The sequence below is a fragment of the Cornus florida genome, unplaced genomic scaffold (assembly GCF_030987335.1).
Source record: "Cornus florida cultivar Cherokee Brave unplaced genomic scaffold, ASM3098733v1 CherokeeBrave_3.0.0_Hap2_Chr03, whole genome shotgun sequence".
NCBI lineage: Eukaryota > Viridiplantae > Streptophyta > Magnoliopsida > Cornales > Cornaceae > Cornus > Cornus florida.
This window is the reverse complement of record NW_026775573.1, coordinates 14,082,223-14,226,401: the sequence shown is the minus strand read 5'-3', so window position 1 is coordinate 14,226,401 and position 144,179 is coordinate 14,082,223. Positions and strand designations below refer to the sequence as shown.

Here is a 144,179-nt window from a genome sequence, read left to right as displayed (position 1 = left end):
GAGCAAGTCAATACCAGATAAGGTAATGCTATATACGGTAATGATATATTATAGAATATAGGCAAAAGAGTAAAATACCCCCTAAACTATACAATTGTTGCAAAATGCCCCCCTGAACTATTTTTTGGATCAAGTTGCCCCTCTCAACTATTAAAAGCAAGCAAAATGCCTCATTTAAAGCCATCGGAGATAACTTTCCGACGCGCAAAATGATACAATTACTAATTTATATTTTATTAAAAATATAAAATTCATGAATGTGAAATACCAATAATGCCATCATATTTTTATTTTATTTTTGAAGCCAAGAAGGCTGCCATCGCCATAGTGCCGCTGGTGATTTATGCCGGAACAGTGATTCAAATGGTTACATCAACCTAAAAGGCGTTTCTCTCTCTTGGACCATCCCATCATCATCGATAACTCTCACACCAGTCACCACTCTGGCAAATTCTCCAACACTCTCACTTTCTCTCTCTAAAAACTCTACTTTTTTGTTTGAAACTCAAACACTCACACAGAAATTCCACAAACAGAAGCACTTGCGCCTCTCTCTCTCTAAAATCTGAGCCATGGCGTCGTCTCTTACAACAACAGCTTTGGCCTCAGCTGCTCCGATTACCAGAACTGCCCCCAATTCAAGCTCTTATTTACCTATTCCGTCTCATTCTTTCTCTAGGGTCTCATTCCGTCTCTCTCCCAAACCCAAGCTCCAAATCTTCACCAAGGTATGTATGCATGTATGTGCAATTGCAAACTCTTCCTAAAAATTTCACTTTTCTCTTTCTGTAAATTCATCGTATTCTTTGAATTCTGTTTGAAATTCCTTGTATTTATGAGATCAATCCCTGTTGCTCTCTGTTTGTGTGTGTGTGTGTATATATATATATATATATATATATATATATATATATATATGTATAACGATTTGTAATGCAAGATGGGTTTTTTCTCTCTTTATCTTTCTTTTTGTCTCAGTTTGGCTGCTGAGAAAACTGAGCAAAAGTAAAGAAAATGCATTGTCAATTGCATGATACAAAATGCCTGAGAAAAAGTAACCATCTGAAGCTCTGTTCCGACATAAATCACCGGCGTCACTTTGGGCGATGGAAGCCTTAGCTTCGGCTTTCTGCGGCGCGGAAAACTGAGGAAAATAAAAATAAAAATACGAGAGCATTATTGGTATTTCACATTCATGAATTTTATATTTTTTATAATAAATTAATAACTGAGGGTAAATTAGTAATTGTATCATTTTGCCGGTCAAAAAGTTGTCTCCGATGACCTTAAAGGGGGCATTTTGCTTGCTTTTAATGGTTGAGGGGGGCAACTTGCTCCCAAAAATAGTTCTGGGAGCCATTTTGCAACAATAATATAGTTTAGGGGGGTTTTTTGCTCTTTTGCCTAGAATATATTCTAATAATACATAGTAACAATATATTATAGAATATATTCCAACAGCCCCCCTCAAAGTCAAGGTGGGTTATAAGAAAGCCATATTGAGTTTGAAGACAATCCTTTCACCCTGATGTAGCTAACGGGGCACCGATGCTAACGTGGTTGATGACAAGGCAACTGAAGTGGCAGGTGACTTGGCACTACTACGGGCACCTCTGCTGCATGGCAACTGACGTGGTAGGTGACGTGGCACAACTATTGGCATCGTTGCAGAATGTGTCTGACGTTGTACCAATGCTGACGTTTCAGGTAACGTAGGGTGGATCTGTGAAGATCTCAGAGGTAAGTACGGAGCGCGAATAGGTTAACGTCGTCCTCCTCGATGGTAACTACTATAAACTGATGGGTGATGAATTTGTGAAGATTCACCACGCTGAAAGCGCGTATGAGCGCAAAATGACCAATGATGACGCAGTGACGAAGCTGATCTGACACGTTGAGGTACGGGATTACTGCTGGTGCGCGTGAAAGCGCATGGAAGAGTGAAATTACCACTTGAGGCGCATGGTGGCGCAGTAACGAAGCTGGTTCGATACATTGAGCATCTCTGAACGAGGCATCTCGTTAAACGAGGCTTCCTTATATGGGGCATCCCTAGGCGGGGCTTCTCTAAATGAGGCATCTCATTAGGTTCGGAAGGAAGACTTAGACAGCGAGGCTTCCCTGGACGGGGCATATAGATATCTTAGGAGTGCAGAAGCGTGAGTTTGCTGGTTGACTGCCGCCGAGAATGAGGCTAATGGTGCCATCCTGGCGTTGACTACGATATACTAATAAACTGTTTACCAGTGATCAAAAAGCTCTGATACCATGTTAGAAATAGAGAGTATAGAACTCTATAGGGTAAATTCCACCTGCACCCCCTAACATTTGACAATATTTCACTTACACCCCCCTCTACGTTTCAATATTTCACCTACATCCCCTCAGTGTAACTGCCGTCTATCTTATTAACGGAACGGTGTGATATTACAGTTTTGCCCATCAATTGTATATGAATTTTTATACATAAATTGTATATTAAATTAAAAGGCCAAAATGTCATTTAATTATGGGTTCCAAATCTATAAGAGATCACCCCGCTATACAGTTTTGCTTCACTCCTGGCTTCTCGTCGTCCATTATCGTCGTTCGCCAGTCCCACCGGTAAGAACATCTTGCTACTCTTTGTTCATCATCACTGGGAAAGTCAGACCCGCTTCACCGCCGCTCGGTCAAACCTACATCGAAACTGCGGTTGATCCTGGCTTTACCGCTGGTACAGTCATGTTGCCGTTCATTACGCCCATCTTGCCGTGCTTCATTCTTGCCCAATGATCGTTTAAGACTAAAACTGAAAAGCACCTGATTCAATCACCCACCAAAGTCAAACCCATTGTCAATGGTCAATTGTGATGACCCTATGGGCGGGTATGTCATGGTCGGGTGCGAAACACTGGCTGGCTACAGTACTGGGCGAGCTACGGGTGCACAATCCCAGATCGCCTAAGTAAAGGAAAGATGAAGTGCTTATATGTGGTAGCGTTATCTCCAATTGGTACGAGGCCTCAAAGCCTGACCCAACTATAAGTGTGCCGATGGGGACGTCGGGCCTCCAAGGGGGGTGGATTGTAATGACCGTGTGAGCGGGTGTGTCGTGGGTGGGTGCGAGACACTGGCAGACTACCATACTGGGCGAGCTACGGGTGCACAATCCCACATCGCCTGGGTAAGGGAAAAGTGAAATGCTTATATGTGGTGGTGTTATCTCCAATTGGTATGAGACCTTTTGGGGTAAAACACGAGTAAAACCGTGCGGACTCAGGTCCAAAGCGGACAATATCATACCATGTGGTGGAATGGGCCATTACATCAATAGTGACCAACATGTGGAGGACGCTGCACAGAACTTAAACATCTATGGAAGCCGACAGTGCATAGAACCTCAGGTGATGGACTTGCGGTGAATTTTAAACGATCAAATGTATTCACCACTTCCTATAAATTTCTGGTGTATTCTCTCTCCCCTCTCTTCTTCCAATCTCTCTCCTCTCCACTTCCTCTTACCATCGCCTACTCTATCGACTACCAGCTCCACCCACAGTTGCTACCACCACCATACCACCTCTCTCTCATCTCCTGGGTCGAAACCCATTTTGGGATTGTTCATAAGCACATTCCACTCTCCTCTCCACCTACTCCCACCGTCACCTTCTCTGACCGCTGCCACCTCCACCTACAGCCGCCGCCACGATACCTCTCTGCTTTCCTCTCATCTCTCAACAACAAATCACATATACATTAATATACATATGGGTCTGTTCATAAGCACCTGCATAAGAGGGGGCAACAACCACCTTGGACAATTTGCACGGACCAAATTAGATTTCACAATTGATTGAGTGGGGTTAGGCTTACTGGTGATGGATTTTAACTTTCACAATTGATTCACACAATCTCTTTAATTAAATAAATATATATATATATAAATATACATATATATATATATATATATATATATATATATATATATATAAATGGGTCTCTCCTCCTCCTCAAAGATTTCAACTTGGCTATGGTTCTTCTTCGGTAAATAAAGGATTTGATAGAAGATAAAATACCTAGCAAATATGAGAGGAGGAAGAGAGGACCCAGTTAAAATAAATAAATAAATAAATAAAAACAGGTTAGGACACATATAATCTATAATCTATATAGACACACACACACACACACACACACACACACATAGCAACTCACCCTCTTAGCCACTTCCTTTCTGGCTGTCATCCACCACCGGAATCACTCCAGCACTAACCCACCCTAACATTCTCTATGCATCTTTAAGTGAAGGACATTGTTGTACTTTCAAGTTAATAAATAAGGGTAGTTTTGTAATTTTGCATTGATCAACAAGGTAAAAGACGTCATTTCATTCAATAGAAGGGCAAAATTGGCCTTCTATTGATTTTTTCCTGTTGACATCAGCACACACCGTTAGTTGCTTAACGGTAGGGGGTAATTTACTACGCAAATCAAACACCTCAAAGGAGGTAAGTGAAATATTGAAACGTAGAGGGGGTGTACGTGGAATATTTTCAGACGTCAGGGGGTGTAGGAGGAATTTACCAAACTCTATATTGTATTGATGTATGAGATGTGTAACACAAGAGTAAATGAGGGTTTATATAGGAGAGATGATGTGTGGAGAGCAAGTCATTACCATATAAGGTAATGTTATATATGGTAATGATATATTATAGAATATATTCTAACAATACACAATAACAATATATTATAGAATATATTCTAACATGCATCAAGGGAAAAAGTTGCCAACAAAAGCAATATCCCCAATTGCCATACATATAACTGCACATTGTGACTCATTATTTCTACTTTCAAGTTTCAACTGCTTCTAGCTCATATACTCAAATATTTTTTGAGGCTGCATGTTGATACTCCACAAAGTTCCCTAAAAAAATTTCAAGTCAATTTAAACCAGATTATCCATTATTTAAAGCTCAATTATAGAGTTCTCCTGTCATATCAAATGATTCATCAATGTGAAATACCCTTCACATTATTCCATTCCTCAAATTAGGACAACAAATAGTAATCATGACATTGAAATCCAAAAAACCAAGCCCATGAACCATGGAAGTTAAACTATTTCATTACTAACTCCTTTTTGGTTGAGAATTGTGTCCGTTATTTATCTAGTTGATTTATTTAAATAAAGTTTTATGCTAGAGATTTCTTGATGAACTTATTCACCTCACTTCTTATAGGTTATTGAGTCACAATAATTGTGTATTTCCATTTTACCATGCCAATATCATCAATGGGTTTGATTCTTCAGAAGGTGTTGACAAGGGAAGGTTATTCACATGAAAAAGAGCTATTTAGACATAAAAGTTAAATAATAATCAATAAAATTACAGATGACTATATTTTGAAGAAGTTTCACAATAATATGTAGTACTTTATGATAGGGAGGGGGGAAATGATATTTTGTTATCCAACTTTAAACGCAAAATTCGGAATATTCTGTCATCTATTACAAAATTATAAACCCAAACTTTTGAAATGTCATTGTGATCTTCAATGTTATCTTCCAAGAAATACTAAAAATTATTTGTCTAAAACTTGAGAATTTCTGAATAATTTAAAATTTTCTTAATCCTGGATCTTTTTGAGATGTAACAATTTAAAATTCTGACAATGGAAAATATATGTCAACCACATTACTCAACCACAGAAGAACAAGAGCAATTGGACTGCCTCAAATGATCCTTGCGATGCTGTCGCACCATCATTGAAATTTAAACAGTCAAAAATTCGAAAACGCACCATAACTAATTACTTAAATGTACAATCATTTCTTATCATGGTAAAATAAGAAGCTTTTTCATCTAAATAATGGGAACAAAAACAAACTCTAATTGAATACCAAATTTACTTGAAATACGTGGTCATAGATTTACAGCCTTGCACCAAAAAAGCTCCTCATAAAGAATTGCTAAAAAGAAAGATAGTGTTAAAAAGTTGCATCCCTCAAAAATCTAGTTGTAGAAAGAATGGCAAGTCATATCAATATCTATAATTAATATACAATAAGGTTCATGAATAAAATTATGCATACGAGGCTCTTTCAGTAACCCCTTATAATGACAGTCGCTACCATGTCTTGCCCCTGATCTCATGAATAATGAAGATGACATATTAATAGAATCTTGCAAGTAACTAGCAAAGCTGACATTTTTCTTTTAAATATATACTCTGAAATTGGATTGCAAATATAATATATACTAGAAAGTACAGAAGTAGCTAGTGCAATTGCCAACAAAACCAAAGCAGCTATGAACTTTAAGACTTCCGTTTCAACTCATTAAGTACTGTTGGTGTTTATGACTTGATAAGATCTGCGAGGAGTCTTCAAATTCATTTTCTTGGTTACTTTTCATTCTGAACTAAATAATCTCACACTATTTGACCACAACCTTATCACCATACCAAGACATTTATTACAAACACTGACATTTTCTGCACAGTTCACAGCCAATGATCATTTTAGGTGTGATCTTTTTCTAACTTTAAAAGAGAGAGAGAAAGAAACTTAACAATGTTAGAAAAATGTCATAGCTGACTATATTTTGAAGAAGTTTCACAATAATATGTAGTACTTTATGATAGGGAGGGGGGAAATGATATTTTGCTATCCAACTTTAAACGCAAAATTCGGAATATTCTGTCATCTATTACAAAATTATAAACCCGAACTTTTGAAATGTCATTGTGATCTTCAATGTTATCTTCCAAGAAATACTAAAAATTATTTGTCTAAAACTTGAGAATTTCTGAATAATTTAAAATGTTATGACTTGATAAGATCTGCGAGGAGTCTTCAAATTCATTTTCTTGGTTACTTTTCATTCTGAACTAAATAATCTCACACTATTTGACCACAACCTTATCACCATACCAAGACATTTATTACAAACACTGACATTTTCTGCACAGTTCACAGCCAATGATCAGTTTAGGTGTGATCTTTTTCTAACTTTAAAAGAGAGAGAGAAAGAAACTTAACAATGATAATGCTCTCAGCATTCTGGAACTTCTATTTCCTACCAGTAATACTGGACAAGTGAGTGACAAGTCTAAAGAATGTCTCAGCCAAAGAAAAAGACGAGAAATCTAGAGAACCTTTACATAAAATAGGATGGCTTGTTGCTATTTTAATTAGATTTCTATTTAGAAGTTAGTTCTTGTCTAAGAAAGTTCTTGTTAGGAATTACTTGTGTAATAAGAAATTGTATTCCTTGTCCAACAAAAAACTTGGATAAACTTGGATGTAAACTACTTGAATAAATAGTTATGTTATTAAGTTGAGACTAAGAATGAGAATGAGAGAGAGATAACCCTCGTGGGGGTTTGTAGAGATGAAAGTTGTATTATGAATCATGACATTAGGTGAGGTAGAGAAGCTGAAGTAAGGCTTGGTACAAGCATCTAGAGAAGGACTCAGGAATTGGTTGAAAAACTAATTGTGTAGGTAGGCACTAACATTTAAATATTGTATTCTTTTCCTTTATAACCTATTTACATGAAATTATAGATTATCTCTTCTCGTTGATGGATGTAGTTGGTTTAATCATGTTTTATGTATGTTATCATTTGTGATCGAGTCTTGATGTCAAGACGCATTTGCATGCACAGAACCACACTAGTGCTCTTTTGCATAACCTAATTTCATCAAAATATAAACAATAAAAATGCAAGGCAAAAACAATGAATGTATTAAATATATAAATAGCAATATACATTGAAATAAGCATCTATCTGCCTATCTGGTTTCTATGCAATGTTCTCAATTGGAAGTGTGCCTACAGCTCATCATGACACTAAATACAAATTTCATAACATGAGCAAAGTGACACGGTGGCATACTTAGAGTCGCACTATGCTTAAGCTTATTCAGAATCACCAACTCCAGCAAACTATATACAATGGCTTGACCACACTAGCGGTCTAGCGTTCAAAGAATGTCTTCTGAAAAATACTAAAATTATTTTTCTAAAACTTGAGCGCTCTAAAATGACTTTAGATTTCTAAACCTGTGCTTTTAAGATTCCATCGAAGATGCCAAATTCACCTCACATACCACATGATGAGGAACAAGAGCAAATGGACCATCTTAGAGGATCTTTTTTGCGCTATCATTGAAACTCAAACAGTTGAAAAATCTCAATTCACAACAAACTAATTAATTGCAATATATAACCATGACTTCTCTACTAAGATAAAGTAAGAAGCAATGAAGCATACATGCTTAGTGAAACACAAAAACAAAAAAACCTGGCTTAGTCATTTCAAATTTATCAAAATTATGGATAGTCAATTTGTGTCTTTGCACCAAGGAAGCCATAAAAGGTAGCCACAAGAAAAGAAGATTTATAAAATTTGCATCCCTCCTCCCTCAAGTTGAAGAGAGTGAAGATCAATATCAATGTAAAGTATTGAAATTTAATTGGGTTCATTCACGGAAACTATGCAGACAAGGCTGTACTTCTCTAATGGTATCTCATACATTTGGTGCCATGGTAACACCATCAATATTTAAAACTTGAGAGTAACTTGCAAAAGTTAATAAATATTCCAAACATCGATTTTGATGGTGGATGGCAATACTCCCAAGTCCCAACTACTTCCAATTTTCCGATTAGTACTAAAAACCAAAAGAGGTAATGAATTTCAATAATTTTAATTATAGCTTCCAATTTCTTTATGCTATGAGTGTCAACCCAGGGCTCTCTCTCTCATGTTTGAATTCAAATTTACATCATCAAAGTGTTTAGTGTTGGAAAACTTGTGAGACACCCAGACTTGACTTCTTGGATACTCTGGGACATGTATCTTACACATTTTGCAAGTTTCTATAATACGAATTAAAATCCTTAACTTCAGACACATCGACTCAAAATATTCTTGGACATGTAGTAAGATTTTAACATGTAACCAATGAATCTTGAAAGTTGGATGATACATTCTTTTTTCCAGCATAAAGAAGTATTGAAGTACAAATGTAAAATCAAATAAAGGTTCGTGAAATATTTATTTTTTTAAAACCAAAAAGAAATAGACATGTATTAGCGAAGGAGCAAAAGGATACCGCATGGAATAAGAAAGGAATCACCAAATAATGTGTTCACATGTATATAGCTGCATACATACATGCAAACATTTCTTTTTATAAGCATACAGACATGCAAACACTAGTCCTTGACTCCTTGTTATATTATGAATTTTTTAATACAGTCGTATAATATTTAACCATTAATATATGCATATCATAATATTTATAGTGTATCTTTGTCCACGTCATGCTTCTTAGGTCTTATCACAATGTTAGCTTTGCTAGGAACATTATTGAAGAAGATAATAATCAAAACAATAAAAAGCTCCCGGCATTCAAAAAAACTTCAATTTCCGAGGATTAATCAGTGGCACACAACTAAAGACCGGCTCAGGCGAGGAAAAGGGGAAAGTCTTGTAGAGAACTATCAGATAGAATAAAAAATCTGACCAGACACTACACTACACTACTGGTGCCGAGTTCAAGAAATCAGAGAACAGTCATGTCTCAGATCTCAAATCTCTACAATTTATGTACCAAAAAGCTTAATGCTTCATCAAAATAAATATTATTAATAAAAACTAGGGCAAAAAGATATAAGTAAATTAATGATATTTCATAAAGGCAGAAGACATTGAAAGACATATCAATGCTGCGTACAGCACCGTGTGCATTTTAAACATCTCCACTGTTGGCAACGATATACATTATGTTTCTAACGTGCGCACGCAGCACAGTGGTTTAGGTAGAGAGAGAGTATTCTAGGGTCTAAACCGAGTCACTTCAGGTACAGAACCACTTCACCTCCAACACGCAAAGAATAAAACGCGCAAGTTAAGCACGGAAAGGATAAAATGCGCAGGGAGAGACACTTTACCAGAGTGACAGTTTACGGAGGTCAGCGAGGTCGTCGTCGCCGTCATCGTTTCTCTGCAGAGGTTACTGAGCTGTGTTTCGATGTTGCTCAAGAAAGTCGTCGCTTCATCAAACGGCTTTGATATCTCCTCCTTGTATCTACGTAGAACTGCACAATACGTTTCCTTCAACCGAAACCGTCAAATTACCAACTGATTAGTAATTTACACATACAAAATATATATGTGTAGATATAGAGAGAGAAACTATGGTGAGAGAGAAGTTACCATAAACTCATCAAGTTCAGGATCCGCTCCGATCTCGGGACAACAGCTGATCGGATGGCTTTCTCTGCTGATTTCTTCAAGAAGTGAAGCCATTTCTGGTGATGCTCCAACCTGTGATAGGTATATTATGTGTTTATATATACATATATATATCATCATGCTCTATATATGCATTAGTATATATTGTTTGTTTCTATAGAAAATGTTGCTAAACATGATCACCTTTCGACATTCAATATACGCAGATAATAGGTTTGGATAGAGAGGATGATTGGCGATCTGAGCCTTGATCAGATCAGACATCGACTCTGATCCGGTGACCTCCATTTCAGCCGCCGATTCGAATTGAAGCATAGTACTCCCTGGACCGAGAGCTCCCGTCATCGCCGGATTAAAATTTCCGATTCCGGAAATATCATCCGAACAAGAAATCGAAGAATGAAGCCTATATAAATCCTCCATGAGAACTCAAACCTACAAAAACTAGTATATACTTCAACTCTCGCTCCGGAGAGAAATCAACTTTCTCTGAGACTCATCTCTTGCTTTCACTTCAGTTCAACAATTCCTACACAGAGAGAGAAACAGAAGCTTTCAGTGATCAGGTTCACAGTAGATAGAGAGAGAATATAGAGAGAGAAAGCAGGAACAACTTTGAGAATTCATACTTTCCGAAAAAAAAAACCTTGAGAATTCAAGTTCATCAACAATTGATATGACGAAACAAAAGCTTTTAAGTTTTGAGAATTCAAGAGATAGTGAGAGAGAAGAGAAGTAGCTAGAAGAAATTGGAGGGTTGAAATTCAATTATTTGACTATAGAGAGAGAACCTTAGATGTATATTTTCCAGTTGTTTAGGTTTAAGTTGAAAAAGACCGGTCCTTTCTGGTTTAGGAAGAAAAAGTAGAGAGAGAGAGGGGTGATGAAAGAAAGAGAGAGAGTGAGGTTTTAGAGAGAGAAAGAGACGATTGCCTCGATTGGGAAAGACGAGGGGAATGAAAGGATTGGGGGAGGTCTAGAGAGAGAGAGGACGCACGTTCTCGCACGCTCTGAAACAGTAACAGTTTCTGATCATTGATCTTCATGCCACCCATGCCTCGTGCCCGTCAGTACAGATATATATATATATATATATATTGATAGATAGATAGGTATTTACATACATATATATTACTCCGTATTACAGATTATATAATATATAGGATAAAATACAAAAAAAAAATCCTCAATTATTTCTAAATTTGTAAATAACTCATGAATTATTTTTTGTGCAAAAAATTCTCCTAAACTATCATATTTAGTTACAAAATATCACATTATCTTACTTAATTTTCATTAAATGACCATCTTACTTAATTTTCATTAAATGACCATAATACATTTTCTTATTGAATTACACTTGATATATTTTTTTTATTAAAATAAATTATGAAAAAAATTCATATTAATTTGATAAAATATTCTCCATTAAATTCGCATAAGTTTACCTTTAATTTTTTAATTAATTATTTAAATAAAAATTTTAAATAAAAAATTTTGAAACAATTTAAGTAATTTCTTAATTTTTATAAATATATTATATTAAAAAGAAGATATTTTTTATTTACGTAATTTATTAATTTTTCATGAATATTGTTTGAAAAGAAGATTTTTTTTTATACTAAATTTTTTTAAAGTGAGTATAATAAGGTTTATTATAATAATTTAATTATTTTAGAAAATAATAGTTACAAATTTATTTATTTTTCAATTTTTATAATCAATTAATACTAATCATAAAATTAATATTTAAATAAGAGAAAATATAATAAAAATTAATTTAATAAAAATAACAAATTTAATAACAAAAGATAAAATAATGTTTGTAATGAATTTGTTCTTAATTATAACAAATTAATAGTTTAAGGATAATCTTTAATTCAGAATGTTAGTTGTAAAAAGTCTAGAAATTAAGAGATTTTTTTTGCACTTTATTCTGATATATATATATATATATATATATGATATCATTGATATGATGTGTAATGTATATGTATAGTCAGAGAGACCGTTTGATATGGTAGTATTCATCAGTCGTGTCACGTTTCGGAAGGTGATTGGTCGAGAGACTGGATGTGAGTACGATTTTACTGTACTTGTGCTCTGTTCTGTTCTTTTCACCTCTGTTTAACAACCCTTAAACTCCGGGGCCTAAATTTAGTTACATTGTGCAACGGTGTCGTATTTAGTTGTGCCAAATTTCTCAAGGTTTTTTTTATTAGTTTTATTAAAAATTAAAAAAAAAAAAAAAACGGAGTAATAATAAAAAAAATCGTATTTAGTGAAGGGAAATGATAAAAGTGGCTTTCGTGGCTATTGTTTAACCAAACACTTTAAAAGGAGAAGACTTTATCTTTATTGGTTATTGTATAAGTTTTTTTGTTAAACATTATTTATTGAAATAGTAAAAGAGGTGAGCTGGGTAACGCGTATATGCGAGTTAAATGTTAACCTCACCTAATAACTTAAATTTGTAAGTTGGATCGTAAAGCATCCGGCCTGTTATAGGTATCAGAGCCAAATTCATTCCTTAATCTAATGTCAAGCGTCTGACCTGAATTTAGTCAAGGTGATCCAATCGCAACAAGGGCGTTATGAGTTTGGGTGGAAAAAAATGCTATAAGGGGAACTTATCTCGCATTGAATCTGGATTGGGCGCTCCCATTCAGTAGAGGCACTCCCTTGAGTCGTGTGGAAGCCCATGTTCGACTCACTCGGTATCCGTTTGGTAGAGACACCCCCTTGAGTCGTGTGGGAGCCCATGTTTGACTCATCCGATATCATAAATAATTACAAATGACATCCTTTCTCTACCAAATGGATACCTTAAAATCAGTAGAGGCATTCCCTTTAGTCACGTGGGAGCCCTTGTTCTATCAAACTAAAAAAAATACAGTAATAAAGTGAAGAGTAAAGGCTTGAGGGACCTGCCTCAAGCCTCTACTAGGTTGTAAAAACTCATAGGGCGAGCCATTGACATCGGATTCGGATGGGACACTCCCGATTGGTAGAGACATTCCCCTGAGCCATGTGGGAGCCCATGTTTGACTCACCCGGTATCAAAGAGAATTACAAATGACATTCTCTCTCCACCAAATGGAATCCTTAAAATTAGTAGAGGTACTCCTTTGAGTCGTGTAGGAGTATGCGTTCGACTCATCCTGTATCATAAAGAATTACAAATGACATTATCGTAGAGAATTACAAATGATCTTTCCACCAAATGGACACCTTAAAGTTAAATTGAAAAGGTTTGAACTAAATTTTCTCACATTTTATAAATCTGCACATTCTTTAAATTTTTAAATTTATTATTATTATTATTTATCATGAAAAGAAACTCAGACACCCATTTATGTCTTCTACTTTGAAAGGTGAGGAAACACCACTAAAAAATTTAATTCAGATAAGCCCATTCTTTTTTACATTGTGGATTTTTCAAGATTTATTTGGTTCAATTTTTAATTAAAACTAAGAATTATGAAACAAGAAAATTTGTTACTTATAGAATTACAAATGATATATATATATATTTTAAATAAAATAAATATCACTTTCCAGGAAATTGACTACCAGATTGCGAAATTGGATTCAAGTTTACAAATTAGTACATAACTAATTCATGCAAGTAATAGTTTTCTTAACTAAATGCTCTATTTGTTTCGATGTAAAATATTTTTTTTGAAAAAATATATATATTTTTAAAAAATATATCTTTTTATTTTTATTTTTTGATATTTAACAAATGTTTAAATCGAAATTGAAGTCGAGTCCATCGGGTGAGGCGTGTAAAATAACTTGCCGAAAATTGACAAATACGTTATTTTTGTTAGGTTTTGATTATAAATAATAATAATAATAATAATAATATAAATTCTTCATAAATATTTTATGAAAATCAAACACCAAAAAATAAAAAATAAATATATATTTTTTAAAAAATATTTGCATCCAACACAAACGAAGCAATTTAAGTGTGTTGTGTGAGTTATGAGGATATTAAAATAGATTATTGTTACAAGGGAAGTTTTGTCCCATATCAGATTCAAATGGAAAGTGAAATGGGTATGTATAGGTTGGGTGTTAATCCCAATTAATAACTTAAACTTTTGTGTGGGATTACCAAGCACACAACCTATTACAGTTGATATCAGAATTAGACCCAATTCACTCACCTGAGTAGGCAGGACGGTCTAACTAGACCGCAAGGGATGCGTGGTGAGTTCGGATATATACTTAATAACTTAATTTTTTGGGTCAGATTGCGAAACACCCGTCTTGTTATAATTTTCATTTTCACATATGCAGAGTAGATTTAAGCAAAATTGGACCACAAAAGACTTTCAAATATTTAAAATTTAAAAATCACAAAGATTTAAAAACTATTGGAAAATGGTTCAGTATGCAGGTAGATTGTTATTTACTACAAAATGTTGCATCCAAACTATTACAGTATATAAAGTATGCTATATTTTACTTTTAAGACCAATAAATCAAGCCATGTATAATAAAAATGATTTCTTGCTCATTGGTAAGAAAAAAATTTATCCCCAAGAGATGATTAGTCACTTATTACCATACTTTGCATGGAGAATTTTATTTTTATTTTCTCATTAATAAGCAAGAAACCATTACACACACACACATCCAGTGGTATCTGTGTAGTGGGAAGATCATTGAAGCAGATGTTTGACTAGACCAAAATGGCAATCCTGGTGGGTTTTGATTTCCTTCTTTCAATTAAGCTTTTGCATTTGTTTGAAAGAAGACCAAAGGGTATATTAGTTAAGCTGGCTTTGCTTTATAAAATGATTGTTGCTTTAATGTAGATGTCTTTATAAAATGATTAAATCAAGAATCATACATATCATAAAGGTGCTTGGAATGGACAGCCATCTTTGTTTCCAAAATTTAAAATGCTTTTGAGATCTGGGATCCTCAACTAGGCAGCTAGCTAGCACCTGATCTGAAAAGAGGCCCCCACTTTATAGGATTTATAATTCTCACAGACACACATATATATATATGCACCTGAAAAAAAGAGGGGGGTCCTTCTTATCTTTTTTTTTTTTTTTTTTTTTTTTTTTTTTTACACTTTTCCTCTCTATTATTAAAGTAATCAACTAGAAAAGAAAAAGAAAAGAAAATTTTTAAATTTTTTTTAAAGTTTAGATAGAAAGAAATAGAATAGTTTCTCACACTTGCTTATTATTATTATTATTTTTATTATGACAAAGAACTTTCCAATGTTAGTAGAGAAATTTAGGCTAGTAAAATATTTTATTCAGAAAATAATTTTTTTTTAGATAAAATATATATATATAATTTTTTATTTTTTCGGTATTTAACAAAAGTATAGGCAGATGGTTAAGGCCGGATTTATTGGATGGAGTTTGTAAAATAACTTATAAAAAATTAACGAATAAATTATTTTTGTTAAATTTTAACATTTTTTTCTCATAAATATTTTACGACAAACATCCAAACAAACCGAACAGTAAACCAAGGGTGGGCCTGAGACGCCCTAGGCAAATGTGGGTTCCCTACTACTGCCCGCCTTAAACCATATTTTTTTCACTTTGAAATAAATAATAATAATAAAAAAGGTGATTTTCTCGTTTCCATTGTTGTCTATTATCACATCTATTATACGTGATTCTTTAAAGTCATATTTAATTACTTCTTTTTATGTTAATTTTGGTACATGTCTCATTTATTATTATTATCTTTTATCCTCAGTATAAATTAATCTTCTTCTTCATATTGGTGCATCATCGTACATGTCCATGGTATATATTTCCACACTATCTGTGGTTGTTTTCTTTGATTTATTACTGCAATTTTTTCATAACACATTTAATTATTCATTATATCTGATTTAGTCAATCCCATCATTCCCATCATACATGTCAGATTTCTTATTTGGCATGTCAACTTTACATTTTAATTTGAAATAAATTACATTTTATTTTATTTTATTTTTTCTAAAAGTTAAAGTAAAATAATATTTGTTAGTTAGTAAGGAGCGAAAAAGTTCACGGTAGGTATCATTTTAATGTAATCTCATTTTTATTGAGATGGTTAAAATGAGTGTAATTTTTTAAAATTATTAATTTAATAGCAATGATATAAATTCCAACACCCAAAATTTACAATTTCTCTTTGCTTAACGTGACTACTCTCAAATTTAACCACGCCTTCTCATGTGCCATGTGCAAAATGACTTCTGACCAATTAATTTTCATCTTATCGAGCAATATTTTTTTGTTGAAAATTTTAAACTGGAATTAGAATTAGAGAAATTTTAGTTCAAGATTAAATTAAACTATTTCAAATACTAATTTTAGTGCAACAATTTGGTACTCTTAGACTAGGGCATATCTAAGTTCTAACACGCTCTCTCTAACTTTCTCTCTACAACAAACCCCTTATTCCCTCTATTTTTCTCCCTACTTCCTTCCATGGGAGTGGGGGAGGTGTCGTTTTTGCCTCCCACAGCTTCAATAAACTTGGCGTATGTCAATAAGTTCGTTATGTGTGTGTTTTTCATGCCGTTTTTATTTTTGTTCAGCTAGATCAGTTCATATTTGGCTTGTTTTCGACTAGTATGGGTGGATCTGTTATTTTCTCTCCGATTAGATCTCTGATCTATGTCGGTTCTGGTTGTTCTCGACTTGATATGATCTTTTTCACTTGATCTGATCTTGTGCGGGTTTTGGTGATTTTTTTCCACTGTCGGAGGCGCCTTGTAGTTGTAGTTTTGGAGTTGTTGCCTTGATGATGGCCAGGCCTTTGAGTCTTTCCTGTTGTTACTCTTCTCCCTTGGTAGTTTCCATTATTGAGCTTTGGCTCTTGTTCTCAACAAATTTTAAGCATGTTCTTCATTTTTCCTTATTTTTCTTCAAGATGTGTATGTCTTTATCTAGCTTGGCTTTTGTCTTTGTACTGCCGATGACTTGACTTTTGTGCCTTTCCAATGATAAAAATAATAATAATAAAAATAAATTAATATGTAAGAAATTCATCGATAATAAATACATGGTTCCAATGCATAAAATGTTATTTAGAAAAACATATCTGCCATCTTTAGCTGTTTGTATTTAAGATGAACTATTATAGAAACATTATAATACAGAAACAATCTATAATATAGAAACATTCTTCAATCCTCTATTTTTGCCCGTGAAACTGAACGATGGATTCAGACTCTCTTTCACGTATATATATAGAAGGTTAAGACCGTTTCTAAAAGTTACCAAAAAGAGACATGTTGGTTCCATCAACCAACACACCCCTCTGTAAATAAACTTTAGTTTTATGATAACAGTCACATCTCTTAAATATGAATATTATAAAATCATTTAAATAAAAATTAAGATTAATAATAATAAGACTATTTTTCTTACATTCTCCCACTTGGTCTTATAATCATAATTAATATTTTATTTTATATATTTATATATATATTTGAAAAATATTTTTTTGAAACAATGTTGGTGTGCACACTTTAAATAAATTATCTATATTTAGAGAATCATTGTACCAAACAACTTTTATGAAGTCCTTACAAGCATAACAATGTTGGATCAAGGACGTCATTATATTATTTAATAATATAGGATATCAATGGTCACAAACATTAATACACTCAACTTTAAGATTATACATAAATACCGCATGTGCTAAATAATAAAATATTATGCCATGCTTCGGTCCTATCGTGTCTCAATAAGGACACACCATGTCTCATAAAAGACATTTATAATTTTTCATACATACGTGCACACATATGGAAAACTAAATAAATGAGAATAATATAAAAAACTGTGATTACCAATACAATTGTGTCTATAACTGAGTCAAAAAATAACCTTCCACTAACTAAGTAAATTAAAGCTATTAATAAGACCCATATGAGCAACATGCTCATTGTATAGCTTAGGCGGCAACCCTTTAGTCATGGGATCAACAATCATTTGTTGTGTACTAATGTGCTCAATTGACACAAGCTAGTTCTGAATCCTCTCTTTTACAACGAGGTATTTAATATCTATATGTCTAGATTTTCCTGAACTCTTGTTGTTCCTTGAATACATAACTACATCGGAATTGTCACAGAAAATCATCAATGGCTTAGAAATAGAATCTACCACCATAAGTCTTGAGATGAAGTTCCGTAACCATAATGCATGACAAGTGGCCTTATAACATGTAATAAATTCTGTCTCCGTGGTGGATGAAGCTATTAGTGTTTGTTTAATACTTTTCCATGAAATTGCCCCTCCAGCCATCATGAAGATAAATCCCGAAGTGGATTTCATACTATCCTGACAACCAACAAAGTCAGAGTCTGTATAACCCACCACTTCAAGCCTGTCGGTTCTTTTATATATGAGCAAATGGTTCTTTGTCTTTTGCAGGTACCTCATTACTTTCTTTGCCGCTCTCCAATGATCTATGTCAGGATCACTTTGGTATCTGCCTAGCATACCAACAACAAATGCTATGTCTGGCCGTATGCAAACCTAAGCATACATCAAACTCCCAATTGCAGATTGGTGTGAGTTACCCGGTGTCGTCACTCCCGAATCCACACGGTTTGTGCACACCGCCAAAAGATATAGCGGTGTAGAGTTATGATGAATGTGGCCAAGTTTTACATTTAGAATTGTCACTACTGCCTTTTACTAAAAATATAGCTAGGGCAAGTAGGGATCGTCCCAAGGGATTGTGGGTCGTACTAGGTTGAGGAATCAAGATTAGGGTTAGTAGGTCGAGTGATCAAAATAGTGGTTGGTGGTTGAATTACACTAAGATGCAATTTAAACTAAAGTAAATAATAATGCAATAAGGAGAATAAAAGAGAGAGAGATCTTGGGGTTTAGAGATCACCACTAAGCATATTTTTCTACACCCTTAATGAATGATTAATGAGGGGAAAAACATGTATTGCAACAAAAAGTGTGTGTGTGGTTGTTTCAATAAGCATGGATGACAAATTAAGCATATATTGTCTAAGCAACATGGTGGATAGCACAACATATCAAATTAAGCCATTAATCCCTTCTTTAAGCTCACAACCAAACACATCACAAGGTTAGAGATATATGTTACTTGCTTTCATAAGTATGGAATATCAAACAACAAGCATGGATTATCCTCCCATTCAACATCTAAACTACAACTACACTACAATTAAGCTAATAACATGAAATTAAACTAATTAGACTAAGTGAGAGGTACAATCAATCAAGAAATGAGTATGAACCATCAAATAAACCACAAGAACATTCCATTAAGCACTATGTCTTGACAATCTCTAGATCTATAGCATTAATACACATAGACATGCATCAACAACACAAGAAATAGAGACAAACACATGAACATCTATTATAGCATACATAGACATATTGATAGAATGAAATGATCAATTGAAAGCATTAAACCATATAAATCATTGAATAAACAAGATCTGTATATATAAAAGTGTCAAAACATGTATCACAATACAAATCCCCTCAAAAATATATAAATCAAGAAGTAGAAAGCATGTTTAGGACTAACTCTAGCCCCAAGAGGATGTCTGGCCACTCATGGATGATGTCCTCCGTTTGATAAAGAGCCTCCAATGGTGTCTCTAGCCTCCTTTGCTTCCTCCCTAAAAATTCTCTCCAAAATCTCTAAGTATGTGTGTTTGTGTAAAAGTGGCTCATATTCCTTATATAGGTAGGTCAAATATCACCCCAAATGAGCAAGGCTCGTACACCAAATATTCCTCCAATGATTGGATATGAGACAACTTTTAATGAGCTGAAATTTGGACTTTCTCGGGATTTGGAAAGTTCGATCGATCGAACTTATGGTGAGATCAATCGAACATGGCTGAGATCTATCGAATTGAAGCTAGATCGATCCTCAATGGCGGCGCCTTTTTGGATAAAAACAAATTTGAGATATTTTGAAGATATTTTTGGGAAAAGGACAAAAGTGGTTGGTATGGTGGTATAGCTGGATAAGATCTGGTATGTGGATAAGGATAAGAAAGTTCGATCGATCAGAGAATGATGTTGGATCAATCGAATTTTTGGGATCTCTGAAGATGACATTATGGCATGGATCTATCTTGAAGTGCTGAGATCGATGAAAGTTGGATCGATCGAACTTTTCTTGAGATTGATCGAAGTTGCTGAAATTCCACCTTTTGCTTCCTTTTGCTCTACTTTGCTCCTTTCTTTGATTCATCCCAGAATTGCTTCAATTATGCTCTTATTTGGCTGAGTTAGCTTATTTTGGGGATAAGTACCTGAAAGTGGAAATAACACGAAATCAATACAAAACGGGAAAATAAGATAGATAAAGGTTCTAGAATACCTAAGCTTAAGGGGTTTAAATGCGCACTTTTCAGCGCTCATCACAGATGCAAAGGGAATGTTTCTCATTTGCTTCCGCTCTAGGTCATTTCTCGGACACTAGAATTTACTAAATTTATCACATTTTACTATAAGAGCAATTCCACCTTTACAGTGTTGCATATCAAATCTTTTAAGAACTTATTCTATATAGGCTCTTTGTGACAATCCAAGAATCCCACGAGATCTATCTCGAGGAATCTCAATGCCAATGACAAATGAGGCTTCACCAAGATCTTTCATTTCAAAACTTTGAGATAAAAAATGTTTAGTCTCGTGTAACAGGTCAATGTCACTACTAGCAAGTAAGATATCATCAACATACAACACTAGAAAAATGAATTTACTCCCACTGACTTTCATATAAATGCACTCATCAATAATATTTTCTTTAAACCCATATAAAATAATTATCTCATCAAATTTTATATACCATTGTCTTGATGCTTGTTTTAACCCATAAATAGATTTTCTTAACTTGCACACCATATGTTATTTGCCCTCAATTTCTTAACCCTCGGGTTGTTCCAAATAAACTTCTTCGAGCAAGTCACCATTTAGGAATGCAGTTTTTACATCCATTTGATATAACTCCAAATCAAAATGAGCTACTAATGCCATTATAATTCTAAAAGAATCTTTCTTTGAAATAGGAGAAAAAGTTTCTTTATAGTCGATACCCTTTTGTTGAGTAAAACCTTTGGCAACAAGTCGGGCTTTATACCTTTCAACTTTACCTTTTGAGTCTCGTTTAGTTTTAAATACCCATTTACAGCCAATGCGTCTGACTACCTCTGGTAAGTCAACTAGATCCCAAACTTTATTATTTTTCTTAGAATCTAACTCATCTTTCATTGCATTTGACCATTGTTGAGCAAAAGTGTTACTTTTGGCTTCTGAAAATGATAGTGGATCATCTTCTTTACTAATGTTGAACTCAATCTCTTGTAGATAAACTTCATAGTCATCTGGAATAGCACTTTTCCTTTCTCTCCTTAATCTTCGTAATGGCATGTCAACTATTGGTTCATTTGAGATTTCTTCTATGCGAGGTGTTTGTTCTTCAGGCTCTTGATGACTTAAATCACCATTTTGCATGGTAGCGAGTAGGACAACTACGTCATCCCGAGGAACTAAATTTATATTTCAATTTTCCTCAAACACCATGTGCCTGGGCTCTATACTCCCACTGGTGTAACCATCCTCAATGAACCTAGCATTTAGGGTCTCAATAAGTTTGGCACTATGTGATGGACAATAAAATCTATAACCTTTTGACCTTTATGGATATCCTACAAAATAACAACTGACTGTCCTGGGATCAAGTTTCCTTTCATGTGGGTTATATAATTTAGCCTTTGCTGCACATCCCCATATACGTAAGTGATTTAAACTAGGTTTTCTTCCTGTCCATAACTCAAAATGAGTCTTTGAGACTGCCTTATATGGCACTCGATTTAGGATATATGCAGCAGTCCTAAGAGCTTCACCCTACAAAAAATCTGGTAAAGATAAATTACTCATCATAGTTCGCACCATATCCATAAGAGTGCAATTCCTACGTTCAGCTACACTGTTTTGCTCAGGGGTACCCCGCATGGTGTATTGCGTAACTATGCCACACTCCTGGAGATATTTAGCAAATGGCCCTGGAATACGACTTGTATGATCGTGCCTTCCGTAGTATTCACCACCACGATCTGATCGCACTACTTTAATTTTCTTATCAAGCTGACACTCGACTTCTGTCTTATAAATTTTAAAAATATCCAGTGCCTCAGGTTTCTCACCAATCAAGTACACATAACCATAACAAGAAAAATCATCAATAAATGTAATAAAATATTTCTTCCCGTTTAGTGTAGTAGGAATGAAAAGACCACATATATCTGTGTGTATAAGCTCTAAGATGCCATTACTTCTAATAGCACCCTTATATCTAGACTTGGTTAATTTTCCTTTAGCACAATTAATGCACATGTCATAGTCTGAAAAATCTAATGTGTTCAGAACGCCTTCTCTAACCAATCTTTCTAATCTCTCTCTAAAGATATGACCTAAATGCCTATGCCATAACATAGAAGAAGAATCATTGGTAAGACCACGTTTAGTACTCACATTAAAAGACAAAAGAGATTGTGAAAAATTTGGGTCAAGATTTAAAAGATAAAGACTATCAACTAATGAACCAGAACCAATAAATTTGGAATCATAAAAGATATTGATATTACGATTACTAAAATGAAACTCATAATTCAACATATTATGATTGATCATCAGAGGCCGCCAGGAGCTCTACAGCCACTACCGGTACCGGAGTGGAAATGGGAGAGCATTTCTATGGATTTTGTGGAAGGATTGCCAAATTCTTTCAAGGGGCATAATTCCATATGGGTCATTGTGGATAGGTTGACCAAGTCAGCTCATTTATTGCCTATTTGCACTGACTACACTTCAGAGCAGTTGGCGAGGCTTTACATTTCAGAGATTGTGAAGCTACATGGCATTCCATTGTCTATTATATCGGACAGGGATTCGAGATTTGTATCTGGATTTTAGAAGAGTTTTCAGCAGGCTTTAGGTACAGAGTTACACCTTAGTACCGTTTATCATCCTCAGACTGACGGATAGACTGAGAGGGTGAATCAGATTATGGAAGATATGCTTTGGTCGTGTGTTCTGGATTTCAAGGGCCACTGGGAGGAATATTTGCCACTTGTGGAGTTTGCTTATAACAATAGTTTCCAGAAGACTATTGGGATGGCACCTTTTGAGGCGTTATACGGTCGACCGTGTCGATCACCTGTTTGTTGGATGGAGGTTGGAGAGAATCGATTCTTGGGTCCTGAGTTCATCAAGGATACCTTTGAAAAGATTGCTCTTATTAAGGATCGCATGCGTACTGCTCAGAGTAGACAGAAGAGTTATGCTGATCGGCGTACTCGTGCTTTGGAGTTTCGAGTTGGAGATCAGGTTCTACTCAAAGTGTCACCTATGAAAGGTGTTATGCGCTTTAGGAAGAAAGGGAAGTTGTTTCCGCGGTTTGTCGGTCCATTCATGATTACGGATCGAGTGGGAGCTGTGGCTTATCGGTTGGCACTTCCGGATAACTTGGATCGGGTTCACAACGTGTTTCATGTTTCCATGTTGCGAAAATTTCTGCGCGATGAGGATCAATATCAGCATATCGATGTTGGGGAGATTGAGTTGCAGCCGGATGCAACTTATTTGGAGCCACCATGTCGTATTGTTGACCGTCGGGATCAAATCATTCGCAATAAGGTTATTCCTTTGGTACGTGTTCAGTGGAGTCATCACAATGATGCTGAGTCCACTTGGGAACGGTAGGATGTCATTCGCTCGCAGTTTCCTGAAATATTGGAAGAAGGTAAGAGCGAATTTCGAGGACGGAATTCCTTTTGTTAGGGGGGAAGAATGTAATACCCCTAATTTCAAAAGGATAGTCCTGATATTTAATTTATGTTTTAATTGACTTTTTAATTATTTGACTTACTTGACTTATTTGTATTATTTGAATTAATTATTTGGTTTACTTGTTTTCTTTGATTTAATTAATTATTTGAATTATTTACATTAATTGTGTCTTTAAATTGTATTATTTGATTTAATTACCTGATAGAATTGTTATTAATTAATTGTTTTCATTTTTGAATTTACTTGCTTATCGTAAGTTAGGTTTATAAGTTAGGTTTAAATTTACATGGGTAGCCGACGTTGATTATAACCTAGGTTTATATATGGGCCGAGTTATATCTTTATGGACTTAGGGTTCCTGTAGTGTCTATATATATGTTGTTATACGTTGGTTTAGGGTTACAAATAAAACCCTATTCACCATATTCACTTATACAGTGAGATAGGGGGAATACAGAGAGAAATATTTAAGGGAAACACAAAGTGAACTTGGGTGATTAGCAAAGCAACTCAAGGAGGAAGGAGCGTGGTAGTGGGGAACTACAGTGTAGGACACAAACATATCACACAGAGACGGTGAATTAGAATTTCAAATCTGAAATTCAAAGGCAAGTCTCTGTTATTCTCTATCCCTTTAATTTGTGTTCTGTGCATGCTTAGGAAGACTCCAGGGATTAAACTAAGTTTTAATTACATCTTTTAAACATGTTTAATCAGAATATTGAAGCATTGAATAAATCCAGTTTCAATTGTTTTAACAGTTCAGTGTTGAATCTTGTTATCGTTGCTTTAAAAGTTGATGTTTAATTAAATTCTAAGTTGTATAATTCTACCTTGTGATCAATCTGGGATGAGGATGGAACCTTAATACATGTAATATAACTGTATTCAATGTCTGGAAACCACCGGGGTCGGAGAAGACAAGCAATACAGGGGAAACGGCTCTTAAAGGTGTGAAAGACGGCTCTCAAAAGGAGGGAGCCGCCTCCCACAAAGCTAGAGCCGGCTCTCTAGGGTTGAAAGCCGGCTCTCAACAGCCTAGAGCCGGCTCCCAAGGGTGGGGAGCCGGCTCCCCTTTAATGGAGAAGGCTCTCCAAGTTTTAGAGTTTTCTCTCTCTTTAGTTTTTGCGCATACTGAGTTGGAATGGACTGTTTGACTGAGACTGAGTTTCTGAAACTGTTTCAAGGCTACTGAATGATGTAATACACTGCTTAAAGACTTATATATGAATTGGGAAGTAAGCTTATAACCAGGAATTTTGGATGGAATTAGCCTAAGTTTCAAAGTAAACCTGTATGGAGTAAGGTTAAACATAAATTGGTAATTGCTTATTGTTTTAGTAAGTTGGTTTCTCTGCATGTCTTGGAATTATAAATCATGTTTTGTAGCTGGGTTATAAGCATACTGTTGTTTAATAATATGCATGCTTAGTGGGGATTAACTGATGATTAAATCTGTTATCAATTGTATCTATTATGACACTGTTCAGAGGAGTTAAGTGTATAGTTTTACTTTGCCATACTAATGGACTGTAATTGGGATTCAAATTCTTATATTGGATGCATAAATTGGTTATATATATGTTAAACTGTATATGTGCTTGCTTTGGGATTGGTTGATGATTATTTAATACCGTATTATCAACCGTATTAACTGGAGGATGGTATGTACCGGTATGGGACGGTGACATACTAGATATGGACTAGATTAAATACTAAGTCCTATCCAACATGGATTAAGGTATGGATTAATCATATAGGTTAAGTCCATCACCTACTTGTGTCATATCAATTGAGAATTGAATGACCTACTTTGGTTTCAAGATGGCTTGGTTATACATATATCAGACCACTACACAGATGGATGGTATTTTGTATTAAGAGGAGTACGGACTTTATATATATATTGTATGGTGCCGTGGTATGAGCTTGAGTCTCATGACCATGGTTAGGGTGCGTATATCGCCTAGAATGGATAGCTGGACAGAGGTGTTATTCCCTGGTAGGTCTAGATACACATGACCACAGTATGTGCGATTTGCATGGTATCTCTATTCAGGCTGAGACAATCCTTTTTGGACTAGTGAGCGTCCTATAGTGTGTACTATATACATAAATGGACTATTCTAGATATTGTTGAGTCTTCCTAGGATGTATCTGCGTATCGGATTACTGTTTGGATTGTAGTAGATAAGGACTTGCATGTGGGCCTGACCCACTTCTTTATTTTTCAGGTGCTCGTCAGTTCCAGGGTTAGAGTTTGGACGTGCAAAGCAGATACAGCTATTCATTCCTCCGATTATGTAGGAATCTTCTCTATGTTAGTTTTGGATAAAACTTGTTAATCCAAAACTCCATAAGTTTACAACTCGGGAATCCATCCATTGGAACCCTTATTAAAAATCTCCAAAAGATACTGAAAAACCATAAAAATAAAATCCAAAACTAACATAGAGAAGATTCCTACATAATCGGAGGAATGAATAGCTGTATCTGCTTTGCACGTCCAAACTCTAACCCTGGAACTGACGAGCACCTGAAAAATAAAGAAGTGGGTCAGGCCCACATGCAAGTCCTGATCTACTACAATCCAAACAGTAATCCGATACGCAGATACATCCTATGAAGACTCAACAATATCTAGAATAGTCCATTTATGTATATAGTACACACTATAGGACGCTCACTAGTCCAAAAAGGATTGTCTCAGCCTGAATAGAGATACCATGTAAATCGCACATACTGTGGTCATGTGTATCTAGACCTACCAGGGAATAACACCTCTGTCCAGCTATCCATCCTAGGCGATATACGCACCCTAACCATGGTCATGAGACTCAAGCTCATACCACGGCACCATACAATATATATATAAAGTCCGTACTCCTACTAATACAAAATACCATCCATCTGTGTAGTGGTCTGATATATGTATAACCAAGCCATCTTGAAACCAAAGTAGGTCATTCAATTCTCAATTGATATGACACAAGTAGGTGATGGACTTAACCTATATGATTAATCCATACCTTAATCCATGTTGGATAGGACTTAGTATTTAATCTAGTCCATATCTAGTATGTCACCGTCCCATACCGGTACATACCATCCTCCAGTTAATACGGTTGATAATACAGTATTAAATAATCATCAACCAATCCCAAAGCAAACACATATACAGTTTAACATATATATAACCAATTTATGCATCCAATATAAGAATTTGAATCCCAATTACAGTCCATTAGTATGGCAAAGTAAAACTATATACTTAACTCCTCCGAACAGTGTCATAATAGATACAATTGATAACAGATTTAATCATCAGTTAATCCCCACTAAGCATGCATATTATTAAACAACAGTATGCTTATAACCCAGCTACAAAACATGATTTATAATTCCAAGACATGCAGAGAAACCAACTTACTAAAACAATGAGCAATTACCAATTTATGTTTAACCTTACTCCATACAGGTTTACTTTGAAACCTAGGCTAATTCCATCCAAAATTCCTGGTTATAAGCTTGCTTCCCAATTCATATATAAGTCTTTAAGCAGTGTATTACATCATTCAGTAGCCTTGAAACAGTTTCAGAAACTCAGTCTCAGCCAAACAGTCCATTCCAACTCAGTATGCGCAAAAACTAAAGAGAGAGAAGGCTCTAAAACTTAGAGAGCCTTCTCCATTAAAAGGGAGCCGGCTCCCCACCCTTAGGAGCCGGCTCTAGGCTGTTGAGAGCCGGCTCTCAACCCTAGAGAGCCAGCTCTAGCTTTGTGGGAGGTGGCTCCCTCCTTTTGAGAGCCGTCTCTCACACCCTTAAGAGCCGTTTCCCCTGTATTGCTTGTCTTCTCCGACCCCGGTGGTTTCCAGACATTGAATACAGTTATATTACATGTATTAAGGTTCCATCCTCATCCCAGATTGATCACAAGGTAGAATTATACAACTTAGAATTTAATTAAACATCAACTTTTAAAGCAATGATAACAAGATTCAACACTGAACTGTTAAAACAATTGAAACTGGATTTATTCAATGCTTCAATATTCTGATTAAACATGTTTAAAAGATGTAATTAAAATTTACTTTAATCCCTGGAGTCTTCCTAAGCATGCACAGAACACAAATTAAAGGGATAGAGAAGAACAGAGACTTGCCTTTGAATTTCAGATTTGAAATTCTAATTCACCGTCTCTGTGTAATATGTTTGTGTCCTACACTGTAGTTCCCCACTACCACGCTCCTTCCTCCTTGAGTTGCTTTGCTAATCACCCAAGTTCACTCTGTGTTTCCCTTAAATATTTCTCTCTGTATTCCCCCTATCTCACTGTATAAGTGAATATGGTGAATAGGGTTTTATTTGTAACCCTAAACTAACGTATAACAACATATATATAGACACTACAGGAACCCTAAGTCCATAAAGATATAACTCGGCCCATAGATAAACCTAGGTTATAATCAACGTCGGCTACCCATGTAAATTTAAACCTAACTTAGAAACCTAACTTACGATAAGCAAGTAAATTCAAAAATGAAAACAATTAATTAATAACAATTCTATCAGGTAATTAAATCAAATAATACAATTTAAAGACACAATTAATGTAAATAATTCAAATAATTAATTAAATCAAAGAAAACAAGTAAACCAAATAATTAATTCAAATAATACAAATAAGTCAAGTAAGTCAAATAATTAAAAAGTCAATTAAAACATAAATTAAATATCAGGACTATCCTTTTGAAATTAGGGGTATTACACCCATGGCGAGTGTCCTTTGGTTGGGATTGATTTTCCGGCTCCTTATGAATCCCTGCAATGAATTAGAAATATGAATAGTAGCCCCAGAATCAATCCACCAATTATTTGGCAGAACAATGGCTAAATTAGATTCTGAACACACTAGACAATAGGTGCTACTTTTCTTTGCTAACCAGTTTTTGTAACTAAAGTATTCCTTTTTGACATGGCCTCGCTTGTGACACCAAAAGTATTGAACTTTCTTTTTCCCCACTTTATGTGCCTGACTGGGTCCAACATCATTAACCTTTATACCCCTTTTCCCAGTTTTTCTTATTATTTTTCTTGACTGTTTTCTGATTCACAATGTGTGCCATATCGGGCTTATTGTGTCGGGTTCGCTCTTCCTCTTTTGCACACATATTAATTAGTTCTATTAATTTCCACTTATCTTTCTGCGCATTATAAGTAGTCTTAAAAATATCGAATTGCGCAGGAAGAGAAGTCATAATAAAGTGGATTAGAAAAGAGTCACTGACTTCCATATCCAAAATTTTCAATTGACATGCAATATTAGTCATTTTCATGATATGCTCACGCACACCACTAAGACCATCATATTTTGCGGTTACTAATTGGGTCATAAGAGTGCTAGCCAGTGACTTAGTCGAAATAGTAAAATGTTCTTCTAGAGCCTTAAGGTAATCCTTAACCAATGGTTTATCAGGAATGACACCCCTAATATATTTAGGAATATTATTCTTAATATACATTAGACTAAGTCTATTAGACTTGTCCCATTTATCCCATTCCTTTTTCACCTCTGCACCACTATAGTCTGTAGGCTTAGGTGGTTCATCTGACCTAATGGCTGAGTCTAAATCCCCAAGTCCCAAATTAAAAATTATTTCATCTTTCCAGTTCGAGAAATTAGACCCAGTCAAGGCATTCGCACACGGTAATGAACCAACTGCCATGCAACAATAACATAAAATATAATTTACATAAAATCAAAATAATTAAGGCCATAATTAAATAGTTTAATTGATGGGAAAATAATCAAACTTTTCAAAATCAATAAGTAATGCCTCAAAATAATTGACTCCGAATGGGATCAACATCACATTCAACAATATTTCCTTTGGGCCAATATTGTTAAATGTTAGTCTCCCACTACTGAAACAAATTTCACCTTTGAGACTAATTAATCATAGATAATACAATATCAAAAATAAATTCCTTTGGGAATAGTATATTAAATATTATATATTCTACATTAATTATCTCAACCCGTTTAATTGGACAAATCTCAATAATCCACATTTGGATTAGATTATTGTTCGTCTCAACTAAACGCAATTCCAATCATTTAACTTTATCAAAAAATATAATTTTACCACTAGATCCAAATACTATTGAAATTGCCATGAGTGTGCCACTTTGGTGACTAAATATACATTCCAATTTCAAGAATAATCCTTAGGATTGTTAAATGATTCAATTTTCCCAAATGAATCCAATTTATATATACACAATATGCATCAATATAAACATGAGGCAATATGCATAATAATGTATATGTCGCCAATTTCAATACATTTATAAATAATATCCAATTTTAATATGTATATGACAATCATAGATGATTATTTAAATATATATATATATATATATATATATATATATATATATATATATATATATATATAATTGGCAAAAGTTAACATATCAATCATATAGATATGCTAATGATTTAGTATTAAACGTGATTGTCCCAAAGTGATGTAATAATGTGTCATCATGTACTCATAACATACCCAATTAATATAACATAAACACTATTTATATATATGGGATTTGGCAGAATTAGAAGTTTCAATCATTGAGTAACATAAATGTATATATGTACCAACAAAACAAATAATATATCACAATATATCAGTGTCTTATCACGTACAATATATCACAATATATCAGTGTCCTATCACGTATAATATATTTGATGTATCTAATTTATAGATTCATATATATATGCACATATAAGAAACAGAATACTGTACGTATAATTAAATATAGTGTATAAATTTCATATAAACTAAACTAATAATATACTGATGAAAATAAAATGGATTTATACATTAGAATCTATGTCTGGCTTTGATACCACATGTAAGAAATTCATTGATAATAAATACATGGTTCCAATCCATAAAACATTATTTAGAAAAACATACCTGCCATCTTTAGCTGTTTGTATTTGAGATGAACTATTATAGAAACATAATAATACAGAAACACTCTACAATATAGAAATATTCTTCAACCCTCTATTTTTGCCTGTGAAACTGAACGATGAATTCAGACTCTCTTTCACGTATATATATAGAGGGTTGGGACCGCTTCTAAAAGTTACAAAAAAGAGACATATTGGTTTCATCAACCAACACACCCCTCTGTAAATAAACTGTAGTTATATGATAACAGTCACATATCTTAAATATGAATATTAGAAAATTATTTAAATAAAAATTAAGATTAATAATAATAAGACTATTTTTCTTACATAATAAACAATGGCTTATCTAGGGTGTGCTTGAGCCAAAAAAAAAAAAAACCAAAAAATTTACTTAAGGCAATTTTAACCCAGTAAAAATAAATAAATAAAAATAAATAAATAAATATTACTAGTGTTAGCCCACTCCATTGATAATTATTGGATCTGCCCCTACTCTCAAACACTAATCTATGAGTAAATTACCTTATTACCTACATACTAAAGTTTTTGCATTTTTTCCGAATACGAGAAACGATTAGACCAAACAATTGTTGTGGTTTTACCATTACCCGTGCAACTTAACCTTTCCCTGGAGGTTTTTGTTTTCCTTTTTCTATACCAATAACTTAGGGTGCGTTTAGTAACGTTTTATGTTTTTGCAGTCTTAAGAAAGCAGAAACATGATTTTGTTTTCTTGAGTGAAAATAGAAAACAGAAACGATATTCCTTAACACTTGTTGTTGCCACAAATTTGAAAACATAAAACAATAATTGTGTTTAATAATACAACATATTTGTTACAAAATATACATAATATTCTTTAAATTTTTTATTTTATTTTTTTCATGGCAAGAATTTTAAGAATTAATGATGAGAGGGGAGGGTGAGGGGGAAGGTAGATGACTTAAACATGAACTCTCGGACACAGGGAGCAATTCAACCACTTAAGCACGACACTTGCTTCCATTAATATCAAAAGGTCATAAATCTAGAAAATTTAATTTAAAATTATTTAATCTTAAAAATACCCAATACATCATAAGTACAAAATTAGATATACCAAGACAAAAACATTCCCACCAATTATGTATATAAATACATATATATGCATGATGCATACATTTATTATGTGATATATAATATATTTAGCATATGATAATTTATTATGAATAAAAAATATTAAATAATATATCTTATATGTAATAAAATATATATTATGTTATAATATTGTAAATTAATTACAATTTAATATTTACATATAATATACTATAGATGTGATATATAATAATATAAAATATCTACTGCTTAATAATTTAATAATATTATATTCTATATCAAAAATTATTTTGTCACAAAAAATTATTTACATTATTATTTAATATATTATATATTAAAATATATTTTTATCATATAAAAAATAATATACCACATTTAATTTATGTTATATTAAAAATATATATTTTTATTAACATTTAATATGTAACTTAGTATATAACACAAATAATATGAATTTTATTCGAAATAAATAGTGTCTGTGTAGTAACATTAGTGAAAACATTTCTATGCTACAGTGCCGAAAACATAAAAATCATTTTGATGTTTTCTCTTTTTTTTCACAAAAAATAAAAACGTTTTATGTTATAGAAAAACAAAAATATTTTATTAAACGCGATTTTTGTTTTCTTATTGTCTTTTTAAAGGTTGATAACAGAAAATAAAAAATGTTTTTCGTTACTAAACGCAGCCTTAATTTACCTCAAGAAAAGAATAACTTACTTAGTGTCTATTTGGTATACATTTTGTTTTCGCATTTTTATTTTAACTCAAAATAAAACAAATGTTTTGTTGTGGAGTGTTTTGAATAGTAATTAAAAGAATGGTTGATAGTGTCCCTTTGTTATAAGATTTTTAAAAGTAAAAATATAAAAATGTTTGGTAAAATAATATTGTAAATTTGAAAAATATAATAATTAGTTTAAGAGTTTTTTAAATTTTTTTAAATTGTACATTGCTATGCGTGAAATATATAAAAATATTAAATTAGTGCTTCGTAATCATTATTAACTAAATGTATCAACACTGTTCAATGCAAAACATTATTTACGAAACGTGTCAGCACAGTAAAAAAACACTGCTAGAGTACCCGACCTAAAACAAAAACAAAACACGATCAAAACAGTCCCTGGATTAATATGGAAGAAAGGGTCTTAATAAGGTCCTAAAAAACACATGTTTTGGTCTACTAAAAAGTAAGTCAAACACACACAGTCACACACACATACTGTGTGTTTGGATGGACTAGTGGGACTGTTGTCAGAACAGCGATATTGTCCTAAGGGACGAGATAGAAGGTCCCACAGTTCCCACCACACGTTCAATCAGACAGAAATAAATGTAATTTGGTCCACATGAACCTGAATTATTGCTTCAGACAGTACAGATATGGATGGAAATGAAGCTCGTATAGAGTTTGGAAAAGTTGGACATTTCGTAGTATGGACCAAACATTGACCATGATTTATAATCAGTGACTACTGAGTTGTTTCGAGGTTTTAAGTTGAAAAAGTTTCCCAAGATTTTTGGTTCAAACCTGAACCTATTGTTCAATCTTGACAGCCTGCCTAGTCAGGATTTAATTAGGTTGAACTGCAATAAGAGCCCACCACTGTGCTGTCCAACATCAGAAGGAGGGTCACGATCTATGTGTGGCACGATCACATATACGTGTTGTAATTATCCTCGTCCATTATAGTACAACACACACACGAATTAAATTACAGATAATTCAAATTTTACTATAAGACACCGTCGACATTTTATCCAAAGGCATGGTCTTACACAACTAGCTTAGCTAGCTAGCTTTCATTCTTTTTATTTTTCTTTTGGGAAACTCGAACAAAGAATCATCCCGTTCGAAGAACTGAAGGTTTTACCGATTAGGTTATTGAGTAATGCACAAGTAGCTAGCTCTGATTCGAGTGATATTTTAGACCACACAACTCATCCATCTTTCAATCAAGTGAATTTCATTCCGAAGATTTCCAAGATCAAAAGGCTAGGGGGGGTTTCAAGTTTTCGATAACAACAAAAAAAACAAAAAAAAAAAAGTGGGCGAGTGTGTTTTTTACTAAAATTACATTATTTTTATTTTGTTGGTGACCTAAGTGTACAAGGCACCCCCAAACCATTTTGGTGGGGCTCATTTCCTAACATTTAATGCAAACATGACACAAGTTGTCAAAGAACTATGTTGTGGGCCCAATAAAAGAAGACAATGCGTGGGCCGGACAGAGTAAAATGCACAGGAGAGCCTGTCTTATTGGGCTATAGTAAATCGGGCTTAGATTATACAAACCTGACCCAGTTCCCACGGTCCTAAATGTCGATCCTAATAAGATATGATTCATTCTTTGTTTGTAAAAAAAATGTTTGTACAATTATGATCGGTTTTTATTATCTGACTGAACTATCATTGAAATATACATCCAAGGAGGTTGGATACCATTTATTGATGTTGCGCACAAAAAAACCGATTGTTATTTGTAGCGTCACTTTTGTTTCTATATTATCGTTAATTTGTCATTTGTAGCATCACTTTGGGCTTTTATATTATCGTTAATTTGTTAGAGTCGTGTTATTTAGTCCGACACAAAACATTCCAAGTATAACGGGCTACATAGATGGACGGCCGTGTTTGCAAACATCAAGCTTCTCAAGCACATCAAACCCTAGGTCCCTAACAATCTTCATTGTCCCTAGGGATGACAACGGAGCAGGTTTGGGCGGGTGCACCCTCTCCCGTCCCCGTAACCGTTTAAAAACCTCGCCCCCGTCCCTGTCCAAAACCGCAAAAACGGGAGAACTTTCTACTCCATCCCCACAACCGTTTAACATTTTTACATCCGCGAATATCTGCCCCGCCCCGTTTAAGACCATAATTTATTTATTGTTGAAATAAATTTGCTCCTCTTTTTTATTTCCTCATCTTCAGTTCTTCACTATTACAACTTTCCTTCTAATCAAATTTATTTGTTTGTTTAATATTGTTAATATAGGGAATTTAATATATATACGGAGAAATATATACTAATAAAATAAAGGTACTTAAAAAATTTGTCTATTTAAACAGGGTAGGGCGGGGCGGCCTTCCCCCGCCCCTGCACCAAACTCGCGCGAGTTTTTATTATGTCAAACCATCCCCGCACAATAAGCTAAACGGTCCCCCAAAACCGCCAAAAACAGGATGGGGCGGGCCGGGTAACTGCAGGAGCGGGTCAAATTGCCATCCCTAGATCCACGTGACGTTGCAACTTTAGCACCAAGTTAGGTTATTCAGTGCTTAACAGGAAAAACAGACAACCATAATTAGTTTAAACTAATAACATGCATTGCTTTCTTACCATCAAATCATAGTAGAAGTTTGCATTATTTCTACTCAAACGAAAAGCATTTCTATTTCCAAACCATTAAAATTTATGGAGTACAATGATTTTTATGTGTAGGATTCCACATTTTGTCTTCTTTACCTTGGGGACCAACCAGAACATAACTGCACAAGAGACTATCCTTTGCTGAGAATTTGCTTTCTAGGGATATAACAAGTCTTAAAAGTATGTGTGTGTGTGTATATATATATATATATTGATAAGTAGCAAGTCTTAAAAGTATATATATTTCCAGAAACAAAGAAAATTCGTATTTTCATGAGAAAGCAGAACATCTCTCGTTTAGAGAAGCTTAAAATTATTGATTTTATGATCAAGCACTCACTAACACTGCTTCACTAGTACATCCAATGAGGCACTCATTGAGTTGTTCAACAATATGAAACAATTCAATTCCACCCAACATTGCCCCTTATCACAACTGCCAAATAACTCAATTAACATTATTTTTTAATAACTTACTGCATCCCACTAGTCGCTTAGCGGAAGAGTTGAGACAAGCAGATCTTGGACAAAAGAAGCTCTTAGAGCAGCCTGTCTCGTCCTTTTTTCTCGCTCTTCATAACTTAATGATGGATCAAAACTGCACAAGAGAGAGAGAGAAATCAGTAGTGATTCATCTGGCTCCAAATTTTCTCAAATGGCCCATCACCTAGGTGCATAAAAGTGGTCCACTCTAAACTTGTTTTTGGGGTGTATTTTTGAGAAGCAGAATCATAACATTATTGTTTATGTAGACATTCGAACAAAAAGATTTTTTTGATAAAAACCCTAAAAAGAATCACAAACCGCTATTCCTTAATCCAAATCCTTCATAATTGAACAAGCAAGCACACCCCAGATTATTTTTAGATAAAATGAACTATCCATTTCTTCTCCAGATAATTTGTTCTCATATCTTCTTTTCTCCTCCATTTTTTTGCTTTTTTCTTCTTTAAAATAAAAACAAAAAGGTGAATTAATGGTGTGATTACAGGATTTTGATTAGCAATGTTAGTTAAGAACCACTATCCACGAGCTGTGTAATAGTATCTTGTCATGCTGGGTGGAGGAATCCCACATATAGTGCTTAAATGACAACTAAATTATGCATATGCAAACAAGTAGTTCAGTAGATAAATAACTAACAATGGATGAAAAGAAAGAAATGAATTTTAATACAGTAACTTGATGAAAAGAAAGAAAAAAAACTATGCATAATTAGGAAATAAAACATAAAAAGTTTGCTCAAAATGGATTGAATTCAAAATCAAACAACTAATGCATGTTAAATCTGGCACATCTCCTCATGGCCTCCTACCAATTACTGAGATATGCATAGAGTCATGGACATCAATGAAGAGAAAGATAACACTTAACTTGAGTAGATGGAATCATGGAAGGCATAGGGGAAAAAAAAAAAAAAAAAAGGTAACAAAATACTTTCTTACCTTTTGACAAATAAAATTAAAACTCAACAGAATGAAATAGGGGGGGAATGAGCCTGATGGAACTCTCACCGTGAATCGATATCAAAGCTCAATACTAAAACATGGGAAAAGAAAAAGGAAAAGAAGAAGAAGAACAAAAAAAAAAAAGAAGACTAAATAGTGTAATGTTTAGTAATTAGAAGTAAATGCATGACTTGCCGCTTATTATTCCACCTTACACGTTGACATTTTTACAATACATAGAGAGAGATCCTAACACTGGATTAATGATAAAGACAACTATTTGATCCTACTTCGTGTTGAAGGTGGGCACTACTACCGAGATCCCCCATAAAAGGAGGGGTCGGTCAACCTAAGAGGTACAACACAAATTAGTCAGATCTCATAAGAGTTTTTTTTTCCTCTCTTTCCGTCTAGTACCAACTTGATCGTCGGAGTCCATTCGATCGGTCTTTTTTAGTTGAATTCTTCGTTCTTTGTAGATACGATATTGTACCCAATTGCAGCATAATATTGCATCAACAGCTTGTGTTCGAGGATTTTAAATATCTTCCAACAAAAATTAAGCAGATGGCAGCTGTCATTTTTTACAAGTCATGTTTCGTATTAGCTTTTATTATTGTGGTGCATGTCAAATTTTCTATTAACCTTTCTGAATATGCAAAAAGCTTTAACATGAAACATTAAGATTGGGCATGCATACCCTTCATTTCTAATCTTTTATAGAGGAGTCCAATTTCATAAAATTGTGGTGATTTTAGAGTGTTTCCTTGAACTGGACTACTGTTGACATGTAACGAATACTAACGAAATATTATTTAAACCCAGAAACCCTCCATAATGCTAAGACATGTTCCACTGACCTACTACCAACCAGTGGCAATGTAGCTATCTAATGTATAAAGAAGAAAATCAAAGTAAACCATAGTCCACATACAAGCCAAAATATGTAATTGAAAATTCTGTCAAATGAACAACCTTACAATAAGACATAACAGCAGAAATTCGAAACACAATAATCAGATCATTGACCAATGTAGAATTAAGCCTTAATCATCTTAGCAAACAAAAAAGATGCCTACGTCCATATATACGGAAACAAATAAACAAATTATATCATATATATATATATATATATATATATATATATATATATAACTCAAGGAAAATTAAGTAACAGTACCTTCAAGAGTCCGAGGAGAGACAGAGAGCATCGAAGTGAGTAATGCAGAGGCAGTGGCGGTGTGAAATGGAAGCATCGATTCAACGGCGCAGCTCATCTCAACTGGAGACCTGTTTCTGCAATAATAATAATAATAATAATAATAAAAAAATGGAAACCTGTTTAATATACTGGATAAATCATTTCTGAAATTTTGATTTACTTATGAATTGTATAGAGATACAGTATAGTTTATGAGAATATAAACATACACGTGTGTATATATAAGAGGCCTGACCTGAAAATGCGAGAAGGGAGGGGTTTCTGCGTGGGGATGGGAAAGGGAGACCGTGCGGGTTTGGGTTTAGGTTTAGCTCCGGCGGTGAGTCTTATCGCTGCGCATCGGCGGAGTTGGAGCGGACGACGGACCTGGCGGCGGCGGTGAGGGCGGCTGACATGGTTGCACAAATCGTAGAGAGCTTTGGTTTGGGGGCGAGCGAAATCAGGGTTTATTTCGAGGGTTTAGTACATATACTGTATATGCACTCGTATAGAAAGATCGTATCTCTAATCTTAGCATGTTACACGCGGCTTTTTATTTTTGTTTGAATTATATTATCGTAATATAACCCATCTTTTTTCAAAGTCCAGCCCAATACAATGTCAAGATAAAAATCCTAACCATTTGAGCCCGAACTCTAGCCCATTTCGAAACAGTAGCCCAGCAGGTACTAGCCCATAAGACGCTTTCCCAGAGTCCAAGGTGCTGGGCTTGGGTTACATGAAATATCTTCAGGATCGGTCCGTTGAAAGCCTAGTTGGCTCTGGCCTGGCTTTCCAAATCTACATGTTGGCCCCTTTTTTGGGGAAGGTTGCCCAATAAAATGTTTGGAACTGGTGAACCGAACCGTCGGTTGGTTCTTGTATGGTTTCCAAAAATAAGAAACAGTTTCATTCTAATTTCAGGTCCATTAAAACTAAACCAAATCGTAAACTAAATATATATATATAGATATATAAATTGTATGTATGAAAAATAAGTGTGAGCCTTGGCAAGATTTTTTTTTTTACTCTTATTATATAAAATTGTATGCATTTTATATTTTAATAGTAGCTGTGCTTATCAATAAGGTACAATCCAATAGCTTTCATTCATTAAAGGCTATGTAGATGAGTGGTATCTCCTCTACTTCTTAACTTGAGAAAAAGCTTTCATTTAACGTTACATATTCATTATTGAAACATGAGTTATAATTCAGTTAGTGAAGTAAGTTATAATAAATGACAAACTAGTGTTATAATAATATTGTGATAAAATTTCAAACTTTACCAAAATTTTTAACATTATTGAAACATGAGTTATAATTATTACAATGTAGTGACAAAATTTCACAGTTCGCCAAACTTTATAACATTATTATATGTAACGTGAGTTATCATTTATTGTAATGCATTTCACTAACTGGATGAAACAGTATGAGAACTCACATGAGAGGATATTTGTCCACCTTAGAGGTTTAGTTTAAGCTACTTGATGCATCTAAGGAGTGAAAATTCTCTCCAATGACTTGTACAATGCATCGAAGATGGATGAAAATATGTTCCCGCTTATTCTTATTCCATCCGTCCCTAGTGCACAAATTTTTTTTTTGGTTCGAATGAGAGGGCTCATTTCATTAATGACCATAAAAAGTAGCAACAAATGATATTTGGAATCTCACTTCTTGGATTGGAAACTCTTTCTGAATGAAACTACTGTCCGGTTTAGATTTACTGGGCAATCAAATGATGATAAATTCTGTCACTTCAACAAGGCATGTAAACTAGCTGTGATTGTGCAATATGATGCATCTAAATTACATAATTTTCATAGGACATTCTTATTCCAACTTCTCACAACCACTCCATATCAACAACAGCTCAAGTAAATTAAACTAGGAGATAAAATAATTCAAGTCACTTTACAACGTTCCTAGATCCTCTATTGTTACGGTACCGTGCTGTAGGGTTTTTTAACACAATTGAATATCTTTCCAATACATTAAATCTACATATTTCAGTTGTAACGACCCGAACCCGATGGTCCAAATCGCTAACCGAGTCCTTACTCGAACCCGAGGTCGTCTAAGAGCACTATGGTCAATTTCAAGGTCGATACATAATAATAACTACAAAAAAATAATAATAGTAATAAAAGAATTGAGATCATAGCTACAAAATATGCCCAAACAGTCCACTAACCCATCAAAACTTGTGGAGGAGTGTCGTCCACTACTTCCTTCCCGTGTCCTGAATTTTTTTTAAAGGGGTGAGCATAAGCTCAGTAGGAAGTGTCGAAGACACACTTCTTATAACTCCGTGAATTCACATAAGGAATAGAGTACAAGTAAGTGGGGTCATGCCTCTGAGAAAACAAGCAAAACAACGATAATACCAACAATGTATACTCAAGTCGTCTAACCACCAAATGTACAATGGATGCCAATGCAATGCCATGCCATGCAATGTCGCTCCCCATTTCCAAAACGATACCGTTTCAATCCTCCAAACCGTTAGTACAATCCGACCCAAGGCACCTCCAAGGCATCACGAGGGAGGGGTTGGCTAGCTTTCCCTGTCCACATAACACCTCCATGGCATCATCTGGGCCTAGGTAGCTCAACCACACTAGAGTCTCTCTCTAACCCCCCTTTAGATCACACAGCACCACGGACAACTAGGCGCCTCCTAGACGTCCAGGTTTTCACAACACTTTTCAAAAACTTTTTCCCAAAAACAATTTCATTTGTTTTAAAAACAAATTTTTCTCTTTTTACTTTCCCAATGATAAAGCATGAACTATGCAAATCCTTCAATGCCATGACAATATAAACATTTCCTACATTTCATCCACATCATTCAAGCATGCTTAAAATGAATTCCCACACAATATCACATTCTCATACTTTCTAAATCATGACATTTTATATATTTTCAATTAGCAAATCCAACGACTTAAATAGATAAAGCATAAAATATAATCATTCATTTTCATAATTACTACATCACTTTTCATAACAATTTGAAAATATAGGCATATAATACATCAACACTAAGAATGCTTATTCACAACAAAAGGTTTAATCATATTTCTAAGCTCACTTAATACCTAGCATGCCTTAATCACTTAAATACCAACAACCACAACAAACATTATAAAAAAAAATTTAAATTTAAGCATGCTTAGAGTCTAATTAAAAGAAAACTTTACAAGAAATTTAAGAAATTGTATATTAGAGCATCCCTACCTCAAAGGATGCAAAAACCCCAATTCCAAGCCCAATTTTCGAAAATTCTATTGTGATGAAATTGCTTATATCAACTTAAAGATCTCGCCGAGCTCTCTGTTTTGCCGCAAACGGCACCAAAAATCTCTAATAAATGAGAGAGAAATCAAAGTCTAAAGCTTGAAGCAAAAAGGAAAAGAAAAAGAAATAAAAATGAGGGAGAGGGAGCTTTTACGGGGAGAGAGAAAATGAGGGGTCAAATGGCCTCTTGGCCATGCAAATGTGCATTAGTGGTGGGTCCCACCAAGAAAAATCCTACTTTGACTTTTCTTTTCTTTTTAAAATTTACTACCACATATATACATATTAATATATAAAAATCACGAACATTACATTAGTCAGATTTAATGGACTCAAAAACAAAATAAATGTGTTAACAAATTACAGCACCACTACAGTAGAGGATCCAGGTAGGGATGGCAACGAGGGCGGGTTTGGGCGGGTGTACCCTCCCTCGTCCCCGTAACAGTTTAAAAACCCCACCCCTCGTCCCAGCCTAAAACTGCAAAAACGGGGGGACTTTCCACCCCATTCCCGCAACCGTTTAACATTTTTACCCCCGCGGATACTCGCCCCGCCCCATTTAAAACCATAAATTATTTATTGTTGAAATAGATTTGCTCTTTTTTTTTTTTTTTTTTGGTCCCCTCATCTTCAGTTTTTCACCATTACAACTTTCCTTCTAATCAAATTTATTTGTTACTTTAATATTATTATATAGGGTACTTAATATATATACTGAGAAATATATACTAATGAAATAAGGGTACTTAAGTAATTTGTCTATCTAAACGGGGCGGAGTGGGGCGACCTCGCCTTGCCCCCGCACCAAACCTGTTCCCATACCAAACCCGTGCGGGTTTTTATTACGTCAAATTATCCCCGCTCAAATAAGCTAAACGATCCCCTAAAACCGCCAAAAAGGGGACGGGACGGGAAAATTTTATTTTTTCACAGGCAAGTTAGAGTTGAAATTTTATAATTACATGCACAACCCCACATAAGTCAATTTTTAGAGTAGTTGGTAATAACATGTCATCGATTATACCATTTTCCTTATTGTTATAAACTCAATGTAAACCAAGAATGAGTAGTAAATAGGTATAACACTCGTCCTTGTGTCAGATTTTTGCAACTATTGAACACCTTTGTAGCTCAAGCGCCCAAAAAACTAAACATTAACCCCTCTTCCCATGAAAAAAAAAAAAGAAGAAGAAGAAGAAGAAGAAGAAGAAGAAGGTGAAACCTTTCCTTAAAAATGGAAAAGAATAGCACAAGAGGGCAGTCTTGGCGTTCGATTCACAATTCTTCACTACTAAAATCTTGAATCATTGACAATTTATCCATAAAAAAAGACACCTAATCTTATTTTCAATACTTCAGAAACGAAACCCCGAAAATTATTCTTAAATACCAGCTCCAATAAATTCCGAATTATATCAGAAACTAAATATAAATAAAAAGTAATTCTCAATTGTAAAGTCAAGCAGCCGCAAAACATCCAAGAAGAGCATGCATAGAGTTCTAAAGCTGAGAGTCATTGCTACAATTTGTAAGCTACCCTATTTTCCGGGAAGAGCGTGTTTCCTGGCTTTTTGGGTACAAGGAATGCAAGCTACTTCTTCGACGATTCTAATGGCAGGATTTGTATGCTAGTGTTTTCTTCCCTTAAAAACCACGCAAAAGAACAGGTGATATGATATCGTGATCAATCACATTCATCTCTGTAGCGCGGCCACATGACAAATATTACAATTGCTGGAGAATGTTGACATGCCGAGCTAGGTTGTCACTGATCAGCGGTAGCAGGTAGCGGCTGGAGTGCTTTGAGAGGATTCATGATAACACCGTCAATGAGCCCATAATCTTTGGCTTCTTTTGCGCTCATGAAAAAATCACGATCAGTGTCCTGGTTGATCTTCTCGAGACTTTGACCAGTATGGTAGGAGAGGTACCCATTTAAGTTGGCCTTATGATGCAACATCTCATTTGCCTAGGAAGGGACAAAGAAAATAGTATAGGCCTGGTTATGCATCTCGACAATTGTATATATAAGAAACATACATCAAATCGTGGTCAAACAAAACATCATCTAGTGCTATGTTTGAGAGCACCGAATTGGCAGCTTAGATTTAGAATTGGGAAAAATTTAGTTAAAACTTTGAATTAAAATTTCACCAATTCCAAATTTAAAATAGCAAAAGATCCATGGTCAGCAATTAAACTAGATTGACATTTTATTTCATCACGAGTTACTGTAGACACGAGAATACACAAAAGTGCTAAAGGAATAATACAATGCCAACTGAACACCATCCACTGAATAGGATAAAGCAAGAAAGGATTAACTATTGAATGCAAAAGAAAATGCAAACGGAAGCAACAAATATTAAGAGATACGAAATGAACAAACAATTGAATACAATAGGTGCACTTGAAAGATGATAAGAGTATCAAGGGAAGGATGGTTTTCAGAGCTTGAAGAAGGTATATGATAGAGTGCCAAGGGATGTAATTTGGTGGGCTCTATGAAGAAAACAAGTCTCTGTATTCAGGAGACGTATAGAGACTAGAGATTTTTCTATAAAAGTAGGAATGCACCAAGGCTCAGTATCAAGTCCATATTTAAATAAAGTAGTTTTATATGAAATAAGGAAGAAAATCCAAGAGGACATTTCTAAAGAATCCTTAACAACAAAAGTAGAAACATGGCAAAATGCCTTAAAAGCGAAAGGCCTAAAAATAGTAGGACTAAAAACACAATACAAGGCATGTAAGTTTAATAAGTAGTACAGGATGCAAATACAGCTGTCATAATCCGAGATCAAAGGTTTATACTTTATTCCAAATGGCTATTTTTAATATTTAGGGCCCATAATACAACAAGATGAGGAGATATATAATGATGTAATGAGTAGGATTGGAGCAGAGTGGATAAAATGGAGACAAGCTAGTAATATTTCTGTGTGACAAACTAATACTAAATATAGGACATTTATTAAACCAACTAACTATATGGAGTAACTAGATGGGCGTTAAAAAGAAACAATAACAATAACACAATCGTGTAGCTGAAATGAGAATGTTGAGAAGGATGACAAGAGTGGCTTGGAAAAGATAAGATTACTAATAAACTTGCGCGAAAATATTTAGGAGTGACACCTATTAGAGAGAGAGTAGGTGGTATGGTCATCTACAAAGGCGACCCATCTAGATCTATTTGCATAGAAGCTAATAGACAAAGAAGCCAACCAAAATTGACTGTGGGACGAGGTATTGAGAAATGATTTTAAAAATTTAAATATAATAGGAGGGATGACTGGTAATAGAAAAGAATGGAAAAAGAGAATTCACATGACTGACCCAATTCATATGGTATAAAGGCAAGGATGATGATAATGATTATGATAACTTGAACAAATGAATGCCACAAAAAATACGTACGAACAAATAAATCTAGCAATGTACCCAATCTTTGAACATTTGGACGCACCACCCATGTCCTAATATTACAGAAGAATGTGGCTTTAAACTACTCATAAACTGCCCATATACCCATTCCTTGAGAGACTTAACATAAACCCCCCATCAAACCTACTAGTACAGTGTGCATCAGAAGCACAACACACTTTGTGCTTTTACTCCCACGAGGTTCTTAAAAAATTATATTCAACAGAGCAATTGACTATCTGGACTGTAATATTTTCCTTTGGAACTCTCACACATTTTTACCCATAGAAAACTATCAAAGCATAATACATAATTTGGCATTTATTTCAGGGATGGCCAATTTTAAAAGGGGAACTATTGAATGATTGGTTGATTTTGTCCCTTAAAGTGCTGAACTCCTAAAAATCTGAAGTTGCTCCAGATGTTTATATATTTTATGTAGCTGCTAAACGTAAGACCCTGATTTTGAGGAGCGGAGCACAAGGAAATGAATACATGATGCAGTTTGGGTTCCTCTATGTCTAATACCTTCTATGGATCACTATGGCTTTGCTAAAATAAAATTGGTAAGATGCAAGAACTAAAAACAAGCAATTCACCTGAATGTCTATATCGGTTTGCCCACCTTGCGCTCCACCAAGAGGCTGATGGATCATAATCCTTGAGTTCGGCAAGCTGTATCTTTTCCCTTCATTTATTGTCATTACAATTTTTATAAAAAGATATTTAGTCAAATAAGATTAAAAATGCAGTTCCTGTAGAAAGACTTCCATTCATTGGTAAAGTGTCACAAATGTAGCTTACCTTTGGTTCCAGAACTAAGAAGAAAAGCACCCATGCTGCAACGAAAAAGTAAACCATGGTAACAAGATCAGTTTATTTACCATTGCAGATATAAATATTGCCACTAACAAGATTAAAATCAACTATAACTAATAAATTTTGAGAAGGCATGCAAAAATAGCCAAACTTGTAATGTGATAGCAGATAGCAGTAACATTAGACAAAATACCCACACTTTCCACACGTAACTAAGCCCATATAATTTAGGGATAGCAATAAAATTAACCGAAGTGTAACTTTGCAAGACAACACACAATCACACAAAATATATAACTACAAGAAACTAGCAGTCAAATTTTTCGATGAGAGCAGCAGCATTTGCTGTCAACCTGGCCACTTTGGGCAATGGACCATGACAAGTTGACAAATATCAACCTGTAATAGTTCAGGCCAAATCAAAGAACAGTCAATCCTACAGTTAATAATGAAAGTTAATGATGAAAAGAAATGACTTTGAATGAAATGAATATTTTTAAGTTGCAGCCTGAGAAAATCAGATCATTTACGCAAGCGTAGAACATCAATTGGAAGTGTGGATCTAAGGGAGGTGCATATATCACATTAAAAAATTTCTCACACAAAAAAGATTAAGGTAAATTCCTAATAATTGGTGCGGTATATAACTAGGAAAAAGTAACAGATAGCTGATAAGTGAGAATCTATATATTGCATTTATCGTATAAACAAAAACTGAAAGAACCTCATAGTTTGCATTTAGTGAAATGCAAATTGATCCATATTACATACAGAGAAAATTGAAAAATAGGAATATGAATTGGTACAAAAGAAAGAGAAAATCTAAGTAAACAATATCTTACCTAGCCGCCAGTCCAACACATACAGTGGAGACATCTGGTCGAATATGCCTCATGGTATCAAATATAGCCATACCTAATGGGATAAGATGCAGCCCATTAACACTAATCCATGCAACTTAACCTCCCAACTACACAAAATTCTAATAAAGCATCTATAAAGGAATCAAAATAGATACTTTTACCGAAAAGGAATTAGTATCACCTGCTGTAACTGATCCTCCTGGAGAGTTCACATACATGACAATATCCTATTTAGAGAATTAAAGAGGTCAAAGAAGTTTAAAAATCTAGAAACAAACAGAGAGAAGTTCATACAGAAGAATGTGAAAAGCATTACATAAGAAGGTATACTGCTACAAAAAAAAAAAATGCTTGACTACTTATGTAAAGAATATAAATACATAGGGGATCGATGTGGTGACAGTCATAAAGTAAATTTGACATAATAATTTATACATTGATAATTATTTGAAGTTCTAAAGACAGACATTTGGTATTCCACCGACCACCAAAGAGAAAATAACCATTGTTTACTCAAATTGACGAGCACTGACCTAAGTCCCACAAGAAATGCCTAGTTATTCAATTTATGACTTATCAAATAGGTTTCTGATATCAAGTCTTCTTAAAATAAAAAGTATGCCACATGTCAAACAATGTTTTATGTTTATTTCTAAACTTACATCACAGTGTCTTTTGCAACATCCACTTTTACTTTCAGGCCATTCAATAAAAAAATACAAAAGAAAGTCAATGAAATTAACCTTGTTCGGATCAACAGCATCAAGATAAAGAAGCTGAGCGACTATAATATTTGCCATATCATCATCAACCGCTCCACCGCAACGTATAATTCTCTAAAATCAACAAAGCAAATGATTCAATGTTTGTCAAAGAACATTAAGTATATCAATGTTCAAACAGTAGCTATCATCACAAAATCCCTACATGTTGGAACAGCTGACTGATCACACTCTGGAAACGCTCTTGTACCATTGGAGGTGGCCCTTGACCTCCTTGTGAATAAGCAGGAAAATACGGCGACGAAGGAACTTGCAAATCATCTCTATAAAATCGAATTCGCAAGATGTTAAAATTAATGTAAAAATCATCTGGTTGCTAAGAAAATGAACTAACGAAATATACAACAAAATTTTGAGATTCAATATCTTCATTATGGGATATTTGACAAATACAAAATCTCAATCCCAAGCCTCATTTTTTGACACAGTTTTTCGCTTACCTTCAGACTTCAGTTTAGTTATGAAGGAGAGATCTCGAAAAGAACGAAAAGGAAAATGATTAACTTTCAACTTCTATATTGTTTTGGTAAAAAATAGTGGAACGTCTTTACTTCTCAAAAAAAAAAAAAATAGTGGAACTTCTTCAAATCCATTTTCCTTGCAACTGAAAATATCTCAGTTTCAGAATTTTAGACTCCAAACAAATTTTCAAAAACCTAAAAGGACTCCAAATTTAATTTTTTTCCCTTTGGGTAATAGACTACAAAATAATCCACAAGACTCAAAATTTCGTTTCCTCTCCGTTTATTTTTATTTTTATTATTTTTTTTTTCCAATATTTATACAGGTTGCAATCCACCAAAAATCCAATCAGAAGAATTCAAAAAAGTGAATTTGAAATTTTGAGTTAAAACCCTACCTTATGGACCAAATCCCTTGCCGGAAACTCCTCTCAGACTCCCAACCGCCGCTAGAATACAGAGCCTTCGCCGGAGAAATTCGCCGATTGTTTTCCCTTCGAACTGATTTCACTTTCCTGTGAATCATAGCAAATATTATACATACACACACACACACACACACACACATATATATATAAACAACATATAAAACATATTATATATACATATATGTGAGATAGCGACAGTACCTTGGGCGAAGTAGCGTGGAGGGAAGAGAGATAGAGTGGGGTTGAGAGAGAGAGGAAGTGTTGTCTGTGGGGATGATGGGAGTACTGAATCTGGGGATTGAAGAAGTTGTGGCGAAGCATGAATGAGCCATTTGTTTGCTGCTTTTCTTTCCGCTGTGGTTTCGCTATATTTAGCAAGGACTGTCAACTAGGATTCCGGCTCAATTTAGCTTAATGGTGTGACGGATAGAGGGAGAGGGAGGGAGAGAGAGAGAGATGAGTGTTCGAGTTTCGAGCGAGCCTCATCAAGAACATTCGTTACGCTAGTGCGTATGGCGCACCGGTGCGCAACATAGAACTCGTATGGTTAGCGTGCGCAGCTGGCTTTCTGAGTTTATACCGGGGTTAACTCGGAAAAATGTTGTGTCTGAGTCGGTTATTGACTCGGTTTCAAACTAAATCAAACCAGTTTGGTGTAATCACTAATCAGGTATGAATCATGATTAAGCCGGAGAAAATTACTCCTCCACCATTGCGGTGTAGCCCAATTAAAATTAAGGGTAAATTGCACCGACACTTTTGAGGTTTTAGTCAATGCTATTCACCAGATGATTAATCACTATTTTTACGTTGACATCCTTTGAAGTTTCTCCAACTCCTGAAACCATATGAAATTACCTTTTAACCATTTAACTTGTTAACAACTCCATTTAAATTATAAATTTACAAATTTAACCTCCTACCTAAATTTAATGGACCAAACTATTCTCTTTATCTCTTCTATACATATAAATATAGTTTATATATAATAATACTTATACCACTATAACTAACACCACAACATAAAATAAAATAAAAATAAATAAAACAAGATAACTGTAAACACCTAGAACCACCACCACCACCACAGTAAAAAAAATAATAATAAAAACAGTTATGGCCAACCCATACTTTTACGTCCCAAACGTCACCAAAACCACATCACACTAGGACAACACCACCAAGACATTTAGACGCTACCAAAACCACCACCACCCAAAAAAAAAATTGAAACACCCTAATAACATAAACATTACAATAACCACACCCAAATCACACCACAAGAACCACCACCATAGTAGAAAAAAAAAATTACAACAACCATGGCTAGCCTAGACCCACCACAACAAAGGAAAAAAGAAAAAAAAGGCACCCCTATCCGAGATCAAGAAGAAAGAGAGGGAGTGTCAATGGCAAGGTACTAAAATGAATCAAATAAAAAAATAAAAAAAAAAAGGTTAAAGATTAGGGTATAGAATGAGGCTTACTGATGAGAGTAGTTTCGTCCATTAACATAGTTAATATTTTTTAAATTAATTGAATTAAATAATTAGGAGCAAATATGACATTTGAAACCACAAGGATGTCATTATTAAAAAAGTCGTTGACCTACATCTGAGTGACATTGACCGAAAACTCAGGTGATGTCAAAGCAATTTAACCTAAAATTAATGTTAAAAAATCTTTGTAATATTTTATTATATTTTTGTGATTTACTTTTCTAATAAATCTAGGGAGCTAACTCCACTTTTATTCTTTGATAAATGAAATGACCAAAATAACCTTATATCACACCCATAAAACAGTACATCTTGTCCTCATTTTTATCCATGGTCTTCTCATCTCCACTGCTGCCTACACCGAAGGCATCTTCTGAATTTCCTCCTCCCTCCCTCTAATTCTTTTTATCCAACCAACCATACTATCTTTGGTCCCTCGCTGTAAATCAGATTAGCATCAAAATTATTTAGACTCTCCAAATTTAGTAAAAAAATTTCCATTTTTTCCCGCACAACTCTCGGACCTTTTATTTATACTTATTATTATTATTTTTGTATTGCACAGTCCTCGAAATTGGGTGCATTGAACGTTCTATTCATTAAAATAAAATGAATATAGACAATTTTTTTTTTTTTTTTTTTTTTGTTTCTTATCCCATAAATTTGGTTCACTGCTTTAGGGATATTAATTTGGATAAGATGTTCATATTAAACGAATTCAGTTTTGATATGCTGTTCAAATTCATTATTAATAGATAAGAGTTCTAGTTTAGGTTAGGAAGGTTAAATCATTGGCAATGATTCAATTTTTTTAAAACAAAGATATCTGAGGGGAAGAGTATTCATATATGTATACATATGTAGTTACATTGTAAGTTGTAACTGGTGTTAGGAGTTCCAAAAATGATAGAAAATAAGGGACTTTTAGTTGAAGTCAGCTCTTCACTTGAAGAGGTTCCCATGCTCGTCGTAGTCATAGAGATGGAAGAAAAAAAGGATTGTTAAAGGTCAATTTTGTCATTTAATTATTTCGACAAAAGTTTGGAGCTCCAATATCAAAAAGGATTGTTAAAGGTCAATTTTATCATTTAATTATTTCGACAAAAGTTTTGAGCTCCAATATCAACTCTTTAAATTTAATAGGGTTCAAATTTCAGTTTAGTGATTGGACATGAAGGAACGACCCTACAATGAACATTTAGGGGCAGGACCAATTTCATTCAATTTTCTATTTTCTGATAACTAAATATAAGAAAATTTTACAAAAATCTATTTAATTGACCACTTTTGAAAACTATTAAAAAAAAGATCTTTTCTATTTTCTAGATTTTTTAAAATTGTCAAACAATATTTTACCTAACAAAAAACAGATACATTCCCTCGGTTTTTAGTATTTTATTGGTAATAAATAAATTACCAAATTATTCATAATAGATCCTACTCACATTTATTTATTTTGGCACAGCCAAAAATAAAAAGATAGGACATTATTTTTTTTTGGAACATATATCTTTTTTCAAGTGCTTTGTACCAAACAAATTGTGTTTAATTTAAGAATGTGTTTAATTTAAGTAGTATTCTTTGTGTCATGCGTTCATCGATGTGAAGACATATACACAAGTGATAGAAGATGGAGATGTAACTTGAACCGTGAATTATATTTGAACTTTTAATAAAATCATAGAGCATAACTCTCGTTTATCATACTCCTCTTGGTTGTCTTTCTGGTCTATATTCTTCTTCCTCTTACCCATCAGAATCACACGAACCCTATCGAATGAGTCCAAAGTGCTACCCGCGTACAGAATCTGTTTGTTTCTCAGGTAAATAACAAAAATAGAACATCAAGAAAATGCAAGAGAGAGAGATGAGAGATCCAAATAATACTACTGCGGAAAGCAATTCCTAGTACAATAAAAATACAGAGCATACATCGATGCAAGAAGCATGGAAGCCCTTGAATCTTGATCAAGTTACACCAACTACTGAGCTACGAATCCTAACCACTGCCTAAACTTTACAAGTTAGATCACAGAAATAGAGACTGCACACACAATCTCTTCTTCTAACTCCTAGCTGCTCTGATGAAATTGTCAAAAGGACTGGCCGGAGGAAGCCTAAGAGCCAACCATGGATCCATCGGCGGCAGCACACCTTGACTAGGCCCTCCTTCAGTGGTTATCTACACAAACAAACGCAGTACGTATCACAAGTGCATATAGATACCATAGCAACACTTCGGCTTTAGCATGTCGTTATGGCAGTTTAAGACAAATTGACATTCTATGAACTGGAGCTTCACAAAATAAATTAGAGGCAGAACAGGGGTGTTATCATCCGGGGTGAGTGCTCATTGCATTTATTCTAAAAGTTCTGTAGCCTTGTGCATGTTATCAGGGATAAAAATCGAGCTCTATTTGGCCTACTGTATACTCCTGGCAGCCTGACTCTAGAAAATGAACACTTCTAAATTAACAAAGGGTAATTTAAAAATCAAATCATGCTGACCTTCCTGACTGCTGATAGCCTGTCAGCAGGAAGTGCCGGAAATGACCTGTCTGCCGTTCCTGAGTGATGATTCTCGTGAATTAACCAACTAGAGAGCTTCTTCCTTGTGCCCGTGCCAAGAGCCTCACACTGGTTAGCCATGGCACTGTATGGAAGAGGTGAAGTTGAGACAGATGTTCCAGCCACTTGACCAGCTACCTCCAGCGCCTGAAAACAAAAAACTATTTATTAATGACAGGAAGAGGCTGCATGGTGAAATCTATAAAGTGCCATGCACGTAAAGTAAAACAAACAGAATGATGATAAAGAGCATGCATGCAAATCAATCATTGGAGTTGTCCATGAAATATACATAATCAAACAACGATGTCTTCATTTATAAACACGAAGGGGAAAAGATAATCATTAGTGGTTGTTTTCATTCATAAAGTGAGGTGGGAAAGCTAAGCCTGAGCTACGTAATATGATTCCCACTGTTTAGGAGACGGCAACAAAGAGGATTCATCCATCAGGAATACCCAAAACACAATTCTTTATGTAGGCCAAAGAATTTTCAAGAACATTTGGTTTCTAAGCAGAAAAGCTGTTTCGAACTAGTGTTTGATCGATTACGTATTAATCAATGTTCAATTGATTGGTCTGATTTTAGATGCTCAGTTCAATTTATTTCTTCTCTCCGTGAATCGTAGGAAATAGTTGAATCAACAGAATTTCTACATCCTAAATTATTTGATAACACAGAAAAGTCAAATGATTTCAGCAAAGCATTTGGTGGGACAGAAGAAAAATTTTCCATTCAATTTCTTTCATCATTTTCTTGAAAAATTTCCAATGAAGGATTCGAACACTCGAGACACATCAGGTCCATCAAAAAAGTGCTCCTCAAACTGCATAATATTGGTGAAGTGCACCACTGTGTCTATACAAAATATACACTCAATTGGAGGAAAGGTTCCCCCAGTGTTATTAAAGGCCCAAGGCGCACTACGGATTTATTTTTGAGGTTCTTGGATGCTTGAATGATGTGGTTGACGGATTTATTTTTTCATGCTTGATATTAATTTTTAGAATATTGTAGTATGGGTGATTTTATAGTAATTTAATTTTTCAATTGTGCGCCTCGTGCCTAGGCTCCAAAGGACCTCTAGCGCCTTAAGTGTGCCTTGGGCCTTTAATAACACTGGTTGAGCTTATAAAACATGGTTCATGGTCATAATACCGGTTGCTAACTCAGTGGCCAGATATGCTACCTATACATAAGATTCAGCTAGATCTAATCTGTCTACAGTATATCCATATCAATACACATTAACTTTTAAAGGAATATAGAAAGACATACAACTTTACCTATCCCAAGTATATGATGATAGACAAATCTTGACTTTTAAGTTTTGTTTGGCAACGCTCGAGTTGCTTGATGCAAGTTGTAGGATAGAGTTTGGAAAACTTGGAGAAGATACGAAGAACAAGTAATTGCCAAGACGAAATAAAGAAGAACGAAGAAGAAGATAGTAAGAGAGTGAAGAAAGTTTTGTCAGTCTAGTCTTACGGTGAGTGGTAAAGATCTGGGTTGACTGGTAGTGGTACTAGCCAACTAGGAAAAGGCAGAGGGGGGTGAATCACTCAAGATTCTGACCCTGTTATCAATCTTTTAAATATAAAACTGCATGCATGGCCTTGCTTTAATGAATAATTAGCTCACAACTTTAGACACACAGGCATGCATGATATATATATGTATATATATATATATATAGAGAGAGAGAGAGAGAGAGAGAGAGAGAGAGAGAGATTACCGATTCCAGAAGCTGCCCAATGCTAATAATGTGAGACATGGAAGGGGATGTTGGCATTTTTGGGATGAAACGGGAGAAGTCAGCAACAGAGGATTCACTCAAAATATCATCCTCAACCAATGAATTTGCTTGAAATTCCTGCAGCATAAGCAAAATATTTAAGAAATTGCCTGTATTGACCACCATTTGAGAATATCCCACACCTATACAGGATGCCAGTTTTGATGAAATGTAACCAGGTCCATGAAAAACTTCACTGATTTTGATGAACGAAGTCAATCGCATTATAAGCCGAAAGTTTTGATTGACAAAGCACAAGTGACTTCATCCAGATCACAGACAGATTCATCAAAAGTATAGATAATCAGAAATGGCATACCCCGTCAAATGAAAGAGTCTCCTTTGAATGTCCAGTTGTCTGAAGGTCATTCAAGTCCAGTATTGATTGTGGACCAAACATGAATGCATCATCAGGTGTGAATGCTTCTGACAGTTGCTTCCGTATGTTATCCGCCTCCAGCTTAACAAGCACAGAGAAACAAATAACTTTTAGCCTATCATATATTGGAGGGAACACACACAGACAAACAGAGAAGAAGATAGAGAAGTTGGGAATGGAGGAAGATGACAGTACAGACAGTAAAAACACTGACTTGTCCAAAAAATCCATACCTCAATAATGCCAGATAAACTTTGAACTAAAACATCCAGCATTATGTTGTTAGATTCATATATTTTGCTCCGGAGCTCAGAGAGTAAAGAGGTAGCCACTTGATTGTCACTGGCAAAACCATATTCTCTCAGATCCGCATGAGGTTTCACATATACTTGAAAGTCATCACCAATGCCAATGTATGGATCAACCTGAAAATGTACAAGATATTTTTTCCAAAAGGTAATTAATATTAGTTGCAGATTATACATTCACATATTGTAAATGAGCAATCAACTCCAACAACCCAGGGAAAAGGAAGAGAGAAATATGAAGTGCAGCATATAAGACTTGTTTTGGAAGCACATGCAGAGTTTAACAGATCATATCAAGTAAAAAAGTTCAAATGAGGTAAGGTTCGGCCTATGCCAGATCAGTTTATTTATTTACCGAGCTAGAAACCAATGCTCAAGCCCAGTTGGTATATATATAAATAAAATAAAAGAAAAGAAAAAAAACTAGCCCATTACTGATCTGGTTATCCCCAAACCCCACAACAAAGACTCCTTCCACCTGCAGCCCTTTCCATTTTTTTATTTTATTTTATATATCTATTGGAAAGTCCTTGTGCACAAAATTCAAATAGAACACAGAAGCACAAATTGGCAGGACTTTTAGTAACGTCTCACACTAAATTGGAATGATGGAACTGCTCTTTGATGCATCATTTGGTAAGACTCGGTACTGATCTCCAATATGCACAACACAGATTAACAGAAACATATACGATAAATCTTGAAACAATTGAAGCCAAAAAGATCTTAAGCATCTAACAACAGAAAACATGGCAATAGTTTGGGAATTAATAATCAGATCAAAGTGTTGGTTGATCTAGCTTTTACTAGGAGATTTATAGCACACATCATACCGATGTCGTAGAAAAACAAATACATCACATTTACAACCAAATCCCATCAATAGAAGTTATGGCAGCAATCCTGCTCTGTTTAAAATAACATAATTCTCCGGAAGCTAAAATTTAGCACATAAAAACTCACATCATATTCAACTAGTGACCAGAGCAAATCATTTAATTCGGGAATCTGATATATCTTTGCTGCAAACATTAACATCGCGGTTGATAATACAAGAACTGATCTCTGGTATGCTGGAGGAAATATCCCTGTCAAGAGGTAGAAACACGTCAAATTGTACAATTTCAAGTTTTCAACCTTCTGGAACTTCAAAAGATTGTAAGTATACTTATCAAAAAAAACAAAAGATTGATAAGTACAATCTCCCATACCATTGCTAGAGTCCAATGACATATTCCTAAGTGACACAGGAAGCTGAAAGAAACGGACCACTAGATTGACATTATGGTTCTGCAACAGAAGACATTCAAGAAAATTCATTAGACATCTTACCAATATAAAAATAAAAAAATAACACATGAAACACGAGTGTGCCTGCAACTATTATGATTTGGAAATATGGGTTACATCATAGTTAGAAAACCATATGCCTCTTAGGGTGATAAGGCTGACAATGGAAATAAAATGAGTCAATTGTTTTAACCGTAGCATTTGAAGGTACAAATCAATCATGGGGACAACTGTAGACCATTAGAACCATCACCACAGCTTATAGCATCATGTCAGATTTGTGATTTTACAATGACAATTTGAAATTTTACAATAATTTGAGATCTTTAGAATGGCCCCATTGATGATGATCAAGTGCTAAAAGTAACACGTAATATAACAAAGCCACAAAGGAATTCAAGCATGCACACTCTCCATGTTAAAGCCAAACGTAAAGATGCAAATCATAAGTGCAAAGAAATTTAACATGAGGAATCAAACTGGGAAAAGACAAAGATGACAATCGTGCATATCTGAAATCTCACCGTAAGGCGTGATGAGATAAGTGTTAAGCAAAAGGAATGTGCAATAGCTTCAATGTTTGAAGGTAAGTTGTCTGGAAGATTGGCTTGCATCCAGAAGGCAGACAGTAATTGGGCCACTTGGTCCTCATTAAACTTCATGATACATGGTTCCTGAGCCATCAAAAAATCCAGTACTCATCATCCTAGATATCAACAAAACTAATGTAATTTTAAAACTGTTTATGCAATGCCAATACAGGGTATTACCCTTAGAGAAATATGTACATGTCAGAGCAAAAAATTTATTAAAGAACATAAATCACTTACAGCCTCTCCCAAGTTGGTTGACCCAGCTGTCCTGTCAATAATAGATCTTATTTTGTAAAAATTGGGGGAAGTTTTGTGAGCTGTCCCCTGCCTCAGTTCTTCTTCTGCAGTGTCTCTTTCCTTCAAATCATTATGAACATTAATCCCATTCTTTTCTACTTTAGTTCCATCCTTTTCTCGCTGAAGTTTTTCAAGTAGAGCTGTAATTGAAGCAAATGCAGATGCAGATGCAGATGCAGTATCGGAATGCCATCTCCTCGGATGGTTGGAAACATCATGTCTTCGGCAATCGGAATTTGGGATGAGAAGAACAGAAAATATCTGGTGTGCTCCAACACGTGCCTCAACACCCGGATGCAACATGACTTTCAAAAGTTGAACCAAAAGTGCCTCTGGAAACACCTAAAAGAAAATGGGAATTTAAAGATTTCATTAAGTCAAATTTTAAAACTCTCAAGTTTCAAATTTAAAACTCATGATTATAATTTTATTTTTATAACAATCCAAATTAATATTTTCACTTGTATTTTGAATTGAAAGTGATTTCTAAATAACACAGGTATTCAGCTGCTAACTTGGAGAAGTTGGAAAGGACTCATTCAGAAATTCCGAATCGGGAATAAAAAGTTACTACTCTGCAAGAAGTGTCAAATGGCATGCCAAAATGACCACATCCAACTCTTCACTTGAACTCTCAGAAACAAAACACAACAATAAGAAATCACTCAATTGGAGATCAAATGTATTATCCTCGAAATTGCTTCCAAAAAAATCCCTAATCTCAAACAACATGATTAAAGGAATGTAAATTCAATTTTAGCTTGAAGCTGAAAAGAAAAACAAGTGCAAAGCAGCAGAAATATGAGCACGACTTGCACAACTGCAAACCCCTATGCAGAAACAAATATGTATAGTACTACAGGCACAAAAAAATCATCTCACCAGCTGTGACTGTGAAGAGATTGATGCTAATGAGATCATATGAGCAAGAATTATCAAGGATCCAATGGTTGCCTTGACAACACCTCCAACAGAAGGCAGCATCTCCAGTGTTATCGCCATCAAGTCAAATAATGGTCGTGTATCTGCAACCTAATATTAACCAAGGAAATAAGCAAATGAAGCCCAGTAATAAGCTACAACACTTAAATGATATAAATGCATTGAACTTACCCCTTTGGCAAATTCTAATAAGCAATCTTCAATTGAATTTTGGAGAGAGAGATTGATATTTGATTCTTGCACTCCAAGAGATTCAATTGTTCCCTGAAGACTTTTTCTCAAATGCCTGCAAAGGTCACTGACAAATCCATTTTCTGAAAGTACAGCTCCAGATCTAATTTGCCGCGTCATAGCAGTAGCAGTTTGGATTACATGAGATTTAGTTTGGGGATCATGAGTAATACTTTTATGATCCAAATGGCGAATGACGGCAGCTAAAATCAATTGTTGATTCCCTGAGATCAGAAGATTAAGCATAAGCAAATCCATATCACACGTGAATTTTAGGCTAAAAAACTAAGCCAAAGAAAAGTGGTTGAAAGCTCATTTGCATCTTAATTATGAGGACAAACTATAAACTAATGTCAAAGGGAAGGGTAAATGTCATGCATCTGGAATCTGGATGCAAATTACTATACACACACACATATATAAATTAACTAATCTACATAATGAAGTAAAACCTAAAATAATCAACCCTTCCCTTCCATACAGTCAAACAAACCTTATCTAGAATAAATTCCTGAGCAAACATAATATCAAAAAACAGTTATCACTGTTACATTACTTTGCAAAATTCAAAGCAAACAAATTAGTAGGCTTTCTGGATAATATATTCATACAAAACTAAACAGATCCAGAGAACCATATATTATCTTTCGCAAATCCAACATTTAATGCATAAGTCATCAGACGCAAAAACTTAAAGAAGAGCCAGTCTACATAGCCTATAATCTTGCAAGTAACCATCTGGATATATTACAAACTTATAATTAAGATAACTAAAAAGATGCAGTAAAATCACTGAATAGACAACACAGAACATAATGTTGAAAGCAAAGACAAGGAAGAAAAAGCAAATGACTCTGCTTAATGGCCACATTGTATACAGTTTTGTTGTCTAAAATGGGAACTGAACAAAAGGTATAACTGCAACGCCACTACATTGTAAAGGTAAATTCAAGTGCTTGTACACCATTAATAAACATATGGGCATCTTCCTTCGGAGGGAAGAAAAAAAGGAGTAAATGGAGGAGCACATGTGAAAATTGACCCATCAGTAAAATGTGAAAGTAAAATAGAAGTAGCGACTGAATAAAAGAGGTGGGAGAGATTAGATCAACTCACCAGGAGACTCCATGAAATATAACATATCTGATAGAACCATTAGGGCCAACCCATGTGGAGGAACCCAGTGCCGTCCAGTATCAAAGTAGGCGAACATTGGATCCACAACCCTGCGCAGCGTTGAACTCTCCTTGCCCAGTTCAACCAACCTTTGGATGCATATTTGTGCCCATACTTTTGGTGTCTCAATCTCTTCTCTGTCGTGTGAAAGAGTAAAATAAGAAATAAGAAATTGAGGAATCTACACGTACAAGTAATAATTGCCGAAGTTTGGTATAACAAGCTCTCCTTTCAAGCTTTTGAATGACTACAACCTTGTTAAAAGAGAAGGATCTTTCTTTTCTGGACATGGCTTGATGACCATACAGCGAGAGCTAATTTCACAACCAACACCAGCACCACCTCTTCCTTCACATCTAACCACTTCATCCACCCAGTTATGATGGGGCTCCCCTCTTTCAGCATCATGCTCATTATATGTATCTGGGTCACAGTTATCTAAAATGACGTGAACGATCTGCAATTTGAAGATAGATTCATGAGTAAGTTAAAAACCATAACACCCATAAAAATTGAACATACAAAGAATTGGTGCTCCATTCATCACCTTAATATAACTAACAATAACAGTGAATTAAAACCAGAAGAACAGTGAATTTTGCATGCCTTTTCTTCATGCTGATATAGTAAATAAAAATAGAACTATAAGGATAAAATACTTTTCATCAGTCAACTAACACAATTGCCATTGATAGCATCAATTGCCCATTGATGAATGTATTTGCTCCATAATTATTCTCTCAATTAGCTCCATAATTATTCTCTCAATTACATTGCTACAGATATTATGAGTTATTTTCACAAGCGCATTTGAACTATTAAATAGACAATATCTGATGTTTATTCACAAAAAGAATACATATATATATATAAAAGGTTATCTGATGCATCAAGAACAGTTTGCGCGAGTCAGTTCCATCTAACTCTATAATTTTAGGATTTATTCAAATTAATTTTATGAGAACAAAGCAGGTATTCAAATTGTAAAGTGATTAAGTTGATCAATAAATGTCAGGAAACTTGTTCTGAGGTTAGAAACAAATTTCCTTGCAAACTCACTTGGGAAGCTGGGACAAAACTTGCACAATTTTAGGCAAAATTGCCTTCAAACATTTCATTATTATTTTTGGATTAGTAGACTTCAAACATTTCATAATTATTAGGGAACTTGTAAGCAAGTTCTAGGAAACTAGTCGAGACATTTAGGGATATTACAAGAAAAGTGCTTCTCAATATTTGTTATATTATTCTAATTCATAAACATATTTTCTTATAAATCTCTAACTTTCCCCACTAATGGTACTTAATATTCGCATCTGCAGTAGGAGAAGCGGTAAGGACAAATAAAATTAGAAATTTTGTATAATTAGGTCACATTTTTATTTTTATATTGGTAGTGTTTAATTTTTTAAAGTTCAGCTTTTTCTATTTTCATTTTAGGGTTTGCCTATATATGTGTGTGTTAAATATATGGGGATTATTACATTTTGCATAATTGATTGTTGATAATTGAGAGACAATTTCTTCAAACCTAATTTCCCCGTTCTTTTTCTTCTTTCCGACTGGATCAATTTGAACAAAGTTGCTTAGTAAGTTCTTAACAGGCTTCCAATTACATTCCAACTGGCTTCTTGTTTCCTGTATTATCTTTGTAACATGTTTAGTAAAGAGAAAGTTTCAGGAACAACTTCAGTTTTGGCCAATAGTAAAGAGAAACATTCAAAAATGACTCCAGATTCTTACTATCTGTATATATGTAAATCAAGTCCATCTAAGGCTAGGCGCTGCTGTGAAATCTATCATGTATATGGCTATCATCATAAAAGATGTCTAAGTTAAACAACCACTAAAAAAGGCAGGCAAATGCCATGGTTGACAACTTAGCAGCTAAGTGTAAATAAATAATAAATAAAAATAAAATAAAAAAGAAAGAACTAATAGCAAATGCACACTTCAGCATAACAGCAAAATCAGTAGACGGACAACAAGGTTTAGAATGCAAAGTAACCATACATTACCAAAATGCACGACGAAATGAATCTAGTATTATTTTTATTATTAACACAAGGAACATGGAGGTATCAGTGTGCCGTACAGAAACAAATTGGATTCTATCAATAGGATTATGAATGAACCCATTTATTTTATGAAAGCATTTAAATGAGTATATTTCATTAAGATTTGTTCAAGACGAGAGAATCCTACAAATTATACTAATGAGATCATTTTTCCATCATTATGGTGATATCTTGGTATAAATTGCTAAATAAGACTTAATGGGTGAGATCAAATTCGTGATACCCAAAACCTCGATATGGGTTTCAAAAACCTAAGAAGGTTCATCACAATATTATGTCGCAGCAAGAAAGTTACCAAAAGGACTAACCTCATCAAAATCAACAAAAATGTGAGAAAACTCAGCCATAAACCACACCTGGAAAGGGAGGAACAACAAATGAAGTGTTATATATATAGATAAAAACCGATTGCAGTAACAAAACCAAAATGAATATCAAAATTTACTCAATGATTTCCATTGAAGAAAAACTTCCAGAAAGAAATGGACAGAATTTTCTATAAAAATGAAACTCTAATCTGCACCAAGAAAGCCAATTAAACCATAAACTACCATGGCTGAAAGGCACTGCAAACTTGACGCCCTTAAGCAGCGCTTTTGGTGTTCTTCCCCAGTCTCGCGAGCTAGAATACATACTTTCTGAACCAAACTTTCAATATTATATGTGTAAGTTCCATCAACCTGCTCGCGCATCAGACAAAAATAAGAGAGTATAACACAAGTAATGGCAATCAATTTTAAAGAAAAAATAATATTATTAATAACAAGGGGTGCACAATTGGCATAGATACCTACAAATGTGGAAAGTACCTGTGTGTCAAACACATGAGTCAGGGTATGGGTTATGCAGCCAACATAACTTAACCATATATGAAACTAACAATCATGTATAGCAATTCAAATTTATATCGTCAGACATAAAAACACTCTTATTATGTTCTAGTACAAAGTTGTCCCACAAAGAGTGAAGTGGCCAGGCTGATACATTACACCACCACATAAACACCATTTTGCTAAAGGAAATAACAAAAGAACCCCTTGTCCCCATCTCTTTGGATGTGGGGAACAGATAACTTTGATATTTAAAAGGATACCCACACCAGACCAGAGCCCATACAATGATTATATTCTAATAATTATAATACAAAGGAAAAGCTAAGTGCCCGAGGCATTACCTGACTATAAATGAACCTAGTTAAAGTTTGGCATCCCACCATCTGCACAGCATCTCGTTTAGAGTTGTTCAATAGTTCATTAACTACATTCAGCAGATTGACAGCAAAATATGCCCTGTAAAATAAAGGAAAACTTAAATTGTTATTCCAAGAAGGACTGGTTGTACATCTCTGCCACTTTGGCATGGGAAAAAGGGGGTGATACTAATTTGCCAATCTGGGGTTTAAATATAAATTAACTTACACATCAAGCTTCTTAATTGAATACCATGTACTGTAAAAACAAAACTAAACCTTGAAAGTACTTCATCTGGCAACAAATATGCCCCAAATAAACATGATAAAACAAGACCAAAATGTAATTCAAAGTCCGCTTGCATAATGACTAAACGTGACTGGTATGATTAGTAGATCTAAGGCTAATGGAACTGACTACTAGTTAAGAATCAAAGAACCTCTATTCAGCAGTGAGCTTAAACATAACAAAAGAGTAAATATTCATTAGAAAATAAAAAATAAAAATGCTGCACTTACATTTGCACCTTACACATGCAAAGCAACTTATTGTAAGCCTCCATGACTACGTTGATGAATTTAATGTGCTCGCAGCGCAGTTCTTTATAGCACCTTTCTTCAAGATATTTTGCAATCTATTAGGCCAGAAATACATCAGCAGTAAACATTGATTACACGTTGAAACTCACATTCTTGGTCAATGAATATGCATTAATGACGAGAGTTACCACCTTTGGGATTCTGAAAGGGTTTTTTGCAGCATATTCACATAACTTCACAATTTTCCTTTCATTTGGAGGACCATCCTACAAAATAAAGTGTAAAATCAACCTCCAATACTCAGGCTATTGATGAGAAATAAGAACAGTAAATTTAGTAAATTAAACACTGATTCTAAGAAACCAAATGACTCCCTAGGAAAAAGTCACCTTTTAAGAGTTAATTGTACAGAATGAATACTGGTCAATTCTAAACATGTTCAGGCCAAGAATGTGACTATGGAAGCCATAAATTTTTCCATCTAAAAACTCTCGCAAAATGTACCAATATGCATGTTTTAATCCATGAATCCAATTTGGGTTTAATGGTTTTAATCAGTTTTATTGAATTGATAAGATGATTCAATAAATGTGATGAATTTTACGTCAAATCAGATGTACATAAAATAAAAACTGGGAATTTGACAAAACAATTATTATACAAGTATATAATAAATTATGTGATAAAAAAATTAGTATACACTAAATTTAGTTATTTACAAAGTTAGTAGGTATTAATTACTAGTAGTTGGTACTCTAAATATCTAATAAATTAGTCTACTAGTTTATACCCTTCATAGTATATATGAGAATTATTACTCATTATTTAGACTTATCAAAATATATTACTCATTATTTAGTAAGTTAGTTGATACCCAAAGCTTAATAGTTGCTATTTTTAGCAACGAAAAATATTTAAGTCTTAAGTCAAGAATCAAATATCAAGTGATCTACTGATTAAACAAGTATTCAACGTTAACATAATATTCGAAGTTCCAAATTTTCTAAGTTTGATACTAAACTGCACATGAAAGATTGAACATACAATGTCTACTAAGCCTATGAATATGACATAAATAAACAGAGAAGTAAAAATCAATATTTATATCAAGATGACAAATTTAAGAAAAATTACAACGTTAAATTTTAAAATAGAAAACTTAAATAAAAAAGAAAAATCCACCAAAAGCATCGATAACATTCCTAGGTGAATTGGGCAAAAACTTGAACTACGAGCATACATACTTTTAGAAAGAAAATAAAAGGTAGAGCCAACAGACATAGAAACTGGTGATACTTCGACTAAAAACTCTAAATCTAGTTAAGATTTTTACCAAAATGTTTCAAGATATTGATCCAAGATCTAAGTTGGAACAGTAAAAAAAGTACAACGTAAATGACAATGGCCAAAACAGACATTACAAGGCCATTACGGCAGTCACAGCCGTGAAAATTTAACAAACAGATATAACAATCCAAAATGTAAAGGCCATTATTTTAAACCCTACTAGGTATATGATAGGGTTTAATAGGTTCCCACTAGATCAGGCTAAGATAAGGCAGAAAGGGAGAGAAAAAAAAAAAGATGGCAATAATAAGCTTTATGAGACAATAAGGAATAATCAAAAGACATCTGCTGCCTCTTGCTCATTTTGAAAAAGAGTTAGGGAGTCACCAACACTCCACTGTTTGTAGATCTTTAATACAAAGAATAGCTTGTGACAGCTGGGACATGTATGTAAGGAAAAATAACCAAGCTAAAATTCTAGAGAGACAAAGGAGAGCATACATAGATGAAATTGGGCACACTCTACCATCTAGCCAAAAAATCCCATTTCAGTAGAAATTTTCAAATGAGCATGAAATGTCAATATATGAATTGTTCGCATGTTTGGATTCTTCATTCTAATTGAGAACATGGCAAGTGGAACATGTGACAAACATGTAAAGAAGGGTAACTTAAGTGGGAACCATGGTAAAGAAAGCGAGGTGAAGGAGATCATGATTATTATGACTCCCTCAGCCATAGAGTCGGACTCAGTTGACTACAGAAGTACCTCGGTCTGACCCAGTTCAAAATCACCAAGTGTCTTGGCTTCTCGAGGGAGAGACAAGGCACAGCTCAAGGGGGTGTGCTAAATTGGAGATAGACCACATGTCTCAATATCATCAGATCATGCATCTGACGGAGATGGTTCCTACTGCAGGTAATATGACAGATGTCTTTAATGTGGCCAGAATGGTCTACAAGTACAAACAAATTATTTTTATTACACATGAGAATAGAGTAGATTTAAAGAGAGGGTCGGTAGATTGTCTTGGGATGTTCTAGAACGACCCCGGTTTAAGTCCCAAAGAGTTTGAACGTTATCTTCTCTGAGTAGGAGGGAGTTTGGGGCAACCAGAGGTAAGAAAGGAGAAGTATGTAACCGTTGTCAGCCATGAAACAAAAAGAAGCATGAGTTCCCCTTGTAAAGTATTCACAATGTTGCGCGCAAAAGGTTTCACATATATAATAACTACACTTACATACTGTATTCAAGCACATTTAGAGACTTGACAAAACCAAATGATATCACGTGACTAAATGTTACACATGACAATGTTCGTGAATAAAAAGTCAACAGGTAAAAGAAAATGAACTGTGTATACTCACAGCGGATTTGGGGAAGATCTCTGAAAGCAGTTTCTTGTAACGCTTAACGGGTTGTCGAGATCTTGACCTCAAAGCAGGGCAGCACACACACATGCTCTCACATGCTGGGAATAACTTCCGAGATATAACACCCATCTTCCTATAAATTTTGGAAGAAAAAAGTTCGAAATGAAAACCACTAATATCTACCACCAAAATCATAACTCTAGCATTAAGCAAGAAACTCAACAAATTGATTGGACGAAGAATTAAAAAAATAAATAATAAACAACTACTAATACTACAACTACACAACAAATTAATAGCTTCAAACCCAAAATTGCATCATAAGTTACACCAACCTACCAGAAGGAAAGGAGACAACATACAACACAACACCTCCAAAGGCTACATTGAACAGAAAGAGATTGCACATACCCAAAAATTGGAGAAATATCACCAACCCAGAAGTAAATAGAAAATTGGGGGCACAAAAAAAGGCAACCCCATTTAATGCTATACAAAAAAAACAGCAAAGATTAATTTAACAAAAATAAAGAACAAGCATAAGTTATAGAGACATAAACAAATTACCCAGAAAATAGAATGACTATTAGACACAGAAATCAGTAAACCCCTACCACGTAACGAGCAATCAATATTGGAAAAAGAGGTTTAAATTTGATTTTAATGAATATTAACGAGAAGAACCTACACAACATATACATATATGTGTATTTAAAGTGAAACAAACTCAAAATAACCGTTATCGGCAAGAACATTGAAGAAAAAAATGGGGAAGAACGCATACCTTGCCTTGCAGAGGCAGATCTCGGGAGCGAAACCTCCCGCAGAGTTTAAACAATAGTTTGAAGGACGCCAGTCGCCAGCAAAAATCAACAGTGCGTGTGGAATGAAAGAAACAAGAGGAACTAGTGTGTAGAGAGAGAGAGTGAGAGTGGGGTGTGTGAGAGAGAGAGCTCAGAGAGGGAAATAGAGCGCGTGGTTTTTGAGGCAGAGGATGGGAGCAGAACCAGATCACGTGATTGACAGAGGTTTTTTTAGTGAAAAAAGAGACCCTGCTTTGCTTTTGTGTCAGAACTTGGTAGACTAATCAAATCGATTCTTTTCTCTTGCTTTTGAATGATTTGAATTTCATGTTCTCTCCATTTATTTTAAATTAAACTAACCTCCCTCTTTTTAATCACAATTATAATATATTAATTCTTCTTCATATAGTGCAATGACTGATCAGTCCTCCGTGCGATCTTAATAATCAGGGTCTAACAAGAATTAGTTTCCCTACTTGATAAGATCAGAGTTAAGTCACATTAAAAAAAAAAAAAGTGGTAGTGATTTTGAGAACGGAGTTGCGTGAAAACGACATAATTAAGTCATAAATAATAAAAATTTGAACGAAAGTGCACGCAAAATGTGAAAGCGACATACTATATGAGAGAAAAATTGTGTGACTTAGAATTAGATTCTCTTTGTATTATTATTTGAATAATTTAGTGTCTATTACATAAATAAACAAATAAATAAAAACCCAAAATTAGTAATAAAAAATTGATAGTATTTCCTAATGTTTTTGTATGGTCATAAAATAATGTAGCGATAAACAATACCTAAAAATAAAAATTAGAAAATTCTAAATACGTTGTGGTTTTTAATTTTACAATACATTTTTACTAAATATATTTTTATATTTTGTGTCCAAAATTCATGTAATAAAAATACGTTAATAAATATGTTTTTATTACTATTAAAAATACTGTACAACAAAACCGTTGTCAAAGGAGACCAAATTTATGGTTTTCCTTACTTCAATAAATACTGCAAGAATTAGTCAGTAAATGGAGACTTTTAAAACCAACTGAGATGTTAAATATTAATTAAATAATATAAAATGATAGGGTGTATCCTATTAATTTTGTGTAAGAGTTTTTGACATTATTTGTTAGAGAGAGAAAAAAATTACTCATTTGAAAATTATACTACCTCTCTTACCAAACCATCTCAACAAATGGCTTTACTAAAACTTGCAATTTTTATCATTTGTTCCCACGTCTATAAATAAATAAATTTGTCTTACACTAATTTAAAGAACAAAAATGACATTGTAAAATCTTTCTAAAAAAAAAAAAAATGACATTGTAAATAGTGATTTTGTGGATAAGCAAGTTTTGATTTTTGATAGTTCACACAAATGTCAACGTTATCCTAACAAACATGTTAGCATTAGCATTTAGCACGAGATGTGGGTCCATTTTCTTAGATTCGCAATGATTTTTGGTGAGACTCCCATGACCACTGGAATAAATTTTAACCGCGAAATAAATAAATATATATATATATATATATATATATATATCTGAAAACTTTTGACAAATTTTTTCCTCTTTAAATCCCTCCTATTTTTATTTATTTATTATTTATTTTACAATTCTCCGTAATGGAAGAGACTAAACTGTTGGTTTCATACGTAAATGCACGTGATTAACTGGTTTTATATTGAAGATGCAAGAAAGATGTTTTTTATATAGAAAGAATAATTCTACACTTTAAATATTTTTTAATCCCTTTTTTCTTTAATTTTAGTCCATTTATAGACGATTATAAATAAACTTTCTAATTAACTCCTTGCACTAGGCTATTCTTCTGGTTCCTCTTGGTTATGGGCTCAATTCCTTTTATTTGAAATCGGGCTTTCAACATGATTTATTGGTCCTGGGCCTGACTAGCGAAGACTTGGTTCGGAGCGGTAACTTTTACAGGACCCGCTCTTAGCAATGTGGATCGTATCGGCCCAGATCATTTTTGATATCCTCACATATAATCTCAGATTATGTAAAAATCTCTTCCCACAAAAACTTATTACCAAATGCCAATAAAATAATAATAATAATAATAAAACAATCCAATCTAATCCAAAATTTAGAATATTGTATCCATTGTTTTGTTTTGTTTTTGTGTTTTTTTTTTTTTTTTTTTTATTTGGGGGAAAAGACTAGGATAAATAAACTATCTCAAAGATTCGAGTGATTTGTTTTTATATAAAGAAGCAGACAAGAAGATAACATGGATTCTTGAAATTGAACATTAGTTTTAAAATTTGGTTGTCTTCAAGTAATGTTTTTGACTTAGGGATGCTGGAAAAAGTGGGAACAACCCATGATAACCCAATTTAACTCATCAATTGTAGTAGTACGCATAATTGGAATTCGACTGTTTTGAGTAAAATATTACTCCAAGGATCTTACCTAGCCTACCTAAATCTTTTCAAATACAATTTTTTGTATTTACATTTTTGTCTCGCACATGCAACACAACTAAATATGCGATAACAAAATAAAATGGTTGCATTCTCAAAGTAAGCAATTTTGCATATTGAAATTAATGTGTTATAAAGATGTTCATTCATTTATCATTCTAAAGTTGTAAACTTCAATGGAGAGCATCCTGATTCTCAGTTTGACTAGCAAGATTAGTATAGTCTCTCTCTCTCTCTCTCTCTCTCTCTCTATATATATATATATATGTATATATAATACTGCGTACGCAAACATCAGCGTGGATGTGAAGCAATTAGCAGACTTGTGTTTATATATATTTCCCTTGCGTTGGTAATAGCGACTAATTAAGCTTTGGCTTAGAGTACAACAAAATGATTTCCATCAACCATTAACTATATAAATAATATACAAACAAGGGCGGAGCGGGCAAAGGTGGGCTTCAGCCCAATCAAAAATAAAAAATTAAAAAAATTACTATACTACTTTTAACCTAGGCCCAAATAAAAAAATAAATAAAATAGTAATATTAACCTACCCCAAATTAGCCCAATCTAAAATTAGTCCACTCTATTCAGAAATCCTGAATCCGCCCTTATAATCTCTTCCACGCTAAGGGGCTGATAAAAAATGTACACACACACACAGACGGGGGCTAAGTATATAAAACACCCAAAAGTTTACTTTTTGAACAAATAGCACACGCTCTTTTACTTTGGATATATAACTCCTTTAAAATATTAAAAAATGTTGAATACAAAAAAAAAACCCTGCACTATTGGCATATCAGCAACTAACTCTCCTGAACTACAAAAGTTGCAACTAACCCCCTTAAACTATTCAATTTTGTTGCAGATAACTCCATCCGGCTGGAATCTGGCAAGTTTTGATGGCATACGTCATCACGTGATGAAGATGTTTAAAGTAAAGGACCAGAATGCCCTTATTCACATAAAAGGACAAAAATGCCCTTGTTACTTTTATAACCAAATAGTCATATTTGAGCCTATAAATGGGTTATAAATGGGACAGCCAAACACACCCTTCTTTTCCATCAAACCCGTCCCCTACAGCAGCAATGATCAAATTGACGGTGGTGTTGGGTGGGTCGCTACAGTATAGTGTCGCCATCCCGAGCACATCCAAAGTGAATAGACGGCGATGGTGGGTAGGTCGTTGTATGTATATAATAATAAAGAGAAAGGGTTAGAGACTCAAGAGAGAAAGGAGTAGGACGGCGAACAAAATGTTCGGCTGCCGGACCGGAACTCACTGCTGGGTCAGACCAAGTTTACCGGAAGAAGATGAACAGAGCTCACCGTTTGTTCACCGGAGTCGCACGCATGTCTTGGAGCTCACTGGATGGTCACCGGGACTGGGTCTCAGTCTCGTTATGGGTTTCGCTGAAATTGCACTCTTGCCGGATTGTTTCGCTACTATAGCTCTGTTATTGGAACTTCTGTTCATTTTAACTAAGACATGTCGGGGTTGTTCGGTCTTTGATTGCAGGCTCGCCGCGCGACGACGTAGCAAACTCCGATGAACTGAACTCTGCAACTTTCAGCCAACAACAAATAACAATAAAGTTTCACCTCTGCAACTTCCGGCGAACAAAAACATACGAAACCAAACCCATAAACTGTTCTGCCGGCGACATAGCAAACTCCGATGAACTGAATTGCCCTGCAAAATTGGAGTTTCCAAACTCCGATGAACAGAGTTTCCAAGTCTTCGTTCCGATCCCTCGATTCGTACCCCAAATCCCTGTTTACCAACAAACCGACCAGCAAAAAAGGAAAACATATCCAATTTTTTCTCGAGAAAATCCCAACTTTTTCTATCCAAACATCGTAATTTGACCCTCTCTGGCTCTCTGCCGACCGTGCCTGCCACAGTTTCACTGTCGTCCTTTCCTCACCGTCGTCCTTCAGCTTTAATTCTCTGCTCAGTTGGCCGAGCCCTCATCAGCCGACCTCTTCACAGCCGACCCCTCCATGGTGGCTAAGTCCTCGACATCATCCAAAGCCGAAACCGCCGAGCCCGTATTTATCCTTGTCGGCTGTTCCTCTCACCGCCGAGCCCTCCATCGTTGCGCCAGAGATCCATTTTCGCCCACTGTCAGTTCACCCACAACCGAGCTCATCACTGTCCGTGCTTTATTCGCCTCTCTTGCTCGATTTTGGATCTGTATTTTATTTTTATTTTTATTTTTATTTTTTATCATTTTTTGGATCTGTATATTTTGTTTGGGCTTTACAAAACAATAGATACATACATATATATTTGGCCTTGTTTGGTTACATCTTAAGCACTATTCCGGGACTAGACAATAATAAGGGTATATGTGTCATTTGATTCACTTAACTTAAACACTCTCAAAACTACGTCGTTTTAGTAAGGGTAAATCAGATTTTTCATTTTTTTGGGCCGGAATGGACTGAAATGCAACAAATTCATATAGTTCAGAGAGTTTTTTGTAGTTCAAGGGGGTTAGTTTAGGTATGTCAATTTTTACCGCCCCGCCGGGGCCCCGCCCCGTCCCGCCCCGTTAATAACGGATATGGGAACACTTGTTATACCGTTGGGGCGGACATGGATACAAATTTTGTACCCGTCGAGGGTCATGGGGCGGGTAAGGGTTCAATATACATATCCTAAAGGCCCCGCCCCGCCCCGCATATAACTATATTTAATATATATATATATATATATATATATATATATATATATATATTAATAAGTTATTTTAGCGGCTTACCCAATTACCCATCTCTTATAATCCTAATTTGGGATGTAAACTTGGTATTAAATTTGCTTTTGTTTTGGTTATGGTGGAAGTTGGAGCTTAGAACTTCTTGTGATTTGGTTGTATTAAACTTTTATTTTTGTTTATTATGTTCTCTGAATTATGTTATGTGCATGTTATTATTATTATTTTTTATTAGAATACATAATTTTATTTATGTTGTGTCATTCCTAGGCTTTGCACATTTAAATAGTAGGAGTTTAAGTTCCAAAAAGTGAGAGAAAAAAATTTGTTAGTGGGGCGGGCACGGGGGCACAGTATTTCCGAACGGGGCGGGGTTGGATATGAAAATCCAACCCGTCGCGGGTCTTGGGGCGGGCATGGACTTGACAAAAGTTAAAAGGGGTGGGGCGGAATTTAGAGAAACCCGCTCCAAACCCGCCCCGTTGCCATCCCTAGGTTAGTTGCAATATGGCAATAATTCAGGGAGATTTTTTACATTTAACCCTGTTAAAAATGTTACAAACTATAACTTTTTGGCAGTCAACAATTAGAATTGACAATCAATAATTAGAAAAATACCATTAACAATTGACAGTCAACAATAAAAAAAGTACCATTAACAAATCATGGGTCTTGCACGTAACTAATTAATTAAATTAAATATAAAAAATACCCTTTTTCAACTGAATTTATTTAATAAAGACCATAATAATCATTTTACATTGACTGAATTTTTTATTATTTTTATTTTAATTGTAAGAATGACATTTTAATATTTTTATCGCTCTATTAATGGTCGAATGAGGGAAGATCCTTGTTCGCCCCTAAAATAAACATTAGGAAATTTTCAGAACCTAGAATTATACGAGTTATATAATTAGGGGTGCTAGATGCTCGCGACCCATATAATCAAACAAGCCACCATCCCAAAAATTGTTGTAAACATTAACTGTGATGACCTTGTGGGAGGGTGTGTCGTGGGCGGGTGTGAAAGACACTGACAGGCTACTACATTGGCGAGCTACGGGTGCACAGTCCCACATCGCCTGGGTAGAGGAAATGTGAAGTGCTTATATGTAAGTGTGTCATCTCCAATTGGTATGAGGCCTTTTGGGATAAAACTCAAGAGCAAAACCGTGCGGGCTCAGGCCCAAAGCGGACAATATTATAGCATGTGATGGAGTGGGTCGTTACAAATGGTATCAGAGCCTGACCCAGCCGGAAGTGTGCCGACGGGGACGTCGGGCCTCTAAGGGGGATGGATTGTGATGACCTTATGGGCGGGTGTGTCATGGGCGGGTGCGAGAGACACTGACAGACTACCACATTGGCGAGCTACGGGTGCATAATCCCACATCGCTTGGGTAGAGGAAAGGTGAAGTGCGTATATGTAAGTGTGTCATCTCCAATTGGTATGAGGCCTTTTGGGATAAAGCCCAAGAATAAAACCGTGCGGACTCAGATCTAAAGCGGACAATATCATACCATGTGGTGGAATGGGTCGTTACATTAACAGTAAGTTTAACCAAACGATGGGTAAAGAATTGTGAAACTTGCAACAATTACCAGAGTGTAAACCAAGGAGGCTCAACCATCATAAGTCTACAGAGACATGTTTATTTTCTCCCACCAGTACAGACCTCCACACTTCAATAGGTACCTAGCACCAAACCAAAACCAGTCGTGCCGTTCAAAATAATGGTCCAAGAAAGTGGAGTACAACAATACAACGCACCGAAGGGTTCATCCTTCCTTTCGGACATCCATATCCATCAACTTCCACAATCTTCCAATTTATTCAAGATATCATCATGGACAAAACTTCCAAATTCAATGCCCAGCACTAGTGCCATCTCAACCAATACCACAAATGGTTTTCTTCTCGTGTACCGTAGCTAGTGATACATGTTCTATCCATACTCTTTTTGAATATCAGATCAAATATGTCAAATATGTATGCCTTATTTTGTATACAATGAAATATATCTCATAAAGGAACCTAAAGGAGAAGAAATTTTGAATACCTCAGTAAAAAAGTGCTTTAAAATTGGATAGTTGGTAGAGTTTAACATCTTATAGCATTTTACATTAACTGATTTACAAGGAGTATGATTCAGAAATGACAAAACATTTGCGGTTTCATACCAATCTGAAGCGCACTCCCATATCATTCTTTAAGGCCGTATCTTGGGCGCAGTTCAGCAAGAATACCCGAGTACACAGTTGAGGCTGCCTTGCTACAAAATTCTTCATCCCATATCTTGACAAGATCTGTTTAGATGGAAATCCAAGTCAGATTACCAGGTTTCTATCATTTTCCACCATAATTTGTGTGATTGGAACCCTGAAACATCTACACACTTGAAACTGTTAATTCCAATTTCCTACTATGTATGAAGACATGGCATCGTAAAGAAACAACCAGCGTGGCATTTCTGTGCCCATGTGTATTTATCTCAGCTAAGCTTTTGATGTACCAATCACCTAACACCATTTCATTTTCGGTATTGATGTTTGCCAAGTGGGATAACTCTTGCCTCTTTATGTAAATATTAAAAAAAAAAGAACTCAAATACAAAATAGTTAAAACCTGAATAAGATATAAAAATACTATAACGGGCAATGGTCAAAGACAGTGGAAGCACCCAGCCACCTAGGGAACCCGTGTTTCATCTTTCAGCACTCCCGACTCCATAGTACCAACTGTCAGCCTCAATGGTTTTTCATATGTGCAAACATCCTCATAAACTTACCCTATGCTTTTCACAAGGAAAAATGACAATAATTTGGAGGAGGGTTGTGTAAGAACCACACATGCATGGTCAGATAGTGGAACCGATATACATGAAAGTGTCATTCAATTTGTATGTTACATATTTATCCTGTACTTTGTTCTCTCTTGTTCCTTCACATTGAAAGTACTACTAACGGGTATTGTGCTGAAAACCCTGCATCCTTGGATACTAACACAGATGCCATACTATCTCTTTATTAAAATTTTAACATCGGGAGGAGTAATTTGTGTAAACATACCAGCCCGGTCATTGGATGAAAGACACATGATGAGCATGTCAAATCTTGACACTTTGGTCAAATTTTCTAAATATTTGATAGCCAAATCCATTTCTTCACTGCCAAAGAGATAAACCAAGAGGGCATTAAAAACTTCATTAAGCTTAAATAGAAATTAGAAATCTCAAACGGGATCATCAGGGGGGAAAAAGGACATGTACTAACCTGAAAAATGTGGCGATGCACTTAATAATGTCAATTAGTAACGGAGCAGACAAGGCATTCTTAAATATCCGTGGTAATGCAACTGGTGATATAGTCTAAACATGCAAAAAAAAAAAAAAAAACAGTATTAGAAGAATACTAGCCAAAATATTTTACAAATCAACCCCATTCGGGAAAAGGAAAGAAAAGCAAAAAAAAAATGCATTAGAAGAATACTAGCTAAAATCTTTTACAAAATCAACCCCATTCAGGAAAAGGAAAGAGGAAACAAGAAAAAAAACACTAGCCAAAATAGTGAAGTCCAAATTTTCAATTTCAAAGTGCATGTTTTCACTGTTAGTGCTATTAAATGAACAGACACGCTGTTTAAAGGTTCCCCGTCACAAGAAAAACCACATTAGTTTTCAACAATCTAGTCATTGGTGTTCTGAGACCAACCAAGATAATGGGCGGTTAGGATCAGGTTCATGCAATGTTGGACTGGTAAGGCCCTGTTTGGTACGTGTTTTGTTTTTGCGTTTTTATTTTAACCCAAAACAAATGTTTTGTTGTGCAGTGTTTTGAATAGTAATCGGAAGTATGTTTGGTAACATCATTTTGTTGCAAGATTTTGGGAAGCAAAAACATGAAAGCATGTTTGGTAAAAAAGTGTTGCGAGTTTGGAAAATATAATGGTTAGTTTAGAATATTATTTAAGAGTTTTTTTAAAAAATAAAATAAATAATTTTTAAAAAAAAAAATAAAAAAAAAAACTGTTCATCACTACAGTACCCGTTGCTATAGTGCTGAAACATGTAAAAATACCAATTTGGTGTTTCGATTTTTGGCCACTATTCACGAAATGTTTCGGCACTATGCCAAACAAAACATTTTCTATAGTACCCGATAAAAACAAAAAGCGTTCCAAACAGGCCTTAACTAAATAGGCATTTGTCAAATTAAGGTGCTGCCAGTGACAAATTGAGAGAGAGAAAAGTCTACAAGTACCACACAATATAAATTATTATATGCATACTTGAATAAAGTATCCAGTTAGGAAAAATAATAATAAAGTATCCAAAATTTAATCACTGCTGAAAAAAGAAAAACAAGGACAGTATCGCCAACCATCAATAAGCGAGTCTGTAGTGCACGGTCACCAGAAAGTCCTCGCCAAGAAACCTCAAATTGATAAGCAGAATTTGGTGGCGTGATGTTTTTTGCAGCTTCAGCATTAGCCCGAGAAGCTGCTCGAGAAGCAAGCTCTTCCAATGATGCCATTAATTCTTGTTTGCCAGTTCTTTGATTTTTCTGTTTAGGACCAACAGTAAAAACAGTCAACAAGGGTTGAAAAGCACAGAAAGAGAGTCAGAAGAGGAACAATCAACATAAAAAAATGGAAAACTACAGGATTCCGTATTTCCCACAATGCAGTATTTGAGTGTTTCTTGTTAAATAAACATTCAACAATTTGACAAGTTAAAAATATTTCCACACAAATTTTAAGAGTCTTCCACGACCCCATTTGCTGATTCTAGAACAGAAGTTCTACAGACACTTGTAAAGATCATATATCAGACTTATACATAAACTTATAACTGGTGGACAAGGTTTACACTCAGCACAAAAAATCTAATAGATGGGTGTCATGAAATGACTGCAGCATGCTTAGACAAAATAGGGAGGAAAGATTACTCTTTCTTGGTCGTCCGCATCTATATAACTCCTCGTACATCAAATAGCTGCTATTTGCATATAATAATTAGGAGTTAAATTCCCAATTTTAGTCATGTGATTTTTGTTTGTTACAACCATGGGTGATTAGTGCTGTGAAACAACAATCTGATTGCACAAAAACAGAGAGAAATAAAGCGCAAAAGAACCTTGAATTGGATCCAACAGCAATCCAAGAAGTCCTAAAGTAACCCAAAAGTAATATTGACCAACTTAGCTTCAAAGCCTCTAATGATCCATGGGAATAAACCAAATCTCACGTTGGCACCCTAAATAACAACTTTCAGGCATAAACATTGTGCCCTCATTACTTTGGGATAATAATTTCCAGGATGCTAAAAAACAGAGTTGTGGTCCACTCAAAAGGTCGGCCAATATTTAACAAGGCTAATATAGTCATCCATGAATAGGAGTGCATGTTGGCAGGGTGGTTGTGTGTGCACAAGGCACGCATTTACACATACAGTGTCTGAACTTGTGAGGGTAGCTTTTGGAAATAGTTGATTTTCATGAAAAAAACCTCAGGAGAAACTAGCATTCCTCTCAAACTAACTGAAAATATACAAGCAATTAAGCAAGGATCTCGTGAAAAGACCTTAACAATCTCCAAGGAGTTTTGGATGCCCCCTTCATGAGAAACAGCTCCTTTCTCTCCATCGGTTATCATATTATTACTAGTAGAGTCCTCTATAGACACAGATGTATCCACAGGAGCTTGTCTACCGATGCCCTGCCAACAGAGTATAAAATTTCAAAAAATAAAATATAAAATGAAATGGTGCAACAAACTGCATACTCCAAAGGAGAAAGAGAGAAAGGGGAAGGGGAGGGGGATGGGGGAGAGATAGAGAGGTAGTAGTTTCAGTTTTCATTATTCTAGGGGAAAGTATGTCCAATATTCATCCCATTCAGTTAACTTCCATTGATTTATAATGAAAACCATTTACCAAAATACAATCTATTCAAACCAATGTTTTAACAAAACAGAGGGCAAAATGCTGCATTTTAGATGCTAAAACCCTAATGCACAAAGCTCGGTGATGGCACATAAGCCTTGCCATGCACTCCCTGACTTTCCCATTTGTTTAAAAAGGATCTCAACTTTTGTCAAATCAAAAGAGATAATTTTCAGGCAATTTGTCAAAGATAAGTAGGACATAGTGATGGAATGCAACACAGAAGATGATGCAGGAAGCTCCACTAACTTCACCTTCTTCCGTATTTATAAATTTATCATAATCAAACAAAAACCTCCAAATAAAATGGAAAACTTCAAGCATTTATGAAATAACACCTCAGTAAGATCCTCCTGAATTGGAGCCACTCTAGTCCTTGGAGAACCACTTGAGACAGGTTGAACATGTCCATTCACTCCCACCTTTGGCTTTCCTGCACTTTGTACTCCTTTTGAACTTTTAAAAGCTCCAGATGCCTTCCTAAAAATCTCCTGGAGAAATTGGTTTAAGGACTAAGGATTGAGCTGACGTAAATGAAAAGAACTGTAACATTAATACTAATAATAATAATAAACATAGAGGAAATGTTTTGATAGGTATCCTCTTGATATAACTTTGGAAGAAGCAAAAGCAAGGAGCATCCTATTGAATCTAACAGAAGCCAAATGCCAATAGCTATGTGGGGAGTAGATAAAAGCAAGACTTGTGTTTCTCCACTAATCTCTCCAACAACTACTCTATATTCTATCAAACCCCAAACAGAACACACACACACACACACACACAAAGATAAAAAGGGAAGACATCACCTGACTTGCACATCACCTATCAGTATATTCAACTGACATACACATCACCTAGGGAAAAAAAAAAAAAAAACGATACACACATCTTAAATTGGTCACAACATTGTACACATTTCACAGCTCATAATGACAACCCAACCATAGTGTTATTGTAAAACCCTAAAATTTCGTACATTATCTTTATTATTTAGTATTTAGTATTTTAATGTGATAGTAGAGATAATAGAGTTTTTCTTTTAAAATTTAAAACTTTAAATAAGAGTCCTAGGTTATCTCAAATGCAGTTATATTTATCCTTTATATTTTCACGTTGTATCAGTTCTACGAGGATTTATTTTAAAAAAATAATAATAATATTAGCACGATACAGCGTGATAGGACGGAGACCTAGAGAGAGTGATCTGACGTCGTGTCTTTCTGCAGTAGCCGAGGGAAGGAACGATAATCTGGAATTCGCGTAGGAAGGAAGAATTAATTATTATCCCAGGCAAGTTAATCTTGCATTGTAGTTCTATATATATTCGTAACTTCTTAAAAGATGTATATTTTAGCATATTTAATATGTTGTTGCAAGTTACTGATTAAGAATACAATATATATTGGTTGCATGAGTAGTTGTATTTAATCAAGTAATCTTAAGAGTCTTTACATTTCTTACGAAAAATGTTTATTGGTTGAATATGAAATTTAGTTTATTTCATTGTTATAATTTATAGTAATAATAATGATTTATATATGAATGTATCTATATTTACATGTTTGAGAATGAATGCATGTATGTAATTTGTAGAGTTACTTTGGTTATAATTAAGATGCGTGAACCTTTAAGTATATTTGTATTTGAGTATATAAAATTTCATATAATCTTAACTTTAAGTTTTGATTAATGACAAATCTGATCTAATGTAAATATATATATATATAGATGTATGTGCGTGTGTTTATGTGTGGACTGTTTGAAGTAAAGTAGTCTTCATGTGGTAGTTATATATTTATAGGAAGGAAATTCTTGTAGAGTTTCAGTCAAAGAGGGATTTATGTGGGTACGTTGGTATATGGCAGTGGTGTAGTCATTAGTACTGGGTCTTGGAGATCGTTATTTTGGGATTAAAAAATTATGGTGTTTAGACTAGTTTCATAAATTAATTCTCATGTGTATGTTAATAAATTAAGCAATAAATAATCCATGATTGTGGGATGACCTGTATTTAACAAAGTGGATTTGGACTTGGTTATGCATGGTTGGAAACACAACTTAGAAGTTGCTGGTTGAGCTCCTGGAAAGAATAATTTAAACTGGTGGAAGACTCATTTTGGGTGTTTTGATTTCACCCGCATTGGGCCATTGGATGGTGTATGGGGCGTGTTTGGACTAGGGTGTGAGCAGTTGGCCAACGAGTTAGGCTGTGTGGTCCATTAGTCAAGATCTAAATGTTAGACCATTTCTTTGTCCATCAGAAATTATTTATTTATTTATTTTTATTTAATAATTTAAACTGATTTAGAATTAGAAATAAATTAGGGAAATATATTATTAATGTTCCAAAAATTATGATATTTTTCACAATATTATTTTTATCATATGTGAACTGTTTGAAAAAGTATTATTTTTTCAATACAAAGACAGGGAGTACGGAAAAACTATTAAGCGATAGATTTTGAAATTTTGCAGGGTCATGTATCTAAGGATAGGCTATGTCTAGAAATTTTGTACTCCCACTAGTTAGGTCTTTAGGGTTCTGTTTTAAATTAAAAGTGTGTTTGGTTGTATTACTTATTAATTTATATTATTAATTAATAATGTTTCTCATAATTCACCATAATTAATAATGATGAGTTTGGATTAGTCGGAGGGCATTCAGGGACTGACCCTATGATGACTCCTGGGTATGGTCAGGGACCTACTTATTTGGGAGTGCACTACCCTTTTATTATGGCAATGGGTCTAATGAGCCCTTATTGTGTGGACGTGATCAGGGATCATCTGGGGAGTAGACGTACAATCCAGCCACACGTGTGTTTTTGGTAGTCAGGGACTATAAGATTCACACCATTTTATTGGACGGGAGCCCGGGGCTCATGTGAGATATGCCGATTTATTAAAAATAAAAGATGGTTATTTATTAAGTTTATAATTAACTGGGTTATACACATTTGAATAATGAACTTATTTGAGTTGCTTATATATACAGGAATATAAGGTAAGGTTAATTTGCTGAACGATAATTGTGTTTAGCATTCATTGCTGAGCTTGTGAGCTCACCCCATTATCACATTTCAGGTACACGTTGAGTAGGAACGTGATGAGATTACATGATGGTGATGGAATTTGGCTTGTTTGTCGTATTCTTTGGTTTAGTTCAATTTTCGCATTGTAATAAGAATGACGATATTTTTTTTGAGAGTTAGTTCATTTTGTCCAATTATCATGGATTATTTTTGACAAGGTTGTTTGATATTATGGTTGTATCGATTTAATAAATTAGAGGGTGGTTTACAACTACTTCTTTATTTAATTATTTTTATTGTAAGGTTGTGGTTGTGTAAAGAAAGTCATGCCAAATCTTAATACGAGACAAGAGTTCATGTATTTAGGATTTTGGGGCGTGACAGTTATACTAGCGGATAATTTCCATGACCAAAGAAAAACACTATATTGGGCAAGTACCAACAACCAACACATTGGGTTGTAGTTCATTTTGTTTTAAGATCACAAAGTTCGACTGTGCATCCATAATTGAAGCAAATGCCTGTTAATGCTCTACATAAAGATGCCTAAAAGAATGAGGTGTCAACTAGCTTGATGCATTATAAAAATTATTGGGATAATATGATCTCTACAATACTTCTAAAACATAGAGTTATATACCCAGGTTTATCACTAAATACAAACAATTTATTATCACACGAAGTCAGATACTATATGCATACAGGTTATCACTGGTCATCGCTAATCACAAATCTCCAATGATCTTATACTGCGGTATGTATAACACATCTTAAGGTACACGAAAATCCCCAAGATGGGATCCCTATTAGTAGGCTTTACGCCACAACTAGAAGCAAAAGCATGAACACAGAAACTACGCGATGCTTACCTTCTCATATAAAGATTTGGATTCAGCATACTGCTTTTTAATCTCTTGGTTCTGAGGCTCCAATCTCAGTGCAAACTCAGCATCTGTAGTAAGCTAAACTTAATATATCAGACAAATAAAAAAATACTGAAATGATTTAAACGGATTCATTCCCTTTACAAGTTCAACAACAAAAATACATAACACAGTAATTTAACATACCCTCAATGGATTCTTTAAGTTTCCCAAGTTCTTTTCTAGCTGTTGCTCGGCGTGAATATGCTTTAATGTAACGATCATCCAAATTTAAGGCCTCTGTACAGTCATCCTCAGCCTCTTGGAATCTAATTAAAAAGAAGATATATATATATATAATATATATATATATATATATATAAGACTTGATTAAAATCAAAAGAAGGAAAATAATATCTTAGGCTTCATGTAGATGGAATTTGCTTTTAAGAGCCTCGTTCATTAGAAGGTAAAGCAATATGTAAGGCTCATAAATCCATAAATATAAACATTATGTGGTCGTCACTGGCAGCCTTCACATTATAATGATTTGTGGCAGGTTGAGGTCAAAGCATCTGTAGAGATAGCTAAACTCAACAAAGCGTTTTTCCCAACTATTTGGGTGAACAAAAAGTTGAATCTGTGAAGTTATGGAATGATAAATATTTATATTCAAGTGATCTCATTGAGACAACTAAAAATTACAAAAAAAAAAGGAGGGGGGGGGGGGGGGGGTGGGGTCGTTGTCTAAAAGCATAGGCTAGCGGATTTTCAAATTTCAGAAGATGGAGAGCATGGGTGCCTCTAATTGATCACAATTTCATCTCATGATGCTGATATTAGCAAAAAATAAGTAAATGAATGTAAGGAGAAAAATAAAAAGGAATCCTATTGAGTAACAATGTGGCAGGGTATGGCATATTTTCTCTTCACTATAAAAAGTCCAAACATGGTGGCTTTGAAATAGTGTAAATTTTCTCTTTGTCCATTCTTTGCCGCTGAATCAAACAAAAAGAGGAAAGGAATCTATTTTTTGTCAGAGGTAAACTTTCCATCCCTCTACGTCCCCTTCCTCTCAATTTTCCAGCTTTCCTACCAAATGGAGTCTTCATTTGACTAAGATGGTTGAAAATTAGTTGATCATGTCAGCTGATCATATCATATCAGTGTCCTTTCTTGTGGGGATCAGATTTTAGATATGGTGGCAAAGGCAGCTGCGTGCGTAAGTGTAAATTGTTGACAAAAGCTAAATTCCTCTAGGGTGTTATTCTTTGTTTCATGGGGATGATTCTCGGTCATGAAGAGAGCTAGCTTCTATAGAAAAGCAATAAAGCTAGCTTAAAATTTTAGTGTTAACCATTTGAATCGTGTAAAAGGAGTTTTGTATGCTTAATATATACCAGGTACCCTTAAAATGTCTCTGAGATTGAAAATTTGCCGGAAGAATTAACAATTTTCTTCATTGTATCTCAATTTACATCAATTTCATGTCAATAAATAAAAAAAATAAATCAGAACAGAAAAAGAGAAGAGGAACTTGCCTCTTGATTTTAAGATAAGCCATAGCTCTATTTGCATAAGCTACTGCTGTTGGTGATAGTGCAATGCTCCTAGAATAGCAGTCAATTGCTTCTTTAAACTTCTTTTGCTTGAAATACTCGTTACCCTGTAATTTGACATAGTATCCATGTTTCAATGACCTGGTCGTGCCATAACATCTCGAATCATTAAAATTCTATCTCTAAAAAAAAAAAAAACAACATACCAGCTCTTTCTCTGAAGCAGCATCAGGAGAACTCTCTTCAGTCATGAAACTGCTTGAAAAATTGCCGATTGAATCAAGATTTCCCGAGTAATCATGTCTTGCAGTACTTGAATAATCAGCAGAGGATGTTTTCCCCATAATTCTTTTGTCCTCACTGGTCATTCCAATCTTCTGATTTGCATTACTCACGCCACCCCTTTGCATAGGGCGCTCCTGGGATATAATGGGTATTGATATACAAAATTAAATACGCTGTTGACAAGATTAGCTTCATAAGAACTTCAAATATACCCTTTTTATTCTCTAAAATGCAAACCTTCATATGGGATACACAAAATCAAGATACTTTGTTAGCGGCACCAAAAGAACAGATTGAACTTCGAACTTACAAATTTCCACAAACTAAAATTTCCATTCTACACTGTGAGGAACTAGCTGCAAATATATAAGCTTCATGAAATTTAAACAGAAGAAAGCTCTACATCTATTTAGTCCAGTTCACGATTCCAGTTTCCAAGATGAAGCTTTGCAAGTTGCAACAAACATAGAAATTTATGTGGGTAATAATATAACTAAAATTTTCCCTTCCCAAGAGCAATCTCGATTCCTTGTTTGGAAATTAAGAGTCATCATGAATGTTAAAAATTTTGAGGGTTAAATAATTACCAACTTTTGCTTGCCAGTAGCCTCAGGTTTCAGTTTCTTGTCTTTGTCCTGGCGCGACAGCTCCCAATCCTGCAAGTCGTTCAAAAACCCCTCGAAATCCTGGTCGGTGGTAAAAAAAAAAAAAAAAAGGGAAATGAAAAAAAAATAAACCAAGAAAAAACACTCCTTGTATTTGTTTTTCGACCACTGACATGCAAGGTTTTAGTAACACGCAAAATAGCCAACTTAGTTCTCTCACATACCAGAAACTAAGACCAGTCATCCTAAAACATTTCATCAATAATCTGAAATAATGAACAAAACTTAAATTCCATTCACTAAAAAAAATTACAAATTTTAAATATAAGTGGTATAATCAATTACTACCAATTCCGAAATTAGGAAACTGCTACAAGACCAAAAATAAAAGAAACTCATCCTTGCACCATTCTCAGTATTCAAATTAGCAGCAGAAATTCACGAGTTCTTTCACTAAATAATAGTAATAAGAAAAATCGCTCCATTTGATTGCTGATACAACATTTTTTGTAACCTTAGAAAACAATAAAAATTACAATAACAATAATAATGACAACGATGATCATGGCAACAACAACCAACAATTGAGAACAAAATTTTCCAATCGAGAATGAATGTTACGAGTGAATCTAAAGAACAGATATCGGATAGAGAGATACCAGAGCTTGATCGCGACCGTGCTTGCTCGGAACCCTAGCCATTGTTCGAGAAAGTTGAGATGAGAGAGAGAGAACTCGTATCGCTCGCTTTGACGTTTCTCGAATGTGAAGGAGCTCTGAAGATGGTTAAAGCAGATTTTGAAGAAACACACTCTTAAACCCTGTGTTATTCAGTATCGAAATAAAATAAAATAAAAAATAATACTAGTAATGTAACAAATAAAAATTTTAAAACTACTATGTTATTTAAATATATAGAAACTCTTACCCTCTAAAAGATTGTAATTTGTGTATGCCAATGGCCCAATACCAATCAACTCAGAGTTTAGTGAGATCTTGTTGCAGGGCTCTTTGATTCGAATTTGATTTAAATTCTGGACAGAAGCATTAAGAAATCTTGATCGAGAAGAATAGACCTATTATTATTATTATTTTTTTTAAGATTAACAGGTGCAAAGAGTCGAAGTCGGGCCGGAGGCACTAGCCACTGAGTCATTATTATTAGTGATGTTATAATGGGAATTTTTAATTTAATTTAATTTTTGATTTGTTTAAAAGGTGAACCTTAACACAAATTTGTGCAACTTATGAGACTAATCTAAACAGGTCTCACATATATATATATACACACACACGTATATATATTTTTGTTATTATGGTGTCTCATAAAATACTTCATAATTCATCACGAAAACAAGTCTAAGATTTGCATTTATTGCCATTCTAATTATTTGGCTTCACTACTTGATGGAAGAAACGCATTACTTTAAATTATATAAGTATTTATTTATTTTTTATATCTTTATTATTTTTGATTATTAAATTTCTCAAAGGTCCACTAATCATGATTAACATGGTTTACCACTGATTGATAAACCAACTTATAATTAGATTAAAATTCGTTTAATTAATGAACGAATAATAAGTAAAGTTTGATAGGAGTGGAAAAGGAAAAAAAAAAAAAAAAGTTCAAGGAGAAAAGAAAAAAAATAAAATGAGAAATGAGATAATAGATAAGTTATTATGTATGGTTGATTAATGAAAGAAAATAAAATAGAGGTAAAAAAAGAAATGAAATTATTTTTAATGAGTTTACTATCATAAATTTTGACTTGAACAAAAATAAGGGCAAATTTAATATTAACAAAATTTTAATCTTTCCTCCCGTTTTTTAAAAGAAGGATAACCAACACATCATACCCAATTTAGATCCTTTCGAATACCTCCATTTTTTTTTTTTTCCTTTAAAAATCTATACCAAACATGGTATGTCATTTCCATCCATTACCTTTCTTTTGAACACTAGATTGTGTTATTAAATGCCAACCCAAACTTAGTTTGATCATATCAATTTGCTGTAAGCAAAAAACTAAAACATGACCTCTTTATAAACTTATTATAGAAGCATTCCAATCTAACATCAACATATTTCAAAATTACCAATAGAACCAACAAAGTTTCAGAGACCAAACCAAGAAGGAAACAGAAACACATGGATTGCATTTTTTCAGGTACCAAACCAAGAAGGAACCAGAAACACATGGATTGCATTTTTTCAGGTACCAAATCAAAAGTACCAATAGAATATGTTTATGCCTTTCAAACTCCACCACAGGCACTGTTCTAGCTTCCATCATTTTAAATCTAATTTATGTACAATCTTCCACTAATCCTCTTAAATGAAAAACTAATTTTCAAGTGATAACAAAAGACACTCTTATGTAATCATTTCAAAAGTTCAAACTACACATTTCATAGTGAAATTCATCTCCAAGTGGTCTGAAAATTCCAGCCTCATCATCCACCAAGAGAGTAATAAAACGTATTGATGACAACTAAAATGCAGAATCAAGTAAAAAATACATTTTATTTACAAATGCAGACGCAGCAATGAACCTATCCAGTTAACAGCTCTCAGCAATGAGATAAGCATAAGCCCTCCACCAAAATTCACATTACAAGAGATGATAACATAAACAAGAAGAACTATCCATACGAAAACGCCTACTCATCAACAGGTTGTCACGGGCTGCATCTTTTCATGTATTGCCTTGTAGCATTGAAGGCTGCAAAGGGGAAGTTTTGACTTTGAATCCCTGTACTTGTATGGATTTGTGCAAGACGGACCAGCACATTTCTCACGCGGAGGAGGGTAACTGAAAATCCACATAAGAAAACCAAATCCAGGTAAAACAAATGGATGCTGTATCAAATTAGCAGCTGATAGTATATTCATACATCATTATAGAAAGATAGTGCTGAGAAGAAACTTAAACTAAATCCCCAAAAAACACTAAATTACTTCTATCATCGATAGCCATACCATTCTTTTAAAAGAAAAAAAACTTTTACAAGCTGATAACAATGTTTTGGGGTATGTAACTTCAAAAATAATAATGTTCTTTCAGGGACCAAATTACCCCTTTCCAAGATCTCCTAAAAGCAACTGACTGTGCTTCTTCACAAATTACTTCCATAATATATTTGGAATCTACAGGAAGAGAGTGGATTAATACCTGCAAGGCTTGGGATTAAATATGCTTGGCAGACCCAATTCGTTGGCGAATGTCACGACTGTCCCAGCGGGACCCATGGTCCATCTAACAGTGTTTGATGGAAGTGTCATAGCATTGGCAGCCCTCTCCTGCATCATATATAATTTTAAGTAACACAAACTATAGGGAACTCTCATTATATAAATAAGTATGTCTCTTAATGCACAACGCTTTACCTGCGCTATTTCCTCTTGTCGCTTCTTAATTTTATCCTCCCGTTTCTTCCTACTGGAATCTTGGCCCAATATTTTTCTGATTGCTTCTGCCTATAAAGTTTAGCAGGAAAAAGAACATATTTATTATTAGTATCATCGTCTATATGCACCAAAAGAATAAAAATGAATAGAAAATCCAAATAAGAAGAGCAAACCTCTGACTCGCGAGCTGCCTTCTCCATTTGCATCCTACGTCTCTGTGCAGCCTCAACTTTCTTCAGTTGTTGCTCCACTTCAGAGAGTTTCTCCTTTTGCTCTGTCACCAAAACAACCAACAAGAAGTACGAACCAGAATTCAATTAAAAATCAACAGAAGTAGTCCTCTCAAGGACCGAATGTAAAACAAAGGAATGCTTACTTCTAGGCGGAGCAGGAGGTAACCCATCTGGGTACTCGATTAAACTTGCACCAGATCTTGAAGAGATGTCTTTGCCAGTTTGAAGGGCCCGTTGGCGTGTAGTAACTGACACTTCCCTCTTTGGATCCCCTGACACATCCACAAACTCTTTTTTTTGATTCTTCCTCTTAGTTTCAAGCTCACCATCAGACTGTGGCTCATCCTCTTCCTCATAATCATTATCTTCATATGTTCTCCCTGATCTGGCTCTTCTTCCCTCCTTGCTTGATCTTGACAAGCCATAATCTCCTGCATCTACATTGTACCCACCATCAACAGTTTTGTTCAATACCCTTGAAATCTTTCTTTGCTTCCTGCTTCCCATATCCTCTTCATCATCATATGCACCATTAGCAGTAAGTTTGGAGGTTCTGAGCTTTTCAAGGTATCGGATCTCCTCATCGTCATCTTCATCATCAAACCCTCCACCTAACGACCGTCTTTTAGGGACACGCTTGCTCTTACGAACTGCCTCATTGCTGTTAGACTGCTTGGTAGAGACGCTGTCCTCAGACATCCTTCTTTTTAAAGAATCCATTTTCTTGACACTGAATCCACTTTTACTAAAATCCTTCCATGGAACTCCTCGCAAACCACTTCCCTTGTCCGGGGAAGGGGAATGATCCTCATCCGAATCCTGCACCAATGTAGAAGAGGGCTTCAGTTGAATTTAAAATCCATTACCTCTATTTCACATTCAGTTGAAAGCAAGGAAAAAAAAAACTATAAGCCTCTAGCCGAAAATTTTCTCTCTTTCTCATACCATGTAGCTACTTCTACTTTTCTAAATTATGATCATGGAGAAATAAATGTTCCCAGCATGCGTATATACATGATGAATTACCTGAATATATTTCTTTTTTTTTTCCCATGCAAGTAGAATCAAAACACATTCTTTCTCGAGTGTGTATGCTTGAGAGTTTAGTTACTAACATTTAGCTAAAGGTCAAATTTTAACAAATATAGGTACTTGTAGAAAGGTGATGGCTTGGGTATTCAAACCCTAGCCATCACATTTCTAGAATTAGACACATAGAACCATGCACAAGTGCTGCCAGTTAGCTAATGTTATTTTGCCCCGAAAATATCTTAAGCACACATCACACAAGAATCTGTCTTTAATTTCATATGTTCGACACTGACAAGATTCATTAAGTGCATGGGGAGTACCACAAAAAGGAAAAGGCCATAATGAGGGCACTAGTTCACATTGAGAGTGCCGTCATGATAGACAGAGTCTTGCAGAAAAGCAACAATATTAAATGATCATGACCAATTGAACTAATAAACACAAAAGTCACAACAAAAAATCTCTCAGCCAATTTGGATCATTTAATCCAACAAGTCTTGGATTAAACATTCTTTGCATTCAATGCACCATATTAAGCTTGATACACTTTTCGAATTATAAGGAAACAGGCAGGGTAATGACAAATGGACTCAATTTTCCTCATTCTATGAGACATAGTCACAAGAACAATTTTGTTTGCATTGATCCACTGTGTAAATATTTTTATTTTGTACTAGTTTGGAGCCACCGCAATAAGTTATACCAAAATTCCATAAGTAGCAATTGAGATTACCTGAAGAATAAGCTTCGGTCGAGGACGAGGAGCATCTGAAGAGCGATAAGATTTTGTTGAAGATGTCCCACCCACGGATGTACCATCAGATGTGGATGTAGGATGGATTGTACGTGTAACACCGCCAACCTTAAGCTTTACCTTTTTAAGTTTATTATCATTTCCAAGTACATCTGAAGCTACTCCTGATTGATTGGAACTGTAACCACCACTCATCCTTCCACTTGTTTGGGTATCTTTTGTTTTTGACTCCAATTTGAGATTTTCTGCCACCTTGCTTGTGCTTTTCCAATTAGCTGGGGAACGGACACCCTCAACACACATTTTGGAATCAATCCCACCATGCTTCTGCTCACTATTGCCTTTGATGTGGGTTTCACTGGACTCCCTGAATCTTCCATCTTTGTTGTTGCTCTTCAGGTCCATTTCCGCTTCTGCAAGGTAAGTAGACGAAGCCCTTGAACTGCATTGGTTCAAACTCTGTTCTTTTCTCCGAGAATGTGTACCATGGCCAATATCGTCATCACTTGATGCTTTGCTCACATTGTCAGAGGGTGGTGTAGATGACAATGATGAATTGTCACGATAATCTGGCAAGGGCTGAGATTCATTCCGAGGACGCCGAAATGCATTACTCCTCTTCTTTCTCATTGCTTTGCTCACATCACCGAATCCAAAACCTTGAAAGCTTTCCATATTTGCAGAAAAAGCTTACACCAAAAACGTAGATTCGCTGCAAATTCCCACATCCAGGTAAAGTAAGGCAAAAGAAACAATGCTATAGCCTATATGTAACAAAATTTAATAAGTCAAGTATTAATAACCATAACCAATATCAGTAAGAAATGGAAAAATTATAATTTAGCACTCATCACAAACAATCCTGGAATAGAACTCGTTTCCCATTCAAGTAACTCAATTGTTCGTGAAAAACAAATTACAAGCAAACCAAGTTGATATTAAACCACAAACCGAACAAATAATGGTTAACACACACACACTGTAAAGGAAAGGAGATGCCAAAAAATTAAAATAAAATTATAACTGTGGTTCTTTCCAGGAATATTGGAAAGCGTTAAAACCAAACATATAAGTAAATCACAAAAAAAAAATTATTCAAGAACACCAAATTGAGGTCATACTAATAAAATATAACAACATGAACCAATCATAGATGAACCGATTATGAAAATTTTATTTATAATAACAGATAAAAACATATGAACTCGTCCAAGTGCAAAATCGAAACCATTTTGACTCATGCCCCAAAACCAAAAAAAATAAAGAAATAAAAAACAAAAATCAAAACATACCCGGATAAGAAACAGAACAAACACATTGATCCGTCCCAGAAAAAGGAAAAAACACATCCGCTACAAGATCATTGCAAAACACAGCATAATTTCGAAGAAATCAACAAGAAGAACAAAAATAATAATAATCAACAACTACAAAATCGTCGTAAACAAAACATGAGTCTGATGGAACCCCATTTACAAGCAACTCAAAATCAAAACAAATCCGACACACCCACATCCAAAAACGAACAATTTACCTTGTGGGTATTCACCAAAAACCTCGAAACCACCGTCAAGAGAACCCAAACAGACCTAGAAACAGATTGCGGAGGGTAGAGAGAAGGTAAGGGTTAAAAGGTATCTTGGTAGGTTTGAACCAATGGTCTGGTCAAATTGGTGAGGAGAAATTGGGGGTATAATGAGGAGACCCAGAGTGAGAATCAGGGTTGTAGAGTTAGATTTAGGGTTAGGGCTAGGGTTACGAAGATGAGGAGAAAGGTAAAGCAACAGAAGAGGAGGCATAAAGATAAATATCTTCTGCTGCATCATAAGTGTTGGTGACACCTTGTAGTTGTACCCTACGGTGTCGTTGTTGTGGTCAGCCCAATTATCCATCTCCCTCCTCTTTTCGACCTCTTGGGCGGGTTCAATTTTCCTTGCAGACATGTGCGTATGATAACGGCTGCGCACCCCCGGCGTATTTTAGGCCCTTCGTCTCGTCTTCCTGAACCTGAAGATTCTCTTTTCTACGTTTCTTCTTTGTGAATTGTGGAGTCCGTTACCCGCGGGAGGACAAAAGAACCTTGTTTTTGTTTCGTGTAATGGACACGTGTTAGGTAAGGAGGGATGGTATTCTCACCATTGTGGTTATGCCGTTATGGTACGTAGAATGTTAAGTGGGTTAATTTTTTGCTGTAACTTTTTGCTTTTTTACTTTTTATTTGTGTTTGTAATTTTGTATAGCTTTATTGACGTGTCCTATGACATGCACTCAGAATGATAAATGTTGAAGAAAGAAAAAAATAATAATAATTAAGAGAATTATTTAATAATAAAATGAAAGGAATGTAATTAATAATCCTAGTATTTTAGGTGTTACAAAAGAAAATAGTATTCTTGTATAAATGCCTCTTAAAGTGGTCATGTTGAGGGACGCAAAATATCCATCTTATTTTAAGGTTTTTGGATAAGTACGAATTTTAAAACTCGTTCTAATATAAAGACAAAAAGAAAGGTTATCTATCCCGCTCCGTTATATATATATATATATATATATATATATATATATATATATATATATTATGGTAATAATTAGAGGAGAAGGGTACAAAATTTACCATTTTATTCTTGTACCAAAAAAAAAAAAAAATCGTATTTATTTGATACAATTACAATTTTTATTTGGTTTATATTTCTACATATGAGTTCTTAAAATTTGTGTGAAATATTAGAAAGAAAACAAAAATTGAGTTGGAATTTAAATGGGATTATGAGAGTAGATGAGGAATTTAAATAGCTGTGAGGATCGAGTGTAGGAGTTGTTTCATAGATAATTTTGAAAAAAAAAAAATGAAAGAGGGAGAACTTAAACATGGATGGGAGTGGAAATGGTCCATCCTAAACTCTCCTATTTCAATCTCATGTCTCCTTTAATTCTTGATAATATTGAATTCATCTGTTTTTACTTATTTATTTAATAACTCCTCTAATTTAAATTAGCAAGGACATCTCAGATTCTCAGGTAAGAATTGAGAAAAATCTAAGAAATAAAATAAAATTCATAAATATTTTTATTATATAAGTCAAAAATGTAAAAATGAGAGTAAATTGTTTAGTCCAACACTCCATTACTCCCTCGCATTGTCGCATGTCAACCTAAGACCTGAGTAGTAGTAGTAGCGGTGATACCGTAAACACAAATCATAATCAAATTCCGATTCACTAAGTAACAGGCATTAGTGTTACAAATTACAATACATGACCCAAGGTACACATATATAAGTCAATATTTATGACTATATATATATATATATATATATATATAGAAAGAGATAGTGATAATTTTAAAATAAAATTAATTTACAAATATAGAATATAAGAATTAAGCAAATAATTTAGTAGAAAAAATATGAAACATATATAGAATTCTATAAATAATGAGAAAATTCAGGGGAGCACTTTCCATATTTTTATAAAAAAAACATATATATTATTATAAAATATATATAGAATATAAGAAAGGGAGAAAATTCATGGGGCATGTGCCCCCTCTGGTCCTTAACTGCCTCCATCCCCGGATGATGTTACAATACGTTACCAAGGTCAAGTCTCTCTCGGGTCCTCGTTTGGCTTTTGCACACTTGTTTGAGTGCATTAGTCCAGTTTGTACAAATTTGGCCTTCCAACAAGGAGGTCAGGAGTTTAAGTATCAGCGAAGACATGCGTGTGATATTATTTTACTAAAAAAAAAAAAAACAGAGTATTCTATCATTTTATATAATTAACTGAAAAAGATCAAATTGTTGTGGAATAATAAGGTAGAAACAGTAGAATAGGAGTCTTGTGGTATTATGCCATACATAGGATATATTCTAGATTTTTTGTTCAGGATGTGAAAAGCCTATATAAAGGCAATTTGACATGGACCAAATATTTAAAACCATTGTTATTACAATTTAAGGATTAATTCATTATCATGTTGAAAATACCCTCTTACCATATTATGAAATACTGCAAATTTATTAGTGAACAATTAAGAAATATTAGCCGATCTTTTCTTTCTCACATTTCCTTCTAAAACTGAAAGATTTAGAATGAGAAACAGGTTCGACTGGCTTTCTCAATTTTTTTGGAAATTTTTTTTACTAACTCTTAATGGCTAGTTAATTTGTAAATTTTTCCTCTAAATCTATTAAAAATTTTAATTGGCCCCCAATATTTTTAATACATATTATTGACCAGCCAATTTTTTTGAAAATTCTATTAATAGCCTCTAAATATTAATTAATTTATAGATTTTGTCCCTAAGATTAATTTAAAATTTCAATTGGCCCAAATCTTTTTCAAAACACATATATATTGACCCAAAATAAAGAGTTTGAAAATAAATTTAATTTTGTGTCTCTTTGAAATTTAAATATTTTTCAACTTGCATATTTTTAACTATACTTTTAAAAACTCAAATATTATGAAACAAAAATTTAAGCTCATTATTATTATAGTTGTTATCTCAACACATTGTTTTTTTATTCATATATACAAGAACAATATCTAAAATATTAATTCAAGAGCGGTAAAAAAGGAATAAAATAATTAATGTTCCATCACATTTGGTAAGAATGCATGAAGCATTTTTTGTCAAATATTTTTGTAAAATGATATTTATAAGAAAAATATCTAAAATTATATAACAATATTTATTGGCAAGTTTTACGAATAAAGAAGATAAATTAAAGTATTGTGAGACTCTCAATAACAATAATAATATCATCTATATACTTTTAGTTATTACTTTCTAAATAACAAATTTTATAACTATTTGTATCTTATTTAATAACTCAATAATAATCTTTTTGATTTTTTTTTTTTTTTTGGTTAAAAATTGAGTTAAAATTCATTATGTTGTTGAATTGTGGAATGTACTTAATTTTCTTCTTTAAAAAATTAAAACAATTGATAAAGAAAATTTGATTTTCTAACTATACTTATTTCTTTACATTTCTTCTCTATAATTTTCTTCTAACATCAATTTTTTTTTTTTTGTCCAAGTAGTATTTTTTTTTTTTTTTTAAATTTTATCAAGATATATATATATTATGACGAGTATTTAAAAATAAATTATATCCCCCAATCTTAAATTTTTGACTCTGCCCCTGACTAGCTTCTTGCTTGATGATTGAAACACGAGTCCTAAGTGGGATCATGGGTAGGCGGGTGAAGCATACCGCGATAAAGGCTTAGAATCAGATTCTATAGTGATGTCTTTCCCTCAGTCCGAAGAAGAGGCGACTTCATCGGAACACAGTCTTGTTTTCAATTCCACCAGATCTTGTTCATACGCCCAATAACATTTTCGATTCCACAAAATATTGCTTTACATTTATGGTTTACATATCATCTAAATATGTTATCTCTGCGAAATAGAGTAAATAAAACATGATAGTAAATTTTTATTTATTTATTTATTTTTATTTTTGACAAAACAAAACAAGAGCCGAGGGAGGTTTGGAGAAGATCCAATAACACCCTAAATTATGTATTTTGAAGAAGACAAGACAATTAATGTTTCAGTTTAGGCGGATTGATATATCTATATATAACTATAGGAATAGTAAAGATAAGAGATGTAAGAAAAGATAAGAGATGTGAGAGGGAAGATGATAATTTTTGCTAGTTAGTAACAATGTAGAGTACATCCAAACAAGGTGCCAAGGGTGGCTTTTGTCCAAAGAAGGTGCAAGTCCTAGAGCTGGATGAGCTCTGAATTTTTACATTTTTCTTTACATCAAAACTTTAATTTACTTTATGGTTTGCAATCGCGATCACGGTATTTATTACAGTGTAACAAATTCGGACAAAATTAATATAAATATAAATTAACAAATCTTAAAACTCGATACGACAAACCATGATGTACTTAAAGTTTATATCCTTTATTTCAACTTTTTTCTGTACAACAAATATACCTTTATTTTAACAGGTTTGATTCTATAAATATATAATATAAATAATACATAGTAGCTACTTCCTATACAAATTTATGTGCTGATGCAAATTCCCTGCTTAGTATTGTTTTGATGATACCTTTTGTATAGACTGGTTTGCAAAAATGATTGTAATATTGCAGATTTATGCTTTGCAAATATCATAATGGTAGTCTTTAATCTCGTGTAAAAATCGAGAAAAACAGTGGATGTAAAATAAAGAAATATATATTTTACTACCTATTTTAAAAAAATTTCAAAATGAGAGTAAATTGTTTAGTCCAGGTTCAATTACTACCATCAGACATAAATCATAATGAGTTCATACTATATGTAAATAATAGGTGTTATAGAATTATTGCACCTATTTTGAGAATCGTAAATTTGATAAATAAATGATAAGCCACAAGGAAAAATAGAGACACCATGTAGACTTTTGACATTCCAAAAATCAAGAGGATGCTCTAAGACTGTAATTAACAAGGGTCAGTAAAATGATGTCAAAATTACGGTCATAAAAAATAAAAAACTACATATTTTTCATGTCTAAAGAGATTTTGAAAGCTAAATGAGGGAGATGAGATCGAAATGATGTTTGACATATGAGAAGAAAATTTTACCTTGTATAATTAAAACTAAATTTTCTTTTTCTGCTCCAAAAGAGTGATGAATTATGTACCTGAACCATACTTGCAAATTCCATTTTAGTGCATATTCTATATTTCTCATTGGGATGTAATGCAGTAATGTACATGTATAAATCTATTTCACCTAAATAATTCATATTTACCCCAAAATGATAATTTTTTTTATAAAAATATGTCATTCACACGTATAGTTAAATCTATATAGAAGAAAATAACAAAATAATACCTAAAACAATGAAACTGCTTAATCAAAACAGATATTACAAAATGATATCAAAATCAGTGAAACAAGGATAGTATTTATTATTTAAGCATAGCCCAAAGATGTTGCAAGAGACTTTGTAAATTATTTTATAGGCAGAAAAAAAAAAAAAAAGAAACCCCATATATGACTATAGTGGATTCACGGGATGTGATGGTTTGCATTTTATAAGTTTAATATAAGAAGGTTAAATTGGTAATATATATTTTGAGATAGCTAAGAAATGCATACACTTACACATATTTTAGCCCACAACTGAGCTAGATGTCGCAAAAATATTTTGGCATGGATGCCAAAAATGGAAAATGACATTAGTAAATTGTTATATGCTATGTTTGGTTAGAGGGAGGGATGGATGAGAGAGTGAATAAAATAACTTTTTTGTGTCTAGTTGGAGGGAAGGAAAAAAACGGAGGAAGCAAGGAGAGATGAAGGAATCCATCATTTCTTTGTATTTCAAGGAGAGATAAAGGAATCCATCATTTCTTTGTATTTTTCTAGTCCAAAATTGGGAGAAAGAAAGGAGTAACAATTAACAACAATATGTATTTTTCATTTCTAACCTTCCTATAAACTTGGAATGAATATTATTTTTTATTTATTTTAAATAATGAGGGTATATTGGTAAAAATATATATAAAAACTAATTTTTTCCTTTCTTCCTACCAAACAAAAGTAATCAATCCATCATTTCTACTCTCTATTCTATCAAACTAAACAAAAACTGAGGAAAACATCTTCCATTCTCTTTAGGGATGCGCCTCATTCATCACTTCTCTCTCTTTCATCTATTTCTTCATCCACAAATCATAATTTCAACACTCACTTTCCATTATTGAATGTCACTTTTATTTTAGGATCAAACAGTCATTTCAGTCTCATTGATATCATGAATGGAGTTTAGTTAGATACTCCCGCAGATGATGCCACGTGAATCAATTCACTATTCTGCGAATAATAGGCACCACCACCGCAGATGATGCCACGTGAATCAATTCACTATTCTGCGAATAATAGGTACCCGCAATGCTAAAAGTCATTTTCACATGTCAAATTTATATTTTGACAAGTGTTACAATGTCAAAATACTAAAATTTATCAATTTTGTTCCAATGGTGCATTTCATACAAAATACTATTTTTTTGACACAACCGCCATTCTTTTTCAACTATCATTCCCACCATTCATATTTGTATCAATAATATTAATATTAGGCACATTCCAAGTCAAGTTGTAAATATTAAAAAAAAACTAAAATTAAACATAATTAAAAAGAAGTAAAAATCTAAAATATCTGGTAAAAAAAAAATCAAAAATATATATATATATAAGTAGAAATTTATATATTTGATTATATTTTTATATAATATTTTTTTTTCTTTTTCGAAAATTTATATATATTATATATATATGTATATTATATATATTTGATTATATTATTATTAAAAATATATATATTTTTAGGGCAAATCATTTCAGCCTCCCCAATGGCCTCCATCTCTATTCTCGTTCTTAACTCTGAAATTGCCCCCCTCTCTCTCTCTCTCTCTCTCTCTCTGCACAACTGCAAACTACAAAATCAACAAGAATTAGAAGTTCACAACCCATATCTTTCAGTTTCCAATAAATTGAAAGATAAATTGAGCTTATTAATTTATTATTGCTTTTTTTGACTTTTTTAATTGATTGGATTATTTGGAGCACGAAAGTTGTCTTATATTTTATTATCTATAATAAATTGAGCTTATTAATTCAACAACAAATATATTATCAATAGTTTACAATTAACAACAAAATAAAAGTTATCAGTAGTAATTACCAGTTTCATTCCATATTCAAAAATAAAAATAAATATAAATAAAATTCCTTTTTTATTTCAACAAAATAAAGTATGCAAGAATTCATTTTTGGCATTTATTTTATATTCTACAGGGAAGCATATACTTCAGGATTGGCACTCAAGTAATGTATCTGCTTTCACTCTGTCACCTTCAGGAGCCGGTCCTTTCTTTTCTGTAAGCCCATCCCATATAGCAATTGCTATTTCTTTTACTACAATTGTCATAAGAAATAGCAAAGTTAAAAAGTAGCAACCCATATAGCATTGCATTGGATAAGCTATTTTTATGTCCACCTGCTATATTTTAAATTGACAGCCCCATTGGATATGCTCTTACAACCCACGAGGTTAAGTTTGAGGCCCTCATTGGATACAGCGTGGCTTTTGAATGCCATGTTTGAGTGTAGTTTTAAAAATATTCTATAATTTTATAGAATTAACTTACCAAGTTTATAGTGCTTTAGAATATGTTAGATAGTTTCTCTAGAATGTCATCAAGTTTTGTAGTGTTATGCAAATATATTGAATATTGATGTCTATATAAACACTATAAGGGCTTAGACTCTGAATTAATTCGCTGTCATGTTGAAACAATTCTTTTGTAAATTATTCCTGAATTTGTATGTGTGCACAAATTCCTTAAGCTATTCTAAAATGCTTTTCAAATCACCCCTTTATCGCATTTAGAAATGCAAAATTATAAATTTGTCATTTACTCTATTGCAAATTCATTTATTTAACATTCTTTAACTTGTATCAATACCGTCATTTTGATAACTAACAAAATTAAGTTAGTCATTTTAAAAAATTTCTATCCCACCTCGTCTTCTCTCTTTTCTCCTGCTCCCTTCTATGGGAGTGGGGAGGTAATGTTTCTCGTCTCCCACAGGCTAAATAAACTCGGCGTCTCATCATAAATATGTTCTGTGGGTGGTTTTTACGTCGTTTTTGTTTTTGTTTTGCTAGATCTGCTTCGGTTTGGCTTGCTTTTGGCCAGATTGAGTGGATCTGTGTTTCTTTCTCTGGCTAGATCTCTTATCTATGTCGGTTTTTTGTTGTCCCGACTATATCTCATATCTATGTCGGTTATTGTGGTCCCACATTTATGCGGGGTTGGGTGGTTTTTCTACCCGTCGGAGGCGCCTTGTGAACGCAGCTTTGGAACAATTGTCTTGCTGATGACTTGACCTTTGAGCTTTGGTGCTTGTCTCACGAGATGACTTCCGTTGTTCTTCTCAGTAAATTTGGAGCTTGATCTTCATTTTTCTTCTTTGTGCTTCAGGTTTTGTTTGCCTTGCCTTTGTTACATCTGTACTGTCCTTTGTAGATGTGTTATGTAAATGCCGTATGGCTATTCTCTTCTTGCCAAAAAAAAAAAAAACCTAAGAAAGAGAATGTAATCCTTGCACTGGATTACACTATAAAGAATGAATTAATACTCTAATTAACTTAGTTAAATGATGTCAAAAATACTGTCATAATAAATAAATAAAAAGTGCATATTTTATCGGAAAATAATTTTTTCGTAATAAATCTTCAATAGGGATATTAAATCAAAATGATAGTGTGACATATGTACTAAAAAATTTTTTTTAAAAAAAGTTAGATTTATGAAATTTTCTTTTAATTTACTTTAAAAAAAAAAAAAAAGCAGGGCCAAGTGGTCTAATCCAAGTCCAAGACTTAAAATGAACCAATTGTGTACAGTTCGGTTCTTAAGAATTGGTTAAGACCATGAACAGTTTTCACAGTGTCTCAACTCGAAAGCTCTTTCAATTCAATCTCTACTGTGTCAACAACTCCCACATTCACCATTATCGTTGGGTCAATTCTTGATGGGTCTTTTCGTTTTCGTTTGTTTTATCTCTCGTGTTTCTGTTAGTCTCCATTCTTCAACACAGAAGCCTCCTTTTCTACTGGACACCCATCACCTGAAAATCCTCTATCACCGTTTTACTCTACCAAGAGGGGCTGCTTTTTAATTCGTGGGGCCGAATTAATATGATGGGTCCATTTTTTTAATTTCAATAGAGGTTTTTTTATAAATTTTTAAAAATTTAAAGTATAAAATGCCAAAAAAAAAAATAGTGAGGGCGAATTATAATTTTAGTGGGAACATCTTCATAAATTCTTATACATTTGAACTAAAAAATAAAAATAAAAATAAAAAATAAAATAAAATAAAATTCAATTGGGGCGAATTATAATTTGAGTGGAAGCGTCTTCATAAATTCTAAAAAAACTGAGATATAAAATAAAAATATAAAAATTCCCCACTGGTCCTATGTTGGGTCCGTATCTGCATGCAAAGATCTCCGAACTCTCAAACAGGTCCACACTTCACTCTTAGTTTCAGCTCCCCACTTCAATTGTGTTAGATATATATATATGTGTGTTAGAGAAGGCAGGGGGCAACATTGTCTTTTAAGTTTGATGATATTTTGGATTAAAATAAATTAAAAAAATGAGGATAAAATCATCATTTATCACTTTTTTAACGGTAAAAGTAACGAAAAAGTAATTTAGGGTCTAAGTGATACTAATTTTCTAAAAATGTTTTAATATGATATTTGGTCAAAGTTGATAGGGTGCCAGTAAAATCAACCCAAAGTCCTTTATGGTCCATTATACTAATTTATGGAAGCAACATGGTGGTTCTTGATCTGGGCTCCCAAAAAAAATAGTAAAATTTTGAGATCAAGGCAATGTAGTAAAATTGAAACCATATAAATACAGAGAAGATTAGCATGGCCCGAATGACACATATACAAAGAAGATTAGCATTGCCCGGAATGACACAAACAAATCGAGAAATGGTCCAAATAAATTATAAAAAAATTAATTAGTAATTTTTTTTTTTATTTAATCCCAAACCCGAACTAAATCCTACCCCTGGATCAACAGCATATGAAAAAGAAAAGAAAAGAAGGTGCAATGGATTCCAAAGACGATGAATGGGTGTAAAGGGGATAGCTTTGTTCCTAGAAACCCAGTACCCAATAAAAATGGATTTATATTTGATGATATATATAGTACTAGTTTTTAACATTGTGCAAGAATTAAAGAAAAACAATGAAAATAATATAAAAAATAATAAACATTTTATTAGTATGTCCCAAATGCAAAATGAGAGTAAATTGTTTAGTCCAACACTCTGTTATTGCCTCGCATGTCAACCGAACTAGTGATCCCTTAATACCATCAAACATAAATCATAATCAAAATTCCTGTTCTGTAAAATAATAGGCATCATGATGTTACAACCCATGACCCCAACGTTAAGTCTCAGCTCCTCAGCCTCCTCATGTGGCATTTGCATACATGTTCGAGTGTATTTAAATTTTAGAATATTTTATAATTTTATGGAATTAATTTAGAAGTTTAAATTGTTGATAGAGTAGATGCTTGTGTTCTCTAGAATGTTATAGTCTTATAGAGTAGTGTGGTATTATGCAATACATGGGATATTATAGATTTTCTGTTTAGCATGTGAGAAGCTAGTCTATATAAACGGGCTTGGACTTAGGAGTAAATATTTTTGTTAGACTGTTCAACTTATGATTTGGCAATTTATTTCTAAAATTTCACTCTTTTCACAAATTTCTTAAATTATTGTGAAATGTTTTTCAAATCACCTCTTTATCTTACTTTGTAATACTGCAAATCACTTATTTCCTATTTATTGATTGTTAATACATGTACTCGCATACATTTCTACCCCATTTAGTCTATAAAAGTTTTTAATTTTATAATATTTAATATGTAAGTTAAAATTTCAAACTGATTATGATACCCAAATATCAAAATAAAATAAAATAAAAAAATAAATTCTTTTGTATCATTTTATATTTATATTTCAATCGGATTAGTAAGAAATAAATTATCTATTTGTATCTGATAATCTACCCAACTATTAAGTCCTACAGTGAATTTTTACATTTTTTTTTTTTTATATCCTCTATTTTAACTTTTTCTCTACCATAACTGTATCTTTATTTTAACTGGTTGATTATGTTATTTTATATCCTCTATTTCAGCTTTTTCATGGTCCTTCATTTTAACTGGTTTGATTCTATAAATATATGAACATAAATAATACAAATTTACGTGCTTCTGCCTAATTTTGTTTCGATGATACCTGTTTTGTAAATCCGATTGTAATATTGCACATTTATGCTTTGCAAGTATCATAATGGTAGTCTACAGTCAATATAAAATAAAAAATAAATATTTTACTACCTATGTCAAAAAATTGCAAAATGAGAGTAAATTGTTTAGTCAAAGATTCAATTGCTGCCTCACTGTAGACCTTACCTTGAATACCATCAAACAGTGTGTAAAATAATAGGCGTTATATAATTCAGTAACAACTATTTTAAGAATTATAAATTTGTATTTAATTAATTTGACTCACTAAAATTAACTCCGTTAAATTAATTAGGTTTGTACTACAATTTATAAACAAATTACTAATTTATGGAAGCAGCAGAGTAGTTCTAAAAAACTACTAGGGCTGATAAAACAAGAGCGAACGCACTGGCAGCATCCCCAGAACTCCTTGAAGCCGTTGTGGAGATTGCGGAACTCCCAGAAGAGATATTCAAAGGTACCCAGTCACAGCTGACGGAATAGTGCCCTGACGCATTCCATGGATTCCCATCAACTGGATACCAAAATGCGGCCGAAAACTTGCTTGTTTGACCAATGTTGAATTGAACATCCTGATATCACCGAATTGAAGCATGTTCAAAAGAAGAAAATTAGAGAGTTGGAATTGATGCATTTTCTCTTCTCATTGATTTCGTATTTATATGCTTATACAAAGTTTTTCTTAAAGCTGTATTAATCATGGACCCTATTTTCATGCGATCTCCATTTATGCGATTTCCTTTGTTCGGGCCTGCTCGACATTTATGGGTCTCCTCCGATGGACTTTTGACTGCGTTGGGCTTCTAGTCTAGTCATTCTTGTGAACACGTGGCGTACTATGAATGGTGGGAGAATTTCCCTCCACAACATTGCAGATATTTATGTTTTGTTAAACTCAATAGCAGAGAAGATTGAACCTGTTGAAGATGATCCATGGTTCTCAAGGGTCTTGAAAATTCAAAATAGTATGTTCCATTTTGACCAGACGATCCATAAGGAGACTCTCCCTCCACAAAACCTGCCAGTCAAGGATGCCAAAGCAAGCCTCATCATATAGATTACAACAGTACACTCACAAGGTTAGCTGAAAGAATGAAACGAAAAGGCGGAAGGAAAAAAATCGACGCATGTAAGTGTCTCCAGGTGTGTTAAGATTCCGTTACAGAAAAATAAATATTAAAATTTAACCAAAATAAATTATTCATCAATTTTCAGAGAGTTATTTTATATGTCTCGCTTGATGGACTTGAGCTTGATGGACTTGACCTTAACCTTTACCTCGACGTAGATCTTTGTCAAATATCGATAAAGTAAAAATAAAAAAATATTTTACCTCAAAACAAAATATACTTTTTAAAAATAATATTTTATGACGAAACAAATAAAGCCTGCATAACAGAGAAAAGTTCAAAAAGGATGAGATTGTCTTTCAACCAAAATTCTCATTCTCTTCAATAAAAAGATACAGCGCTCAGTGGACTATATACATATTACAATTTGACATGTACTGTCAGCCTGTCCCCATGAAGCAGTCAATCAAAAACAAAAAGGAGCTGTTTTTTTCAAAAAAAATTGTTATAAAAAAAATTATAATTATAAAAGCAAGATTCAAGTTGATCTAAAACATGACGATGGTGAGATTTCTAATATATATATATATATATATATATATATATATATATATTTTAACATTATTTTCCATAGCCAAACACGGGTTTGGGTGAAATTGAATCAGAACGTTGAATGGGAAACCAAGCAAGGAGAGTTACCTGAAAGCATTGTCAAACTGCTATGCCACCACACACCCATCCAGTTATTCTGTGCACTAGAATCATTTCCTAAAAAGTGAAAATAGTCGCACATTTAACAAATAGCAATGAAACTTCAGAACAAATAGAAGAAGAGACTGCCACCACTAATCATCATCAGCACAACCTAAAATTGCAGATTACATACATAACTAAATTTCATAAGAACAGAGAGACATATATATGCTCATAAGGAAATAACTACAGATTTTCTACTCGTTCTCTACCGATAGCAACCCTCGTTTGTACGGAATTGGAGACCCTATAATTAGGTAAGAAAATAGACAGAAAGACCACATTGAGAAGTATAACAATTTTCACTTTAGAAATACCTGAAGGACTCATCCCGTCAAGGTATCGACAATGAGGATTCCAAGCATACAAATCAACCAAATGACCGAACCTGTCGATGAGATTCAAGATATACATAGTCACACACATACATAAATGTCAGTAGAATCAATTTTAGCCAAATTATAATGCAATTTTTGCCACAGAATCTAACAAGAAAAGACCCACCAAACTTACCTGTCACCTCCATTCCCATCTCCGTTGTCAATTGGATTGCCACCATATAAACGACCAGGAATAGCATTTCCAAGGGAGAAGTGCATGATGTCAACTTCAAAGCCATGGCAGCTTTTACTGGTGCATGAATTTGGCATTTCTGTACACCCACCCATCTTGTGCAACAAAACCATTCTCAGTTTTTTTTTATATTTTTTTATTATTATAATTATTTTATAATATACCAAAGAAAATGTGGAAATGATTAATACAACAATGTAAACAAATAGATACTACAAAGAATCATTCAGTGAGTCAAAGAAGCTTACACTATAATACGAGGCATTCTCACCAACTTGAAACATCAGAGCAACAGATGGGCATTTGGTATCGTTGCTGCATTGCTCAAAACACACACACATTTCAACTTAGCAAGAGTGTTTGGATTGTGGTTTTAGTGAGGAAAAGAAGAGGACAATGGAAATCTTCTTCGCTTATTTTTGTTACTATAAAAGAATAGGGAGGAAAAGAAAATGAAGAAAGCAATGGAGAAAAATCTAATTCTGGTTCCCAACAGTTACCCAGAAACTTCTATTTCAACTTCAAAACAAGTGAAGGAAAAAAGAAGAGGAAATCGCTTTCCTTTTCTTCTTCTCTCTTACTAAATTAACGAACCAAAGAGAGCCTGATTATCCACCTGATCGACTAAGAAATTGAAGAAAGTGTGAAAACATAGAATTTCTTAACAACAGTTTCAATGTCAAATAGTCTTCATTTCCAAATTTCTCTCCATCCCACTTGATGAAAAAAATGAACACACACAAGATTTGACAGCATTTCTACAACCATATCAATCACATCCAAATCACAATTGATCCTAAAATCAACATTACTTTCATGAAAAAATATAGGGCTAAGTGCAGAAAACATAGTAAAGCATGTTTACAATGCATATCACATCTCTCACGTGTAAGAAACACTCCTAAAGTTTTAATTGGTGCGAATAGATTCCTCTAACAAATTTAAACCCTAAATTGACTAAATTACCCTTACTGAACCATTTTATAAAATATAAAAAAAATAATAATTTTATAAAATGACCGAAAAGGACACTATTGGAGATGTCCCTCTCGTGCAAAAAACGCCTCTAAAGTTTCAATCTGGTACAAATATGTCTCTCGACAAATTTAAACTTTAATTAAGGTGACTAAATTACCTTTACTGAACCATTTTATAATAGATATAAAAATAAATAATTTTTTAAAATGACCGAAAATGACACTATTGGAAGACGCCGACAACGAACAAGTAAAGATAAAAAATATAAATAAAAGTATAAAAAAAAAGTAAAGATAAAAATAGAAAATAAAAAACAAAAATACAATGCAAACTAAATAAAACAAAATTTTTCCAAACTCCAAAACCAATGCACACTCATATTGGAAATTTTTTTATTTTATTATTATTTTGTTTAACCGTGTTGGTACAAAAAATAAATAAATAAAGAAAAAAAGAGTAAAAAAGAGTAACTGGAATTTAAAAAAATTCAAATTCTTGTTCTACAAATTCTCAAAATTTTTTTAAAAAAATGTTTAAAGATTTATATAGAAGAAAAAGTTTAATATATATATATATAAGGTAATGTGCACATAACACCCTTATATTATGAAATTAATAGCATATATACCCCCTTGAGCATTTTCGGAAGAGTAAAAGGGCAAAACGAATATTACAACACTAATTTATGTCAGATGAGGTATTTTTGCACAATGTGAAAAGATTATGAGTATTTTTTGCACACTTTTTCAAATATGAGAATACTTTAGGGTGTTTTTTATACTTGTCCCAAAAATATATTGCAGTACTAAAATTAATTTCATCCAACATGCAATCAAAGTACCAAATTATCTCAATTAGTGACTTGATGAAAGAACAATGAGATGAAATCAACAAACAACCACCGCTACAAAGCCTTTTCCTAACTAAGGTATGCTACATGAAGTGTTTCTATTCAGCTAACGATGAGATGAAATCAAATTCTCTAATTGAAAGAAAAAAATCTCAAAATCTAACTCGGGAACAAATCCAGACATAATTTGAATCATCAAATCAACATCTTAAAAGCAAAATTTCTTTAAAATAAGTTTCAAAAACAAAAAACCCTTCACCAACCCTTTTGAGTATGCATAGTCCCCATCAACTTGTAACATGAAATACACATCCTTCCCATCATGCAATGCCTACAAATTCACAATCAAAATCAAAATACACAATACTAATAGTGAACCACAAAATATACATGTGTGTGTGTGTGTGTGTGTCTGTGCGTTTGTGTATAGAAAACGTACCTTAACACTCATATTTCCACCTTTATACTCGTGTTCCTTATCTGGCTCGAGAGCAGGGAGGAGAGAGAACTCGAAACCCTCAACGTCTCTCCAATCATCGGCGTGCCCATCGACCGTGATGAGTCCAGGTTTGAACTCGGCAACGACTTGGGTCTCCGGGTGCGACTCACAGCTCCGCTCGCCGGACTCATGGTGCGAGTTCACGAGTCCAATAGGCGTTGACCCGATGATCCAAAACGCGACCACCAAGAACCGGAGGAGGAGACGCATTGTTGGCGGAGTGAAACGACGGCGTTCTCGAGGAAAGGGTTTGTGTGGTTGTGGTGTTTAGAGCTTAAAAGGAGAGATTATGACCATGAACGACGACTGGCATTAATTAGTACAAGTGAACGACGAAGACGTCTCTCTCTTTTGAATTTTCGTTTTTATCGTTATGACTTATAAGTTATAACCAAGTGTGTGTGTGTGTTTTTTTTTTTTTTTTTTTTTTAACACTAAAGAATATGGGGATTTAATTATTTCTTTTTATATTCTAAATTTACATTTTTTTGTAGGGAAAAATGAATTCTGAAGCCTCCGAATTGTTTTAAGATATGCATTATTGGTTCAGGGGTCAATTGAAAAATAAATAAATAAATTTGAACTATTATTTTTTTAAAACTATTCATACTGCTAAATTTTGTCTCTTTGAATTATTAAAACCATGCAATTCAATAATTCACCAATTCTTGTTTAGTTATGGACTTTTGAAAGACATTATGCAGATTTGTACGCGTGTCTATTAAAACTTTTTGTTACATAGGATTACACGTGTATTTGTATATATTCACACGGTTAATTTAAAATTCTACTAAGTTCATACGTATATTGATATGTATTCAAACTGTTAACTTAAAATTCTACGTTACGTAGGCTCTCACACATGTATCTGTATGTGTAGACTCACACGCGTATCTGTATGTGTATTCACGAATCATACCGTTAAACTCTACATTACGTAGGCTCACATGTATATCTGTATGTATTTATACTATTGATTTAAAATTATGTTATATAAACTCATACGTGTATCTATATGTATTTATACAGTTGACTTAAACATTTGTGTGTGTATATATATATATATATATATATATATATATATATATATATATATATATTCTTTCTGCATTTTTTCTATTTTATTTTATAATATTGTTCAAAACTTAGGCTGATAAAAAAATAAAAAATAAAAAAGAAAAAATGCTACAAGAAATGTGGCAATAATAGTAAATAAATTCTTCTACTTCTATAAATCATAGAAGTATAACGATAAAGTTATGGGGGGCTCTGCGTAGTGTTATGCCTCAATTTACCAACATTTTATTTTTAAAATTCATGGCTCTATGTTTTTTTTTAAACCTGGCAAGGAGGTAGGATGGGTGAGTCGAACCTGGTTTCCACTTGACTCAGAAGAGTGCCTCTTGCCACTAGGCTACTATCACAAAGGGGACCTGTTCTACAATCCAGATGAAACAGTGAATGTGATAAAGGTATATATGGATCGAAAGTTAATCCCACTTAATAACTTAAACTTTTGAGTTCGATCGCGAAGCACCTGACCCGTTACAACTATTCAACTCCAGGGGTGATAATTCGTGTTTTGCGGGTCATAATCTTGTCAGTTTAATATTCGTGACAGAGACTCTCAACACTAACCCAATCTATTTATTAAACGGGCTACACTTGTAACTCATTTAATGACTTATTTATTAAAATAAAAAAATTATATTATTAATAAGAGCCTAATAAACACATATGCAAGTCCTATAGTGAATTTTTACATTTTTTTTTTACACCAAAAGTTTATATACTCTATTTTAGTCTTTATTTTAACTGGTTTGATTCTATATTTTTATATCCTCTATTTCAGCTTTTTCTCTGCAACAAATGCTCCTTTATTTTAACTGGTTTGATTCTATAAATATATGAATATAATTAATACATAGTGCTTACTTCCTGTACAAATTTATGTGCTGATGCAAATTATCTGCTTAATTTTGTTTCGATGATATCTGTGTTTCAAATCCGATTGTAATATTGCACATTTATGCTTTGCAAGTATCATGATGGTAGTCTTTAATCTCGTGTCAAATAAAATAAAATTTACTGTAAAAAAAAAAAAAATAAATACAAAATGTGAGTAAATTGTTTAGTCCAACATTCAATTACTGCCTCAATGTAAACCGAATAAATAATCCCTTGAATACCATCAAACAGTGTGTAAATAATAGGTGTTATACAATTCAGTAACACCTATTTTAAGAATTATAAATTTATATTTAATTAATTTGACTCAGTAAAATTAACTACGTTAAATTAATTTGTGGAGTACCCTACTGGCAGAAAAAAAAATAAATAAATAAAAAGCCCTATATGGTCCCATTATACTAATTTATGGATGCAGCAGAGTAGTTCTTACTCTGGGCTCCCAAAAAACCAGCAAAATTTCGAGATCAAGGCAATGTAAGGTAAACAACTGATCTAAATTTCTATTATTTTTCATTCTCAACAAACAAATTTAGTGAAAAAGAAAGTTCTTGTTACAACCTGAGGGTAACAATCTAAAAAACATTATATATATAACTAGTGCTGCCAACAAATATCCCTGTATCTTGATCCCAAACCCGAACTAAACCCTACCCCCGGACCAACAGCAAATGAAAAAAAGAAGAAGGTGCAATGGATTCTAAAGACGATCCATAGGTGTAAAGGGGATAGCTTTGTTCTTAGAAACCCAGTACCCAATAAAAATGGATAAGCAAAAAGAGAGTGCTGATAAAACAAGAGCAAACGCACTGGCAGCATCCCCAGAACTTCTTGAAGCCTTTGTGGAGAGTGCGGAACTCCCAGAAGAGATATCCAGAGGTACCCAGTCACAGTGGATGGAATAGTGCCCTGCCCCATGCCATGGATTCCCATCAACTGGATACCAAAATGCGGCCGAAAATTTGCTTGTTTGACCAATGGTGAATTGAACATCCTGTATTTACAGCAAGAAAGTTTCATCTTTTAATCAGCAGAAGGAAAATCCAGCAAGTCGGAAATAGTTTCTCTAAAAGAGGAACTTCAATAATATGCTTGGCTCTAACCTTATTGGTTTGGGGATGGAAAAAAGTCATCCTAATCACTAGCAAAGATGGTATATGCAATACAAGAGATCCATTTAATTTTGTTTTTTAGAATATTGAATTTGGATTTATTTGGTTGTCAAAGCATTCAAATGATGTGAATTAAAATTTCCCGATTGATCTAAATATTATTTTGATATTTTGATGATAACTGAATCATACATGTTGAGCTTGATTTTCCATTTGATTTGGTAATAAGGACTGAATTATTTAATTTTTATCAACTATCCATGCACACTGTAACTTAACAGCTGATGCTTCAAAGGGCTCCAGGAGAGTTCCAAGAACAGCTAAATTCCTGCTCTCAATTTGGCATTGCAGATATATATGTTAAACTCAATGGCATGTTAAACTCAATGGCAGAGAAGATTGAACCTGTTGAAGACGATCCATGGTTCTCAGGGGTCTTGAAAATTCAAAATAGTACGTTCCTTTTTGATCAGACGATCCATAAGGACTCTCTCCCTCTACAAAACCTGCCAGTCAAGGATGCCAAAGCAAGCCTCATCATATAGATTACAACAGTACACTCCCACAAGGTTAGCTGAAAGAATGAAACGAAAAGGCGGAAGGAAAAAAATCGACACATGTAAGTGTGTCTCCACATGATCGTGTGTTAAGGTTTCTTTACATTGCATAAAACAGAAAAGTTCAAAAAGGATGAGATTGTCTTTCAACCAAAATTCTCATTCTCTTCAATAAAAAGATACAGCGCTTAGTGGACTATATAAATATTATCATTTGTCATGTACTGTCAGCCTGTCCCCATGAAGCAGTCAATCAAAAACAAAAAGGAGCTGTTTTTCAAAAAAAATTGTTATAAAAAAATTGTAATTATAAAAGCAAGATTCAAGTTGAGCTATAATAAACATGATGATGGTGAGATTTCTAATATATATATATATATATTTTAACATTATTTTCCATAGCCAAACACAGGTTTGGGTGAAATTGAATCAGAACGTTGAATGGGAAATCAAGCAAGGAGAGTTACCTGAATGCATTGTCAAACTGCTATGCCACCACACACCCTTCCAGTTATTCTGTGCACTAGAATCATTTCCTGAAAAGTAAAAATAGTAGCACATTTAACAAATAGCAATGAAACTTCAGAACAAATAGAAGAAGAGACTGCCACGACTAATCATCATCAGCACAATCTAAAATTGCAGATTACATACATAACTAAATTTCATAAGAACAGAAAGACATATATGCTCATAAGGGAATAACTAAATATTTTCTACAGATAGCAACCCTCATTTGTATGGAATTGGAGACCCTATAAATAGGTAAGACTATAGACAGAAAGACCACTTTTGGATGCTGGATTTCTGGCCCAGACTGAATGAGTATCACCCAAATAGGCTAAGAACTCTTATCCATGGGATGTCATATATCCTTTCCTACTGCTTAGAACAGGACTGGAGTAGAGCCCCAGATTAAACCCATTCCAGAAGTTCTGTATAAATTCTCAAAAATAAAGAAAAAGAAAAAAATTAAAAGTAATTAAGAAGGGAGGTTAATTATGCCAAGATCTGTTCCAACGTATTAATTTCTATCTAAAATGAAAACACACCCACAGCGGAAGGTGAAATAAAGTAAATAACTGACAGTCCAAAAGAAAAACAAAATTTTCATTATATATATAAATTGCAATTTGTTTTAAGACCTCGCCAATTCTTGAATATGCTTCTATTTAATAAGTTTTCAATACCTTTTTAGTTTACTTTTTGTTTTGTAAATTTGGCTTTTGTCAACAAACTGCAATCTCTTCAGACCTTGCATTCCATTATGAAGCTTCAACATTTCATTTATGAACAAAAAAAAAAAAAAAACTTCAACATTTCTGTCCAACATGATTCCCACTCATATAAAAGGATTTCTTCACCAACTTAAAACTCAAACTACATCAGTGCTATTCCAAATTTTACTCAACAGATATCATAAGTTTTGATAATTATACAATTTTGTTGAGTTCCTAACAAAATGCATGATATTCAAATTCTCGTGAAGTTCACAGAAGGTCCCCTTGAAGGGTCTCTCAGCTAGGTTATGCCTGTTTGGTTAGGCATGAATGGGTTAGAAGAACTTGTTTTAAATAGGTGGACATGAAATACTTGCAGGAACAAATAATTTTCCACAAATGAATTAAAAATAAAAGATCTATGAAGGGTAAAGTGCTAAAAAAAAAATAAAAAAATAAAAAAATAAAAACCTCGTGATATACAAAATGTGCAATTACCCCGTCGTTCGAAACCCCCCTGCATTTTTCAATTTGTGCAAATAAGGACAAATCTTCAATTTGAACAATGAAATGACTGAAGTACCCTTACTTTATGATATAAAAAATAAAAAACCTTAAACTAAAAAAAAGGCTAAATCTGTCTCTTTACATGTGTGCGTGTGTATATATATATATATTCAATCTCATCTCTCACCACCCAAAACTCTTAGATTAGTAGTGCAAAAAGACATGACCAGATATCACTTCACAATCAGATAAGAGCCATCACCACTACCCCTCTCCCCCAATTCTCTATCAACCTCATGGCCCCCGTCATTCTCAATAACAAATTGGCTTCACTTGAGTCAGATCTGAGGCTTCAGTCGCCATTTTTTAACTCTGAAACAAACCCAAGAATTGCCCTATTCGTTTCCTCGTCAATATGAAACCCTTCATATTTTATTTTCTTAATTATAACCCAAAACTGCTTGATTCTCTTTGTTAGTAAAAATTCCTTGCATTAAACTAAATACAAAATAACTGGGTTTAAACCACAGACCCAAGTGAAGAAATTCAAATCCTTTGGTTACAGTTTATGGGTGATTTTTTATATAGGTATATACAATATATATATATATATATATATATATATATATATAGAGAGAGAGAGAGAGGGAGAGATTGACTGGTGTTGAGACGGATGATTTAATTCTGTAATCAATGTCTTTATATTCTATTTTATATTATGAGTTGGGTTTGGGGTTGGAACAGAGGAAAGCCATTATCTCAGTAATGGGATTTGTATGGAAAGAGAGAAGATTTGATGAATTGGGTTTGGGGTTGGGATGGTTTTAGAGTTCTGATAAATTTGCAAAACCACCAATGCAGCCAGATGGAGTTGCGATTTTGAAGGATGAGCTGCGATTGTGAACAACCTAGGTCGTCCAAGGGGCTGCGATGGAGTTGCAATTGAATATACAATAGAACGATGCAAGTGATGATAGGCGGTGATTGACCGGTGCAGTGGCAATGAAGAAGGCGATGATTGACCGCCGTTATGAAGAGAGAGAAAGAAATATAAGAGAAAATGATTACACACACACACATATATATATACACACACACAGACATACTGTGTACAACATATATATATATATATATATAAGATAGAGAGAATTGGAGAGGTATATATTTTAAAGAGAGAGAATTGAAGAGAGGATGAAAATGATGTGTATATATATATTATAAAGAGAGTATATAAATTGAGGCTATAAAATATTTACTAGTAAGTTTTTTTATTTGACATTAATAGTGAGGGCATTTTGGGGGTTCTATAAAAAAAATGGTCAAAATTAGCAATTAGGGGGCAATTTGCTCCAAATGTTAATAATACAAGGATTTATATGCACTTAATTTTTAGAAGGGTTTTGGCACTTTTTTTATATAACGTGTGTTTTTTGCAGTTAACCCATCTATGAATAACTTTGGGATTAAAGAGCTATAGGAAATGTTAATCCTAGAACACTCATTCTAATAAAGGACAATTTTCATTGTGATGGTTATAAGAGATTAAACATCATCAATGAATGACTCCCTTGTACATTGAGAAGCATAACAATTTTCACTTTAGAAATACCTGAAGGACTCATCCCGTCGAGGTATCGACAATGAGGATTCCAAGAATACAAATCAACCAAATGACCGAACCTGTAGATGAGATCCAAGATATACATAGACACACACATACATAAATGTCAGTAGAATCATTTTTAGCCAAATTATAAGGCAATTTTGAAACAGAATCTAACAAGAAAAGAACGACCAAACTTACCTGTCACCTCCATTCCCATCTCTGTTGTCAATTGGATTGCCACCATATAAACGACCAGGAATAGCATTTCCAATGGAGAAGTGCATGATGTCAACTTCATAGCCATGGCAGCTTTTACTGGTGCATGAATTTGGCGATTCTTTACACCCACCCATCTTGTGCAACAAAACCATTCTCAGTTTTTTTATATTTTATTATTATAATTATTTTATAACATACCAATGAAAATGTGGAAATGATTAATAGAACAATGAAAACAAATAGATACCATAAAGAATGATTCAGTAAGTCAAAGAAGCTTACATTATGATATGAGGCACTCTCACCAACTTGAAACATCAGAGCAACAGATGGGCATTTGTTACTGTTGCTGCATTGCTCAAAAACACACACATTTCAACTTAGCAAGACTGTTCAAAAAATTTAAGCATGCAAGCAATTGGAACTAACTAAAGACAAAATATACTTCAGCAAAAAAACTATTCTATGTGTAACTTTCTGATATGAAAGGATCATAACAACCCCACTCACACCCTAGTTCTGAAAATAACTCACAGCTCATGTATAACTTTCTGGTATGATAGTATCATAACAAACTTACACACTAGTTCAATACCAACCTTACTTCAGCACATTTTTTGGAGCAAAATATCAACCTCTTATTCTAGAACAAAAAGCCCTGCCTCAGTTCAAAAGGTAGGAATTGAATATATTCTTACATTTTAAATGGGAAACTCAGTTGTTAACTCATTGTACAAACTACTACCAAACAAAATGGCCTCAGTCAACCAAAAGAGATCTTTTTGAATGAACAACCTTAGCCATATATGATTTTCCATTAGTATATTTGTGATCAATTAGCTAAGATAAAATACACAATACTACAAATCCAGCCTGATCACCATTGCAACTGGCAGTTTCTTACATTATTTAAATCATGTAGGTGACCCTAAGTATTTCCAATGAATGCAATATTAAAATCTAAATAACAATTCTCAGGCAGCCATATTTCTACATGTCACCTAAATCCTATAGCAACTTTTAAATGATAAATTCTGTTGTGTCCTTTTTTCTTGTCGTCACACAATGATACCATCTTAGGGGGACTCCATTAATACAATTATAACCATTATTCCACATAAATTGCAACCATGAAAGAATTCCATTCAGTCATAACCGTATCAGGTGAGCACTTTTCAGGTCTGTTGGATAGTAAATTATTTAAAAGATCAAAACTTCCTAGAGTGAAAGTTGTTAGTAAAGGAGGGAAGAATAAATATGTCATACAGAGTCCTCCAAATAAGCCTTAGTTGAAGCTCTATATTTTAACCTTACTCTTTCATATTTCATATGTCACAATTCCTTAAGGTCTGTTTGGATTGTGGTTTTAGTGAGGAAAAGAAAAGGACAATGGGAATCTTCTTCGCTTATTTTTGTTACTATAAAAGAATAGGGAGGAAAAGAAAATGAGGAAAGAAAGGGAGAAAATTCTAATTTTGCACACCATTTGCCTTTACTTTGTCCTGGCCCCCAACAGTTATCGAGAAATTTCGGTTTCAACTTCAAAACAAGTGAAAAAAAAAAAAACAAAAAAAAAAAAGAAGAGGAAATTGTTTTCCTTTTCTTCTTCTCTCTTACTAAATTAACGAACCAAAGAGAGCCTGATTATTCACCTGATCGCTAAGAAATTGAAGAAAGTGTGAAAATATAGAATTTCATACCCAACATTTTCAATGTCAAATAGTCTTCATTTCCAAATTTCTCTCCTTCCCACTTTTCGGCCATGAAATGAAAAAATGAACTAACACGAGATTTGACAGCATTTCTACCACCATATCAATCACATCTGAATCACAATTGATCCTAAAATCAACATTACTTTCATGGAAAAATATATTGCAGTACTAAAATTTCATCCAACATACAATCAAAGTACCAAATTATCTCAATTACTGACTTGGTCAAAGAACAATGAGATGAAATCAACAAACAACCACCACCGCCACCAAGCCTTTTCCCAACTACGGTCGGCTACATGAATCCTATGTTTCATTCAGCTCAACAATGAGATGAAATCAGATTCGCTAATTGAAAGAAAAAAAATCTCAAAATCTAACTCGGGAACAAATCCAGACATAATTTGAATCATCAAATCAACATCTTAAAAGCAAAATTTCTTCAAAAAAAACCTTCACTAACCCTTTTGAGTATGCATAGTCCCCATCAACTTGTAACATGAAATACACATCCTTCCCATCATGCAATGCCTACAAATTTACAATCAAAATCAAAATACACAATACTAATAGTGACCCACAAAATATATACGTGTGTGTGTGTGTGTGTCTGTGTGTTTGCGTATAGTAAACGTACCTTAACACTCATCTTTCCACCTTTATACTCGTGTTCCTCATGTGGGTCGAGAGCAGGGAGGAGAGAGAACTCGAAACCCTCAACGTCTCTCCAATCATCGGCATGCCCATCGACCGTGACGAGTCCGGGTTTGAAATCGGCAACGACTCGGGTCTCCTGGTCCGGCTCACAGCTCCACTCGCCGGACTCATGGTGCGAGTTCACGAGTCCAATAGGCGTTGACCCGAAGATCCAAAACGCGACCACCAAGAACCGGAGGAGGAGAGGCATTGTTGTTGGAGTGAAACGACGGCGTTCTCGAGGAAAGGGTTTGTGTGGTTGTGGTGTTTAGAGCTTAAAAGGGAAGAGTCAGAGAGATTCCATGGGAAAAGAATGGGTCGCCGCCATGAACGACGACTGGCAATTAGTACTGTGTCTTTCTCTCTCTTTTGAATTTTCGTTTGCGTTATCCAATTGTTTTGTTTTTTTTAAAAAAAATTTATTACACTAAAGAATATGGGGAATTAATAATTTCTTTTTATATTCTAAATTTACATTTTTTTTGTCGGGAAAAATGAATTCTCAAGCCTCGGAATTGTTATTATTTTTATTTTTATTTTCATTTTCACCAACTCCGAATTGTTTCAAGATATGCATTATTGGTTCAGGGGTTAATTGAAAAATAAATAAATAAAATTGAACTATTATTTTTTAAAAACAATTCACACCACAGTATTTTGTCCCTTTCAATTATTAAAATCATGCAATTCAATAATTCACTAATTCTTGTTTAGTTTTGGACTTTTGAAAGATATGATCTAGATTCGTATACCTGTTTCTTAAAACTCTTTGTTACGGAGATAAAGTATTTGTAAATATTTACGTGGTTGACTTAACACTCTAGGTTAAGCATGTTCATACATATGACTGTATGTATTTCACACTATTGACTTTTAACTTTATATTATTTGGGTCACACGTGTATTTATATGTATTTACATGATTGATTTAAATTTTTCGTTACGTAGGCTCACACGTGTATCTGTATGTATTCACACTATTAACTTAAACTCTACGTTAGGTAGGTTCACACGTATATTTATATGTATTCACACAATTAATTTAAATTCGTGTATTTGTATGTATTCACACAATTAATTTAAACTCTACGTTCTAGACTCACACATATTTCTATATATATTCACACAGTTGGTTATGGATACATATTTATACAGTTGACTTAATCTTTTATATTTCATAGACTTACGTATATTTGTATGTATTCACACAGCTAACTTGTTATATCTTCAACCAAAATGATACAATGAATTATGCTAAATTCATTTTATATTATTTTTAATATAAAATAAATTTTAATGTTACAAGGTGTTAGATATAGTCTTTCCACTCATTTTGAAGTAAATATACAATAAAATTTAATTATTAAACATAATTTTTATGTGCATTACCACAGACATATTCAGACTCATGTAGTAAAAATTACTGTTTATTTTGACGCATACTTTATCTACTTTTGAGGGGACTCTTTTAAATAGGTCGTGGGTAATTCTACGTAATACTAATTTCATATCAAAGAATTTACCAACTTACTATTCTTCAATGGAACTATTGCAATTTAAGTAAACATAAAGTATAAATCGGATATATCAATATGTCATATTACTTACTACATTGAGTAGACTTGGTTGGCAAGACGGAATAACCACTTTATTTTTTATAATTGGAGAGTTTGGAGTTTTGCTCAGACTAATTCAGAAGACTTTTGCAAGACGTAGGGCCGTAGGGATCGGATAAAGTTTGACCATGTCCGTGGATGTGATTTTTAAGAAATTTTTTGCACTTAAAAAAATAATACCTACAACTTAATACTTTATGAGACACTAAGAATAATCATTTTTGATGGCTGTAATAGTAATTCTATTTATATTCTCTTATTCGTTTTTTTTTTTGGTCTCTTTTTCTTTTTCTTGACAAAAATAAAAATAAATAAATAAAACACTCTTTTTGTCCTATTGTGAGAAAATACTACGAAATTAGAAACTTTGGTCAGAAAGAAAATTAGAAGAATGAGTGAAGGAGGAAGAATTGAAGAGTCTTTGTTTGGTAAAGGAAAGGAAGTCAGAGCAGAGTACCTTTAGGCCAAACCACACATTCCTTCGTGGAGAAGATAATTTTTCTTCTTTGGGGTGGGAATTTCTAATATGGAGTAAACAATTTGTGAAATGTGTTTGTAATTACTTAGTTAAAAAGACTTAATTTATAGAAGCATGCAAAATATATATGCATACATAGAGAGAGAGAGAGATTTTGTATACAGGTTACACACCCTGTAATTGGAAAACAAGAAACAGGTAGTAAAATAATCAACATGTGAAAAATAAGAGCTAATGCTCAATCAGAGAGGATTGAAGTGGAAGAAAAAAAGGGAAAAAAATAAAATAAGAGCACAAAGGCATGGTCACAAAAACTTTCATATAATTGTAACTATTTGCAGTTTCATGCTCAAGCATGGGATGTTTATTTAATTTAATTAATACTTGTAACTAGTTCTAGTGAATCATTTCAAATGCGTGTTTGGTCACTTAACCTATTTGTTGTAACTCATTTCAAATGCTTTGTGTTATTGGAGGATATTGACATTGAAAAAGGAAAGTGGAGAACGATAAAAGCATTATCTTTTCTTTTCTATTTTTTTGATAGACTTTATACTTTTTTCATATATATATATAACGTTTGAAGGGCTATACATATAATTTCTGCATTTTTTTCTATTTTATTTTATAATATTGTTCAAAACTTAGGCTAAAAAAAAAAATGCTACAAGAGATGTGGCAATAATAGTAAATTCACATCAACATTTTTTTAAAAAAAAAATTCACGGCTCTAATTTTTTATATACATTTTTTATTAACCTGGTAGGAAGGAGGTATAATGGATGGTCCAGGGGCGGTTCCAGGATTCAATGGTTAGGGGGGCCAAACTTATAATTAGTATAAGACTATTTTAAGTCAAATATATATATATATATATATATTCAAGGGCGGATCCAGAATTGTATGACAGGGTGAGTTAATATATTATGGGGGGAGCTAGTATTACTAAAACAATTTTTTTTTTTTTTTTGAGTTGGGCTAAAATTATTATTATTATTATTATTTTTTATGGGTTCAAGTCTACCAGAGCCCATCCTGGATCCGCCCTTGTATATATTATGATTATAGTCATACAAAAATTTATCAAACCAACAGTAAGCCAATTTGTGTTAAAAAAAAAAAAAAAAATGGCCTATATCTAGTCAAAAATGACATAAATATGTACAAAAATTAACCAAAAAGACCAAATAACTACTGCAAAAGACTAAATAATTATCTTTGAGATAATAAAATTCATATATTATCGATTGGTAGCTTGACTATCGTAGAACCAATTAACCTGAAATTAATCAATCAATTAGTTACTTAAAGAAGCCTTTTTTTTTTTTTTCTTCAAACTTTCATAACAAATACAAAAAGACAGTTAAGCCAAAATTTAAAAAACTTTCAACCCTAAAGGAAAATGAATATATTATCTATTATTGCAATTGGGCTTAGTTTAATATAATATTGAAAGGGGTTGGCCTCCCATGCCTCCGTCCCTGGGCGGGTCGAATTTGGTTTTCACTTGACTCATAAGAGTGCATCTTGCAATTGGCCTACAGTCACAAATGGGACTTGTCCTACGTTGGATCTAGATGGCCAGATGGGATAGTGAAATGGGACAATGGATATATATGGGTTGAACATTAATTCCACCTAATAACTTAAATTTTTAAATTCAATCGCGAAGAATCCGACCCGTTACAACTATCCAACTCTAGGGGTGACAATTTGTGTTCGTGGGTCATAATCATGTCGTGTCAACTTAAGGGTATTCTACTAAATAATTCAATCCGAACATGACCAGTTTAATATTAGTGTCGGGAACCCTCAACACTAACTCAATCTGTTTATTAAACTGGTTACACGTGTAATTCGTTTAATGACCTATTTACGAAAATAAAAAATTATATTATTTAAATTATTAATAACACCCTATCAAATAATGAATACTAAAAAAAGTATAAATTTGAATCAAACCAAATTACTAAATAGTTTTTACCTTACAAAAGAATAAATTATAACACACGAGTTTAGATAATTATTTAAAAACTTAAATATAAATTTATTTGTGACACATATAGTTAAACAGGTATAATAATACTTAGGTCCTCACTAATGAGATTTGCACCATCATTACTAATGATGTGAACCATCTTTAATTACCAAATTTATAGATAGTAATTTAATTACCATATATAATTTGGTAATTAAAATAAAATATATCTATTTATTATTGATGCATATAAGAGATCACTATGATGTAAATCTTCACTAATAAGGATTTAAGTATTATTCTAAATGAATTACACGGATTGAATCACCTCAACTTAATCGTGTCAACCCATTTTCGATCCAATTTCACTTCATATTAATTCAAATCCATTTAACTCGAGTCGCGTAATACTTTGTGACCCTCTACTCATTTTACCCATTTTATACTTTCATATTATAATTAGTTGCTAATAATTTTTTATTTTTTATTTTTTTTTGTTGACAAAAAGTAAAACTCAAAGTATCACACTTTAACATCATGATATTTTGATAAATATGTGATGTAACATTTTTACGAGTTGTTAAAATTTGCACCACACCTGTCCCTGTATTTTTGTCATGACGTGAAAGGCCGATGGTACGGCTGAAAGGGACCCCTTCTTTATCTTGAAATCTGAATTTTGTAAGTGACAACACTCGCGTGGGATGCGGGAGCTTTTTCCTTCTAATGTTGTCTGTCACACCCACACCCACACCCACCCCACCCACATTGCAAATCTTAATTTTTTTTCATATCGTCACATATCACGTGGAACCCCCCTCTTACATGGAATTCTACACGTGTCTATTATAGTTGAGAGTCTTGAGACTCACTGATCATACTATATAAACGTACATACATATGTAGATATATATATTGACTTGCCTAAAGGTTTTTTTTTTTTTTTTTTGTTTTTTGAACTTCTTGGAAAAAACTGTAGTATTGAAAAATTTCAATACTTTATTTTTTCTTTTTTTTCTTGGTGACAATCTGTGTAGACGAGTGTAAGACAGTAAACGAACTACCAAACTGACAGGTTACGAATGTCATAATCCTATAACACTTGAAAAAGATAAAAATAAAGTGTTATATGTAGGTTTAACAATCCGTTTTTAAAACTGTGATGGTCATAAACTCATCAAAATTCCACAATTGAGCCTCCTCATAATGGAGCCACTTTATAGTCAATGGGGGCAATTCTTAATAATTTTTTTTACTATTATATACCACTAATTTTTCTTATTTTCAATGATATACTTAAAAAAATTTCACTTCGTCCCTCTTTAAAAAAAAAATAAAAAACATTCACTTTTGTCCCCTTCCCACAACTTCATAGATCCGTCCATGAAGAGTAGTCCGGCCCTGGGAGCCAAAAGTGAACAAAATATATTACTTCATCAATATCATTATTTTTAGCGAAGTTGGGGTTTTTGTCCAAGAATTGGAGGACTCTTGAGAGGGATTGGGAGGTAACATAATTTGGTTTCTTGTTAGATTTTATTCTTTTTCTTTTTTTCTTTTGGCTTGAGTTATTGTATTGCATTGCTTTATTTATTACGATGGCAAGATCAAGGAGATTGTGTGCATGTGGTGCATGTGGAGCACAACTTCCTTCCAACAACATAAACACATTCCATCCCATATATTACAAGAAGTAGACTACAGAAATGAGCCTAATTTTGGTCCTCAAATGTAAGGCTCCTCCTACTCATCTATGATTAGCCATGGCTACTTCCAGGACTTGCCAGTGTTAGATTCACTCCCTGAAGATCACTCTTGATCTTTGTCTCCCTGCCTAAAGATGGAGCCCCTCTAATGGGCGGCGATGGTCGATTACCCTGAGCTTGTCGGAGACCCTGAACCGGTTCTCGCTTTGACAGTGTTGGCAGCTGGGAATGCCTTCCAAATGGACTTGCATGATTCATGTTGTGGTGTGGTTGAGCAATGGCCATATGACTTGTTAGGGATGGAGGATTTTGACTCACAATGGCACTTCTTGAGACAACCTCAGGTCCCTGGTTGACAAATGAGTTTCAGAAACATGTTTTTAAACACTCGGACAAAAATGGAAAGAGAGGTAAATTAAATTTCCCCGAATTTAAGAGCTTACCGGAGCAAATAAGACCCCCCTAAATATCTTTCCGTCGACTGTTGCAGTCATCAGGTAACCAGAGTCGAAAGCCCCATCAACTTTACCTCGAATCTCTGCTCCAATCTAGTGTGAAAAATTAAGTTGAAACAATAAGCAAGAAGGTAAATGCACCCCTTTTAAGCACTCCTTTTCTTATGGTTTTCATGACAAAAATGACAAACATGCTCCTAATACTCGATTTTCCTATGTAAGTGTTAGGGACGCTAATGTATAGCGTTACATGCATTTGGTTAAAAGGGAGTGTGAATATCGGCTCCCCTTTGCTTATTGGAAAAACATCAGTGGTAGAGCAGTGGGATATGAGGAATGATTGTGCATAACTTGCTTTAAGAAAACATGGGTTCTAAGTAGTATTGATTGAGGAGTGCAATAGTCAATGTGTTAACATATACACTACTCAGAAAAAGCAGTGGCATGAGAGTGTGTGTGTGTGTGTGTATTTGTTAAGTATGATTGCTAATAACTTGAAGAGTTTAAAAGTATTGATAATCTACCAGGTTATGGAAGGGTCCCGCCTCCAAGTATTTCTGTTCAGGTGCTGGACAGTGCTCTTCATGTCTACCCGTGTGAAATATGTGACGATTTTGTTCTGACTTCGGCAGGTTGAGATGTTCTCCCAAGACATGGAGATCTTGTGAAGTCCTTCGGACAACGTTGCTGCTTTGGAAATTGCTTGGAGTTTGATTTTTCTGCAACAAACGGAACACTTGAGAAGTTGTGACCAAACGAGTGGCTTTCTTAACCGGGGTTTTCTGTTCTTGATCAGATTGGGATGGAGATGAGTGCTGGGAGAGGGAAAGAGAGTGCTCTTCAGGTTCCGATTCCATCTCCCAAGTCTTTGAACTGCTTGTCCTTCTCCTCTTCGGATGCATAGCATCTTTAAAACAACAAAAAGTTCTAGTTATGTTTTGGAATCTCTATTCATAGTTATGATAAAAATCTTAAATTCCTTTTTAGTTCCAACCTGAACTGAATTGAAAACACCGCTTTGATTTTAAGTCGAGCTCATGAGCTTCCTTTCTTTCTACGCCATTCACCAACATCGTTCTCTGCCACAAATCACACATAAACTTAATTGTCTCAAAAACAAAACAAAAAAAAATCAGTTGAAAGGAGTTAAGTTATGCATCTATTCTCTTTTTCCACACCGAATTATCATCTGCTACTCTTGAAAACCTTCTTTTTCCTTGGTTGCAATGTTTTCCAAAAATTTTGCACAAGGAAATGTTGTAACAGCCTTTGGGATGTTCAGCTCCAAGCTGCAAGACAACTAACTCGTTAAGAGGACGCTCATCCTCCCCACACCTGCAAATTTGAAGCAGCAAACAAAGAAACAAAGCAATGAACATCCACTCTCAGAGAGGAGGAAGGCACCATATATAATAGGGATTGCTAAAATTATAAAAGCTTACCCTCCATAGATGACAATGTCTCTCTCGGTAATGACTGCTGTATGAGAGAACCGCCCTTGTGGTTGCTGGCCGCATATCTCAAGCCGAGTCCAAGAACAGGTATTTATATCAAGAACCCAAACATCATTATAGTATTGCTTGTCTCCAACCCCTCCAATGACATATACCTGTAAATCAGGACTAGCAAAATAACCTTTCTGACATAGAATTCATTTACATGGAAGAGTTTCATAGTACAAAACGAAACATCACCAGGATTCAACATATATAACAATAGGCACTGCTATTCTAAGATTAAGACATTTTTCAAAACCTTAAAATTATTCGATTTTTTGCAATGAGATCAATCCATTTTTAAATGTTAGGAAAAAAAAAAAAAAACTTGATCTCAAAAATCGGAGTGCTCAAATGCCTCTTTACTCTTCTTTCACTTGGTACGTATTAGTAACATGACTAACCTTCGTTCCAATATTCACTGCAGCATGCCCTGCTCGAAAACCAGGTGAAGATCCTTGAACAGCTAGCTGTAACAAAAAAAAAAAGGTTTTAGTTAAGAGCTTATATGAAATTAAATTTGTATAAAACATTTGAGACACTGAAACTAGATATAGATATAATGTTATATAGAGTTCATACCCTTGACCAAGTTAATGTATCCATATCAAGCATGTCAACGTCATCTTGATACCGATCACCGCAGTCTCCACCATACACGAAAAGCTTGTTCCCTACTGCAACAGCAATGTGACTGTCCCTAGGGGCAGGAACATCACCTTTCACCTCTGGGGAAGTCCATCTCATGGTCTTGAGGTCGAGAACATGTAAATCATTCAAATAATTTGCCTCCCCCTCTCCACTACCCCCGAATATAACCAATTTCTCATAACCAACAAGCGTTGCAGTGTGACTTTCGCGAGGGGAAGGTGGAACCCCTTTACAGTTAGGTTGTGTCCACTCTCTCGACCTGAGATCCAATATATGAAGATCATTGACCTTCTTAGAACCATTAGTGCCCCCGAATACTATCATCCTATGCCCCACAATTACAGCACTGTGGCTGTCTCTTGGACCTGGTCCCTGCCCATTGGTCACAAGAGTGTTCCAAGCCATTGTATCTAAATTTAGAACAAGGACATCCGCGAAATGCAAACCCCCACGACATCCCTGAAATTGGTATAAACAGATAAAGCAATTAAAATGTGGCATTCGAGACTAGATTATGCTTCTATTAAGAGAAATTTAAAGCTTTCGTTCTTATTTTCGAGTAGGCAAACTGAGAGAAAAATGGTGAAGTGAAAATTCTGATCAAACACAAAACATAACTATCTTTCATAGTTCTTGTTTATAAAAAGAATTATTTCCTTGCAACCATCAAAGTCTAAACCACCTATAAAATTTCCAAAATAGAACAAAAAATTAAAAATAAAAAATCAATTCACAAGACCAACCACATTTGGAGAAGCAAGAGGATTTGAATCCAATGATATCCAAAATTCTTTCTACTCTTTCTTTCTCTCATCGGCTTGACAATCTAATGGAACAAAAACGAGATACCAAATCCGGATTCATAATACCTCAACATCCTTCCATTATCTTCTTAAAGATCTTCTTCCTTATGAGTGATTTTTGTAAGATCAAAGTATTAGAGCATTAAGTCTTTTGTGGAATAAAACTAGTTTAAAATTATTCATCCAAAAAAAAAAAAAAAACTAGCTTAAGATCAAAAACAGAAATCAAGGATAACTTTATTAACATGTATGATAAGGAAAGAAATTGCAGGGTAACTGGGAAAAACAACTACATGGATAAAAGGGGAAAAGAAGGGAATAGGAAAACATTTCTATGTCAAGAAAACAAGAGGACTATTGTGATTCTACTATACATTAATTAGAGGAAATAAAACAAAGACAAACTTCAGACAATATCACAACAAGAAACAAAGGAAGAAAAAAAATGAAAGAACAAAAACATTTAAAGAAAGTCCATCTATTATTACCCAAAGATACCATACCACAGACTAGAACAAAAAAAAAATACAAATTCCCACCAAAAAAATAAAGGTCAAAAAAATAACTAAATACCACAGCAGACATCAAGAAAACTACCAGTGATAAAAGCAGAGCAGTTATGATAATGACCCAAACAGCATGATAACACACACACACACACATTTCAAACAGCATTATTTTCATGAAAAAAACTCAGGATATTATTAAGAAAATAAAGAAAAAAATCCCAAAAAAAAAAAAAAAAAAAAAAAAAAAAAAAAAACTTACCCCAAAGACATAGACAAATCCATTAGAATAACAAGCAGAGTGCCCCCATCTCTCTGAAGGATTAAAGCCCAGGACTTTTGGATAGAGCCACATTGCCTTCTTTGCAACTTCAACTCCTAGAGACCCCATTTTCGCTCTCTCTCTCTCTCTCTCTCTCTGAGAGTATATCTTATGTTTAATTCAGAACCCAGTGCAGATTTATTAACAAAGATGAAGAAGAAACAGTGGAAAATAGCAATAGAGAGTCAAAAGAGGACATCAACAAGCCAAGTGACACATCAACCATCTGTGTCAATATACATGAAAAGATGGGAGCTTTCATGTCCAGATTACTGTGGCAACCAACAAAAACAGATGGTTGTGGTAAAAAGAATATACAGTATATGTATATGTATATGTATATATATATATATATATTAAATCTTCTTCTTATCCATTTTAAAGTACTCCCCAAATTGCTTATTTTTCACCTATTACTCACACATATATGACAAGGATTAATTATGACCAAATATCAGGCCCTTTATCTATATGTGTATATATATATATATCACATGTGGCTGATATAATCAATGGATGGGGAACAGAAGTGATGCAGAATCATGAGAATGAGACTGTTGTAGGGAGAGAGATCTTTCTTCACTATCTTTTTAATTGATTCTTTATTTGTTTTTCTTTGCTTTTCTCAAATGTCTAACTGGAAATGATGGTATGGGGGCATTGGGTTGTGGGAAATGATGGGGGAGGTGTATGGGTTTTGAGGCTCTGGCGGTACTGTGTGTGTGTGTGTGAGAGAGAGAGAGAGAGAGGAGGGGAGGGGGGGTCTTTTCTACGTGTTGTTTTAGACAGGTGGTTTCCTTTCCTTCTTTCTTTGTTAAGATGATGTTGGGATTGATGGAAGTGAAATTTTTCACACCAATCTCACCCAATTTTCAAGGTGGGTTACTGAGGGATCTAGAATTTTATATAACTCTTCTCAAGGGGCTTTGGGGGAAGCGTGGGGCTTTGAGTTTTGCAAAAAAAAAATTGAGTTTTGGGAAGGGTGTCAATGTTGTTGCTGACTTGTGTAACTGGAATTTGTAAAGCAGTCAATACAACTATCAATGAGACAATACTTTACTCTGCCATAGGCACATAATGACTAATTACTATTTTAGGAACAAATTTGCTTCACTACAACATTACTTAACAAATTATCTAATTACTATTTAATCATGTCGAAATAATGTCATTCTTTAATGATTTTATAAGTAATAACTCAAAAGAATAATATTTGAATGGATAATTCAAGTCTAAAAGATTAATTGAATGTTTCAAGTAAAACTCACAATTCTCGCTTAAACATATCTGAGGATATAAAAACTCTTCAACTAATGTTTTAGATTTGAATTATCAGTTCAAATTGTTGTGTTCTTTCTTAAAAAAAAGGAATTTTCAAGAATAATGCAATCCAAGTTAGTTCCGCTTGTATCAACTCTCTTACATGGTTCTGTTTGTTGTCAAAAAAAAAAAAAAAAACCTCTCTTACTGGAAATTTCAATATACTATTGTTCTCATTACTCTCATGTGAGAGAATCTTACAAGTGGAATCGATTTGTATAACAATTATTTTCTCAAAAAATAATTGAACGCTTTTTTAATTGTAATCTCTTTCAGATATCTTCCCCTCCCCCAATAATAAAAATAAATATATAAATAACAAGAAGAAAAAATCAAAAGAATATAAATGAAATTTTTTTAAATAAATAACGAGGGTAAGTCTTCGAAGAAGTACAACTAAACGTGTGAGTTTCTTGTGAATAACAAATATATATATATATATAAGTTAAAATTGAATAGTAATAAAAAGTGTCACTTAATGTAATTTTTGTAGTTTATTTACTTTTCTTATATTAGGTGTTCAAATAAAGAGCTAGTTATCATTAATCTGCCCTCTTACTTTTTTTCTTTGCAACTTTTTAGTTTCATTTCCACGTGCAAGTTAGACGCATAAATGTCTACTACTTTGTTTGATTCATTCCTTAACAACTTTTGTTTTATTAGATGAATGATTATAAAATAGTTTGCATCATTATACTTTTGAACATGATAATTCTATGGAAATAAATTTGTTTTCTCTAAACTCCTTAAAGTTCATATAAATTTATTACAAAATATTCAACTTATTAGAGTGACTTCTCAATTATTTAAATTTCTTCATTTTTCACCAATTTCATTAATTTTTTTTAATATACATTTAACATATATGATTAAAATTAAATGTAACGAGTCGAATGTTGGTCCCTTTTTTAAAAAACTTATATTATTGAATAATTCAACATATTTGCCTATACAAACTCATTTTTTTTTTTTTGCATCTCAATCCGACATTGGGACGAGAACCTATAATAGTAGTCTTGTATGGGACTAAATTACTCACTCCATCTCAAAAATAAGTTTTCACCTTTTTATTTTTTTCGGTCCTAAAATAAGTATCATATTTAAAAAGCTAATGTATTATTTTGTAATATTTTATTTAACCTTTTTATGTTGAACTTATAAAAAGTAAATCATTATATCATTATTGATCCATTACTGTAGGGGTGGCAATTTGTGTTCACGGATTATAATTGTGTCAAGATCCCTCAACACTAACCTGATCTGTTTATCAATCTAGTATTTACTGTTAGATTGAGTATTATTAATAATCTAAATAATATAATGTCTTATTTTAGTAAATAAGTCATTAAACGGGTTAATTATGTCAATCCATTACGATTTGAACCCGTTTAATGTCAACACAAATTCACTTAATTTGTATCGTGTTGGCGGGTCATATCAAACTTAGACACCCCTACTCTATAGGTAAATTTAATAATTCATTCATTACTAATATAATAACAAATAAATAAAAACAATACTAAAAATTATTATCTTCAAAAGTTAAATTCTCATGGAGTGACACTTATTTTTGGAAGGTAGGAGTATTTCAAAATCTTAAAACTTAAAAAAATAAAAATAAAATAAAAATAAAAACAAATACCTCGGGATGATATTAAAAAAATAAGGGTAAAGTACATTGACACTCCCTAAGGTTTGAGGTAAGGACACATAGATGAAAGTTAGCTATTTTCGGACAGTGACACCCCCTTGTAAAATTTATCATCTAAACATAGCCTTAAAACATGTGAAAAGTCTACTTTACCCTTCACTATTTTATTAATTTTAATTATAAAATATCAAAATACTTAAATAACCCAAATTATCTTTTTCATCCTCCCCCCCCCCCCTTTTTCTCTCTCTCTCTCTATATATATATACACCGTAACCCCTGTAAATCCCTACAAAACATGTTGCTTATTTCATTACCGTCAAGATAATCGGGAGAGATTGGTGATTTAAACGGCGGCCAGAGATTCCAATGCTGGCAAAGCTGTGCACGATGCTCAACTAATAGATGGTTTCAGTGTGATACCCCCGAATTTCCGAATGCGGGTTGGCCAGGCCCACACCCGAATACCCGAGGATATTAAAATAAATTGATAATAAACGAACACAGAGTACAAAAGAATAAAGAAGAATAAATAAAATGCTGACAAGAAACTAAAATGATAATCTAATAATAAATCTCATAATATATTTTCATTAATTAATAAACTCTTCTGATACAACTAATCCTCCAAAATACAATTCGGGAATCCATACTGTGTGGACCCCTAGAAAATCCAAACTAAACAAATGACAGTAATCTAAAACAGGAAACTGAATCATAAAGGAACTCCTATGTAGCATCGGAAGAATGAAGTAGACTGATCCCTACTCAGCACGAACAACCTCTACTCGTGACGAACACCTGAAAAATAATTGTGGGTCAGGCCCACAAACAAGTTCTACTCTACTACAGTCCAAGCAGAGATTCGATACACGTATACATCCTAGTCAATCCAACAGTAACTAGTAGTCCGTATATATATATATACACACTAAAGGAACCTCACTAGACTATAGGGTTGTCTCAACCTGAATAGTAGGCAACATGCAAAACGCACATATAGTGGGCATGAGTACCTAGACCTACCAGGGTACACAACTACATTATATCTAGCTACACATCCCTGGCGATATACGCGCCCTAACTATTGATCCTTAGACTCAAGCTCATATCATGGCACCATACTTATATATATATAATCTAGTAACCATCCTATCCAGTATAAATTAATCCTCCATAAGTCATTCAACTTGTTCAGCTGACCTGACTTGAATATAAGTAGGACTTAACATTTTAGTTAATCCATTCCCTTATATAATAAATTAATCCTCCATAAGTCATTCAACTTGTTCAGCTGACCTGACTTAAATATAAGTAGGACTTAACATTTTAGTTAATCCATTCCCTTATAAAATAGGTAGGACTTAACTGATAAGTTAATCCATCCCTAGAATGCCATCGTCACATACCGGTACATTAAACCACACAATCCAATAATTGATGTAACAATTAAGGAAATACATCAAACATTCCATAAATAACTATGATAAATATGATATCAAGTTATCGCATAATATGAATGACTTATTATTTCTTTAAACTTCCTATATCATATGTCCTACACAAACTGAATCTTATACATGATGATATTTTATTATACCGTTAAATAAGGATTCTCTATATCCAATTCATCCTACACATTTAATCTCAATTGTTAAAATATTTTAAAAGATTAAATTCATTCGTTTGTTTAAAACATTCAAATAGCAAGCATCATTATGATTGAGTCTATTTAAATTTATTAAAACCCAAACCTAGTCCCTATTTAATGTTCAGGAATCCTAGGCATGTTTCTACGTTCCATCATTCCACAGATATGAAAAATACATAATTTAAACATGTAAAAATTCACATAAGAAATCAAATCAAAATCATGCATTTTATCAATTCATAACACAAGAACATATATGAACCAATTTCATAAAACATATGTTCTAACCCAATTAAACATGCATAATTATTTAATTTTATGTGTTTAATAAATTCTGGAATTTCCTAGGCATGTACAGAAACACGAATCAAAGGGAAAGAGATAGAAGAAGAACTTGCCTTAAACTTTTGGATCGAAAGTTAAACTTCTTCTTCCTTGATCTTCTCTCTATAGGGTTTTTCTCTTCATTCCTTCCTTTTCCTCCTTCCCTCTCTAACACTATCTCTCCAGTATATATCACGTGAATATTTCTAACCCCCTTTTACAACCTATAGCTATATATTTATAAACTAAATAAAATAACCATAACTCTTTTCCCAAACCAAGTCAACTAAAACAAAATGAAAATAAAAATATTAAAAAGGTAAGCAAAATATGTTACGTATATAATTTATGTATATGTTTATTAAATAAATAAATTATACACATTCCATTATTTATTAATGGATTATCCAATAATATTTAAGTTACCATAATATTATAAAGTAACTTAAAACATAACACGTATCAAATCTATGTATATTTTTATTATTTAAATAAACATATACATCAAATTAAATATTACTACCCAAATTACCATAAAAGTAATTAATAAATTACTTTCTTTTTTATATATATATTAAAAAGGTAAGTAAAATATATTACGTATATAATTTATGTATATGTTTATTAAATAAATAAATTATACACATTCCATTATTTATTAATGAATTATCCAATAATACTTAAGTTACCATAATATTATAAAGTAACATAAAACATAACACGTATCAAATCTATGTATATTTTTATTATTTAAATATAAAACATATACATCAGATTAAATATTACTACCCAAGTTATCATAAAAATAATTAATAAATTACTTTCCTTTTTATATATGTATATAATATATATCTATATATATATATATATACATTATTCATGGGTAATAATCCATACACATCCAATCTCCTATCCAAGTAGTCCATGGGACCCAATTGGTTGGCCCATTACTACTAACCATAACCATAAAAGAAAAATAAAATAAAATAATAAAAGAAAAGAAAATATTTAATTTACAATTAATCAAAACACCATTTAAGCACATAATCTAATTAAACAATTAACACATAGACAAATACAAATAATACATAGACACATAATCAAATAATCAAGTAATACATAATTCAATTAAACACATAAGCAATTAGTCAAATAATTAATTAAATAATTAAAAAATACAATTAAAACAAATAAATAAATACCGAGGCTATCCTTTTAAAATTAGGGGTATTACATTCAGTGTAGTGGGATCGCCGACGTGAAGGTTGTTGGGATCACCGGCGGTGAGATGAGACAACGTCAGCGATTTCGAAGACCAAGGTCTCAACGACAGGGACGTTTTACTCCAATTGACACGAATCCACAGCCTCCATTTATATAACAGGTCTCTTCGCTGCCAAAGAACGTTATCTCGACCTATCTACACTGTGATATAGAGTGAGAAAGAAATAGAGTTCTAAAGAGAGAAACTATGGTGGCAACTGTTAATGCGTGGTCCAAACCAGGCGCATGGGCACTCCATTCCGAAGAACACGAAAACGAGCTTCTTCAGCAAAAGACCGACAACGACTCCAAACACTTCAACGGCGGCGATGCCTCCAATCTCCTCCGTGACACGGCGGCGCTCATGGACTTCCCTCCCCTTTTCTCGACGAAAGCCACTAAGATAAAGAAGAAAAAGGGCCAATATCTCTGACCGAATTCTCCACTTTCAGTGCCGGCCATAAGTCGGCTCAAGTCTACTAAGCCAAAGCCCTCACCACCGAAGATCTCATGATGCTTCCGACCGGTCCTCGTGAGAGAACTGTGGAGGAGACGGAGCGGTCCAGAGGTGGCGGGTTCAAATCGTACAGTTCGAACAGGTATTTGAGCAGAGACGAATCGTCAAACCCTAGGTGGAACTCTTCTATGGGTTTCTGACGAGCCTCATAGACAAAAAGGGTTTGGCAGAGATTCGAGCAGAGAATTGGCGCCTTCTTGCGCTGAAGAGACTGATGATTGGGGGGCTTCGAAGAAATCATCGTTTAGTAATGGATTTGAAAGGAAAGAGAGAGGAAAGAAGGGGGGATTTTTTGATTCACGGTCGAGGGCGTACGAATCGGAGAGTTGGGTTTCTAATAAGAGCTTTGTTCCGTCCAAAGGACGGAGATATGTTTCTAATCGTGGTGCGTTTGATAGTCTCAGAGAGAGGCGCGGAAGTTTTGAGAATGGCGGTGGGCTCGCTTCAAAAAATTGGGGGAAGAAGAAGGAAGAGGAGGGACGGAAGTTTGGAGTTAATGGTGGTGAGCTTAGAGGACGGCGCGGTGAGCTTAGAGGACGGCAGAACTGCAATCACCGTCGCTGCCTCTACTGCAACATCATTGTCGCCACCGCCCATGTGTATATATAATTATCTTCGTGTGTGTGTGTATATATGTATGTATATGTATATAAAAAAAGAAAAAATTGAAGGATAAAGAAGTAGCTTTGGTGGAATTGGGGATGGTAAGGAAGAAGAGAGAACTAGAGAAGGACAGTCTGCAAATTGAGGATAAAAAAGTCATTTCAACTCTTTAATTAGTCAATATAAAAGTCAAAGGGTAAAAATATTAATTCATTAGTATTGGGGTGTCTTTGGCAATTGTATTAAACTTAAGGAAGTGTTATTGTTTGAAAATAATTAAACTTTCATGTGTGTGTCTTTACCTCAATTTTTAAGGAGTGTTAATGTACTTTATTAAAAAAATAAATAAATAAATATATACATATAGTAGATATATATTCCGTGTGTGTAATACTCCTAGTCTGTAATGACAGTGGCGCAGAGTTTGAGGGGAAGAGAGAGAAGCGTAGAGTACACGCGAAAAACACGGGGGCCTTATTGATTCACGTGACTGGCTTTTGTTTGTGTAAATTGAAAATTTTCTCTTTTGTTTGATAGAAAAGAAACGAAAAGAAAATGATATGAAATGAAATGAGAGAGGAAAAGACGTGTGTCTGTCTAATCGAGAACAATTGACTGATTGATGTAATTGTAAAATATATTAAGTACTGTTTTTTCATGTATATAATGTACGTATATGTGTGTTTATAATATATATTTATATGCTTCGTAGAACACGAGCACTAAACAAAAAGTTAATTACAGGGGTTACTTATAATAGTGGAATAAGAACTGATTACGAAACTTAAAGCCTTGGGTTTGCTCCTAGGGTTTCCTGTTTGTGCATGTTGAGACTTGAGACTGGGTAGTTTATCATTTATATTATATGTACTAAAAAAATATAGTAATTAAATAATACATCAAGCGTGACGTCTACGTGCCGTTGACTGATACAAGACCCAACAGGACGTGTTATATAACTAAGCAGTATAATGACAATTTTGCCCATCCCGTTCCGTCATGGGTACGGGTTGGTGTTTGATAAAAACTCATCTCGTAACCGTCTTGCCCCCACCCGTTTACATTCTACTATTACTCATATACCCTTATCCACCTTATATATAGTTTGGAATGTAATCTTGTATTAAAAATTTTAAATTTGGTTACGGTGGGATTTGGTTGTCTGTAATTTGATTAAAAAATATTGGTTGTGTGTAATTTGATTATATTAAACCTTCTTTTGTTGTACGCCCGAATTAAGTTTGGTACTGGGCTTGTGGATTGTGGTTTAAACCTTCCAGTGCTTTCGGCTTGCTCTTTAATGGGCTCCCAATGTTTTTTTTGGTTATTATTTATTTTGTTATATGTACAATTAATAGGGTCGCGGAGTGTATGGGAGTATTTTTTAATTAAACAGATTAGGAACAAGTTTAGACAAACCCGTCAAACAAACGAACATAGATAAATTCTTTTGGATCCTTTCTTTCTTCAAACGGAACAATAAAGATAGAATCAAACTGATTCTGAAATGCTTTTCTTAATATTTCTCAATGTCCCGATTATAGAATCATATGCTTCTGAAAGAAAACGAAGAATTTTTTGAGAATCTTACAAAATCAAATCATTTTTTTCTCTAACAGATGGTCAGAACTTCATCTGAGTACGAATCCTAGTGAGAGGTCCACTTGAGATCAGAAATTGTGAATTATGGTTTAAACAAATGCTTCATTTTATTAGAAGCATATGTTCACTCAATGAAAATAGGCTATATATCAACTTATTGAAAGTATTTTTTATAACCGACAAATTTTATTAAATGGACATATACGTTCTTACAAGTGAGAGTCTTTGAGAGGCTGATACTCGTCAATAGTGTAAGTGTGTGCACATTTATAAGAGCTATAATAACTAAATAAAACTAGTAATTTGGCCAAACTTGATGCAAGATATTTTGTCACTTTACATTATAAAAAAGTTTGTACCCTTCACTTTTTCCTCTCTTGTATAATTCAAATTTGACTTTTTATTTTTATTTTCTCACAAATAATTCAACAATATGACTCATGGGGGAGACTGAAATTCTCTCCCTTCCCCGTTCAATATTTACTAGACCACAGGCGTTTTATATTTCAAAATTTTATTTTTTTCTCTCACAAATAATTCCCGTTGTCCTCCACACCTGCATGGACCTAGCGTAGGATCAGTATTTTTTATATTTTAATTTTTAATTTTTTTTTAACTTATGAAGATATTCCTATTAAAATTATAATTCACCCCATTGTTGTTGTTTTTTTTTTTTTTTAAACTTTAAATTTTTGTGAATTTATGAAAATATCGCTATTAAAATTACAATTTGCCCTACTATTTTTTTTTTTTTGGCATTTTATAATTTAAATTTTCAAAAATTTATGAAAAAAACTCATTAAAATTGCAAAAATAGACCCACCATATAAGTTTGTCTCACAGATTAAAAAGCCATCCTGTTTACAAAATTTTTTGGATCCATCACTGCTGCTCCACATTTATTTTTTTTAATAAACAAACACCCTTCTCACATAATTTTCTGAATGCTCCACATTTATTTTTTTAATAAACAAACACCCTTCTCACAAAATTTTATGAATCCGCCGTTGCACCACATTTATTTTTTTGATAAACAAACACGCTTCTTCTTGATGGTACAATTATGTCACTCCCTTTTCAATAAAAACAAGTTATATGAAGTTCAGAAAAGTAAAATGTTAATTTTTACAACCAAAACATATTATGTATGGATTAATCACCATGAATTACATGACAAAATAATTGCACGTCAGGTTAGACAAAGTTGATACTATTCAAATTGCATAGAGAATTTTTTCCGGTAATTGCTCCATATATATGTGCCCCATGGTTAATGATGGGGTTGTAAGAAGCCCGACAGTACCATCAATGGACGAAGAAAACTGCTATTACCGACGAGCCAGTGGTCAGCCTCTTACTTCCCAAAGAAAGGTCGAGCCAGTGGTCAGCCTCTTACTTCCCAAAAAAAGGTCAAGGAAAAAAAAATAAAAACAAAAACTATTACTAAGGCCAAGCATTGTCAGTTTGTACAAAATATAAATCTCAAACTTTAACTTTTATTCAATCTATGCCCATCAACATACAGACGAGGTAATGCTAGGGCAGAGTTAGATACATACCATCTTACCAAGACAACCATTGTGCACCTATCTGTCACCCTGTAACAAGGTTGAATTTTGCTGTAGAATAAGAAAGGCCATTTCTGGTACATTGATCTTTAAAGCTCCATTTGGTTGTTGGGAATATTATGCAGGAAACAACTGAAAACTAGATTAAAATTAAAGAAAGATTTCTTCTTTTTTTCCCCGACAAATCACATGATCACATAGGTTACGAAGATCATGGTACAATGATCCCAGTGACGTTGCAGATGAAAATGATTGAAGGAATTATAAAGATAGGCAAGTATGAGCAGAAATCCAGCAGAGGCCTCAACTGAACTAAGGCTACTGATTTTCGAGCTGGCTAAAAACCACGGAAAGAACGATTCAACCGACGTCCAAGGTCCTCAAGATTGGAGGTATTGATACTCTATCAAAGGATGAATTTATGAGAAAAGGCTATAGAATTTCTCGAATTCGCTGTATGCAACTGAAAACAAGTCTTTTCTTCTTCATACACACGCATAATATATATAGAGAGAGAGAGGGTGTGAAATATACTTGAGTCGTCCAAAATTGTTACGACCCCTGTAAGTAAGGCGCAGAGGTATGATACAATGCAAAGTTACATGTAAGATGAGCCACTTATCTAATGAATTGAGATAGTTTTTCAACTTTGTTAACAGTAATAATGGGGGCAATGGCCTTCCCATCTTTTGCTGAGAATTTTTACAACACCAATTTACAATATAAAGAAAAATGAAAATTATTCGCGTAAAAGCGTAAAATGATTTGACTTAGCTTACGGAATTATAATTTCTCCTGTTATACTAACAAATCCAATATGAACAAAATCACCCCATATACCTGCAAGAAAGATGGCATAGAAGGATAAGGGGTTCAGAATCAAAAGTACTAATTGCCAGGAAAACAATGATGGAGCCAATGCTTCATTAATGTATTTAAATGTTTTTACATCTCAGGCCACCATCACTCAATAACCATTTTCTGCTCAGATGGGAAGATGGTATGCAGGTTGCAATGATTCAATATTTGCCACTTTATTTTTGATATAATGTCACAGAATTCAGATTACAACAGTGAGCAACCAAATGAATTGAGAAAATTTACCTTGGCCTTCTTTTAAATGGATGGTTGTTGACAAAGAAAAGGGCGGCGTGTAAACCTATCTACGCTTCAGTCAATACAAGTTAAATTAGCACCTGTGCAACTGTTCACAATATGAGAAGAAAACAAGTTACTTTAGATAATCGTGATACCAATCAAAAAATGAAAAACCAAAAAAAGTAAATTAAAAAAAAAAGGATTAATAGATTATTTATACTGCCAAGTTTTTTTTTTTTTCTTTTTCAAATACAAACACTAAAAATGTTCAACCACAAGTTGGTCAAAATCAAAGATGCCAACGTTCCTTTACTTCAAACTAGTGTATGAAGTTATCAATTTTTGTTTTATAATTCATATATGTAATGACAAGTTGACTCCATGTGTTTGGTGTAGGTTTCATGGATGGCAGATTTTCCCTACACAAAAGGAGTTTTAAAAAACCACATTTTAGTTATTACAAGTAGCACCTTAATGTTGGGTGTCTCCAAGATTTGGCATTCGTTGTCCTATTATGTTACTCCCCACATTTCAGTAGATGGACTGCAAGGACTAGATCTCATTTTTCCAATTTCAAGTATAACTTTACAATTGTCAACTAGGTAAGGCATATGAGAAATAATTACTAAATATTCTAGGTTAATAAGTCATCCTGTTTAAGTTGCATCCACAGACAATCTAATATTTTCAGGCAGTACCTGGCTCAAAACTATCCAAGAAGAGGCTTATGCTTACCGACTGATATATCCAGACAGAAAAACAAGTAGGCAGTTCCTGAGCTTAAAAAGTATACGAGTTCATAAAATATCTTTTAAAAAGAAACGGTGTGCAGCCTTCTGATGTGCGGAAACCTATTCTTCCAAGCTATGAACTAAGAAACAGAGAATAAAATACTTACATTAAAAATTAAAACCGACGGTCAAAAGAGAAAAGATTTCTTTGTGCATCGGTAGGATTCACCAACCATCGGCAGAACAACCATGCTGCCCCAACCACAGATAGAAGTGACAGCATCGCAAGAATTCCAAAATGTGAAACGTCGTTTGCAATTATTGCAACTCCAAACATTACAGACTCTGCCAAACTAGCGACAGAAACTTCTGTTGTCCCAATTAGATTTGCTTTAGATGCTGGGATACCAGTTTGAAGAATCTGCGCCCCAACAACATCATATGACATGTGTCCCAACCTTGACAATACCTTCAAAAAGAAAGTATGTCAACTCGTTTAATAATTCATACAAATAAGACATCAATATATCAAAAATTGCAACCAAAACAATTTTTCTACATAATAATAACACTGCACACGCGTAAATTCAAGCATATATCACACAAGCAACCAATCATGCATACTTACATTAGTTAGGCATACAGATATGCCTGCATAATCATACAGACACAAATACAAATATATATATATATATATATATATGTATATATATATATATATATGTATGTATGTATGTATATATGTATAAGATACAAATGAAGTTAACCAGAGGAGGAGGAGGAGGAGGAGGGGGAGGGGTGCCACTTACGATCAAACACAAGAAAAATAGAAGTGGGGTCTGCTGAGAGAGAGATCCACTCCAATAAACAGCAACGGCTACGGTAAGAAGTGAAGCCTGTAACACTAGTCCAACTGCTCCAGCCTGGCATGGAAAATCAATTAGAATTAGACTTAAGAGTATGAGTAATAACAGGAAATGTTAGCAGACCGGTAATAGAATAATGTATATACAGAGAAAATAACCTTTAAAATGCCAAGTCGCTTGACCAAATTTGCAGATAAAAAAGTTGCTGCCACACCCATGAAAGCACATAATCCACTGAAGCCCCCAATGATTGATGGATTTAAACCTTAAACAATCCCAAAAAATTATATCTTAGACTTGGAATCAATGAATTTCACACTCGGAAAGTTTCTAAATGTATCGGCCAAAATTCCATTTTAGAAATGAAAAGGAAAACAGAATGTAGTCACATTAGAGTATGCTAGCAACTCTTTGCTCGTGTCCTCGCATTATGGAGAGCACATACCTAATTGGACAATTACACCAGGGAGCTAGGAAGGTCAACTATGTACAGAACTAACCTTTGAAAATATTTGCCCAAACTGTCCTGCCATTGTATTCAAATCCACTTTTCCAACTAATAAGTGGTCAAAGCTTATTGAGTAACTTTTTCAATAATCGAACATAATCTCAACTTGTATGTCTTAGATAAATGCGCTTTGAACTGATTGTCCAGTACAGAAAAGATAGACACTCATTCAGATTCAGATAGCTGGGCTGGTCCCACACCCCCATAAGGAGAAGCTGTGGCAGGACCCCAAACCCCCTATCTTGTATCCAACTCCAAAGTGTCCAAACTAAAAGAACTAACATCAGAATATCAGTTGTCTTTATTGGTCCTCTATTCCATAATCACATAAAACAAGTATATGAATAATTGTGATCAGCTAGCATGTTTCAGTTGTTCAAGTAACAAAAACCAGACATGAATATATCTTTGAAATATATATATTCTGTTTATTGAAACTACTTTATACTATTTATGATACTAATATACCAATCCATAAAATGTTGGAATTTTCTAATACTTGAAAAGTTAGTGGTTTTAATGTTAAAGCACAGTAATTACAATGCTGTCGCATGTATTCATTATTCTTTTCTGATAATAAAAGTATATGCATAATTTGTAAGCTCATTTTATAGATAACTATTTTTCTCTATCACAATACATTTGAAGTATGATCGGCCCATTTAAGAACTAGCATTTTCAAAGGGTTTTTAAAGGAAAAATATTAAAAAATCTAACCTTTCAAAAAATAAAAAATCTATACTTTGTGCAATAGGTTATACATGAAAATTAAAATTTTAATTGTACTACTTGCGTGGATGCTCCTATATATGTGCTCAATTTTTAGTTTCAAATAAAAATTTATAAAACGAATTTTAGCACTTAAATTCTAATTTTTTGTTCTTGCATAAAATAGGACTAGATTAATGTTTCTACAAGATTTACACACAATTCCTCTTTCATATGACATTGTCCCCATTGAGTTTCCACCCAAAAACCGTTCCTGAAATGAAACTTTGAATCATGACCCATTCAAGTTTAGAGGAAGCCAATCTTGGTTTAGGCCCATAAAAAGGTGATATTTGCAAATTTCTTTGATGTGTGCCATATTTTCAGTTAATTGGACTTTCAGGTGTGCTGCTTCATTCAAGATATGAGCATTCCCTCATAAAGCCTGGGGTCTGAATTCATTTAACAATAAAACTCTACTCTAGAAACTTCATGCAAAGTGTAGAAATTTAGAGAATACCATGCTGTGTTAGAAATGCCGTCATCAATCCACCAGGAGCCAGAACAACATTAAAGTAGAGAAGCACATATGCTAGGCTTGCAGGAAGAACTGGCTGCTGCATGTATTCAACCCACCCATGCTTGATAGCTTCAACACTCATTTCCACTAGTTAGCAAAAATAAGGAGAGTTAGTAAGCATAAAAGTCAAGAGACCCATTTAAGCTACAATTAAGATCATAAACCTAGATTCTCAACATCCGGAACAGGTGCACCAGTGGCACTTCTGCAGCAAGTTTGTGGGCACTTAGCACGGTCAAGAACCCCGGTCGAAAGTTTGTTGGTTAACCATGTGAGAACAACCTAAGAAGTGGAAAATGAACCTTAGAATTAAAAGACAACTATATAACCAAGCACCATAAACAGAGCAAGCACAAAACAAGTACCACAATAGGCAATGCCCATATCATTAGACCAGCAGCGAGCTTCAAGCAGGTCACGGGGTCATATTTAGATAGAAGAATTCCAAAAAGTGATGCTCCTGCAATCTGACATTATATAGCTGTAAGTTTCTTCTTAACAAATTTTCCACAAAGAATATCAAGTATTCCACATCTCATGTAAAAGGACATCTATTAAAACATTTAACAGAAGCAGCGAAAGTGTAGCAATAATAACAACACCAAAAGGACATGACAATGAATCTATAAATCAGTAAAGTAGTCTAATTATAAGGTTAAAAAACACAATATGCAATCACCTCACAGAGTAGATCAATTCGACTTAGAACAGCATTTGCTTGCGCAAGAGCAATTGGCCGATTTGTTCCTGCTAACTGTACAGGCAAGAATGCTAAATTGGAAAATAGTTCCAACACTCCAGTGTATTAAATAAATAAATAAAATTGTATGTATGCAGCAAGAAAAAAAAAAAGAAATCATGGACCAGCATACCAGCACGACCCAATCACGCTCCATTGCAACCCCCAGTGCCAATCCAGATAGCCTCTCAACTGCCCCAGCTAATACTAGCACAATAAACCAAGGACGAAGAAGCACAGATGATGAGAAAGTGGGATGAGCAGTATGGGCACGAATTATCATTCCAACAGATAACAACTGAGCAGCTGCCTGACAGAGAGAACTATTATAAGACAACTTTCAAAGAGAACTAGCTTAACATCCAGCTTCAATTGCTGAATACTGATGTTAAATGAAAGAAATACCTGGACAAGAGTCAAACAATTATATGCAGTTACTCTTGGAAAATGATCCATAAGTTTGCCAACCAAAGGGCCTCCGATAATTACTGCAAGCTGTGCAACATGGAGTCTGTTAGAAAAGAAGATTCTTCTGTCCCTTTATTTCATATGCTTTGCTTAATCTCATTGAACTTATTAAAACCTTTGCAACAAAACCCATGACTGCCACTGGGAGTAGGCTTGGATGTAGCAATGCAATGGCAGCAGGCCAAGCAAAATTCCAAAGCTGTTCCACCAGATTCCCAGCTATGCAACTAACATACAAGGCTGAAAAAATTATATGAGCTTTGAGTTAGAAACTGCTCAGACGATTGAACATAGGTGCAATACAACTACTTTATGATTGAAATGACACCAGCGTGTCCAAGAATAAGTAATATCATGACTAAATTGGAGTAAAGGTCAAACACCACCATACTAGTTGGAACTTTTTGAACTAAAAAGGATGCAAAGCAGCCCGAGGATATATTTAACTTTTAAAGATTGGTCTTAAATAAATGAATGCCACAGATTGCAAAAAAATCACTTATTAATAGACATCACTAGCCCTCTCTGTTTATGTCAAGCCTAACCTGATCAAACCTATTCATTGTGAAAATATTAAAAACTTGCAAATATACAATTGAAATTGCTGATCAATTTTAAGTTGCCATTTGGGAGAACTCCAATAATTGGATCCCAATTTCCCAAATCCCCATTGCACAGAGGGTCACTACTACATGGGAGATTTTGGAAGCAGAATAACCACATTGTCAGGAACATAACTCTCCACTTATATATTAAAATATCATTTAAGTATACATAGTTCTGCCAAATTCTTGTATTGGTTGTTATGGATATAAATGCTACAGTGTTTTAGACTTAACAAGGGTGCTCTTACCATACAGTCCTGCAGGATGGGCAGGAGTTGCAGCAAGGACATTCTGCTCCTCTTCTGTTAAAACCTGTAAAGGGAACAACAATACAGTGACAAAATGAATAGTCAATATACCGAGATAAAAATTTCAAGAGCATCTTAGATGCGTAAGGGAAAAAAATATGGGCGGATAAGGGACATACTGGCAATGCTGTTAAAAGAGTATCCACATAAGTGCTTTCAGCCAGTAAATTCAGCGATTCAGTATCAAGAATATCAGATTTGAGATGAACAATCGGGACTGAACAATTTGAAGCAGCAGTTGGAAGTTCTTCATGAACTTCCTCGTCAGTGGCAACGTCATTGAAGACATCAGTATTTGTTAGTGAACATCTTGAATTA

At 33.9% G+C, this 144,179-nt stretch overlaps 9 protein-coding genes, 1 long non-coding RNA gene and 2 pseudogenes across 14 annotated transcripts in view; 1 reads left to right on the top strand and 11 right to left on the bottom strand.

The window, feature by feature from the left end:
• Positions 1 to 11,296, bottom strand: part of LOC132299594 (homeobox protein knotted-1-like 1) — a 13,905-nt gene extending 2,609 nt beyond the window's left edge. Inside the window, exons 1-4 of one of the 2 annotated variants that reach the window (XM_059796312.1) lie at positions 10,887 to 11,296; positions 10,441 to 10,786; positions 10,219 to 10,329; positions 9,954 to 10,116 (exon numbers count right to left, since the gene is read on the bottom strand). In XM_059796312.1, coding sequence (XP_059652295.1) covers positions 9,954 to 10,116; positions 10,219 to 10,329; positions 10,441 to 10,680 — 514 coding nt within the window. In that variant the 5' untranslated portion in view covers positions 10,681 to 10,786; positions 10,887 to 11,296. The remainder of the gene's footprint in view (positions 1 to 9,953; positions 10,117 to 10,218; positions 10,330 to 10,440; positions 10,787 to 10,886) is intronic. The other variant, XM_059796313.1, reaches the window with a different exon arrangement.
• Positions 11,297 to 35,786: 24,490 nt separating this feature from the next.
• Positions 35,787 to 40,585, bottom strand: LOC132299593 (protein NUCLEAR FUSION DEFECTIVE 6, mitochondrial-like; annotated as a pseudogene).
• Positions 40,586 to 42,914: 2,329 nt separating this feature from the next.
• Positions 42,915 to 48,788, bottom strand: LOC132299592 (ATP-dependent Clp protease proteolytic subunit 5, chloroplastic). Its single transcript, XM_059796311.1, has 9 exons — positions 48,496 to 48,788; positions 48,265 to 48,381; positions 47,551 to 47,668; positions 47,367 to 47,459; positions 46,805 to 46,850; positions 46,603 to 46,675; positions 45,746 to 45,780; positions 45,541 to 45,629; positions 42,915 to 43,484 (listed from the first exon to the last, which is right to left on the bottom strand). Exons 1-9 carry the CDS (start codon positions 48,624 to 48,626, stop codon positions 43,281 to 43,283), a joined length of 906 nt encoding a protein of 301 aa, XP_059652294.1. The 5' UTR covers positions 48,627 to 48,788; the 3' UTR covers positions 42,915 to 43,280.
• Positions 48,789 to 51,661: 2,873 nt separating this feature from the next.
• LOC132299591 (protein SEMI-ROLLED LEAF 2) lies at positions 51,662 to 66,883 on the bottom strand. Its single transcript, XM_059796309.1, has 20 exons — positions 66,626 to 66,883; positions 65,836 to 65,974; positions 63,372 to 63,446; positions 63,160 to 63,275; positions 62,626 to 62,740; positions 62,003 to 62,131; positions 61,760 to 61,807; positions 59,628 to 59,830; positions 59,314 to 59,510; positions 58,138 to 58,421; positions 57,907 to 58,056; positions 56,965 to 57,366; positions 56,659 to 56,808; positions 56,056 to 56,134; positions 55,808 to 55,932; positions 54,770 to 54,961; positions 54,477 to 54,617; positions 54,098 to 54,235; positions 52,302 to 52,508; positions 51,662 to 51,975 (listed from the first exon to the last, which is right to left on the bottom strand). Exons 2-20 carry the CDS (start codon positions 65,968 to 65,970, stop codon positions 51,859 to 51,861), a joined length of 3,003 nt encoding a protein of 1,000 aa, XP_059652292.1. The 5' UTR covers positions 65,971 to 65,974; positions 66,626 to 66,883; the 3' UTR covers positions 51,662 to 51,858.
• A 6,994-nt stretch (positions 66,884 to 73,877) lies between these two features.
• On the bottom strand, positions 73,878 to 84,911 carry LOC132299589 (uncharacterized). 4 transcript variants are annotated; one of them, XM_059796305.1, is made up of 12 exons: positions 84,769 to 84,911; positions 84,092 to 84,190; positions 83,426 to 83,638; positions 83,202 to 83,326; positions 81,868 to 81,989; positions 81,667 to 81,749; positions 78,101 to 78,253; positions 77,402 to 77,536; positions 76,201 to 76,383; positions 75,094 to 75,188; positions 74,890 to 74,987; positions 73,878 to 74,127 (listed from the first exon to the last, which is right to left on the bottom strand). In XM_059796305.1, the coding sequence occupies exons 1-12, from the start codon at positions 84,808 to 84,810 to the stop codon at positions 74,024 to 74,026; spliced, it is 1,452 nt and encodes a 483-aa protein (XP_059652288.1). In that variant the 5' UTR covers positions 84,811 to 84,911; the 3' UTR covers positions 73,878 to 74,023. The 4 variants fall into 4 exon arrangements, with proteins under 4 accessions (XP_059652288.1, XP_059652289.1, XP_059652290.1 ...); XM_059796306.1 differs by having other exon boundaries at positions 77,402 to 77,539; positions 78,119 to 78,253; XM_059796307.1 differs by having other exon boundaries at positions 84,092 to 84,160.
• A 1,524-nt stretch (positions 84,912 to 86,435) lies between these two features.
• On the bottom strand, positions 86,436 to 91,579 carry LOC132299588 (uncharacterized). The gene is made up of 7 exons (XM_059796304.1): positions 91,074 to 91,579; positions 89,519 to 90,251; positions 87,897 to 88,572; positions 87,694 to 87,794; positions 87,500 to 87,589; positions 87,285 to 87,412; positions 86,436 to 86,924 (listed from the first exon to the last, which is right to left on the bottom strand). Exons 2-7 carry the CDS (start codon positions 90,212 to 90,214, stop codon positions 86,780 to 86,782), a joined length of 1,836 nt encoding a protein of 611 aa, XP_059652287.1. The 5' UTR covers positions 90,215 to 90,251; positions 91,074 to 91,579; the 3' UTR covers positions 86,436 to 86,779.
• Positions 91,580 to 102,619: 11,040 nt separating this feature from the next.
• LOC132299587 (uncharacterized) lies at positions 102,620 to 107,480 on the bottom strand. Its single transcript, XM_059796303.1, has 8 exons — positions 107,081 to 107,480; positions 106,905 to 106,972; positions 105,062 to 105,128; positions 104,754 to 104,908; positions 104,558 to 104,628; positions 104,187 to 104,255; positions 103,335 to 103,435; positions 102,620 to 102,989 (listed from the first exon to the last, which is right to left on the bottom strand). Exons 1-8 carry the CDS (start codon positions 107,348 to 107,350, stop codon positions 102,765 to 102,767), a joined length of 1,026 nt encoding a protein of 341 aa, XP_059652286.1. The 5' UTR covers positions 107,351 to 107,480; the 3' UTR covers positions 102,620 to 102,764.
• A 2,106-nt stretch (positions 107,481 to 109,586) lies between these two features.
• LOC132299585 (uncharacterized) lies at positions 109,587 to 117,130 on the bottom strand. The gene is made up of 8 exons (XM_059796302.1): positions 116,682 to 117,130; positions 116,508 to 116,575; positions 114,612 to 114,678; positions 114,309 to 114,463; positions 114,114 to 114,184; positions 111,245 to 111,313; positions 110,626 to 110,726; positions 109,587 to 110,102 (listed from the first exon to the last, which is right to left on the bottom strand). Exons 1-8 carry the CDS (start codon positions 116,949 to 116,951, stop codon positions 109,809 to 109,811), a joined length of 1,095 nt encoding a protein of 364 aa, XP_059652285.1. The 5' UTR covers positions 116,952 to 117,130; the 3' UTR covers positions 109,587 to 109,808.
• LOC132299586 (uncharacterized) lies at positions 115,885 to 116,501 on the bottom strand. Its single transcript, XR_009480148.1, has 2 exons — positions 116,266 to 116,501; positions 115,885 to 116,154 (listed from the first exon to the last, which is right to left on the bottom strand). It is a non-coding gene; the product is annotated as an uncharacterized LOC132299586 (long non-coding RNA).
• A 5,081-nt stretch (positions 117,131 to 122,211) lies between the features above and the next one.
• Positions 122,212 to 126,952, bottom strand: LOC132301134 (uncharacterized). Its single transcript, XM_059798412.1, has 9 exons — positions 126,692 to 126,952; positions 125,052 to 125,579; positions 124,874 to 124,939; positions 124,416 to 124,582; positions 124,152 to 124,308; positions 123,968 to 124,112; positions 123,498 to 123,880; positions 122,962 to 123,066; positions 122,212 to 122,866 (listed from the first exon to the last, which is right to left on the bottom strand). Exons 1-9 carry the CDS (start codon positions 126,818 to 126,820, stop codon positions 122,570 to 122,572), a joined length of 1,977 nt encoding a protein of 658 aa, XP_059654395.1. The 5' UTR covers positions 126,821 to 126,952; the 3' UTR covers positions 122,212 to 122,569.
• Positions 126,953 to 133,168: 6,216 nt separating this feature from the next.
• On the top strand, positions 133,169 to 134,086 carry LOC132301133 (eukaryotic translation initiation factor 4B3-like; annotated as a pseudogene).
• Positions 134,087 to 137,848: 3,762 nt separating this feature from the next.
• Positions 137,849 to 144,179, bottom strand: part of LOC132299584 (solute carrier family 40 member 3, chloroplastic) — a 7,786-nt gene continuing 1,455 nt past the window's right edge. Inside the window, exons 2-15 of the mRNA XM_059796301.1 lie at positions 143,981 to 144,179; positions 143,802 to 143,865; positions 143,064 to 143,188; positions 142,886 to 142,975; positions 142,614 to 142,790; positions 142,421 to 142,495; positions 142,107 to 142,208; positions 141,906 to 142,023; positions 141,682 to 141,828; positions 140,104 to 140,210; positions 139,889 to 140,002; positions 139,247 to 139,548; positions 138,355 to 138,454; positions 137,849 to 138,090 (exon numbers count right to left, since the gene is read on the bottom strand). The exon at positions 143,981 to 144,179 is cut by the window's right edge and continues 12 nt beyond it. Coding sequence (XP_059652284.1) covers positions 139,255 to 139,548; positions 139,889 to 140,002; positions 140,104 to 140,210; positions 141,682 to 141,828; positions 141,906 to 142,023; positions 142,107 to 142,208; positions 142,421 to 142,495; positions 142,614 to 142,790; positions 142,886 to 142,975; positions 143,064 to 143,188; positions 143,802 to 143,865; positions 143,981 to 144,179 — 1,612 coding nt within the window. The 3' untranslated portion in view covers positions 137,849 to 138,090; positions 138,355 to 138,454; positions 139,247 to 139,254. The remainder of the gene's footprint in view (positions 138,091 to 138,354; positions 138,455 to 139,246; positions 139,549 to 139,888; positions 140,003 to 140,103; positions 140,211 to 141,681; positions 141,829 to 141,905; positions 142,024 to 142,106; positions 142,209 to 142,420; positions 142,496 to 142,613; positions 142,791 to 142,885; positions 142,976 to 143,063; positions 143,189 to 143,801; positions 143,866 to 143,980) is intronic.

What these genes read in the sequence shown, in the direction of transcription:
- LOC132299592 (XM_059796311.1), bottom strand. Translation starts at nt 48,626, where the DNA reads ATGGCTCATTCATGCTTCGCCACAACTTCTTCAATCCCCAGATTCAGT. An exon ending in AGGAGGATCAGTTACAGCAG is followed by an intron (nt 46,676 to 46,804) that starts GTGATACTAATT and finishes TTATCCCATTAG; the next exon opens with GTATGGCTATATTTGATACC. An exon ending in TGTGTTGGACTGGCGGCTAG is followed by an intron (nt 45,781 to 46,602) that starts GTAAGATATTGT and finishes TTTTCGTTGCAG; the next exon opens with CATGGGTGCTTTTCTTCTTA.
- LOC132299591 (XM_059796309.1), bottom strand. Translation starts at nt 65,970, where the DNA reads ATGGGTGTTATATCTCGGAAGTTATTCCCAGCATGTGAGAGCATGTGT. An exon ending in TCTCTTCACAGTCACAGCTG is followed by an intron (nt 57,367 to 57,906) that starts GTGAGATGATTT and finishes ATTTTCTTTTAG; the next exon opens with GTGTTTCCAGAGGCACTTTT. An exon ending in GGCTATCAGCAGTCAGGAAG is followed by an intron (nt 51,976 to 52,301) that starts GTCAGCATGATT and finishes TTGTTTGTGTAG; the next exon opens with ATAACCACTGAAGGAGGGCC.
- LOC132299589 (XM_059796305.1), bottom strand. Translation starts at nt 84,810, where the DNA reads ATGGCTAGGGTTCCGAGCAAGCACGGTCGCGATCAAGCTCTG. An exon ending in CTACTGGCAAGCAAAAGTTG is followed by an intron (nt 83,639 to 84,091) that starts GTAATTATTTAA and finishes ATTATATCCCAG; the next exon opens with GAGCGCCCTATGCAAAGGGG. An exon ending in ACTCCTTGGAGATTGTTAAG is followed by an intron (nt 76,384 to 77,401) that starts GTCTTTTCACGA and finishes GGTCCTAAACAG; the next exon opens with AAAAATCAAAGAACTGGCAA.
- LOC132299588 (XM_059796304.1), bottom strand. Translation starts at nt 90,214, where the DNA reads ATGGAAAGCTTTCAAGGTTTTGGATTCGGTGATGTGAGCAAAGCAATG. An exon ending in ACCTCCTGCTCCGCCTAGAA is followed by an intron (nt 87,795 to 87,896) that starts GTAAGCATTCCT and finishes TTTTGGTGACAG; the next exon opens with AGCAAAAGGAGAAACTCTCT. An exon ending in TTTAATCCCAAGCCTTGCAG is followed by an intron (nt 86,925 to 87,284) that starts GTATTAATCCAC and finishes GTGGATTTTCAG; the next exon opens with TTACCCTCCTCCGCGTGAGA.
- LOC132299587 (XM_059796303.1), bottom strand. Translation starts at nt 107,350, where the DNA reads ATGCGTCTCCTCCTCCGGTTCTTGGTGGTCGCGTTTTGGATCATCGGG. An exon ending in GTGGAAATATGAGTGTTAAG is followed by an intron (nt 106,973 to 107,080) that starts GTACGTTTTCTA and finishes GTGAATTTGTAG; the next exon opens with GCATTGCATGATGGGAAGGA. An exon ending in AGAATGCCTCGTATTATAGT is followed by an intron (nt 104,909 to 105,061) that starts GTAAGCTTCTTT and finishes TTGTTGCACAAG; the next exon opens with ATGGGTGGGTGTACAGAAAT.
- LOC132299585 (XM_059796302.1), bottom strand. Translation starts at nt 116,951, where the DNA reads ATGCCTCTCCTCCTCCGGTTCTTGGTGGTCGCGTTTTGGATCTTCGGG. An exon ending in AGAGTGCCTCATATCATAAT is followed by an intron (nt 114,464 to 114,611) that starts GTAAGCTTCTTT and finishes TTGTTGCACAAG; the next exon opens with ATGGGTGGGTGTAAAGAATC. An exon ending in CGACGGGATGAGTCCTTCAG is followed by an intron (nt 111,314 to 114,113) that starts GTATTTCTAAAG and finishes TTTACTTTTCAG; the next exon opens with GAAATGATTCTAGTGCACAG.
- LOC132301134 (XM_059798412.1), bottom strand. Translation starts at nt 126,820, where the DNA reads ATGGGGTCTCTAGGAGTTGAAGTTGCAAAGAAGGCAATGTGGCTCTAT. An exon ending in CAGTGAATATTGGAACGAAG is followed by an intron (nt 124,583 to 124,873) that starts GTTAGTCATGTT and finishes CCTGATTTACAG; the next exon opens with GTATATGTCATTGGAGGGGT. An exon ending in GGGGGGTCTTATTTGCTCCG is followed by an intron (nt 122,867 to 122,961) that starts GTAAGCTCTTAA and finishes TTTGTCAACCAG; the next exon opens with GGACCTGAGGTTGTCTCAAG.